The sequence below is a fragment of the Peromyscus eremicus genome, chromosome 8a (assembly GCF_949786415.1).
Source record: "Peromyscus eremicus chromosome 8a, PerEre_H2_v1, whole genome shotgun sequence".
Taxonomy (NCBI): Eukaryota; Metazoa; Chordata; class Mammalia; order Rodentia; family Cricetidae; genus Peromyscus; species Peromyscus eremicus.
The window spans coordinates 43,123,006-43,244,901 of NC_081423.1; the positions used below are offsets into that span (position 1 = coordinate 43,123,006).

General features: G+C 49.6%; 3 protein-coding genes across 6 annotated transcripts; 1 reads left to right on the top strand and 2 right to left on the bottom strand.

Annotated features, from left to right (window-relative positions):
- The first annotated feature begins 12,431 nt into the window (after window positions 1-12,431).
- Med9 (mediator complex subunit 9) lies at window positions 12,432-26,576 on the top strand. The gene is made up of 2 exons (XM_059270796.1): window positions 12,432-12,724; window positions 25,446-26,576. Exons 1-2 carry the CDS (start codon window positions 12,513-12,515, stop codon window positions 25,660-25,662), a joined length of 429 nt encoding a protein of 142 aa, XP_059126779.1. The 5' UTR covers window positions 12,432-12,512; the 3' UTR covers window positions 25,663-26,576.
- Window positions 26,577-28,054: 1,478 nt separating this feature from the next.
- On the bottom strand, window positions 28,055-29,894 carry Rasd1 (ras related dexamethasone induced 1). Its single transcript, XM_059269377.1, has 2 exons — window positions 29,377-29,894; window positions 28,055-29,239 (listed from the first exon to the last, which is right to left on the bottom strand). The coding sequence occupies exons 1-2, from the start codon at window positions 29,660-29,662 to the stop codon at window positions 28,683-28,685; spliced, it is 843 nt and encodes a 280-aa protein (XP_059125360.1). The 5' UTR covers window positions 29,663-29,894; the 3' UTR covers window positions 28,055-28,682.
- Window positions 29,895-34,030: 4,136 nt separating this feature from the next.
- Pemt (phosphatidylethanolamine N-methyltransferase) lies at window positions 34,031-121,530 on the bottom strand. 4 transcript variants are annotated; one of them, XM_059270797.1, is made up of 7 exons: window positions 121,305-121,528; window positions 108,643-108,746; window positions 49,889-50,004; window positions 40,533-40,678; window positions 37,404-37,515; window positions 34,625-34,699; window positions 34,031-34,288 (listed from the first exon to the last, which is right to left on the bottom strand). In XM_059270797.1, exons 1-7 carry the CDS (start codon window positions 121,474-121,476, stop codon window positions 34,231-34,233), a joined length of 783 nt encoding a protein of 260 aa, XP_059126780.1. In that variant the 5' UTR covers window positions 121,477-121,528; the 3' UTR covers window positions 34,031-34,230. The 4 variants fall into 4 exon arrangements, 3 of the variants coding, with proteins under 3 accessions (XP_059126780.1, XP_059126782.1, XP_059126781.1); XM_059270799.1 differs by having other exon boundaries at window positions 108,643-108,750; window positions 121,305-121,526; XR_009380630.1 differs by lacking the exon at window positions 34,031-34,288 and adding an exon at window positions 39,884-39,972 and having other exon boundaries at window positions 121,305-121,530.
- Between the last annotated feature and the right edge of the window lie 366 nt (window positions 121,531-121,896).

Here is a 121,896-nt window from a genome sequence, read left to right on the forward strand (position 1 = left end):
GGGTCTGGACCTGATGTCTGGCCAGCAATGATTCACACAGAGAGCTGAATGAAACTTGTGTATGTTCGTGGATTAATTTTCAAAGCTGAATTCTTTTTTCTCCTTTGGCAAAAAGATCACCAATATTAAATAATTTTTTATTTCTGTTTAGGAGACTGAAATGGGATTGCAAAACAGCTTGCAAAAATGGAAATCCCAACCAGCATGGTGGCAGGCATGTTGTGACCTCACGGTCTCAATATGATTGCATGTCCTCTGGCCATCACTTACACATTCCATCAAGAAAGGAAAGGGAGCCGAGCAGTGGTGGCGCACACCTTTAATCCCAGCACTAGGGAGGCAAAGGCAGGCAGATCTCTGTGAGTTCAAGGCCAGCCTGGGCCACAGAGTGAGATCCAGGACAGGCACCAAAACTACACAAAGAAACTCTGTCTCAACCCCCCCCCAAAAGAAAGAAAGAAAGAAAGACAGAAAGAAAGACAGAAAGAAAAGAAAGAATGTAGCATTTTTTTTCCTAGAAAAATGAAAATTATCCTGCAGGTGCCACTCAGCTGATTTCTGTCACTAATGCTGGCTCCTCTGGCCACCTCTAGACTAGTAATGAGCCAGGGTGAGTGTGATGGTCACAGCTTGCTCCCATGCTGTCATTGTATTCCTTTGTCTAGAACTGGAGTGGAGGCAGATAAAGCATGCCAGGCATGGATGATCTTTGACAGAAAAGCCAGAAACACCCCATTGTGCTACAGAGTGTTTAAATCTCTCTCTGCCATCTGCTCCTCTCAATACATCCACATCAGCAACCCTGTCTCATGAGCAGCAAGCTGGGGCTGGAAGGTTTTTTTTTGGAAAGTGCTTTCTGAGTGACAGGTGTGAGGATGATGGCAGCCCTGCTCTCCTGCAATGCTGGGGACAGTCTAGGGAGCCTGTGTGTCTGCAAAGGTTGGCAGGAGGAGGATTTAAGGTTGTGCCTTGGTTCTGGCTCTGTGAGCGTCTGGATTCGGCAGTCAATGTCAAGTGCACCTTGCTTGCATGGTCTCCTTTGTGTCGGCAGAGGCGAGCCTGGGGGTGTGTAGCAGGTTTGGATCTCAGCTTTAGATGCTGGAGGATTGCGTTTTGTCATCCATGGTGTCCTTAGGTCCTTCAGCTGAACTGTGTCAGCCCTAGAGTGGCTTGGCCGCCCCCTGCCATCTAGGATGGTGTAGCTTGCTGCAGATGTTTCTGCCCCCCGCTGTTCCTGTGTCACTGAGGAAATTTGCTTTCCTGTTCTGGGAGCTTGTTCCTGCTGATCTTCATCCAGGAGGCCCAGCTGCCAGGGCTCCTGGGCAAGGCCCTCACCATCAGACCAGACTAGGGAGCACCTGAGCATGGACATGAGGAGGGAGAGCCAACAGCTGCTCCAGAAAGATGGATTCTCGGCTACCACCATCCAGGCTTGTCGTTCATGGAATATTTTGACAGATCCATATCTTTCTGGTTAGACCCCACTCCTCATTTGCCCCCCCCCCATACCCCAGCACAGGAGCACATGATTTGCACGGAGCAGGGGCTGATGTCTTGATCTCTCATCCCTGAGGCAAGGACTGGATCACCCATGTGAAGTGATGAGTCTGGTCATATATGATGCCAAATGCTGACATGTGTAAGTGCAGGAAAAGAATTGTGAAAATGTGAAGAGGAGGAGGGGAAGGGAAGGGAAGGGAGGGGGGAGGGAGGGGAAGGGAGAGGAGGGGAGAGGAGAAGAGAGGTGTGTTGTGTAGCAGTTTCTTCTGAGATTGAAGCATTCTATCTCCCAGGGAAGCTCCTTAAGATAAAAGGTAAACGACTCAAAATAGCTTCAGGAAGTCCCTGAAACTGACCAGATTCACTAGGCCCCTACCTCCCAAGAGTAGACAATAGAGACTGCTGAGTCACATTCTCAGACAAGCCAAGCAGTAAAGAAGACTGAGACCAGACCAGCTGTCTGGGAGAAGCTCCATCCAACTAAGTCACTTGGAAAGGACACTCTCTGTTAGCTGCCTGCAGTAAACTCCAGGTTCCGCTCCTGCAAGTAAGTAACCCCAATAAAACCCACTCACTGGTTCACCAAACTGGACTTTGGTGGTATCTGTACTTTGGTCTGTTGTGGCTCCCTATCTGGGCTGAGTAGATGTGTGTTTCCCCCCAAGAAAAGTCATCACACAACAAGGAGCAGGAGGAGAAGAGGAAGGGAGGGGGAGGGGAGATGAGAAAAGAGGAAGGGGAAGAAAGGAGCAGGAAGAGAAAGGAGGAGGAGGAGGAGGAGGAGGAGGAGGAGGAGGAGGATGTAGGAAGGAGGAGGATGTAGGAAGGAGGAGGGGGAGGAGGGAGGGAGAAAGCTCACATAATAAAGGGTTGCTGCTTGGCCTGCGATGTGCTGCTAGTGGCTGCCTAGTGAGAAAAGGTTAAGTCATAGGTGAGCTCTTTTTAATGGGACGCTGGTACTCCATGTCTTCCCCTCTGCTTCCTAGCTGCCATGAAGTGAGCAGATTCTTCCATCCCATGCGCCTGTTGTGATGCCCTGCGCTGCCATAGGCCTAAATCATCAGTGCCCGTGACGCCTTAGAGTGGTGGCCAAAAGGAACTTTCCTATGTCAGAGCTGGTCCTCGGGGACTGGTGACACTGACCACTGAAGGTTAGCACGGTCACCAGCCATATTTGGCAGCCGTGTGCCTTGTAGCTGCTCCTCCTGATTGGTGCTTAGGGAGCCTGGCCCCGCCCAGTGCTTTCCATCCCTGGAGACCTGGGCGGAGCTGACCATGACTGGCTTCCCTGTGTGGCTTCCTGCCTCCTCGCTTTCCTTACCCAACTTTCATCTGAATTATTCCCAGTTTATCTGGGATGCTGTGACAGAAGGGGCATGGGCTGTGTGCGTATGAACAGTAACAGTTTGTAGCTCACAACAACTCTGAAGGCTGATAGTTGAAGGTCAAGCTTATGCTGGCGGATTGACTAGCCCAACTCCTGAATACAGACACTCCCTCAGTGGCTGGAAGGGGCCAAGAGCTCCCTGGGGCCGTTGATAAGGATACTTAGTTTCATTTCCTGTTGCTGTGATAAGATATTCTGACAAAAGCAACTTAAAGGACAAGGGGTTTATTAAAATTTACAGTTTGAGGGTACTGTTCCTTCATGGTGAGGAAGGCAAGGTGGCAGGAGATTGATGCAACCACTCACGTTACATTCCCAATCAGGAAATAGAAACGTGAGTGCACGCTGGTACTCGGCTCTGTTTCTCCACTTGCACAGTCCAGGATCCCATCCAGAGAATGGCCACCCACAGTGGGAAGGTCTTCACACCTCAGTTAACACAATCAATATAATCCCCCACAGATAACGCTCAGAGGGCCATCTCCGGAGTGATTCTAGATTCCGGTCAAGTTGACAGCTAACACCAATGTTGAGTCATACTTATCCCAGATTGAAGACTGTCTCATCTTGGCCAATTAGCTCCTAATGCCATAGCCTTGAAAGTTAGGATTTCAGTCTTTGACCTTGGTGGTAGATGCATCAGACCATAACTACTTGCTCAACCCCAATGTACAGTCCAGGGCTAACCTGGAGGAGGCTAGCCTGCAAGAGCACGTAGCTGAGGCTAGCTTTGACAGTGACAGCTACTGGAAGACTTGTCACCATGGGCCTTACACTCGTCTGTGGTGAATTTCCCAGGCAGGAAGCTACTCCGCTCCCTGCGCCAGGACGGCTCTTCACACACTTTCTTAGGCCTTTGCAGTTGCAGCCATCCCTGGCCAGGTGGTTACATAAGAGTCCCCCTTGCCAACTGTCAACAAGGCCACCTAGAAACTCAAGACATCCACACACCAGCGCTAGCTGGCTGCAGGCTAGCTGAAGCTCTTCTCGTTTCTCTCTACTAGTTCTGATTTTTTTTTTTTTTTGAAGAAAAAAAACCAACAACATGCATTTCCTGCAAAACTAAGATGAGTTAAGAGCCCAAGGAGACTATGGAGGGCCACAGATCCCACCCCTAGCTCGGCGCTATCGGCAGCTAATGGCCCCTGGGAGGAGGAGTCAGTTTTCTTTACAGGTGCGACCATGCTCCAGAGCAGGCTCCACACTCAAGAGTGTTTGGGCATCCCAAACTAGACTTGATGAGTTTAAAAGAGAGAGAGAGAGAAAAAAAAAAACAAAAACAAGAAATTCGGTTGGTAGGGAGGTGGGGGGGTGGATCTGGGAGGGGTTGGAGGAAGGCAGGTGAATAGGATCAAAATACATTGTATGAAATTCTTGAAGAATTAATAAAAATATTGGGAACATAAAAAAGAGGCTGGGAGGAAGTGCCCAGTTTGGAAACACCTCCAGAAATGCCACCATCTGTGCCAGGTTTCATCCAAGGACAGGATCATGCAGGTGTCCTCTTTCTGTGCCTGCCCTCTCTCTGTGGACTTGGTGACCTCGGGTGACTTGTGTAGTCTTTGGGCTTCTGCTTCTTCATCTGCTGGGTGAGATAAGGTTTCCGGGCGTGCCAATCCCCCCAGTCTCCTCAGAAACACCTCCTTTGTCGTTCCCTTCCTCCACTCCCTCCACAAGCAAGGATTGGCCAAGCTAGAAACTGAGTGCCAGGGGGCCGGCAGAGGGCATGTCCTTACTTTTCCCAAGTCACACTGTTTGGCCCAGGATTCACTCTCTAGGTAGAAGGTAGCCAGACTCTAGCTAGGGCTTTCTGGGTCCTTGGTTTACCTCAGTTCATCTGTGGCATTTTCACAGGACTAGCAAAAGGGTATCTGTGTTCCCAATGTGCCCTTGAGGAGAGTGTTCCAGAAGGACAGGGCCAGGGACTGCAGTGCCCTCACCCAGAGCCCTGTGGAGTGCAGTGAGGTGGGGTAGGGATGCCTAGCTCTACCCAATGGCTGGCCAGGGCCAACTCCAGAAAGCCCAGCTGTGGGGTCCAGCTGCTCTCAAGCCTCACGGCTGTCTCGTCTGCTCACCTGGGTGTCCCATTCATCGTTCCCACACCTTAGAGCCAGTGGTTCATCTAGAGAGAACCAAAAGAGGCACTCAGCTGAATGCAAACTGTACTGAAGGGCAAAGAACTCATGGCTTCTGGGGTAGAAAGAACTGAAATGTGAACAGTAGAGAGAGGAGTCGTCCCCTACAGTGTCCGTCCAGCCCACCCCAGCCCCTGACCAGGGGTGTGGACAATTCAGAGCTGTGTGAGGAGGAAGGAAGCCTGCATAAAGCTCAGAGCACAAGCTCATCAACAAAGCCCTCTCAGCGGGCCAGGTGACACATGCCTGGGAGCCCAGCCCTGAGGAAGCTTGAGGCAGGAGGATGAGAGTTCAAGCTACCCTGGGCTCTGTAGCAAGCTTGTACCCTGAAGGGAGAGAGGGAAGAAGGAGAGTGAGGAGGGAGGAGGAGGGAAGGAGAGAAAGGAAAGGAGGGGGAGACTGTGCCAGAAATAATACACTTGCCCAGTGAGAAATACCTCCACATGTTTAGAGATAATAAAGGGAAAGCTATCTGAGACCCTATGTGGAAATTCAGGCCTCACGTTGGATGCCAAATGTAGCAGGCTTTTTCTTTTGAGCCCCAACCAGCTCCCAAATCATGATGTGGAGCCTTGTTTTCTGTTTTTTTCGAGACAGGATTTCTCTGTAGCTTTGGAGCCTGTCCTGGACTAGCTCTGTAGACCAGGCTGGCCTCGAACTCACAGAGATCCGCCTGGCTCTGCCTCCCGAGTGCTGGGATTAAAGGTGTGTGCCGCCGCCGCCTGGCACCATGGAGACTTCTTATTAGTTGTGAATGCTCGGCCTTATCTTATACTTGGCCCGCTAGCTTGTCTTATAACTGAACCCGTTTCTCTTCATCTGTGTTTTGCCTTGGGGGCTTTCGTCTTTCTCTCCTTCTGTGTGTCTTTTTTTTTTCACTGCTTCTTGTGTCTGGCTCCCTCGTCCTCTTCTCTTTGGCCTAGATTTCTCCTCCTACTTATTCTCTCTGCTTGCCAGCCTCACCTAGCCCTCTCCTGACCAGCTATTGGCTGTTCAGCTTTTTATTAGACCAATCAGGTGCCTTAGGCAGGGAAAGTGAAACAGCAACACATCTTTACATAGTTAAACAAATGCAGCATAAACAAGTGTAACACACCTTTACGCAGTTAAAGGAATGTTCCACAGCATAAACAAATGTAACACATCTTTGCCTAGTTAAAGTAATATTCCACAACAGCCCAGGATTTAATGGTGGTTGCGACCCTGCACTGCCCCCTAGACTGCCGGTTGAGGTGTGTTCTTTGATATCAGAGGAGCCTAATGGCTGGTCAGTCCCAGTGAACAAACATTTACAGCCTAGCATCCTAACTTTGTTTTTTTTTTCTAACAGGCCCGGTGAACACACTACTTATCTTTGGGAGTGTTTTGGAGACAGTGCTCCCTTAGCTAAATTCTATTTTGTGTGATTTAATGTCTCCTAAGCAAATCTATTAGTATATCCTTTATAACACAATTCTTTAAGTTTCTTCTACATCAAGCCCATGAAGGAGAAAGATGGAGGAGGGAGAGGGAAGGAAGGAAATAGGAAGGGGAAAAGGCAGGCAAAGAAGGGAAGGTACCATTCTCTCCATCCTCTGTGTGGCATTCAGGATGCCTATCCCATAATACCCCTCCCCTCGCACACCAAGAATGAAACACAGTGTGGAGAGAGGGCTGTGAGCATCCTGTCCTTTCAGGCACACTGGTACACAGTAGCCGGGAGCAGGGGCCCAGGGGTGGGGTGGGGCTTGCAAAGCAGGAAGGCTGTGTTTTCAAGGAAGCTTTAGAAGGAGGTGAGAGCCTGAGGCAAGCCTGGCTCAGCCCTCTTTCCAGTTCTAGTTTTCCGTAGCTTTGGAGATAGACACTGAACATCCATAGTCTGCCCTCCTGCCCTAGGAGTCTGACGACCTAGCCCCAGGGGCAACCACCTTGGCAACTACAGGGTGCTCCCTGTGCCCCTGCCCTTTACTGTTCCTCTTACACCATCAGTTTTATTTTTACTTTATAATTCACATTTGGAGCTCCTGGGGGTTTAAACCAGGAACTCCTCCACATGGAGCATGTGCTCTATCGTGACTGGAGTTAACAGTCAAGGCAAAAGATTTACGGTGAGTAAATGGGACAAAATAATTTCTGGGGAGGGGTGGCAAGTGAGAAGAGACAAAAAGACGAACTAGAGTAGGGTGTTGGATTTTTTTTTTTTCGAGACAGGGTTTCTCTGTGTAGCTTTGCGCCTTTTCCTGGAACTCACTTGGTAGCCCAGGCTGGCTGGATTTTTTTTTAAGGGGTAACAGAAAGATTGGAGGCCGAAGCTTCAGAGCAGCTGGCATACAGAAAAAAGGCTTGGCTAACCAATAATTTGAATGAAAATTACTTGCTAAAAAGCTCAGAAGGAGTATGGCCTCTGAACAGTAATGAACCACTTTAGACAAAGTTGGTTCCTGGAAAGAACTGCATTGTTTGTGTTCTACCAAAAACGGTTTGGTGATATTCAGGGAAACTGGTTGGAAAATAGCAAAAAGGAGAACGGGACTAAAAGAAAAATTTCTGAGGCTAAAAGAAATAGTCGGATTTTCTGTGCTGAAAGGTGCCCACGAGAGGGCTTCTGGGAGAAGTGGGGATGGTGGAGTCTCTTTTGTAAGGAGAGGTGACTGAGAGGAACAGAAAGGAAGGAAATTAAAGGGGAGGCTAGGTGGATTGGGGCAGGCAATTCATCCAAGGTCCATCAACAGCTCACGGTTTACAGTCCAACTCGACACACAGAACTCCCTCTCGAGCTGTGATTGCTTTTTTTTTCCCCTTAAAGCCTCACAAAAAGCAAAGCTTCCCCACCTGCCCAACATGCCAGGTGAAAAAAAGGAAAAGAGGAATCACAGGTAGGCACACGCTCAGTTAAAGAAAGCCCCATTGCATGATTGCGGCGGCTGGTAGAGACGAGAGTAATTTTGGACTTGGTATAGAACTCAACACAAGCAAGCTCTTGGGCATTTGGATGCAGATCCTCTTGAAACATTCCAATCTGGTTTTGGTTTTCTTTCCTCTCCATGGGACAGTTTAGAGCTGAAAAGAAATTGGCTGTGCACCCTGCCTGCACTGATCACCTGTCTCCACACATTCGCACCAACACTTGGCACAGCAGCTCTAAAGCAGCAGTGCTCGCATGGGTCCTTCTGCAGATGAGGAAACTGAGGCACAGGAAGGCAAGCTGACTTACCACAGGTGGTACAGCCAAGTCCCACATAGCAAGTCCCTTATCATTTATTTTTACGTGTATGTGAGTGTCTCTGTGTGTGTGTACATATACTCATGCACGTGGGTGCTAAAGGCGCTCAGAAGAGAGCCTTAGCTATTTACGGGTGCTGGGAACTGAACTTGGGTCCTTCAGCCCCTCCCCTTGCAACTTATGAAAGAAACAAACTACTACAACAAATGTTTCTGTGCCATTTGCCAATTCTCTGTCCCTTTAGTGGGTGGGGGTAAATCCTCCAGTTCCTTTTCTCAATCACACACACACACACACACACACACACACACACACACACACAATCTGTGTCTGTGTCTAGGGACAATATATGGTGTGGCTTTTTCATATCTTAAACATTTATATAATGCTATGGGTTGGATAAATGTGCCCTAAAAGTCCATGTGTTAAAAGCTTAGTTTCCAGCCCTGGTGCTACATATAATGATGGACGCTTCAGCGATCTTCTGGCCTTTGGAGGAGTTCCCTTACAGGGGATTCTGACCCCTTAGTCCCATCTTCTTCCTTTCTCTCTCTCCTTGGCATTTTGGCCACGAGGTGAAAGTTTTGATACACACCTTGTCTCATCACTGTCCCTAAAGCAATGGGCCAATCTGTCATCCTGTACAACAGCAGTTCTCAGCCTTCCCAATGCTGTGACCCTTTAATACCGTTCCTCATGTCATAAAAATCATAAATAATTGTAATAATTATGATTTTGGTTTTTTGAGACGGGGTTTCTCTGTGTAGCCCTGGCTGTCCTGGAACTCACTTTGTAGAACAGGCTGGCCTCGAACTCATAAGAGATCCTACTGCCTCTGCCTCCCAAGTGCTGGGATTAAAGACACATACTACCATAAAATTATTATTACTGCTACTTCATAACTGTAATTTTCCTACTGTTACGAATCATAATGTAAATATCTGTGTTTTCCAATGGTCCTTGGGGTTCTTGACCTACAGTTTGAGAACTGCTGCTCAAAACCTTTTAAACCTGTGTCCCAAAATCAGTCTTTGTTTGTTTGTTTTTGAGACAGGGTTTCTCTGTGTAACTTTGGAGCTGTCCTGGAACTTGCTCTGTAGACCAGGTTAGCCTCAGACTCACAGAGATCCACCTGCCTCTGCCTCCTGAGTGCAGGGATTAAAGGTGTGCACCACCACTGCCTGGCAAAATCAGTCTTTTTTCTTTGAAGCCGGATGCGTTTTGTCCAGATGTGTTTTTAGAGACAGTTAGACTTGGTTGTAATACACTACTCAGGGGACACCTTTGTGCCACTTGGTTTTCCCACCAGTTCTACTCCTGTGATGGTGAACTCTGCCTATGTTTATGTCTTTGGTATGTGTACACCACCCAGTGTCGGGGGGGGGGGGCACTTGCCACATTTGGATACTGATCACTTGAAATTTGGCTAGTTCAAATGGAGATGGGACGTGCTTATAAAACACACACCGGATTTCAAAGGCAGTGTGATGAATAGGATAAGCACCTCAGTAATGATTTTTAGCATTCTTTTTTGTTGAAATGATAATAGTTTTTATACTGGGTTAAACAAACTATGCTATTAACTCTAGTTGTTTTGTTTTTAATATGACTACTGAAAAACTGGAAGGCCCTGTGCCTTACATCTGTGGTGCATGTTGCATTTCTACAGGAGAGTTCTGATGGAGACCAGCTTCTCTTTTTAAAACGAAATCCTAGTTAAATAATTAAGATGATGTTTTAGGAGCATTAACTTTGGGTGTATTTTTATTTTATTTAAAATTTTGAATTTATTTTACCGTTTATTGTATGGATGTTTTGTCTGCTGTATGCCTAGTGACCATGGATGCCGGAAGAGGGCATCATATCTTCCAGAACTGGAGTTACACACAGTTGTGAACTGCCCATGTGGATGCTGGGAATTGAACCAAGGTCCTCTGGAAGAGCAGCCAGTGCTTGTAATGGCTGAGCTCCCCAGTATATTTTAATCTGTTGCCAGTCTAGGTTTTATTAACAGGAAAAGGAAGAACACCCCACATCCAAGTGAGAATACATTTTATATTACTTCACACAGATAATTATCCCCAGTGTTAGTACATTTTGTATTCTAGCAGACCACAGACTGGATGATTGATAATGAATAGAGAGTTTGTACATAGTTGCAGAGGCTGAGAAGGCCAAGGTCAAGGGACCACGTTTGTCAAGGGGCTTTTGGCTCTATAACAGTGTGACAATAAGCATTGTGTAACTAGAGAGCAAGAGAGGACAGAACGTGCCTTTATAGCAAACCTATTCCCTTCGAAAGAATTCATTTCTAAAGTAATGCGAATTCATCCATGACTCATAAAGGAGCTACCCCTGACTCTGGGATTGTTTCTCACACATGAACTTTGGGGACACATCCTCACTATTGCAATACATGAAAAACCCACTCAGATTTCCTATGATGCTATGGAGCTATTCAAAATGAAGTTAAGCAATTGTCCAAAGTCATACCACTCCCAAGAGTGGAGCCTGGCTTGAAAGGCAGGCAGGCTGCTCAAGCCTGGCCCTTTAGCCACAAACCTGATGGAACAAGGTGCACTGAGAAGCCATGCAAACCTGCCCAAGAAGGTACAAGCGCAGCTTAACTGGATGAAGCCTCTCACATAATCTCTCCATGTCTTAGTGGCGCCTCCTTCTAACTTTCATCAGCATGGCTGCACAGACACACACTTATTTGCAGCGATTTCAGCTTTAATGAAACCAGAATACAGAACATTTCTCTGACATCTGTTTTCAGTGTTGTGAAGTCAGCTCTATTCTCTGCCACTAATTATATTAACTATTTTTAGGGCAAACTGTCAGTGCACCATACTTATTCATGCTTCCTACATTCCCAATTTGTTTTCTTTAGCCATATCTATTTATATCTTAAGGGCTTTTTAAAGTGATGCCCTCATTCTGCCAGTGATAAGTTTGGGGCTTGTAATTAAGTTATAAAACACATTGGGATGGGGAATGACATGCCATGAGGGTATTACTGGTGGCTACTAGATTGCTTTTTGAATTCTGAATAAAAATTCATGTTAACACTTGGAATCAAAAAGTTGCAGATCAGGGAGGAACCTGAGATCCCCTACCTGTAGATTTTAGACCACAAACTTAGAAGCTCTGTGACCCTGTGATCCTGCTAGTGTAGCCTTTGTTAACTTCAGTTTCTTTCTCTATAAAATGAAAAACTAAGATGGACCTTCCAGAGTTTCTCGGTGGGTTAAACGAGGGTTTTAATTGTTTCTTGTCACTTTCATTCCACCATAGTAGTGACAGCTGTGATTTATTAACACTGCTATTTTACCATAATTTCCCCCAGATACCACCAAAGGTGTCTAATTTCTTCTGGCACACTTGGTCCAATTTCAACAGGTCATTCTGTCCTCTGTTCCCCACCCCCCAAGACTCATGAACCCTCCCCTTGGGTGGAGAGATCCTGGGTTAGAAGAAAACTCTACAGTTTCCTGCAGTAAGAAACACTTAGTCCCACAAGGGCTTATGTTTCCTGAGCCCCCTTCCCCTTTGGGTGGCTAGCCCTTCATGTCATATTGTGAAGTTGTGTTGCCACCAATGTGATGAAATGCAGTCACCACCTAAGTCAGGGGTAAAAGGCAGTGGACATTTTGTTGAGTATTTTTTGCTGTCTTGGTTGGGGTTCTGGTGCATTCATTTTTCAAAAAGAAATCACCAAATTTCACTGTCTCTGTGTTCCTTTATGCAACACTACAATTATTCTCTTCCCAACACTTTCTTCATCCCTCTGTTTGGGACACTCTCTTCAGGCCCAAGATATGTAGTCTGGCCCCTGCTAGATGCAGACTAAATGCTTAAGAACAATTCATTTCTCCCTCAGCAGCCATGTGGAACGTGGAGAGACAATGTATTTGTATGGTGTGTTTTGCTGTCGCCAGTCGGGGGCCCTCCTGGAGGCCAGCATGACACAAAGAAGCGTGGGTCCTTGTCATCCGGATGCTCACTGGCGTCATCCCTTCTTCCTGCCATTCCCAGCGTGTGTGTGTGGGGGGGTCCTCGTCGGTGTTTTGACCCTTCTCTGTCATGCGAACTGGAAAAAGATGACTGAAATAGGTCCCTTACTCCAGGCTACTTAATTTAGCGGTCCTGACACCTGTCGCCTAGCAACACTCGCCGGCCGGCGCCTAGTGCGCAGGCTCAGAACCTTTTCCCGCTCGGCCTCCCGGGCGCGCAGCTGTGACGCAAGCATTCCGCGACTTTCGGCAGTCACCGCACGCGTGGTGCCATGGCTTCCTCGGGGGTGGCGGGTGGGAGACAGGCCGAAGATCCACTGCAGCCGCCGCCGGAGCTACTGCCGGAGTCCAAGCCGCCGCCGCCGCCTCAGCCTCTACCGGTCGCCGCGCTCCCGCCGCCGGCGGCTCCGCGGCCGCAGTCCCCCTCAGGCGCCAAGGAGGAGAATTACTCCTTTTTACCGTTGGTTCACAATGTCATCAAATGGTAAGGGTCTAGGAGAGGTCAAGACACCAGCTTGCCCGGCCTCTGGTGTTGCTCGTTCGGTGCGAGCAGCCGAAGCCTGGCCTCTCTCTGGGCCACGCCCCATGTTCCCAGGGGGGCTCACAGTCGCCCTGTGAGTTCAGCAACCTCCCCAGGTCCTGAGAGTTACACTGTGCACCCAGGTGAAGCCCAGAGACCGAGCAGATTCGCAGGTTCCGCGGTGCAATCCTCTTGTTAGTATCCCAGCTCCCGCAGCGTCTTGGGGATGGCTCTCAAGTCCCTATACACATAGTCTGGAGGCATTTTTTTTGTTTGTTTTTCGGGATAGTGTTTCCCTGTGTAACAGCCCTAGCTGTCCTGGAACTCCCTTTGTAGACCAGGCTGGCCTAGAACTCACAGAGATCCGCCTGCCTCTGCCTCCCGAGTGCTGGGATTAAAGACGTGTGCCACCACGCCCGGCCATCTGAAGGCAATTTTATACATATATAGTTTTAATTTACCTGCATTTTGACTGTTCAAGTGTGGAATTTCCCACTTGTAGCATTATGTGGGCCCTGAAAAGTTTTCGAACATTGGTGGATTTTAGATGTTAAGATTCGAGAGTCTCACCTTGTACACTGTTCCCGTTTCAATGTTAGATAGCATCTTTGCCCGCGTGGCACTGTTACATACTATGGATGTATACTGGAAAGGAACCAGCGATTTGTCATCACAGGACTTACCAGTTAGAAGCAGAGAAAAACAAACATAATAGTCTATCATTTTTAAAATTGGAGAGGGAAGGGGTGATGCTAGAAAACATTTGAAACAAAGACACAGAAGTTGCTCCAGATGATTATGTCCCAGTGTTAACTACTCTAACGGAACATCCAAGGATGTGGGTGTCATGTTTTTGGCCCAACATCTCCAGTCTCCAAGATGGCTTACATTTTTTGTTGTTATCTCCATACATAGCTGTGTCAGTTCCAAGAGGTACACTGTTGTACAAGCATTCTCATCTCAAGTGTGCTTTGATAAACTTAGGTGGCGCAGGACAGTCACCCCCTGGGGCCCCTTGGTGCTGTCTGGATTCTTGGGAACGGTAAGAGAGAGGTGGATGGTTTGGTGGGTGAGAACACTTGCTGTGCAAGCGTGAGGACCTGAGCTTGAATCCCCAGCACCCCCATAGGAAGCCGGTCATGGCCGCTCATGCCTGGGGCCCCAGCATTTCAGGGCAGAGACAAACAGGTCTTGAGAGGTCTGGCCAGCCAGCCTGGTTGAAACCAGCCTGGCTGAAACTGTGAACTTCCCATTCATTAGGAGACCCTGTCTCAAGGCAATAAGGTGAAGAGTGACAGAAAAAGACACTTTCTTTCCCTACTTCAGCATGCCTACCTGCACACTCACAGGCATTCACAGACCCGAATAACAACTACCCCCTCCCCCCAAACACACATACAAGGCATACCATACATATAATAAACAAAAAGGAGTCTTGGTAACATGGGAGGTATAAAAGTTGCTGCTGGTGTATTAGGACATCTGTTGAAAGGGGGAATTTTATTTATGTATTTGTTGGTTTGAGACAGGGTTTTGCTACAAAGCCCAGACTGCCTTTGACCTTTTGATCCTCCTATCTTAGCTTCCTGAGTGCTGGGACTATAGGTGTGTACCATTACACCTAGCAACTGTGAATCTCTTAGTAGGAAGGAGTGTGCTTTAAAAATCACAGTAAAAGCCGGGCGGTGGTGGCGCACGCCTTTAATCCCAGCACTCGGGAGGCAGAGCCAGGCGGATCTTTGTGAGTTTGAGGCCAGCCTGGTCTACAGAGCGAGATCCAGGAAAGGCACAAAGCTACACAGAGAAACCCTGTCTCGAAAAACAAAAAAACAAAAAAAAAAATCACAGTAAAAATCACAGTATAGTAAATGCATAAACTAGTGACATCATTATTATCATTATCAAGCATTAGGCACTATCTGTAATTGTATATGCTGTACTTTTATACATCTGGCAATAATTACTGTTTTTTTTTTCCACAGTAGTGTGAGTGATGTATTCTGCTGCAGAGTTACCACAGCTACTGTGTTCCTAGGCACATTTTGGTTACATTATAACCTTTAGACTATTATTGTTTATATGATCTGCCATTGACCAGGTTATTCAGAGCTGACTGGATAGCCATAGGACACTAGGTGCAGACCCCTGAACTTGTAACTTCTGCTAAACCGTTAAATACTAAAAGTGAATTAAGACAAGATTACAGTACCAGTCATGTTTATGAACATTGGCATGCCCTTAGATGTTTCACTGATATGGAACTGCCATTTGGCCTAAAAATCTTAAAAGCCAGCTTCATTAGAATTGAGGCAGCCTAGGTCCCTTGCTGTGTGGTGGCTTGGTGCTTGCCTTAGTTAGGATTATTAGTGCTGTGATGAAACACTATGCCTAAAAGCAGATTGTGAAGGAAAGAGTTTATTTGGCTTACACTTCCATTATCACTGGAGGAAGTCAGAGCAGGAACCTAGAAGCAGGAGCTGATGAGGAGGCCATGGAGGAATGCTGCTTACTGGCTTGCTCCACATACCTTGCTCAACCTGCTTTCTTTTTCTTTCTTTCTTTTAGTTTTTGGAGACAGGATTTCTCTATATAGCCCTGGCTGTTTTGGAACCAGGCTAGCCTCCAGCTCAGAGATCCAACTGTGTTTGCCTCCCGAGTGCTGGGGTTAATAGTATGGGCTACCACGCCCAGCTTCAGTGTGCTTTCTTACTAGAATCTAGACCATCATCCTAGGGGTAGCTCACCCACAATGAATGGGCTGGGCCCTCCCGTATCAATCACAAATTCAAAAAATGCTTTATAGGCTTGTCTTTAGCTGATCTTGTGGAAGTATTTCCTCGGTTAAAGCTTCCTCTTCTCTGATGACCCTGGCTTGTGTCAAGTTGACATAAAACTAGCAGGCGCAGTGCTCATCTGCAACTTTTCAAATGATGGCAAAGCTTTGGTTCTCACGTTAGACTCTTGGCTTCAGACAACACGAACGTCCTGTTTGTGGGGTAAGGCATTCTGTCCCCTTTATGATAGCTTTTGGCAAATACGTTAGTGAGACAGAAGAGAGGGAGGTAAGCAAGTGAACAACAGCAAGCCCTCACCATCTCAGGCAGTGCTGGAGTATTGGGGTTATCCAGAGTAACCCAGATAGACACGGAAACATTAAAACACAGATGGGTGCCCATTCACCCATACTGCAGAGCAGATGCTCCCAAGCCAGCAGAGCACTTGGGTTGGTTGGGCCAGCCTTAGGGACAGGAAGTAAGATGTACCAAGAACATGCTATGAACTCAGGGTCTGAGTTCAAGTCTGTACTGAGGCTCGCCTTACTATCTTTGTAAATACTTAACCTTCCCAGGCTGTAATTTTCCTGTCTCTGTTCATCAGTAGATCCAAATGCTGGGCATAGTGGTGCACACCTTTCCTCCCAACACTCAAGAGACTGAGGCTGATCTCTGAATTTGAGACCAAACTGGTCTACAGGTCTAGTTCCAGGCCAGCTAGGAACAATAGGTTCAAACTACAGCTCTGTGGCTTATGGCTAGGTAGCCTTGGGCAGGTAACTCCACTTCTCATAGAACTGGGAGAACTCTAAGGTGCATGCCTATGAGAGATGACAGGTTGATCATGCCAGCTTGTCTAAAAGGATTTTATATTTTATGTTTATTTATTTAGCATAAGAAGAGGAAGGACAGGCAGTGGTTGCCGGAAAACAGCTGGCAGGGGCTAACTCACCTACTGACTCGGAAACAGCTGCTTTGACCATGCATGGCTTCCCTACTCCTCAGGGCCTATAGTGGTAGAAAGAAGGTAGTCTAAGAATGGGGAAGTCTCAGAAGGACACACCCACTGTCCTGACTCGCTCCCCTGCCCGAAGCAATCGGATAATACCCTTCTTCCATCCTGTGGACAGTGAAAATATTGCTCTGCTCAAGATTGATCCTTTACAAGGATAAGCCAGAGTCAGGGTGGGACACAGCATACTTCGGGGCTGGGAAGGAAAACCAGCTGGAAATGGGTTATGAGCCCCTCGGGCACCCCTGCAGTGTGGCTGCTAGCCTGGTGGAGAGTAAGGTACCCTCCTGGAGTGTCTGACCAGCTAAAGGGAAAAGACTGGGAAAGAAAAGGACCCCGGGGACAACAGCCTTCTTCAAGAAAAACCAGTTCCTCTCATCCTACAAGAGTGAAGATGTGTCATTCCTACTCAGCCTTTAGCAGCTCACGTGTAAGTGTGTGACTGGCAGCGCTGGCCACTAGCCACGTGAAAGAAACTGCAGTAAGCCAGGCGGTGGTGGTGCACGCCTTTAATCCCAGCACTCGGGAGGCAGAGCCAGGCGGATCTCTGTGAGTTCGAGGCCAGCCTGGTCTACAAAGTGAGTTCCAGGAAAGGTGCAAAACTACACAGAGAAACCCTGTCTCGAAAAACAAAAACAACAACAAAAAAACCAAACTTTTGGGGTTGGGGATTTAGCTCAGTGGTAGAGCGCTTGCCTAGCAAGCACAAGGCCCTGGGTTCGGTCCTCAGCTCTGAAAAAAAAAAAAAAAAGAAAAGAAACTGCAGTAAGAAAGACAGAGCCCCCAGGCGGAGGTGGCACACGTCTTTAATCCCAGCACTCAAGGTAGGATCTGAGTTCGAGGCCAGCCTGGTCTACAGAGCGAGTTCGAGGACAGCCAGGGCTATTACACAGAGAAGCCTTGTCTCCAGGGTGGGGAGAAAGAAAAGAAAAAAAGAAAGACAGGATCCAAGAGAAAGCAGTATGCTCAGAGAGGTCAGCTGGTACTGTCTCCATGATAAAAGGTAGGTCCAGTCTGAAAGCTCTGGGATACTGGGTGAGTTTTTAGGCAAGTGAGGGAAAGAGATTAGGACTATGGCAGGGACGGGAAGGAAGGGACTTAGGAAGCCTGGAGGGGCAGCTCATGGTGAGTGCTGCCACTGAGTTTGATATTCCAAGAGGGAGGAAGGTTGGGTAGACAAGCTGTGCACTCAGGACTCCTGAAGACACAGTGGCTCAGTGTGATGTGTTCAGCACAACCAAGGGAAGAGGGAGATTGGGGAGGAGCCAGGACACTGAGGGCAGCATTTCCTTTGGAGGGTAATCCATTTTGGAGGACTAAGCTGCCAGCAAATCTTACAGGCTGGGAGTCGGGGATGAGGACCACCCTAGTGGTCCAGGGTGGCTCTGCCAGGCCTGGATGCCTTGTTCTATGCTTCCCTCAGCAGTCCTTGAGCTGTGTGCCCCCACTTTTCTAGGATGAGTAAGGATGGAAGGTCTGAAGCAGAGGACATAGCCTTGTTCTAAAAAGCTCAGCATTAATTACATCATAAGGGGGTTTTAATTAACAAAAGGTGTTAACAGTTGCCACATATAACAAGTTGTGGCTGCTGGGAATGCCTTAAGTTTCTTCCCTGGGTTTATATACGTGTGTGTCTTTTCAGAAAGTCATAGAAATGGGGACCAGGCTGTCTTGTGCCATTTCCTTAGGCTGCTGTAGATTCCATCCTGTGCACATACAAAAGTCTGTCTCATTAAGGGAGCTGCAGAGAATCCCATCTGAGATGCAGCCGGTCTTCACATGGAGGCATTTTGGTATTTCATTTTTGCAGCACGCACCATGCTGGGATGAACAGCCCTTTGCTTGAGCTGGAGTGAGGTAATCCTCAGCCATGGAACAACTGAAGCAGGGACATGCAGTTTCTATTTTGACAGCTACTGCTCATTCGTCTTTTTAGCTGACTCCTCCAAACTTCAGATCAGGCTACTTCAGTTATCTTGAAAACTCTATTAACCTGAAATGGCCCATAAATCTGCCACCTGAGAAGCACTAAGACAGATTAAAGATAGATTCCATAGATGGACAGTAGGAAGTAATCTGTCTCCCAGTCCTCTCCACTGCCTCCCTCTCCCAGATCTGTGCATAATTCCACGTAGGACTGAGTCATCAGTCCTTGAAATGTTTCACCCAATGACTCTTAGTGCATATGTGCTCTGCTCCTGTAGTTGGAGTTGAAATGAGTACCTGGGTCTCACTTTCTCAGTGCATTCTCTGTAGTCTCCAGGAGAAATTTCTAGTGATGTGGTATGTGAATATAACATTCCAGTCACTATTAGCAAAGTTGGAAAGAATGCATCGATTTATGCTTCTGTTAACCAGTGTATTTCTCTTTCCCCCATACCCCTGCTGTTACCATTAAACTTTTAGCTGGCTAGTCTGATAGATAGGTCAGAAATGATAGTTGATTGGTATATTGTATTATTTTCATTTTCAGTATATCATCTTTTTCATATGCAATTTTAATTTGTTTGTTTTGAGACAAGGTCTCACTATGTAGCTCTGGCTGGCCTGGAACTCACTATGTAGACCAGGCTAGCCTTGGACTCAGAGCTCCACCTGCTTCTGCCTCCTGAGTGCTGGATTAAAAGGTGTGCACCATCATGCCTGGCTTGCAGTTTTAATTTTCTGTTGCTGTTGTTGTTTTTTGTGCCCTTCCCTGCTAGTTTCCTGGGCTTCTATTGAGCTGTACTTCTCATTTCTGCCTTTCAGATGTAAATTCCCAGGTTGTTGACTCTTCTTTCAGTTTCGGTAATGGTCATGGTGATTTTTTTTCCTACTTCAAATCATGATTTCATATAGTCAGATTTGCTCAGCTTTTCCTTCACAGCTTCTTGAGTGTGAGTCTGTGTTTGTTCTTTTTCTTGTCATGTGACAAAACCCTACAGGGTAGAAACCCTACCAGAGGATGTCTGTTTTGGCTCACTGAGAGTGTTTGTCCATCATGATGGAGAGTTTGGCAAAACACAGTTGCATCTATCCATCATGATGGCCAGGAAGTAGAGAGAAGGCAAGGAAGGGGCCAGGGAGGGACAAAATACTCCCCAAGGACATGCTCCCAGTGTCCTAATTCTTTCAGCTTTGTTCCCTGCACCCCGAAGTTTCTAGAACTTTCCATTAATAGTGTCACTAAGTGCTTAAAATATTAGCCTGTAGGAGACATTTTGTATCAAACCTAACAGAATCTTGCTTAGAAAGGCCTTGGAAAGCTGGGCGCGGTGGCACACGCCTTTAATCCCAGCACTCGGGAGGCAGAGTCAGGCGGATCTCTGTGAGTTCAGGCCAGCCTGGTCTACAGAGTAAGATCCAGGACAGACTCCAAAGCTACACAGAGGAACCCTGTCTCGAAAAACAAAACAAAAAAAAAAAAAAGGGAAGAAAGGCCTTGGAACTCACTCTGTAGAGCAGGCTAGCCTCGAACTCACAGAGATCCGCCTGCCTCTGCTTCCCGAGTGCTGGGATTAAAGGCGTTCACCACCACTTCTTTTTTTTTTTTTTTTTTTTTTTTTTTGGTTTTTCGAGACAGGGTTTCTCTGTATAGCTTTGCGCCTTTCCTGGAACTCACTTGGTAGCCCAGGCTGGCCTCAAACTCACAGAGATCCGCCTGGCTCTGCCTCCTGAGTGCTGGGATTACAGGCGTGCGCCACCACCGCCCGGCTTCACCACCACTTCTTAACTAGTCTCTTTGTCTTTGAAGTCTCTCCAATTCATTCTGTGGGCGTTATCAGGTTCATTTTTCTCTGCCCAAAATTTTCTGGAGTATTGTACACTACAGTACCTCTGTACTGACACTCAGGAGACTGAGTTAAGGGAGATCTCGTTTGAGGCTAGCCTGGGCTACATGGTGAGACCATGCCTTTAAAAAATGCTTCACTCGGTTCCCTTTTCCTAAATTGAGCCCAGACTTTTAGCCTTTTATTCAGGGGTCACAGCAGACCACATCGTATGCCCTGACTGGACAAGCTGCCACTGCAGAGCTGGGTAGTTAGATGTGTCGTTAACTGGGCAGAGCACTCATGGAACCTGTGTATCTTTAAGACTTACCTAGAGGCCACTCCTATACTCAGGGGCCAGAACTCTCCACTGCACCCTGTGACTCCGCCGGGTACCTGGAAACTGTAGCTGAAACAGCCCTGCTTAGATAGAGTTGGAGTCCAAATATTGGCTTTGCGCCCATCATCTTTCCCATAGTTGAGTGAACAATTATGTGAACTACATGTTTACTAGGCCTGGTGGTGCAACCTTGTGATCCCAGCCACTGGGGAGGCTTGGGTAAGAGGATTGTGAGTTCAAGGCCTACCTAGGCAGTAGAAATTGAAGAGGACTGAGGATGTAACTTAGTGGTTCAGTGCTTGTCTGTCAATCATGAAGCCCTAGATTCAATGCCAGTGCTAGAATTTACAGGCTGTATACTTATTATTGTGAGACAGGGTTTCTCTATGTATCCCTGGCTGTCCTGGAACTACTGTATAGATTAGGCTGGCCTTGAACTCATAGAGAAGTGCCTGCCTCTGCCTCTCAAGTGCTGAGATAAAGGTATGTGCCACTACACCTGGCCTGTTTTTTGAAGTTTGAAAGAATGAGGAGAGGAAATGCTTGTAAGAACTATTATTAACCCCACTCTTTGAGGCCCCTCTTTTTATATAGTAAAGCTACAAAGGGCATAGACAAGAAAGGAGGAATAAAGAAAGCATGGTCTTCAAATTCAGCTTGTCTCATCTGAGACTGAAACTAAGCATCCGAGCCTACCAATTCTGAAGTGAGGTGTCCCTACCTGGATGCCGCTTTTTGGTCCACCCAGTTAGTAAGTCTGTTGATTTGAGTACTTAAGCAATGTGGCTTTAATTAAATGTCATACTTTTGTCAGATGTCTTAGGTTGCTAGTGGGTACAGGAGAGCCATTCTTGTTGACCCAGCACAGGGAGTTCAAGTGACGAGCGCAAGCATCCCTCCCGCCTGCTCATGGCAGGTCAGCAAGACCTCTATTATGGGAACAGGGTGTTGCTGACCTGCCTCTTCCCACACACAGGCTCCTTGCCAGCTGAGGCCTGCTGGGCTGTGTAGGAAGTGCCCTACAGACCATGTCTGGGATTCACAGTTCGCTGCTGTGTGTCCACTGTGTCCATCCAGTGCCCACTCCTTCCGCTGTGTCCTGGAGCAGAAAGGGTGCCATTAGAGCCTGTCTGGAGACTGCTTGGAAAAGCTGCATCCTGGCCTCTACCTCTGTTCTTTTCAGACTCACAGTAGAACTACCCAGGCCCTGATGGCCTTCATAGGGCGGTTTCCCCAGCAGAAAAGACAGTAAAAAAAAGCTGCCTGGGAAGGGGTCCAGGGAAGAGTAAGTTAAGAGTGCTCTCCTGGTGGGCTCCTTCACAGTTGAATTTGCCAAAGTATGGGTATGTTGGGGTGGAGAGCCACCCCCAGCTCATGTAGTGACCTGCCCAGACTTGGATTTCTAAAGGTGGGTGGGACAGAGAGATTAGGAGGAGGGGAGGACTTGGGTGTCTAAGAAGCAGTGGCCGTGGTTGTCTGAAGTGTATTGGGGAGGGGAGTTGGCTGGACACCTGGCTAGGAGAATTGGAGAGGGCCACCTTAGGGTGTGGGGGCTGCTGTCCCCTTGTAGATGCAGACAGAGGCAGGCAGATGGCATTTCCACTGTGGATGCTTGCAGGCTCCCCAGACTCTGGGAGAAAATCTGGATGCTGGAGGAGGAGCTAGACTTGGAAAAGAGGGCTGTGGGAGTTAGTTGCTGGGAGTGAGGGAACAAGCCCACAGGCATGCTGTAAAGCAGTTTTTTCAAACTTCTCTAAGGAACAGAGTCTTCTGTAAGTGATCACTAAGAAATTGAAAACATCTGCAATCCTGTGGCAAGTGAAAGCTAGTGTGGGAAGTCCAAAGCCACTGTACCAACGACCTGGTGGATGTTGGCAGAACTACAGAGAAAACCAGATCACTGCTAGGCAGGAAGTAGCCACTAATAGCCAGATAAGATTGCTCACAGTTGGGAGAGACAGCCATGAGTTTTGAGGAGATACGTGTTTATGTTTAGGAAGGAGTCTTCCTGTGCTGCCTGGACTGGCCTCCAACTTGGTCTTCCTGCCTCAGTTTCCCAAGAAACTGGGATTATAGGTGTGTGGTGTTGTGCTCAGAGGGTATTCTGGCAATATATGTGAAAAATTATATAAAGCCTTTGACCCAGAATTCTCCCTGGTAAGACATTATCTTTCCAGAATACTTGCACAGTTATACAAAGATGCAGATATACGATGTCCATTGCCATTTTGATGAATTACAGGCATTCCAGATAATGGCCCATAAATATTTTCACAATATAATCAAATGCGTATTAATGTGGAAAGACCTCCAATATGGATTAAGTGAAAAGACAAGAATGGGAACCATATTTGATGTGCTTCTGTCAGAATAACCAAAGTTACACATGGTAGTATGTATTTTGAGGTGATCTACAACAGTTTACATCATAAGCTAACACAGGTGTCTCTGAGACTGGGACTGAAGGGACTTCCCTTTTCCAAGCCTTAATATCTATCACTTTGAATTTCTTGCCTCTGTATCTACTAATATTTAAGAGAAACATTTGACTGGGACGTGAAAGCCTCTGGAGTCGGTACACTGGAGTTGGTACAGTGGAAGGAAAGGCTGTGGACAGAGAGGACTGAGCAGGGATGGGCATGCTTCTGAGGAGGGCAAAAGTTTGTTGGAGGAAGACGTAGGTAGCAGGTCAGGTTACCGGAGGTGAGGAGAGTGACTGTCCAGTTTGAGAGGAGGTTGGCCTGCTGACCCATGACCTCCTCTTGTTTCTGCATTGCTGGAGGACACACTGTACACTTGTTGCCAGTTTGTTTCTGTGCCAAAAAGAAATTGGGGGAAATCGGCGTGTTCTGAGATGCACCCATTGTTCCTAGGCTTTTGTTCAAGAGCCTGGGACTTGTACCTAAATGCCTGTGCGGCTGCTAAAAGGATGCCCTGCTCTTCGTGCCCCCATGGCCGTAGTATTTCTGCCCACCCTTTGAGAAAGCACAGGAGGTGGACGTGGTGCTCTAACTTTGTCCTCGTTTGGATGATTTCCATCGTTCCTGACCTAGTCTCTCTCTTCCCTTCTAAAGTTGGATGGTGACTAACGCTGAGCACAAAGGCAGGCCCATTTAGCGCTTTCGACTTTTATTCCCTCACTGTCGAGCCTGACCCTTTTCTTTAGGCCTGGGGATTTCACTATTTCACAGTCATCCTTCCATAGCAGGTTCCCTCTTGGTTTGAGCAGGTTCCTGAATAGAGTGTTTTCCTCACCCCAGGACTTCTGTGCTGTTTACCACTACCAACTAGGGCAGGTGAAGAGCCCGCTGCAGAGGCCTGCAGCCTGTCTCCTCTCCAGGCGCCTTTCTCCGCGCTTCTCTTTCTTTCCTGAAGTCTACCCCCTCCCCCAAAGTTCACCCGGTAAAGAATGGGTCTATTGAGTTTGGAGAGTTTCAGAAGTGAGCATCTTACACATGGCCCACATTTGGCTTTCTAGATTAGAATTTCTTCGGGGCTGGTTAGGTTTGTTTCAGGAACAGTATTACTATAAACCTCCTTCCATGTTTTAATTATGTGTTTTGTTGTTTGCTTTTACTGTATGTTTCTAGACTTGCAATGTGAACCAGTTTTCTTAAAAGAGGATTTTAAATTCTGACAAGATTTCTGTGTGTAACAGCTCTGGCTGTCCTGGAACTCGATTTGTAGACCAAGCTGTCCTTGAACCCACAGAGATCCTCCTGCCTCTGCCTCCCAAGTGCTGGGATTAAAGGTGTGCACCACCGCCCGGCTGTTAGGGTTTTTGTTCTTGTTTTGCTTTTGCTTTGGTGGCAGGAGTGGGGATCTCTGAGTGGGTCACAGCTATGAAAGGACATGAATGATCCACCTTCACAAGGAACTTGACCCAGAAGAAGGCATTTGCAGAACCACGGTAGAAGAGAAGGCCTGTGTGCTGAGAACTTGCAGTGACTTGTAGCTGAGTTAAATTGATGAGTAGCTCGATGGGAATTCGTCTTTATGTTAACTAAAGCCTAAGCCAGCATCACACCCCAGTGAAATGAAGGTCCGGCTAACTCAGTCTCCTGGCTGGCCTAGAAATGGCTGAGGTCAGGTGGAGTGGAGCATGCCAGCAAGTCTGTTGTTCTTTGTTTGGGGTAGCAGGCAGCTGGTGACTGGTCCTGGTGTGTTCATTAGCGTGCTGTGGCCCTGCTCTCCAGCCAGTCACTCTTTGGACAAGTGGTGTTTTGAAAACTTCGTTTGGTGTATTGTGGTGGGTGCATGTGTATGGTTGGGGAGGCCAGAGGAGGGCACTCTGGATGCCCTGCGCTCTTTTCCCTGTATTCCCTTGCACAGAACCTGAGCCTTGCTGCTTTAGCCCGTTGGCTTCTGAGATCTGCCTGTTTCTATACCCCACCCCCAACCTGTGCCCCTCTGCTTGTACATGGGTGATGTGACTCCAAACTCACCTTGTCCTACTTGGGCAAGCATTCTTTAGCCACAGTTGTTTCCTGAGTGTACTGCCCTGTGTATAGGGCCAGGCCAGCGAGACACCCGTGATGAAGCAGGCTCAGTCCCTGCCTCAGTGGGCAGAGAGTTTAAGTACCTGATTTGTCAACTGTGCTAGTCAAGGGACTGTTGGATGATCTAACTTAAAGCTAAAGAAAAAACCAGAGGCCAATCCCTCTCTTCTGGGGTCGGCAACCTAGTCGGGGGCACACATGTCAAACAATATTCTGAAAGGTATCAGAGGGTGTAGAACAAGGAAGCCCATGTGGAGATGAGCTGCACGTGCTAATAACTGACTGCCTTCTGCTCCCCCTGCCGCCCATAGCATGGACAAGGACAGCCCAGATCTCCACCAGGACCTGAATGCTCTCAAAACAAAGTTCCAGGAGATGCGGAAGCTCATAGGCACCATGCCCGGCATCCACGTGAGCCCTGAGCAGCAACAGCAGCAGCTTCACAGCCTCCGGGAGCAAGTCAGGACCAAGAATGAGCTTCTGCAGAAGTACAAGAGCCTCTGCATGTTTGAGATCCCCAAGGAGTAGGGCCTGCTCCCAGGACAGCTGCCAAGGGACTGAAAGCTTCACCCGGTCCTGTCCAGCTCCTTGGGAGCCCCCCTCTAAACTGTGAGGCCACATGTGGCTGGTGGGGAGCCTCAGTGGCTGTACTCAGCCTTGACTAGCTATGCCCCAGCCCCATCAGCAGATCTAGAGGGCACAGGAGGAGAGGAGGACGTGTTTCCTTCTTTCCCTCGGCTCCTCCCGCTCCCGATACCATCAGTGGGTATCAGGTACATACTGTTCCCGTTAACAGCAGTTTCATGAAGCATTTGCATAGAATTTGTGGGGTAAATTAGGCCTGCACTCAGATGGCATGAATTTAATATAATTAAAGAAGGCTAGGAGAGTGTGAGCGTTGTTTTGAAAGGCCAGAGGGTGGGTGGCTTCTCCCCGCCCAACAGTTCACTTCCTTTTTTGTTTGAGCTCCTGAATGAAACTGTATCTCCGGGGAGTCTGCCCAGAGTCCTGCCAGCCACCAACTCCAGTTTCCAGCCTCCTGCATACTAACCTGACAGGCTCTTGCTCCCTTTATCTCCATCACTCCGGGCAGTGCTCAGAATAGCCAAAGCACTGCTTGCCTGGGGCCCTTTGTTCTTCCCACGCTGGCTCAAAGAGGCTGTTAAGTAAGCAGCTCTGCCCTGATTCATAGGCCCTGGCTTACAGCGTCATCTCCCCTCTAGCCAAGGAGTCAGCCACATTCGCTACCCTGCACATGGTCCCTGCACACTTCTGGTTTGAAGCAGAGTGGTTGGAAGGGGTAATCGGGTGGTTCCTCAGCCATGGGTGTGTGTGGTCTGAGTTAGGTCTGAAGGGCAGGGGTAGCTAAGCCTGGGGGTTCCATAGCTGTGTTGTAGAGTGTGCCCAGCTAGTCCCAGGTGGAACACTGTGTTCTCTCCCTCCCAGGCTGTTACACTGAGGGCAGGGTGGCCCTTTCTCTCTTGGGAGTAAGGTGAGAGTACCCAGTATTCTTTGGATCTTGAAATGAGCACAGCCTGGGCTGACCAGTTAGGACTTAGCAGGTGCCTGCCAAGTGGCCTTGTTGGCAGGAGTGCTGGCTGGACTGTTTTTAGCAGGGTTCTGTCCAAGATGCCTCACAGTTGGGCCCTGGGATGTGTGTAAGAGGGTGCTGAGTTCCAGTCATTTGGGCAGAAAAGAGGGCTCTGAATTTGAGTGGAGGGTGCCAATTAAGCCACATCTACCGTGGAACTGTTATTTAACTGAATCAGTTATTTTCTAGAAAGTATGAGCAGTAGGTGAGCCAGTTTTAAGGCTCTGCCCAGTTTCTGTGAAGCACAGAGCACACGAAATGCAGGAGCTTCAGAACCTCCCATAGGCGGAGAGAAGGGCTCCTCAGAGGCTGGAGGGAGATGGAGTCTTCTCTGCTCCAGTGTGCCGACCTGCCACGTTTTCAGACATGTAATTAAAGTATGCTCTGATCCCAGGACACATGGTTTGCCTCTGTCTCTTTTCTTCCCCTAGCAGTGCTAGGTGTCAGACCCCAGGATTTCAGGTTTTATGACGCAGAATTAGAATGGACTGTTGATGGGTAGTGTAGAAGCAAGATGGCTGTTCCTTCCTTCACCCAGCACGTGCATTCTGCCATCCATTGTTGAGAAGTGAGTGCTTTCCTGTGATTTGAGTGGTACAGTTCCTTGGAAGTGGCCCTTCCCGAAGCAGGGCTGAAGCCTCCCACCCCAGGACAGTCCTGAGCATCCCTTGAAGCTCCAGACCCTCTTGAAAACCACCAAGTACCTGGCTCATGGGGTGCAGCAGTTGTGCTGATCCTGAGATACCATGCTGATCCCCACACAGTGCCTGTTTCTCAGCTGCAGAATTGGAGGCTTGGAAGGTGACACTTGCCCTAAGTTGACATCAGGAGTGGCAAGGAGATCTGGGTCACAAGCCATGAGCCCTTACCACAGAGGGAGACAGCAAAATGCAGAGGAGATGGGTCTCACCTGGTGAGTGCTTTAGGGAGCTACACTGCAGGCTGTGGCACTTTACTAGGTCCTGCAAGCAACCCTGGGGCAGGGGGCAAGTGTCTAGTATTGGCGGCTTCCCAGGTACCCTCTCGGACTCAGGCTCCTGATTTGTGATTAGGATCAGAGCTTCCAGAGTGACGGCTTTCTGTAGCCTGCCATGATTGAGTAACTGGCCCTGTGGAAGAGGAATACGAATATATCTCCAGAAATGAGGCCCTCTGTGACAGGCCAGGATAGGCAAAGAGTGGACAGAGAAAGCCAGAAAGGTCTAGAGCACATCCCAGAAGGCAAGGTCCCGTCCCAGTTCTGTTTGGCCACTGTCACTGAGGCGGGAACCCAGTTCCCTAAAAGCAAGAGCAAAGGAAACATTTTCAATTTTTAAAATTATTTTATTTTAAATAAAAAAATAATAAAGACCTCACACAATAGAAATGTAGAGATTTTGTTCATGTCATGTTGACACTGGAACTAAAAGTGCAAGTTTTGTGTTTTTTCTTTGAGCAATTCCACACACACATGTAAACAAATCTCTTGCCTATGATTAAACCCCCCCATCTTGCGCCAAAGTTTCCAGTTTGCGGAGGGCTGAAGTGGCTGACAGCTGTCATGGCGACACCAATCACAGACAGGATAATGCCTTGTTGGTCCTGGCCCTTCAGCAGGCAGGACAGATACTTGAAGTCTCACAGGCTGATGAACTTCACACACTCTCATTCTCAAGTCTGAGAAAAAAGCCAAGTACCTCTGCTGGGTCCTGGCATCCCACAAGTGCGGGCAGGCACCAGCGGGGGGGTATCAGTGGCTAGAGAGTCCAGTCTTAGCCAGTTCTCTTTCCTTTCCCAACAGATGACTGTCCCTTATTGGTCTGGCAGCGTCTCCCGGTACACAGGGCTAGGTCGCAGGGAGCGAGGGAGAAGGCCAGTTGGCACCCTCGTGGCACGGAGCGCGCGGGCTAGCCCGGGAATCCGATTTGACTTTTGAACAAAAAAGGTCCTCAGGTTGTGTGGCCGATGCTGGGGGCACCTAACTGATGACACAGCGCTCCTTGTCCTTGGCCTGGCTGCCGACATTGGTCTTTTCACGAATGTACATGAGGTCGCTGTGCACGCTAGGTCTGCGCGCAAAGGGCGCCAAGATTCCAAAGGCGTCTCCGTGGTCGCCGCCGCCGCCGCTGCCTGCACGCAGAAGCTTCTTGTTCCTCAGAGCCTTTTTGTGCAGCACGTCGCAGTACTGCACGGACACCTTGCGGTGCAAGTCGGGGCTCATCTCGCTCGGCAGCTTGGCCATGGCAAAGAGTGCACGGAACATCTGGTCCAGGCTGCTGTTCTTCTTGGCCGAGATCTCGAAGTAGGCACAACGCTGAGGGTCGTCGCCCACCAGCTGCTCAATCTCCCGCTGCTCCACTTCGCGGTAGAAGTCCCGGTCCCCTTTGTTACCGCAAATGACCAGGGGCACGTCCACATTTTCGTTGGTTTTGTTCTTGAGACACGCCTTGGTGTCCAGAATCTGCTGTTTGAGCCTTTGCACCTCCTCGAATGAGTCGCGGTTGTCCAAGCTGAACACCAGAATGAAAACGTCTCCTATAGGGAAATGAGTGGGAAAGGTGAGGGCGGTTGTCAGGAGTTAAACAGCGTACAGCCCCGGCTCCATGCTCGACACACCAGTCCCCCAACCCCAAGACTCCGACCTCAGGGTCCCAGCCGGCCCCCCAACTCACCTGTGAGGATGGAGAGGCGCCGCATGGCAGGGAATGGATGATTGCCGGACGTGTCCAGTATGTCCAACTGGTAGACCTCGCCGCGGATCGAGTAAAACTTTCGGTGGAAGTCCTCAATGGTAGGGGTGTAGGCGTCCTCGAAGCGGCCCGTGAGGAAGCGCGATACGATGGCGGTCTTGCCTACCTTGGATGAGCCGAGGATGACCATCCGGTAGCAGTTCTTGGCAGGGATACTCAGCTCAGAGTCGCTTGGGCACATCTTCTTGATCATCGCGGCCAGTTTCATTGGGCAGAGAGACCCCGGGGGCAGATGGGGGGCCGAGAGAAGGCAGAGGCTCGGGAGTGGTGGAAGGGCTTGGCTTCAGGACCGCTCGAGCTTGGCTGGGCGCTTGGAGACAGCGAGCTCTGGCTTTCAGCGCCCGACACCGCCCTTATATGCAGCCGGCCGAAGCGCCCGGGCTGGCGCCTCCCAGCCAAGGTGCGTCACGTCCCGCCCCTGGGCGCGCCCTGCTCCTCCCAGACACAGCGACCTCCGCCTTGGAGCCTGCGGCTCCGCTCCAGCCCTACGTGCGCTGGGAGGAAAACTAACTCCAAACTACCGCAATGCGAGGATCTGGCGCTTCCCAGCTTCGGCCGCAGGGGTCCTGGCCGTGCGGGTGACTCTCTGACCTCTGGGATCCCCATTCTCTCAACACCAATGTGCGGACACTCAATTTCCTTGGGCCACGGTTTCCCAGAAAATATGATTTGGTGATAACAACGTGTTTGCTGGGCATTTGCCCCAGCGCCAGCCCCTTAGGTACCCGGGTCCGTGCCAACTTTCCGGGCGTTGTGTTCGGGTGTTTTGGGGTTTTTCTGCGCTAAGGTTCCGCGCTTTGCGCTTCTGCCACCAGAGGGAAGCAAAGAGCCCCACGGGCACGCTGGGAGGCCGAAAGTTGTGGCAAGGAGAGGCGCTGTAAGGTGTAAGGCAGGAAGCCAACTGAAACCGACCTCCTCCGACTCCTGCGTTCTATTCTCCTAACTAGAGATAATCTGGTCTGTGGGGACCTCAGCAAGGGACAGCTACCATTATCTGTCCTTGACAACATACTTAGAGACACTCCCTTGAAAGAAAAAAAATCAATCCTAGGACTGCATCCCCCTACCGTCTTCTCTTATGGCTTTCTGGCTTTTTCTCTCTTGTGAGCCAATCATCTCATTTGGCATTGAGGGAGCTGAGTGGGGCTTGAGAGCACGGCCTTCTCCGTAGCTTAGTTTCCCTTTCTGGAAGATGACATTGGTTCCTTGATTGTGAAATTATAAATGCAAACACTTTCCAAGATCCAGGCCTGGTCAGAACAATAGAAGTATACAGTACCAGGGAGGCGGCCCAAAGAGGAAGCCAGCAGCAGGTTGATCAGTAACGAGGACTGAGTAGCGCTTGGGGAGAAATAGGATGTGTTGGCTGCTTGTAACTGGTGATGATGAAGTCAAGCTGTTGTTTCATTCTGGTTGACCTTGTCTGATTAGGAGAAGCCCAGAGACCCACCAGCTGACAGATGCCACTCACCCAAGCAGGTAGTCTTTGTGCCCCAGGAGCAGGGCTAAGTCATTCCCACCTGCTGAGATATTTGCATAGTGCCCCCAAGGTTTTCATCCCTTCCTTATGACCCAGGATCTCAGCAGCAGCTCAGCCTCTGTAGAGCAGCAGCAGCAGGGTCCTGCTGGGCGCTACATGGCCTGGGGGTGTTGATTTGGTGGTCCTGGTCCTGTGATAATACCCTCCCTGGAGACAGAGAAGCAGCACTCTGTACTTCGCAGATGAAGAAACTAAAGCTCAAAGAAGCAAGCTGCTTACCTAGCAAGCAGGCCTGGGGCTTGGGCCACCTGGTTCTCATTGTCCCGTCTACACCTCTGCTTGTGCCCCCCACAACAGTGCCCACTAGAGAGGCTGCTGTAATTGTCTGGCCCATTTCAGTCCAGCAGGACATCCATATTCATTCCCCTTCCCTCCCGGGCTGCTTCAACATCCATAGCCATTGAGTAACCCGGGCCTCATCGGCTGGATCTAGGACAGGCCAGGTGGGGTGAGTCCTTCGCCACTCTCGGTTCTTGCCCCTGCCGATGCTCCCCTCCCTTCTCCATCTGGGGTGTCTGTCCTCATCTGTGAGAAGGACCTGAGCCCAAGCCAAGCACAGGACTGCTATGTATGTACAGGGTGCTCGCTGCAGGAAGGGGCCACTCAAGGCGGCAAGTGAGGGCCGCTCACCCCAGACCGAGGAGGCCCTTTGCCTTTGCCTCCGGAAGGCATTGTGTGGAAGGCTGGGGCCCTGACTCACGATGGCCAGAGCCAATGTCACCATTCCCCTGGGTCTCCAGTCCCAGGAGATCCAAGGGATAAGAATAGAAGGGTGGGTGAGCCCGGCAGTGGGAGAGCACACCTTCAATCCCAGCACACGGCAGGCAGAGACAGGCGGATCTCAGTGAGTTTGAGGCCAGCCTGGTCTACAGAGTGAGTTCCAGGAGAGCCAGGGCTGTTAACACAGAGAAACCCTGTCTCAAAACAAAAACAAAAACAAACAAAAAAAGATTAGAAGTGGCAGGTCAAAGATCTGGTCCAGCTCTCCCCACATTAGAAGAGCAGCAGGGAGGTGAGTCCAGCAGGGCACAGGTGTGGTCCCTAGGGACACTCTGGGACTCTGCAGTCTCCACCAGCAAGGACCTCACCAAATATGGTCACTTGCCAGAGTCTGGAGGTTGGAAGTCTGGGTCCCCAAAGTGTGCTCTTGAGAAGCCTTCGGGAGGTGGGGCCGGGTGGTATATTGTGAGGGTGCCTTTTTGAATGTGATTGTGGGCCCCAGCCCTTCTCATCTACTACTTACTCTTGGCCATCAGGTGAGCAGCTTGCCCTACTGTGTGCTCCCACCACAATGAACTGACGTGGCCTGGGCTCAAAGCAACGGGGCCAACTCATTGGGAGGCAGGCCCAGCTCTCTGGCAACCGGCCCACCTCGGCCTGCGGAGCCTCCCATGGGCTCCATCCCCTCTATCTCCTGCTGGACTCTGACTGACACGCTGGAGTTCAGACACATGTGCCAGTCCTGCTGAGTGTATGACAAGAACACATATGGCCCTCTGTTCTCAGAGAAAAAAGCTGTAGGTTCCCATTCCTCTCCCTAGAACCCTTTGCAGCCCCTTCTCACCTCTGAAATCATATCACCTCCATGTGTGCCTTGGCTGTTGCCTCTACCCAGTTGTCAGGGAGCTGGAGCTGCCTCTGCCCAAACCCACAGCCTGGCAAGCGAGCCAGTAGGTACATGCGGGGACACCAGTGATCAGAGCTGAGGCTCCCTTGGTGTGGAGGACTGGATAAGGGGCAGCACTGGCAACGGAGCCATCTCTGCTCCATTTGGTACCAACGGTACCAGTGTTTCTCCGGCCTGGGCTTGGCAGGACATCTGCCAGGGCTGTGGGATGGGACCTGCATGGGACTAGCTACAGTGAGGACACAGGTGAAGCGTGATTGCTTCACTACTCTTGACACCTTCCACCCACCAGAGGTGTATGAGGGAGGGCAGGGCTCAGGATGACAGCCCTAGACTCTGTCAAGGACCCAGGGCAAGAAAATCTGAGGCCACACCTGCAAAAGGTGTCATCCTTGTCTGCCTAACCTGAGACTCCAGCGGGTGCTCTGGCCTGGGGCTGGGAGGGGAAGCTCAGGCCTCCTCAGAGGGCCTGGAAATGTGAGCTGGGAGACCCGTGCACAGTGAGCTGGTAGGCCCAGGGCACTTGTAAAAATCCATGCAAGCCTTGGCCAGGGTCCTGGGTGACAATAACAAGGTGTCAGGTGAGGGCAGCACTTAGATACTGTCCCATGAGCCCCCGAGGCTTCATAGCCTGGGCTGGAATGGACATAGGCTGATCCTTTGGACTCCCCAAATCTCACAAGGCTTTCTGGGCCAGTGAGGAGCCCTGACAAAGGAAAGCAACTGAGACTAAGGGATGAGGGCCTCTGGTGAGTTGGACAATCACCCCAAAGTCCAGCAAGCTTAGGTACCCCTAAGCCATCCATCAGGAACCTGGAGTCCTAGGGGGTCAAGGTGGGCCCAGCTGCTAATGGCCATACAGTGCCAGGAGCAGAGGAAGGCTGTCCTTTGTCCCCTCTAATGCCCAGTGTCAACTTCTGACCACACTTTCTTGGTCATTTGTGCCCTGCCTACACAGCCCATCTCTCCAGCTGAATTTTACCCAGCTCGGGTGGACACGGGGCGGGGTGTGTGTGTGTGTGTGATCCACTAGCTCCTGCCTTTGGATGGCAATCTTAGTGGAATGACAGTGTCAACCCGATAGACCTCCACCCTCAGGATGAACTGGGTCTCCCAGCAGTGAAGGCATGTCCCGTGAGTGCTGGGGCATGAATGGCAGGTGACACAGGGTGTCCGCTGCCCAGGAAAGGCTATGCCTCCAGCCTATTGCTGAAGTCTTTTGAGAAACAGTTCTCTGTGAATCCCAGACAGCACCAGGAAGCTGCACTGGAAAGAAAGGGCCAAACCACTCTGGGCCAGAAGCCCTCCAGGGATGTAATGCTTCTTGCCCTGCCCAGTCCTCCTACAGCCTAGAGCCCATGCCCTGTCTTCCCTCCTGGGACCAGATGGAAAGGGGCCCAGAGAGGTGCTGAGGTCACAATGCCTTTATTAGTGTGTCGGGGCGTGGTAGGGATGGGAGGCTCAGTGGTCACACGGCATAAGGCCTGGGGTCCCCACGACTGGTTTCCAAGGCCCAGGCGCAGTGGCCAGTGTTGCTCTCCCCAAGCACGGTTGATGCCCGGGGCAGCCGGGAGGCCAGTCCGGCTGTCCACAGATCCCCATGGCCCTGTTAGCTCCTTTTGTGCAGCCTGGTGGCTTTCTGTTGGTAGATCTCAGCAGTGAAGGGCCTGTGGGCAGGAAAAGGCTCCAGTAGGCTGTTCCAGGACACTACTGCACCCCAGCGCCAGAACCTACCCCACCAGTAAGGATAGGACCCACATTCCCACTGTCTCCCAGAACTTTCCCAGAGGCTTCAAAGAGCAAGAGGGGCCTGGAGGGACCAGGCCTAGGTCTTGCCGGCCTAGGTCTCAGGTACCAAGTGTCCCCTCCCCATCCCCAGCCTCTTGAGCCAGGCCAGCAGCAGGCTGGTGAAGCTCGCCAGGCCCCATGAAGCAGCTCTAAATGAGAGGCTTGGCCTGACTTGGCCGTCACATCCATCTCCCACTCCACACAGCTCTACTCACTCCTCATACAGGAGAGCCACCACGTAGACGAGGGCCACCAGCACCGTTAGCAGCAGGCCTGTGGGACTGGCGTTCCTGCAGACAGACAGACCATCAGTTGGAAGAACAGAGACACTCCTGCCAACACAGTGGGTCGGTCCTGGGCTGATGCTGGGATGCTCGGGATGAGCTGAGCCTGGAGGGGCCCCTTCCTAAGTCTGATTTTCTAGAGAGGCTCAGGGAGACAGGAGGGGAGGGAGGAAGGACACCTTGTCAGGCTGCCCCTGCGTCTTAGCCTGCTGAGATCGAGGCTCAGGGACAGGGAACTGCCCACCAGACAGTGTTCTTAGAAAACACGGCACTTATAAAAAGCCAACCCAGGGCTGCCATGGGCACATGGCCTCATGGGCAAGTTCTGTCATTTGACTCTGGCCCATCGAGAGGTGCAGCCTGTAGTCACCATCGGGGTGGCCCACAGCAAGACCTTCCCCTCAGAGTCAGCAGTCACACGCTGGCCCTCTGCCATGCTCACTCACACTGGTCAGTCTGTCCATAAGTCTGTCTGGGAAGGGCAGGGACACAGGGCCCTGCATTGCACAGCACAGAACTCAGGCCCACCTGCCCCTGCGGTCCATCTACCACCTCCGCCATGCCCCAGCCCCTGAGCTGTCCTTCCTGCACCCCAGCAGTTCCAGCCCGGAGGAGAGAAGTCCTTGGCAGAATGTACCCACCATATCTGTCATGGCTCTCTGCAGGTGACCAGTCTCTGACCTCACTCTGCCAATGAATGCAGACAGCCTGTCCGTGACAGCAGGGAGGAGCCCAAGCATGTCTGCCTCAGGTTTCCAGAAATAGCTGCTGCCGAGCGGCCCCCAGGCTATTTCTATGGTAACCTCTGGCTCTACTGGCTCCTGCAGGGCCTGGGCTACTTCATCTACCTCCGCAGGAAGGGAATAAACCAGAGAGGACAGGAACAGACCTCAGCTTACAGGGAGAATCTGCTCTCCTTGACTGCCCCCCATCTAGACACCCAAGGGCAGAGGGCACACGAATGTGTGTGCCCTACAGGGCCCTCTGCCTTGCTCACTCCCTAATGCCCACTTGGACCTCACACTGACCAGTCTACCCATGTGTCCATCCGGGAGGGGCAGGGACACAGGACTCCTCCACTGGACAGTACAGAACATCTGTAGGGCTCATCTGCTCTTACACTCTGGCCACCACCGCTGCCACTGCCCCAGGCCCTGAACTGAACTCCCTCCACTCTTTCAGGTTTCAACTTGTGTCTCCCCCACAGAGCTTAGCTGGGCTCTAAACTGGGACTTTGTCCTTGCTGTCCCTTTCAACTTGGAACTTGGAACAGTTCTTGATGTGGGTGTCCTGGCCTGACTATGGGCATGATATTTCCCCCTCCCTCCTGGCTAAATAAGCACTTTGTCCCTAGCCAGGGGTCAGCTGTGGTTCTGGCCACATGAGGTTTATGGGTCAGGGAAGACCTTGGAAGACGGGCTGATGAACGTAACCTTGGGCTTGGTGCATTGAGAGTCCGCAACACGAAGCTGGCGGTGAGCACGGCCCCACAGTTCACTACCCCACAAAAAGCAAGTATAGCTGAAGGGACATGCTTTGGAGCCAGGAACTTAAGCACCAAGGCCATCTCTGCCTCAGTTTCCCCACCTGTCATGGGAAAGGATGGACTCATTGCCCTTGATCTTCTGTCATGATTCCTAAATGAAGCAAGTCTTCAATTGCCTACAACAGTCACTAATATGACCCCAGCCAAAGGCTTGTGGGAGACCCTGGAAGAACTTGCCGTCTTGAGCCAAGATACTGGGGTGGGTGACAGTGCTCTGAAGGGCTCTGGGAGGCCAGCTCTCCAGCAGGGGTTAGGGACTGGGAACAAACACCCCCTTCCCCTGCCTCAGCTAGCAGCACCAGGCCCACGGTAAATCAAGTCAAAGACCTGCTAGGAGGTGGGGATCTGGGCATGGCCAGTCCTGTCTGCTGGTTCCCCGACACTCCCATGTCCAGGAAAACCTGGCCACTTACTGCCACTGTGGTCCAGCTTGACTTCCTAACAACCCAGGGTAGACAAGGTAGTCCCACTGACAGATGGCCACACTGAGCAGAGCCCAGGGTACCCACTCCTTGTCGTAGGGGTAGGGAGGTGGAGGACTGGAGAAAGCGGGGGCCTGGGGCCTGGGTCAGTCTTCGGCACCTAGAAATAAATCCCTTGGCCCGTATGCTAGGGATTCGAATGTGGGAGTGAGACATGAGAAGCAGGAGACGGGCCTGCCGGGTCAGTGTCTGCTGCCACTGACCACTAAGATGGTGTAATGGTGGATCTCTACTAAGCCCTCAGATAAAGGCTCTGTCCCCAGTATGCTGGACCTCTTCTTAGCAGCACACATCAATACTCTCTGGAGGCAGCTGTCACATGTCACAGAACCCCAACCTGGCCACTCCGAGCTTGGAGTGACCTTCGCTCTTGGGCACTGGGCACTACTGGTGATATAGAGGGACATGTGAGGAGACAGGCCATTGGTCGCTGACTCCCAGCACAGGGCACTAGAAGCCTAGAGGAGGCAGGAAGGACTTTCTGGAGGGGTCCCCATCAGTTGGGTTTGGAAGAATGGGCTAGGATAGAGGCAGGCAGGTTCAGTCAGAAGGGACAACATGTATGTAGCATGGGAGAGGAACTGTGTGTTCTGGGAGATCAGGAGGTGGCAGGATGATAGGACAGAAGAGGGCTCGGTTTGGGTCTGGACACCAAGGGGTCCTGAGGGTACCAAGTACTCACATAAGTGCCCAGCCCAGGTAGTTGGCTGTGCTCCCCCAGTACATGGGGTTGTCAAGCACGTTGAAGGGAAATGTGGTCACTCTGGCCTCTTTGAGGATCCCAAAGTAGTCACCTGTGGATGAGACGGGGTTGGATGTGAGGGTCACTTAGCTATCTATAGCCTTGGCCACACTAGTACTGAAGGAAATCCCCATTGAGCCTTGGCAGATCTGCAGGAGAGGTGGGGTCCTGTGCCCCAGGAAGCTCCAGTTAGTGGTGGGATCAACACCCACAGCTAAAGATCAGCGCCTTCCCACCAGCTCCACGAGTGCGCTGGGCCCGGAGCCTTCCAGCTCGGTCCTCTTCTGAGCCCCAGCCACTGGTCTCCCCTTCTCCCCACCAGATGCCTGCCTCTGTGTCTGCCTGTCCCTCTCTTGAGAAGCCCTATCCTGTCAGTGCAGAGCTCCGTCCCAGGGCCTTCCTCCCTCCTTCAGAAGCCCTTCCCACTGCTACCTTCAGAGTGTCGGTCCTCCCTTATCTGCCCGGCTCTTCCCTCCTCCTACCCTGGCTGCCCCTCCCCCCTAAGCCTCATTCTTCCTCTTGGGGTGGCCAGATGCTAGGGTGTGTGCTGATGAGCTTTGTTACCTTGACACAACCTAGAGTCCCCTAGGAGGAGGGACCCTTAACTAAGAAATTGTCTCCATGAGATTGGCTTGTGGGCATGGCTGTAGAGGCATTTTCTTGATGAATGCTTTATATGGGAGGGCCAAGGCCCAGCTCAGTGTGGGTGGTGCCATCCCTGGGCAGGTGGTCCTGGTTGTATTTTTTTAAAAAGGTAGCTGAGCAAGCCATGGAGAGCAAGCCAGTAAGCAGCATTCTCCCATAGCCTCTACTTAGTTCCTGCCTCCGAGTTCCTGCCTTAATTTCCAGCCTTGGCTTCCATCAGCGATGGACTGTAACATGTAAGCCAACTACACCCTCCCTTCCTTCCCAGGTTACTTTTGTTCATGGTGCTCATCACAGCAACAAACTGGGGCAGGTTAGCTGAGGCTCCAGCCTGCCCACCACATGCCTCCTGTCACTCTGGAGGTCAGCTCAGGGGAGCTGACATGGGGCGGGGGGAGAGACCACCAGATGGCCAGTCATCCATCCACCTAACCAGGCCACTCTCACAGAACAAAGCATCTGGCCCGGGTCTCTACCTGGTGAGTGTCTCCCCTGGGTCGGGGCAGCCCTTCCCAGCAGCCTCTCCTCTGTCCCCCATTAGAGCAGAAAGACAATGCAGCTCCATCCCAGGCAGAAAGTAGGGCAGCCAGCTCAACAAGGGGAGCCCCTGCAGGAGGGGCCTGGCAGAAATGGGGCTGTCATTGTTGGGGACAAAAGGTACAAGAGTCCAAGAGGATGCCTGGGGACCACTGGGAGGAAGCAGGAAGCGGGGCAGTGGGGCCTGACGGTGGGTGGCACAGAAACCTGCTTCAGGCTGAGTCACAGGAGAGGAGCGGCCATTCTGCTCTACTTCCAAAGCTTGCAGGGCCCTCTGCTTTCTAGGCCATTCTACCAAAGCCATGGCAGATCCAGATCCGCCTGCATCCCTCTGACTCACTCTCCTGCAAAGTTTCCCCATCTGGCCCTGACCATCCTCGGTGGGCGCCCCAGCCTGTCCTCCAACACCCGGGTACCTCCACAAGCTCCGTCCCTGGCTCTCCACCCCTACTGCCTGCATCCCTCCCCACCCCACCCTGCTCACCCTGTCTTCCAGGACTTGACAGTACCTTAGGTGGCCACAGCCCTTTTTCTACCCACAAGTCCTGGGGGACCCTCCTGCTGCTCCCTGCTCCCTATTTCTGTGAGGAGGACCAGTTTCTACACTTGGCTCCCTCCTCTGGTCCTGGCCCCACCATTCCCCATCCCCAACTCTTTGTTGCTGAGATCCTTTCAATGGCTCCTACCTCCTTGGGAAGGTTCAGTCCTCCAGGCAGCCTTCAGGGTCTCTATGTGCTCCCTAACCCTGTCCCGACTGGCACAGCTCTCCAGCATCACTGCCTGCAGCCCCCACTCTGACCTCCCCTCTGCCAGCTCGCACTCTGCCTCTCCTCTCCCCAGGCTGGTCTCACTCTCTCAGGATGATTCCCAGCAGCTCCTGCCTGAGTGACAAGCACGGAGCCACCAGTGACAGCACTAGGGTGTCTAGTTCATGTCACTCCTGAGCACACACTTCACAGCTCCAAGTCTGCTGCAGAGCCCAGGCCCATATCTATGTCCTGGGAGGCTAGGTGATAGTAGGGCTTTGAAGACCACCAGGGCCCTGGTGGAGGTGGGCCCAGAGACTGGTCTGGTTTTTGCATGACCAGAAGCCAGAAGGGGCCAAATTTGATGGCCCTGTGCAGAGCCAGCTCTCCTGTAGCTGTGCTAGCCCCAGGGGCATCCTGGGAGCTGGAACGGGCACCATTGTAGACGGGGCCTCTACCTTCCCTCCATCAATGTTCTGAAGGCCCCCTTACCCTCAGGCTCTTCTGTGGAAGTCTCTCTTGAGCTTGCCCTCTCTTGCTTTCAAGGTGATGGAAGTCACTGTTGTCATGAGTTGAGGTTTCTGGCCAGACCAGACCACTTTGGGTTCCCAGGCCGAAAGTACCAGGGCCCCAGGGAGTGGAGAATGGAGAAGAGACCACATCTCTCTACCCTTCACCCCACCCTAGACCTGTACAAGTTTTACCTGTACCTACCATAGCCAAGATCCCACCACCTGGTAGCCAAGTGTGCTAAGTAAACCCCAGAGTGGTCATGTGGTGGAGGGTGTCAGCCCTGTCTGCCCTCATCCCAGTCCCAATGGTACTCTGCACACCCTGTGCACCCAGGCACCCTACTACCTCACCCTTCCATGCAAACAAGAGCTGAGCCCCAAGGGGAGCTGAGCTCAGGAGAGCACTCTGGGGCCCACAACCAGGGCTAGGGTCTTTCTTGTCTCCCAGGAAACAGTTTGGTACTCTGGAGTCCGAAGAGCTAGCAAAACTGAACCTGTCTTCGTCATGACAGGCTGGGTCCCCCAGTGGCTTCTCAAGGCGCATCAGATATAGAGATGACAATCACTGGACTCTGCTCCTCCGCACCCCAGTGTATCTGCCCAAGGACACCCCATACCGCAGGGCTTACCTAGAAAGGTCCCAGTGAACCCCAGTGCAAAGAAACTGGACAGCACAAATACGATGCCCCCACCCAGGAGTGCAAGGCCCAGGAAGTAGGTGGTGTGGTTATCCAGGCCCTCCATCTTGGGCTGGCTCATCATGGCCTGTGTGAAGCTGTGGAACAGAGGACAAGGAGAGACAGCATGTCATAGCATGTATGGCAGGTACGCTGCCTTTCTCAGAATTGTCAACCCTGGGGTCACACGCTCAACAACCACAGAGGCACTACAGGTAGGACCCAGGCTCCTGCTGTCAACCATCCTGGGGTCACATGTTCAACAACCACAGAGGCTGGGCATTGGTGGTGCACACCTTTAATCCCAGCACTTGGGAGGCAGAGCCAGGTGGATCTTTGTGGGTTCAAGGCCAGCCTGGTCTACAGAGCGAGATCTAGGAGAGGCGCCAAAGCTACACAGAGAAACCCTGTCTCAAAGAAAAAAAAATCAACAACCACAGAGGCACTACAGGTAGGGCCCAGGCTCCTGCATGAACTATTCAGTCTTCAGTGTCATGAGGACCAGACAAGAACAAAGGCCCAGGTTGGCCGGAGTTTTGTTTGTTTTATCTTTTCAATGAGAAGTCATAAATTCTGGCATATATGCAAAATATCCTAAATTTTATAAATAGGTCACTCATAAAAGCCATGGCTTTATGCATTTTAGCAGGGTTTAGTCCGAGGGCCAGCAATTTGCACATTCCAGCCTGTCAACTTGTTCTATGAAGGAGAAGTAAGCTCACAGAATGGGTGCACTTCCAGTACAGGGTACACAGCAAGCCCAGACCTGGGGCCTGAGCTTGGCATGTGCTACGTGTGGTAATGGGCACCATTCTCCTTGCACATCCAGGCCCGAGGCTGGCTGTGCCCATAGTGCTGATTTGCTTGCCATAGCCCCTGACTAGGCCAAGCCACACCTGGGCAACTGGCCTAAGTTTTAAGTCCCATCAAAGGCCCTTTATGTCCTCCCCTCAACTAGGCTTTGTGGCCAAGTGACTGCAGCCCTACTCAAAGGCAGAGTCTGAGCAGAGGGGCTCATGTGAAAAGTGGCAGTGCGGTGGCCTTAGGTTCTCTGTGGCACTTGGCACAGGAGAGGGTGCAGTGTTTAGGGAAGCAGGTCGGTGATGGGTCTGGGCCTCCCCAAGAGGAGTGTGGTACTGACACGAGGAAGGTGCTGAATATGCAAGTGTTCAAAAGAAGGATGTGTGTGAGGCAAGCACTCCTGTACAAACACATTTCCATTCTGTCTACAATCACAGTGCTGAGAGGAGACATGGAGATTTGTTGTTCACACACAAGTACATATACTTATCTCTACAGGTTCCCCCAACCCACTGATCCACCCACCCATCTGTCTGTCCATCCATCTATCTACCCACCCATCCGCTACTATCCCACCCACCCACCTACTCATCCATCCATTCATCCCTTCCTCAATCCATACACATACTCATCAATACATACATACATCCTTCTCCTTCCATTCATTAACCTAGTCACTAGAGACCCAGCTACCTACTTATCCATCCACAATCACCCAGAAGCTTGTTTGTCTTTCAGACTCTTTCAGCAAAACACATCATTCACTCGCTGGAGAAGGTGGTTCCTGTATGCTGTTCCTGGAACACACTAAACCTAGCCTCATTGGAATTCTTCCTAAACCTGGTGTTCAGCACAGGCCAGGAGGCAGATAAGAAAGAAGGGAGGACAGGGGCCCGAAACAAACACCATGACAGAGGCTGGAAGGTGACTTGCCACCAGCAGTGTATGGTGTCAGGGCAAACCCACAGGTGACCTGTGACCAACAATGAGTAATGTCAGGGCAAACTCAGCCGTCAATCAGTTCAGCTGCCCTGGCTCAGGGTTCTCCTGCAGCTCCAGGCTGAACTGCTGAGACGGGTTTGTGATTACAGCTGCCATGGAGCTGGGTAGCATCACTCACACTCTGTTGTGAGAGGTAGCTGCACCGACAACCCACTCTGGACAGCACGGGGACTCCTCCACCCTGCAGATCCTGCGGCTGAGGCCAGGGAGAATTAGACTCCCAGTCTCACACCCTTCCTGCTCTCTCTCGAATGTATGTGCAGTGGGAGAGACACACAGACCAGGCCTTCAGGCTGAGCTATGCCGGCTACCTGCAGATACCTGCTTGGCCACACTGCATAAGGGCCCACAGCACAGAGAAGGTTGACTCTTCAGTAGGCTGAGTGACTCCAACTGCCTAGCAGCCTCTGGACTCCATCTACCTGAACTAAGGACAGAGAGCCTGTGGGGCTTTCTGACCAGCCCTAAGCCATCTGTCTTGAGTTCTCAGGGACATCATCAGTGGCCACATAAGAGCTGCCAACTCCTGGCAGAAAAAGGGAAGGATGCTTTGAACAGACTTGGAACCTAGTATCGGTCTCTCCTTTAAGACACTGCTGCTGAAGGGTTGTATCCACCAAGTAGTTCACAGCTCCAGACTGCAGAGAGCGGAAGGACGGGAGCAATCTGAGGCTAACCCCATGACAAACTCTGGGAAAATGCAAAGCATGTGGGACACTGTGCTAGCTGAGGTGATAATGTGGGTCAGCTGAGATCTGCAGGAAGAATTCACATGGTGGGTGGGGGGTTTACAGAAAGACTATTCCAGAATGAGGAATAATGGCCAGGGCTAGACGCCTTGAGGCTCAGAAAAGGAAAAGTGCAGTACAGAAGTGTTTGGAAGGGGCTACACAATTGCACGTGCACACAACTGGGCGGAGCAGAGGGCCAAAGACTGAGGGTCCCTGTGGAGGGAGAGTCTGCTAGAAACAACTCTCTACCAGTGATTGCTGGCCTTTCTCTGGGAAGGAAGGAGATTGCAGACCTTGTCTGGAGCCCATAGCAGACTCCTCAAAGACTCAGTGCCCCTGTGCCCAAGGATGGTCCACCCTGGCTCTGTTTGCACCACTGGTGGACTTTCCTCCAGTGGTTGGGCTAGGAGATGCAAAATGTGTCATGGGTGCACACCTGATGTGTGTGTGTGTGTGTGTGTGTGTGTGTGTGTGTGTGTGTGTGTGTCTGTGTGGGTTTCATTCTAGCCTAGTGGCCCACACATGGAGGTACACTAGAATTGATGCCCAATTAGGTGGCTGGTTATATGTTTTCATATGTCATGGAAGCACAGTCCATTCCACAGGGAGAATTAACTGGTAGCAAGTGCTCTGTAACCACACTCCAGAGCAGAGTTGGGTAGCAGGAGTAATTTTCCTTCAGAGCTACTCTGTACTGGGTGTCAGTGATGAGATTCATTCCTGGGGTTTGGGTTCTATTTTTATGTAAATTTTTATTTTATTTTATATGTATGGGTGTTTTGCCTGCATGTATATGTCTGTGCACTACTTGTATGTCTGGTCCCTGTGGAAGCCAGAAGTCACATCCCCTCGAACTGGAGTTACAGATGGTTGTGAATCACCATGTGGGTGCTGAGATTTGAACCCTGGTCCTCTAGAAGAACAAATGCTCAGAACCACTGAGCCATCTCTCCAGCCCCTTGAGTTCTGTTTTGTTGTTGTTGTTTTTAATAGGATTAAACCTTCAGCAGCAGCGAGACTGGAGGCTGCCTGCACTCTGCTCCTCACACCAGACCACTTAGGGTGTGTGCAGCCCCAGAGAGGCTGTCACTTCTTCCTGTGTTTCTATGGCTTCACTAGTGGGCTGCATTTGCAAATAGCCATGCATAGGGTGGCCTCAACTCTCCTCCATAGGCTTCTCTTCAGCTGCTCTTCACAGTCCAGTCAAGCCAAGTAAGACCGGGGAATGAGGCATCTGGTGGGCTTATTTTCCTAATACAGAGCACAGTAAATCAAATGCGCATCACATTATCCCCTATAGCAAGGCCCTGAGTTCTTGGCTACCACACCACACTAACCAAAGCACCCTCCCAAGGTTTCCCTGAGCCCAGCAGCATCCAGGGGGCCTCATACACATGGGAGGAGGGCCGCAGTATGGGTAGGAGGCAGCCACCAGCTGGTCCTGCCTCTCCTGTCCTGTGAACAAGCAGGTCCTCAGCCTCACCATGCGAAAGGTGACACATAGCACCATCACTCAGAACTCCAGGCTGTGTTGGGGCCCCAGCTGAGAGGACAGATTCAGCTCTACTTGGGTACCATTCTGGCCGGTCTTCTCCATCCTCCCCTCCTGGGATCCAGGAAACTCAACTCAGATTCCCTTTCTGCTTCTCCAGCCATGCACAGGGACCTCCACTAAGAGAGAGCAGGGCAGAATAGCTCCAGCGGTTCCCTGGTGCCCAGCCTCGTTGGTCATCCACACTACCCAGGGGCCTTTCTTTAGCCTGTGGCCCGGGAGAGGGCTGCAGCTCAGGCTGGCTGCAGTCAGGGGGCTGCTGAGGGAGGGGTTTCAATGGATGCCTCCTAATCCAGCAGGCTCCCTCCTCACTCAAGGCACAGCCAGAACCCAGCCAGAGCCCAGGCAGAACAAACAGTTCTTTGCTAATGCTCCCTTGAGTCTAGACTTTGCCTTCACCTCCAAATAGCAAGTTAGCTTATCCGCCCTGGTTTCTTCTCAGACCACCAGCTAGTGCAGGCCAGTTGATATCATGAGTCCTAGAGACTCGCCAACCACCGTGGAGCCCTGGCATCGCAAGAGGCAGACAGACTTGGCTCAAGTGCACATGTGTTCTCCTCCCATGCTGCCTCAGTGAGGCACACACCATCTGGGGTCATATCACCCAAGGTGACAAGGACAAAATCAGAGAAAGCATCCAGAACCAGGGTTGGCATGTAGCTTGACGGTGCAGCACCTGCCTAGCAGTATGGAGCCTGGGCTCTATCCCTAGCACCACAAAAAGTAACAAGCACCAGGCTGACCCCGGGAGACCAAGGCAGGCCAGCATTGCAGAGACTGGCAGGACGTGGTAGCCACTGCATGGGCATAGAGCTATCAATGGGGAAAGTTTGAGAACCAGGAGGTGGCTGCACAAGGCTGGGAACCACCAAGTGTCACCAAATTGCATACCAGCTTTTAGTTGTGTGTACTTTAACATACACCCAGAACATACACCTACATATGGGTTACAGTCAGATACGAGGATACTGGGGACTAGATTAGAAGGGGTATATGGTGATATATTGTATATCCTAATAAACTTATCTGGGGATCAGAGGACAGAGCCAGCCACTAAGGTTAGACATAGAGGCTAGGCAGAGGTGACACATGCCTTTAATCCCAGTACTGGGAAGCACACTCACCTTTAATCCCAGGAAGTGATATCTGGGCAGAGAAAGGTATATAAGGTGTGAGGAAACAGGAACTCACTCTCTTGAGGCTGAGGATTTCGTAGAGGTAAGGACGTGGCTGGCTTGTTCTGTTTCTCTGATCTTTCAGCTTTCACCCCAATATCTGGCTCCAGTTTTTTTGTTTTTTTTTTATCATAAGACCTTTTAAGATTTGTCTTACAGGGATATAGCCAGAGGGACAGGGTCTTTCCAGCTCTCTGCTGGAGTCCAGTGCTTGAGAAGGTGTTTAGTCCAGACACAGAAGCACCCTCCACCCACTCTTGCAGGAGTCATTGCACAGCTGGGAATTTTTTTTCTGTGTGGCCCAAGCTGGCTTTAAACTCCTGGGTTCAATCACTATTCCTGTCTTGACCTCTCAGGTAACTGGGACCACAGGCATGTACCACCATGCTCAACTTACTGTACCATCCACTGAGTCCTCTCTTCATGGTCCTACCTGGGCCTGAGCTGGGCTGTGATACCATTTCCCTGGCTCCCCCTTCCTGGCCCTGGTGCCCCAATAAAGTCCCCTCCCATGCAGCCATGCATGTCTATGAACCCAGCCTGGCTCCTGTTTTCCCACCAACACCCTCCAGGAAGAGGCTACCAATCCACTTCACAGAGGAGAAAGCCAAAGCTCACAGAGGTAACCTGCTCAGGGTCACCAGCACTAAGGGACAGAGCTGAGGCTGACCGGGGACCTTCCCCAGGCTGGCTTTGATTCACAGTAGAATCCAGAGAAGGCTGTTGAGCCAGGGATGCTTGGAACACCATCCTGTCACAGCCGAAGCAAGATGTTACCCCTCTATTATGACAGTCACAGTCAACAAGACAGGGAGCTCAGCGCTGGGAGGAGTGTAGAAAACCTGGAGCCCTCCTGAGCTGCTGGTGGGATGCAAGGTAGAACAAGCACTGTAGAAAACAGGGTGGCAGGTCCCTGAAACCTTAACAGAGTGACCCTGGGATGCAAAACGTCACTCCTCAGAACACACCCGAAGGAAATGAGAAACTCAGATACTTGCACACCATGCCCACAGCTGTACTTCTCAAGGGAGCTAAAAGTGTCACAGGTGGATGGATGAGCAGAACTGCATTAACCCCCACAGCAGAACGTCACTGAGTCTTCTGGAGGAGAAAGTTCTGACATGTGCTCCAGCATGAGGTCGTTATGCTGAGTGCAGTACACCGGTTACACACCCTGATTCCTCCTACACGGAGTTCTTGGAGAAGTGACATGAGAGACAGAAGCAGAGAGGGAAACCAGGGCCAGCACGTGGGAGGGGGCTAGTGCTTAAATGCTGTAGAGTTTCAGCTTTGTAAAATAAAGAGGTTCTGGAGATGACTGGTGGTGGTGACAGTTATAAAACATAACCGAGCCTGGCAGTGGTGGCGCCCGCCTTTAATCCCAGCCTTTAATCCCGGGAGGCAGAGGCCAGCCTGGTCTGCCAGAGCGAGTTCCAGGACAGACTCCAAAGCTACACACAGAAACCCTGTCTCGAAAAAAAAAAAAAAAAAAAAAAAATCAATCAAACAAACAAACAAAAAACCAAACTGTTTAATGTTACTGAACTAAACCCTTGAAAATGGGTAGGGGTACAGTGCTTCCCTGAACTGTCCTTATCTGGTGGGTCACATTAAAACCTTGATCACTGTTCGGCTAGGACAGTAAGATCAGACACATTCCAAGGCTGCTCCCATGACCCAGCCACAGGAAGGAGACCCCAGAAGCCTCGGGGTCTGCCCACACGGCATTTCTGACAGGCATCCCACTTCCCAAGGGCCAAAGCTCTCCAACTTCCCAGCTGGTGCTGGGTGGGGTGTTCCTCAGGCTCTGCAGCTGCAGAGGAGGCAGCAGAAAGGGCCTTGTTGAGCCACAGGTGAATGGGGGCCTGCTGGGAAGGAATGCTGCTGGCCTCCAGCTCTGCATCTCTGAGCCCCAGTCACTTCTCCCCTAGGGGTCCTGCATTCTGGGAAGGAACGCAGAACCCATCGGAAGCCCTGGCACCCTAAGAGTCCTCAGAGAGAGCCAAGGAAGCTAGACGTGTTGCTCATGCCTATAATCCCAGAACTTGAGAGAGGATTGCTACAAACTCAGGGCCAGCATGGTCTATAAGTAAGCTCCAGATAGCCTGGGCTACAGAGTAAGTCCCTGTCCCCAAACAACAAACAAAACAAACCAGAGTGAAGTTTGGGAAGCCAAGCAGAGCCCACAGCAACCAGACGACCTAACTATAGCTAGGAGATTTTAGGGAGCAATCCGGGTATCAGCCAGGCTTGTCACAGCTGTGTCGTAGAATGGGTTGATCTTGCTCTGTCAGGAGACCCCATCCTAACAAAGATACTTAAGAATAAAACCCACAGAAGGACTGAATGAGGGTTAAGACCCCACAGGACCAAGTGAGAGGTGTACCCAGGAAGGACTTCTCACAGCTGAGGGGGTGATGGCCCATTCAGCACAGCACTTGGACTGGGGATAGGCAGGGCTGGCTGGAACTGTACAGGATGAAGTAAGAGCTCAAATGACCTTTGAGGTTGCTGGGTTGAAAGCATGTAGGCAGGGAAATGACCTCTGACTTGATAGTATCCATCCCTTAAGGGTTGGGATGGACATGGGCTCTCTAGGTTGTCTGAGGAGCTTAAAGATGCCTTCCTACCAGGCACCTAGTGGCACCATTTCTAAAGGAGCCTAGGAAGGGAATAGCTGATTGGCCAAGCTCATAGAGAGCATTCCCAGACCAGACCAACTTCATCAGGTTGGAGAATGGAGAGCAGAATGGAAGACCAGTCACACGGCATGGGGAAATCATATGTGCAGCCTTAAGCCACATTTTTACCCTGTTGTGGGGATGGACAAGGCCACCCTACAAAAGATTCTTCATGTGCCAACCAAGGATAGGTGTCAAAAGACCTGCTTCCTCTAAGGATGATGACATTTGTAGTACTTGTCCAGCCTGGAGATGCTGAGCGGCCCTCAGGGCCAGGAGGCATAGACCAGCTTCTGTCAGAAAGACAAGCTAAGTGGGACCCTTGCCCCACCCCACATTCCTGATCCACAGCAAGGGAAAAAACAAAAAACAAAAAACCAAGGGTCTACAGTTAAGGTGTCCCACCATGGGGAATGTGAGTATGAGGGACCTAGGCCCATCACTCATATCCCTGCCTGGCTTCCCACACACCAGACACTGGGTGACTAGATGGCAACCTCATAGGTGCCTCCTGCACCTACAGAGCCAAGCCAGGATAAGTGGAATGGACAGGCCAGGTGTGCATGCCCTATCTAAGCCTCAGTGGTCGGTCCACACAGGGTACTTTTCCAGCCTAAGCACTCTCAACTTCTAAACTGCAACAGCAAGTCAGAAATGAGCTGCTGTCCTGCCCACCCCACCTTCTTTATTCCCTACAGCAGTACACAGGCTTCCTCCAGCCTATGTATGCACAAGGCCTGTGATGAATCCACGGGACCTGAGAAGTGGACACAAGGATCAGAAGTAGCCATACTAGTCTTGAGCCACATCTGAATAATGGGTTCCACTGTCTTCCTGCACAGCCTGAGACCCTATGGCACAGCTCAGCTAGGCCCACTCCAGGGAGGGAGGTCTATGCAGAGGCTCTGCTCCCTAGCCTTACCATCTACACCATCAACTGCTCTGGCCATTTTCCTTGATGGCAGGAAGGCAACATGTCCCAACTCAACAGAGAGGCCAATGGCTTCTTAATGATGGTCTAAGCTTGATTCCTGGCCCCTAGACTCTTAGTCAGGGTGTCTACCTCCCATCTTGGCATATCACAGAGGGAGCTCTGGGGATATAAGCAAGGGGAATCTCCCCAGGTATTGTCCCCTCTGCTCAAGCTGTCCCTTTCACTGGACAATGAAATGTCGTATCCAAAACCACAAGGATGCCTCTGCCAACAGATCCAGGAGGCTGACAATAGCCTGAGGTCTCTGGGAGCAGTACTCCCTGGACATTCCGACACAGAACTCCCAAACATTGGTGGACCAGTCGGCCCTCCCTTTCCTGCTGACCATGACTTTCACATGGACAACAGCCTTCATGGTGACCCAGGGCTTACCAGTGGGAGCGGAGGACGTTCAGAAGCAGGATGCTGCCGCCCAGGAAATAGCAGGCTAGGTAGGGGGACCCGAAGGCCCTGCTCAACTTGCGAGTTCTCTGCTCCCACCTTGCTACCTGCATGAAGGGCCAAGAATAAGAGCAAGAGGTGAGTGTTTGCTGGGGTACAGGGAGGGTGGAAGAAGCAGGTCTGAGTGCCCAGGCCCAGTGCCATGGGAGGTGAGTGATGGGGTGTGGCAGCTGTGACCAGGGGAGTCAGAGACATCTCGGGGCTCTTCTCCACCATCCCTTGCTGTAGCCAGGTCAGGGTGGCTAATAGGCTGGCAGTCAATGCCTAAATGTGGGGACTCAGTTCTCAGGCTGTCTTGGGAGTTGTGTCTCCCATCTCATGCAGTTCCAAAGGCTCCTATTATCAGAAAGAGACAAGACACCACCAACAAAGAAGCCCCAAAAATGGTGGCCCCAAGCCTCTTCCTGTCACCATCAGGAACTCTCTCAGGATTGTTTCAAGGGGCAAGACAAAGGAAAGGCAGGCCTTCATCCCCACTGTGCTCAGCCTGGCCTCTCCCAAAGGTACAGACTGCACATGCATCATTTTTAGCCTTAGAATCCAACTAGTCACATCTCAACTCTCAGTGTTAAGTAGCCAGGCAGAAGAAGAAAGGAGGCAGCTCTCTCGCCTCTCTGCAGACCCCACCCCTGAGTTCTCTGCACACATCCACATCCGGGTTGCTAGGGTTGCCCCACTGGGCTCCTGGTGCATTGAGCCTGACCCAGGTGCTCAGACGAACCCTCTGCTGATGCAGAGAAGGGAGGAAGGGGTGGGGAAGATGCTGAAGGACAAACATACACTCTGATTGCCTAATTATGAAAGCAAGCTATCCCCCTCCAAGTCCTGAACGTGAATATGTACGTGTGTGCACATGTGCATGTCCATGTGTCCATGCACATGCATGTGCATGTATGTGTCTGTGTATCCCTGTGTCCATGTATGTGTGCCCACGGCCCTCAACTCAACTTGGAATTTTTTAGTTTTAGAATGGTGCAAAAGTCCTGTTTTTGGTAGAAACCACACTTAAAATTTGCATTCAGTTCTTTCCAGACTATGACATGTGATCTAATGCCCTCACAGCCCTGAGCAGTGTCAGGGTACAGCCCCATCGATCATGAGAGAACTGACTGCTCCTCTACAGTGGACTATGCAGGCAGAATTTTTTTTTTTGGTTGGGGGGGACCCTTAGTCAATAAATGACATGAGCTAGTCAACAGTTTATCATAAAATAGGTCGTGCGTCACATCAGGAGCGGCTGAGCTGGGATCCTTATTTAGATGTTTTAAATACATTCAGTGGGGTTTGTCTGTCTGTTTTTATATTTACTACTATGTTTGCATATAAGTATGGAAACCTGTACACACACACACACACACACACACACACACACACACACACACACACAGAGGCAGGCAGGCACGCACACACAAGTACCGCGAAATAGATGTGGAAGTCAGAGGACAATTGTTCATTCCTTCTACCATGCCGCCTCTAGGGATTGAATTCAGGTCATCAGGCTTGGCAGCAAGTCCCTTAACTTGCTGAGCCAACTCACAAGCCCCCAGATAAAATTTTTATTTACTATGGCTCACCCAGACCAGACCCCCACCATAGGCAGTGTATATCCATGGGGGGGTCCCAAACCCCCCACACTGCTGACATGGCCCGTGATTTTTATTTGCTGGGGAGAGACTGGACTGTCTCTCATAGTGCTGCACTGTTTCATTCCCACCATTCTGGGGCACAGGACACTAGGGTCCGTCACTACATCTATCACCACCCTGGCCCACAGTCACTGTCTGCCGCACAGCTGACTCCCCAAACTGGCCTGCCATTTTGGGAAGCTAATTAGTGGGGAGGTGCTCACCAGCTCCAGGTACTACTGATGAACTAATTAGCGTAGGGCCGCTGATTCTCCATCTCCAGCATCCCTGGAGATGCTGTCCTCGAGCCCACATAAGGGCAGGAGAGGCTCTCCCAGGAGGGCTCTCCCAGGCCTCCTCCTTCGTCATTCTTGGTACACTCGCCAGATCTCTTGGAAGGCAAACAGCCCTTAGACCTCTCCGGAAGGTGCCCCTCACCTCAATCCCCTGGGATGCTGAGTTCTCTTAGGAGGAAGAAGGAAGGAGGGCCTTGGGGGTTCCGGGGATCCCAATGCCTATGGCCTAAAGCCACTTCACATACTCTTTGGGACCGCTCCATGTGTTTGTGTTTGGACTAAAACTCAAAAGGGTTTTTTTAGTGCCACCACCTCTGTGACTTCTTTTGGGCCTTTCCATCACCCCACAGAAAAGCCTATACCCATCAGTACCCACCCACCCACTTCATTTTTCTTCCCCACTCCTGGTACCCACCAGTCTGCTCTCCATCTCCAAAGATTTGCCATGCCAACAATTCACATAGACCCACAGCCTTTGTGGGTGGCTTCCTGCAATTTGTGCGAAGGGTATATGGATTCTGGTCCTTGATACATTACCCTGTCCAGTCACAAGGTGGTGGACATTAGGGAATTGTCACTTTGGCTTTTTTGAATAATGCTGGCAGTGAGCACTCACGTCTAAAGCTCTTTATGAGCATGTGTTATCCTCTCTTCTGGCCATACACCCAAGTGCAATTGCTGGGGTCGAATGAGGAGAGAAAGGGTGGGCTCGGCCCAGGGAACTTTTGCATGGGTGGAGGGGTTGGTAACCCTAGTTAGTGCTACTGTTATCAGTGACACTACTATAAAGCATCAGTTGCTATGGAGTCACTGTTTTTCTTGGTCTCAAAACAAGGCAAATGCATGGGAAATTCCCATCCACAGGTGCGGAGACGTAGACTGAGGCCTTGGAGACTTCCCCTTAGGCCCCAGCCTAGAATTCTATCCAAACACCTAATCAGCACGTTCGCTTGTTGTCTTAGTGAGGGTCACTATTGCTGTGATGAAACACCATGACCAACTTGAGGAGGAAAGCGTTTATTTCACTCACAGTTCCATGTAACAGTTCCTCATCCAAAGTAGCAAGGGCAGGAACTCAAGCAGGGCAGGAATCTGGAGGCGGGAGCTGATGCAGAGGCCATGGAGGGGTGCTGCTTACTGGCTTGATTATGAATGCTTGCTAAACTTGCTTTCTTATGGAACCCAGGACTATCAATTCAGGGTGGCCAAACCCACAATGGGCTAATCACTAATAAGAAAATCCCCCACAGCCAGATCTTATGGGAGCATTTTCTCAATTGAGGTTCCCTCCTCTAAGATAACTGTAACTTGTGTCAAGTTGACATAGAATTAGTCAACACACTTGTGGTCATTGGATTACCCATCTCTGGTTCACTGATATTTCTTCCCCCAGTTGATAATATTCTCAGATATAAAGTCTCAGGACATGTGGGATCACACAATAACATCTCTATCCCTAAGGGACCCTCCCATAACCTGCATCACACAGAGGTCGTGGAATGGAGAGTCACAGTTTGGGGGACTTCCTTGAGAGAGGGAGGGAAAGAAGGAAGAGGAGGAGGAATCCCAATATTGGATGAATGGAACCAGTGAACAAGGCATTGGGAATGGCCTAGGAAGAAGCCAAAAGGGAATGGAAGGGTTCTACTGTTGATGGGAGCTGTGGTGACATCTGTCAGGACTGAGACAGCTGTGCGCTTCAAGTATGTATGTTTCACTGTACGGACAATGTACTCTAGGACGTTCTTAGAAATCGCATCCTTGCTGAACCTGACCTCTAGGGTCAGATGAGAGAGTGAGGCCGGCTGCCAATGACATGGACCCTGCAGGCCCTCCCTCATCCCCTGAGGGCAGGTCTTTCCTCCTGGCTCAATGAGGCCTTCAGTATGCACCCCTAAACACCAAGGGTACATGGCAGGCCTGCAAAGCCCATACCACAAGAATATTCTCATGCAGCAGGAGGGAGGCCACCCTGTAGCCAAACTAAGCCTGGTACAGCCCAGCCAGGCCTTGGGTCCCTGACACCAAACTCTGCTCTGTTTCCAGCCTTTGGTGTTCTGGAGACAAGAGGAGGGACCCTTGAGCACTGTGACACCTGAGCCTCCCTCACATTGCCAACTCCGTCTGTCACTTACTGTCACTTAGCCTGTGACAGTAAGTGAAGAATGTACTTTTTGAACAAAATGGCACCAAAGGCCTCACAGAAAAGGGGGAAAGCAGCCAGCAAGTTCTATGAATAACCCCATCACTTGGATTCAAAAGCTGTTATTTGAGCCAATCAAATTGTAGCCTGTGAAGACTCCCAGATCCTAGGGTGACTCTGCTCTGCTGTCCTTTAGAAGCAACCCATGAGCACTCATGAGATCATGCACCAGGGAGGGGCCCATGGATGTGATTGTCACCAGCCTGCTACCACGCTGAGTCAGCTACCTCCTTGTGTGGTGGGAGAGTCAGACCAGGTGATGGACAGGAACATTCTGGCACAAGTGTCTCTCCCAGGGGGTATGAATGCTGTATCTTCCCTGGGTCTACAGCTACCTGAGCAGGGACCTCGCTCTTTTCTTCCAGGACCCACTCAGGTTGGGAAGGTGGTCTGGCCACGGCAATGATGCCATCCTGGCCATATCAGTAGCACATGTGTGTGTGCCTCTCCCTAGAGGGCCACACACCTGCCAATCTAGTCAGAAGGGATGATCCTCACTGGAAGTTTCTAGGGTTCTGTTCTTGGTGTCACCAGGTACTACATCACTGGCCTCAGATAGGGGTCTTAACCAGTAGTCCATGATGAGTTTTGGTCAAATTCAAAGCACTAAACATATTTTACCCAGCAATTAAACATTCTGAGTTTTCATATGAACACTCTGGCTCCCAGTCTATGATGAAAATCTCTATGATGAGATCACTGTACCGGCCACTCCAGGTGGCCAGCAGTCTTCCCTGCTGCTCATGTATGGCAGAAGCTCCCACAGGCTTCAGCAGGCTCACAGTGACCTCACACTTCCCAAACCCTCAGCATGTAAACCGTCTGTCGTCAGACCCCGTGCAATATGTAGTCCTGGTCAGTGTCCACAGGAAAGAAAACTGTCTTTGGAAGCTCCTATGGGGTGCAAACTCATGATGTCAGAGCCAGGAGCTTTCAGACTCCCGTGGTCACCTGAACCTGCCACACAGACCCTAGGATTGTTGGGTGTAAGAAAAGGCCCCCAGGAGGCTCCAGTGCAAGCAAGTAAAGCCTGGTTATGCTGTGGGCTTGTTTGCTTTGTCTTTTGTTTTCTTGAGACAGGGTCTCACTATGTAGCCCTGGCTGTCCTGGAACTCACTCTGGAGACCAGGCTGGCCTCAAACTCACAGAGATCCACCTGCCTCTGCTTCTGTGCTGGGATTAAAGGTGTGAGTGAGCCCCATGCCCGGTTCAGAAAGTCAGTCTTTACAAATGAGGTGACCTTGCTGAAATAACTCTACCTACCATAGTTACTGAGGGATTCCAGATCTATAAACGTGCTTAGTTAGCTCAGATCCAGGCAAGTGCTTGGGAGATGTTTCTATTTATTCTATTGCCACAAAGAGTCGTGTCTTCTAGGGCCCTTTCCCAGGAATGCTGACAACTCTGTCAGGAGTAGGACCAAAGAAGGTCAGGGTCTGCAGGATATCCTGTGAGTGTACTTTTAGTGCTCATAACCTAAAGCACAGAGTAAGTCTCCAGCTCAAGAAGGCTATGGGAAATACTTTCCCACAACACCCATCCATTCATTCATCCACTCACCTAGTAATCTGTTCATCTACTGATATAGATCCTGCCCATCCACCTGTCAGTACATCCATACCCACCCTTCTATCCATCCATTCTCTATCTACCCACCCACCCACCCATTCATCTATCCAGCCATGCATTTATGCCTCCATGCATCCAGCTACCCACCTACCCATCCATCCATTCATATTCATGCATCATTCTACTCACAGACCCAACATTTACTTGGGGGCTGTTATAGGTCAGTAACTGTTAGAAAGTAAGGTGCTTTGAAAAGAAAACAAAAAATATAGCAATGGTGCTCCTGTTTTTATGCCATGGGTGTGATTAAAGCCAAATGTGCCTCATTACTGAAAATGCCAGCGTGAGCTTCTCCCGCAGGGAGCCACTGGGCACAGTGGAATTGACTAATGAGAGCAGGCGGGCTCTTCCAATCCAGTGAGAGCTACAAAGGCATCAGAGCTGCTTTAGGGGACTAGATTATTTTCTGGAAGCATCCTCTTGCTTACTTTTCACAGCTCCAAAAAATCCTGGAGGTAACGGCTAGTGAGGGTAGATTTTCTTATTTTAAGGTTAATTTTAAATTTTCATTTGTGGATGTGGGTGGGTGGGTGTGATGTGTATGGATGGCCAGAAGAGAGTTGGAGGCCCTGGAACTGGAGTTCCAGGTTGTTGTAGCCACCTGACGTGGGTGCTGGGAACTGCACTCGGGTCATTGGAAGAGCAGCAAGTAGTCTCAACTGTGAGCCACCTCTCCTGCCCCAGGTGGATATTTTGAATGCCCCACTGGAGAGGGACAGGCTTCCTGTGTTTACTGAAGAACTAGCTGCCAGGCATCTAGATGGTGTCCAGCAGAACACTGGGTATTTGGAGTACTAGCTTCCGGGCTGCAGAACCAGCTCCTCTCACCCCGCCTTAGCAGGTGACTCATTGTCTCTTTGCTTTAGCTTCCCTTTCTGTAAAATGGAACTAATAATAATCAGCCTCAGAGTCATTGTGAGGGATAAGGAATCACTGTGCTTGAAATTCTTGGAGAATGTGGTGGGAGCATGCACACACTGGGGGAGATGCTGTTTGTTTCATTTTGGTCCCTGAGAGGAAGTGTGCAGTCTTCCCCCACATGGAGCAAGATGACACTAGGTAAGAAGAGGAGACACTCCACGCTCCAGAGGACACGTGGCTCCTGTCTCCCTCACCCCAGGCAGGCTCCAGAGAAACAGACTCTTAGTGGGGGACCTAGTGTTCTACTACCCATTCTTTTGGCAGATAGGCTCTAGAGCGGGATTGGGTTTGGATCCCTCTGGCCCAGAGGTGTTGAAGGCACAGCTAAGACTGCCAAGGCCACCACGTATCCATTGTTCCAACAATCCTAGAGGGCCGGGCCAGAGCATGAGAAAGCTCACCTCACATGTGCATGCTTCCGAATACACACCTGTGCATTCGGCCAGCTGATGTACACCTCACACACACACTGGCAGGGTCTGAACCATCACTCCTCACTTTGCCTGTGTGTTGTGGCCTGGGAGCTCAGCAGTACCCAGCAGTACCCTTCATCACTCTGATGAGCCAGGCAGCTTCTGGCCCAGAGAGCAAGCTCTCACCCAGGCCTCCCTGTCCAACATGCCTCCCTCCTGCACTCACGCTGATGTGGCCTTGCTCTCAGTTGCCATTCCCAACTCAGTACCACCTGTCATTCAGGTACTGGCAGCCTCGCCCCTTTCTGAGGCCTATCTTTGTCTACCAGGGGACATTTTCCTCCTTGGAACTTTGAATCCTCTAAAAGCGACTGTCATGGAGCCCAGCTGGTCACCTCTGATGAAATTATCTTCTGCTTCCGAAACCAGCCTGATGAGAGAGCCAGCCCTTCCCCCTGTGCAGATTCACTTACGCACTGGACTGCCTGGAGAGGGTCCCAGTCACATCTGGCAATCTGGGCACAAAACCCTGGCCGATCTAGTACCGGCTGCCATTTCCAGTCAGCCCACTGCTTGAGCTCACTTTCTACCTAAGGGACTGTGGCAAGCGGCAAGGGCGGCAAGCCTCCTATGGTGGTTCTGTTGTGCAGGGAGACACTGCCTCTTCCTCCCCTCCCCCCCACAGAGAGAGGGGGGAGGGAGGGAGAAACCCCAAAGAAGACGTCCATCAGATTGTTAATTCAATCTGGATTCTAATTTTGGCTACAGGACTGCCTGTAGCACCCTATGAAGATAGAGCCCTCTCCTGAGTCCATCAGGAAGGGATGGGCAGCCGTACCCTTGAGAATGACTCGGCCAACAAGTGGGAAGGAAGATGCCTACACAATCATCGTAGGAACACTCCAGGATGTAATGTTCAGTTAAAAAGTATGCACAGAAGAATCTCAGCTGGTTTCCGTGCAGAAATTAATAGGATTAATACCATTCAGATGGTAGGGAACCCAAGAGCCAACACAATCCTGAGAAAGGACTGGGAGAGCACATGCTTCCTGATTTCAAACTTATTCCTAGCAACCGTAACCACACGGTGTAGTGCTAGCACAGAAATGAACATACAGGATCCAGAAACTCCCTATGCTCATCAACTGCTTTTCCACCAGGCACCAAACCAAACAAACAGGAAAAGAGTAATAGTTCAGCAGAGTGCTGAGGCAGCGGATGGATGAGGCAGGAAGAAGATCAGTGACAATTAAGGGGCCATGGGAAGAGAATGAAGCCCGTCAGCCTGGGATCTGAGAGTCAAGAATCCTCAACACAGCTAATGAAGCCAACAGAGACAGGTTTTCCCAGACACCTCAAACTAGGTTGCTAGAAATAGCAAACTGTGCTCATCGGGGCCGAGTGTCGTGGCCTGAGTCTATGTCGGCACGCCTCTCCCCTCCTGAGTCTAAACAATGTGCCGCCAAAGCCTCCTCACATTGTATTTACAAGAGGAGATTCTATCAAATAAAAGACATGGGTAAACTAGCTCATGTGTTTTGACAAATTTTGTTTAATCTTTCAACCTTGATGTAAATTACATCCTTTAAGCAATGTGACTTTAAAAGGCATAGAATCCTATATATAATTATTTTAGAAAAATTTGTTAGCTCACTTTTTGAAAGATTTTTTTTTATATTTAAGGACTTTTTATATTTTTATTTTTATGTGTATAAGTGATTTGCCTCCATGCACCATGTGTATGCCAGGGAAGCCGGAAGAGGGCGTTGGATCACCTGGGACTACAGTTATAGGCTGTTGTGAGCTGCCATGTGGGTGCTGGGAATCAAACCCAGGTCCTCTAGAAGCGCAGCCAGCGCTCTTAACCACTAAGCTATCTCTCCAGCCCCGATATAGTCACTGTGAAGACACCTAAGTGTGACCCTGTCCTGAGAACCTACACCCTTGCCCTAAATATAGAATGTCTTTTTACCAAATAATTCTCTCCTTCCTCATCCTCCCTCTCTCCCCCTTCTCTCTACACATACCTGCCCTTCAATCTGAAAACTGTATTTTCTCTTATCTCCACTTAATAAACTTGTTATTTTTGCTTGTCCTGGAATTCCTTTCTGTGGAGTAGTCAAGAATTCAGCTTTACCCGAGTGGAGGTTCCTGGGGAGGGGACTCCTCAGGCTGCTGAGAGCACACACCACCACCGACAAGCCACACTCACAGAATAAAGCAGGGACCCTGCCTTGTACCCCCACACATTTAGTCAAAATAATGAACTATCTGAAGATGAGACATAAACAATTAAATTCTTAGAGTGAAACAGGGATATAAAGCTTCATGATTTTGAACTAAGGGATAGTTTCCCAGAATAATTCTAAAAGTACTAGCAACTAAAGGAAATCAATTTAAAAAAAAAAAAAAAAAAGGATGGTTGCACACAGAAGAACGCAAATAGGTCCTTATTTATCACCCTTCACAAAACTTAACTCCAAAGGGGTCAAGGACCTCAACATAAGGCCAGATGCCCTGAATCTGACAGAAGAGAATGTGAGAGATAGGCTTGAACACATGGCATAGGAAAAGCCCTTCTGAACAGGACACCAACAGCACAGGCACTAAGAACATCAGTTAGTTAGTGGGACCTCGTGAAACTGAAAAGCTTCTGTATGAAACCATCATTTGGGCAAAGCACAGCCTACAGAATGGGGAAAGATCCTCACCAATTACATACCTAATAAAGGATTGATAGCTAAAATGTATAAAGAACTAAGAAAGCAGAATGCCAAGAAAACAAGTAACTCACTTTAAAAATATGACACACAATTAAACAGAAAGTTCTCAAAAGATGAAACACAAATGGCTGAGAAACTCTTTTTAGAAATGTTCAACACTCTCAGTCATCAGGGAACTGCAAATTAAAACTATTTTGAGATTTCATCTTACACCAGTCAGAATGGCCAAGATCAATAAAACACATGCTGGCGAGGATGTGGAGTAAGGTGAACACTCATCCATTCCTGATGGGAGTGCAAACTTGTACGGTCACTATGGAAATCAGTGTGGTAGTTCCTTAGGAAGCTGGGAAGAGATCTACCTCAAGATCCAGCTCTACCACTCTTGGACATATACCCAAAGGATGCATCATCCTACCACAGAGACACTTGCTCAACCATGTTCATTGCTGCTCTATTCATAACAGCCAGAAATTGGAACCAGCCTAGATGTCCATCAACTGATGAATGGATAAAGAAAATGTGGTACATTTATACAATAGAATATTACTCAGCTGTTAAAAAAAATGAAATCATGAATTTTCAGGTAAATGGTCAGAGCTAGAAAAAAAAATCATACTGAGGTAACCCAGATCCCAAAAGACAACTGTATAATCTTTCTTATGTGGGTGTTAGCTTTTAAGCCTTCAATATGTGTGCTACAATCTAAATAACCACAGAGGTTAGGTACCTAGTAAGGAACTAGGGAAGAGGAGAGGCTCTCCCAAGGAAGGGGAGCTAGAACACACTGTTAGACAAAGGAGAAACTAGCCCAGGAGGACTGAAAAGGGAGAGGTAGAAGAAGAGACTTTGGAGGGGTAGCCAACACTACACACATGGAAACCTACTGTCAAAGCTTCCTAAAATACACACATGGAGGAAAGGAATCTAAATGGCATCAGCAAATAACCGGGGTGATGAGGCCCCAACGAGACATCTTACGGCATCAAGTAAAAGTAAAACCTCCAGTGCCAGGAATGGGTTACATCTGGCTGAGCTGCTGACCAAAGGGGCCCATGGAAACCTCCAAACATCATAGACTATTTTGCCAAGGCTATTGGTTATTCTCCACAACCTGATGGTAAGAACCTATGAAGACAACACTTACATATGCCACCAGAGAAGTTAAGCTGGTGCCTAACTAGAGCCTTTACCCCTACTGACTAGCATTCATGGTACTGGAAGGTACTCTGCATGCTACCAGAGAGAAAATAATCATCAATGTCTCCCAGCTACAAACCCTGAGACTTACCAAGTGACCTGCCTGCAAGATATGCTGGTACAATAGGCACAAATGTTATGAGAATAACCAACCACTGTCTGATTGGATTTAAGGCCCACTCCACAAGATGGAATCCATGCCCGACATTGCTAAAGTGGCCAAGAACCTGAGACTAGAAAGGCCATGAGCCTAGGGGGAACCTAATACTATTATTCTGCTAAAGAAACATAGCAATAAAACAACTCCTAATGGCATGCTGCCATACCCATAGACCAGTGCCTTGCTTAACCCACTACAATCCCAGTGCTGTGAAAGATGGAGACATGAATTCCCAAGCTCCTACTTACAGCAGATGTGAATTAACAGAGAGAGCCACACCTGGACAATGTGCAGAGAGTAAGAGACTTTAAAGAACCCAGTCCCAAATGGGATGTCCTCATCAAACCCATCCTCAAGGATCAGGAATCTAGAACCAGTGACAGCATGCAGTGTGTACACACACATGGCAGTACTCTGCAGTAGGAACCAGTGGCAGTATGCAGTGTGTGCACACACATGACAGTACTCTGCAGTAGGAACCGGTGACAGCATGCAGTGTGTGCACACACGACAGTACTCTGCAGTAGGAACCAGTGACAGCATGCAGTGTGTGCACACACATGACAGTACTCTGTAGTAGGAACCAGTGACAGCATGCAGTGTGTGCACACACATGACAGTACTCTGCAGTAGGAACTAGTGAAAGACACAAAAATGACCATCACACACCACCATAGAGTAAAAGAAACTGGGCCCAAAACATACTGGGTAATTCTACTTATAAAAAAACTTTCTAAAAGTGCAAGTGTTGTCTACTGACAGAAAGCAGATGAAGGGCAGCTGGATGGGGGTGGGGGCAGGACCTCACAAAAATACTCACAGAGACATGTGGGGGATGGGTATGCTCACAGCCCTAGCAGAAGACATAACTCAGTCTGTAAAGTGCTTGCCACGCAAACAGGAGGACCTAAGTCTGGATCCCCAACATCCACATAATAAGGAAAAAAAGAAAAACAGCTGAGCGTGGCTGTGTGTACCTGTAATCCCAGTACTGGGGAAGGCAGAGACATGAAGATCCCTGGGTTTGCTCGTCAGCTAGTGTTGCCAAGCTAGTGAGCTCCAGGTTCAGCACACAACTCATTCTCAAAACATAAGGTGGACAGTGATACAGGACACCCAATATTAACCCCTGGCCCCTGCACACACATGTATATATATGCACACACAAACACATAAAGTACATACACAGAGAGAAGTGGTGATGATTCCCCCAGTTCTGTCACTCTGTTCCATGTGACCAAAGCCCCCAGCACTGTCTTAATCTGTGGCAGGAGATCTGATGAGGTCACTATCCTTACTGTAAACCACACACACATACTCTGTTGAGTCCATCCCCACAAGGGAGAGCAACATATCTCACAAAAGGACTTGTCCAAGGGCAGCGAGTAAATGCATCAGACCCAGGGTCTGGTCCCAGTTACAGCCCTTATGAGGATGACCTGACTTGCTTGGCTCCTGCTGTGATAGGAAAGTTCTGCACAGACCCAATCCCCAGGAGAGCTGTCCATCAGCCTTCATCACCATCTGCACTTGGGCATCACTCCAAATCCCAAATCTTCTTGAACCCAGCAAGCTGGAGGGGGAAGTGAGCAAAGGCAGCACCTTTTCCCCTGGCTGACCTCAGGCTCTGTCCTTGCTACCCAACAAACTCAGACTTTGCAAGGGACCCATCCCTAAGTTTCAAAAGCCATCTAGGTGCTGCTGGATCTTCCTCCTGGAGCAGGGGACACGATCACCTCCACCGAGAGCTCCATTGGTACCCTTGTAGAGGACATACTATAAGAAAGAATTCACGAAACTGTGTTCTCTACCCACCAGCCAGCTCCCATGGGTTTCAAGAGCCTGTGGCCCCTTGCATTACTCCAACCATACAGACTGTCCTCCTGAGAACCGCCAAAGCTGAAGAGTTTGCACCCTAAAGCTGCAGACCTATGGATACACCCGCCTCTCAACAGCTAGCCCTGTAGCTCCCAACACCAGCCTTGGGCAGGACCACTGCAAATTGCTCACCTGTCCATTGGTTACGGCTCTGTCTCCGGCTTTGGTGTTGGTCTTTTTTGGGCAGGGAATATACTGGTTAGTATTTCTGTAAGGTTGACAAAACCTAGAGCCATCTGAAATGAGGTTCCCTAATCAGATTGCCCTGTATCTATGTCTTCAAAGAATTATCTTGTTTAATGATTGGTGCAGACGGGCAAAGCCCACTGTGGGCAGCACCATCTGTAGGCAGGTGGGCTGAATAAGAAAGCTAGCTAAGCATAGGCCAGTGAGCAAGGCAGTAAGCTGCTAGCAATATCTTTACCCATTATCTGGCATCCAGTGTGGGGCATGAACCCATGACCATGGGATTAAGAGTCCCAAGATTGCTGTCCATTCCAGACAAGCAGGACACAAGGAAAAGTGACTGCTGAACCTTGCCAAGACAGGGTAAGATGGTCTTTCAAAATATCGTGCTTCTGAAAATGGCCTATCAGATATTCTAGACTTATAGCCAAGAGTGGATGCCCCAGCATTGCAGGAAAACATTGGGTGACTGTCCAGGCAGCCAGCTGTCTCTGTCATTTCTTGCATTCTTTTGGAAGTTGCTTGCTTACACTTCCTGTTCACAAGTAATATTATTGTCCTTCTCGGGTCTTTGATGGGGTTGAAGACTAGATAGTTACAGTTACAATCCTCTCGTATCTTAGTTAAGAGTATATCAGGCACAAGATTTAGATTCTTCAGGATAGGAGAGCTATTGGAGTAATCTCTGTAATTTGCCATTTTCCTATGGTCTGGACATTTAGTATGTGTTTCTTGCTTGATGCTGTTCTGGTTGGTTGTAATTCCATTTTTGTTTATGTTATCACCCTTTCTTTCTCCTGGACAATACTTGATAATCATTCTTATTGTATATAGTTTTATATTAGGTTTAGAACCTTCTTATTTAGACAAAAAGGGGAAGTGTAGTGGGAATTTGCTCCATCCATGACCTTGGGCTATCTGGCCTGATAGAGGCAGTGCTTCTTATCTGCCTATGTGACCACTTAAAAAGGGAGGATAAAGTGAGTTGTGCTCTCTTGGGTGGTGAAGACCAGATCAGGTGGCTTGAAGCAGCGTGTGATCAGTCCCCAGCTTTCAAGGACTCTGCAACTGGATTTACCTTATCCTGTCTCAGTGAGTCTGTTTCCCCCATAGAACCCCTTTATCAATTGATATACATAGACCATTGTGGCTCTCGTTACAGTAAGCCTCATTTCTCAGTTTCTACTTGAGTTCTTGCCATGACTTCCCTCAGTGATGGATAGGAAGCTGAAATACACCCTCTCTTCCCCAAGTAGTGATTATCACAGCAACAGAAAATAAACTAGAATGGGGTGGGGGTGCCGGGGAAAGATAAGATGGCTGAGAGATGAAGAGGGAAGTCAGAGACAGGTCTTGGCTCCTGAGACCCTGAGGCCTACAGCTCTGCTGTGGGGGGTGGCAAGGCAGACAAGCAGATGTTTACAGAGGTGTCTGTCAGTGGGGACTGCAGGCAGCTGCCAGGCCTTTCTTAAGTCTCCTCTAGGAAGGGAATCTGAGGTATGGATAGCCTCGCACAGGGTTAACATGAGTACAAGGAAAGTAACCTTCCAGGAGGCTTGGGGAATGTCTGCAGACCTGGAAGAAGGTCACAGAGCTGTACTGAGGTAGGACCTCATCTTTGTGTCCAAGCTGCGACCTCTAGGAAAGATCCAGGCAGGAGGAGGCAGGGAGCAGCTAGCTGTCTTAAGAAGCCCTCAGGGGAATAGAAAGATGACTCGGTGGTTAGGAGCACTGGCTGCTATTCCAGAAGACCTGGGTTCAGTCCCCAGCACCTACATGGTAGCTTACAACTGACCATAATTCCAATTCCATGGGATCTGACATCTTCTGGTCTCCAAGGGCACCAGGCATGCAAGTGATACATAGGTATGAAGGCAGACAAAACATCCATATACACAAATTAATAATCAGTTTAAAAACTTTTTTTAGAGCCCTCTAAAGGAGAACAGATTGGTTCCTGGTACCCATAATGTGACTTATCCTAACTCCCAGCCCATTCTCTCCTTTCTGCAAGAGGACATCCAGCAGAGCATTCACTGGCCCTGCAGTCCCTCTGGTCCTACAAAGGTAGATGTGGGATGCTAGAGAATGAACTGCCGAGGGATCACACCACTGCATCAGTGTTTCTTGTCTCCTCCAAAGGCAGCTCCCCAAGAGCCTTAGACCAGAACAAGGACTATGTACCATGGAGGCCACGGGCTACTGACATCAGTCAACATAATACTGTGTGTATATACGTGTGGTGTGTGGGGGGGGTATATGCACATATACATCTGGAGAGCCTCGGAAGCTGTCCACCTTTGTCTTTGGAGAACTGGCCTAGAGCTCACTGGTTAGTGTAGGCTGGGTGATCAGTGAGCCCCAGTGGCCAATGAACCTGTCTCTGCCTCCCTAGAGCTAGGATTATGAGTATGCTCCACCATTCCTAACTTCTCACAGGGGGACTGGGAATCTAACTCAGGTCCTTATGATTGTGTGGTAGGTACTTTATGGACTGAAATCGCTCTCCAGCTCTCAAGCACATATTCTTTTTTTTAAAATTTGTGCTAAGTCCACTGAAAAGGAAAGGAAAGGCTGAAAGGTTTGCACCGAGATTCATCTACACCTGTGGCTTTCCTAGCACAATGATCTTGAATTCAGAAGAGCTCTTTAGATTGTTCTCTTTATTCTAAATAAAACACAGCTCACCCGAGTAAAGCCACTGGAAAATAACCTAGAGATGACTCTTCGGCTGTTAACCAAATATGGTGAAACCCGGTGGCCTCTATAGTCAATATTGACATGGACTTCGGCCTGCCTTGGGAAGGAAACTTGCAAGTATCTGGTGAACAATGGAGTGGTTGTCCTAATAAGCAGTCAGGCCCTGGCCCCAAGCAGCCTGTCACAGGAATCAAAAGGGGTGGGCAGCAACACATTCATCACCATCAAGCCAACCAGCTTACAGGCTGGCTTTGTTTTTATTGCAGGCTTAGTTTGTTTTTATGAAGAAAGATAGGCAGATTTTCCACGAGGACGCTTTGTTTTGTTTTTAAACTTAAGGTCAGATCAAGACAAAATTCAGTTTTTTAAGATATGTCTTGCAATATAGCCCAGGCTGGTCTCTAACTCTTAATCCTTCTGCTTCAGCCTTCCAAGTGCTATAACTACGGGAATGGGCCACCATGCCCAGCAAATGTATCTTTTATACATAGAGTCTACAAATTCTGACAAAGAAATACAGTCATATACACACTGCCAAGACAGGGAACGAACTTGTCCACCCCTTGAGAAATCCCTGGAATAACCAGGTCTGCTCCACCTCTCCCTGGCCTATGTACTCCTTTTTTGCTTAGTGTTCACCAGAAAAGCAGTCATGTGGCCTGTGGCCCCTTGCATTACAAGACGTCCCTGTGATGTGTGAGTAGATTTGTGACTTGATCCCTGAGTATCTGCAAAGGATTCCACAGTACAGACATACCGGGTTGGCTGACCCAGAGGCTGGCTACTTGGGTTGAATGTAGGATGCTGTTATGCTAAACACAGTTGCAGCAGACATCTGCACATGTAGAGTTGTGAGGCAATGGAGTTTCATCTGAGTGCAACAATACAGCCTGGCTGTTAACACCATTGCTGAGTAGGGGAGACGAGGTCCTTCCTTTAGGTCAAGGAAACATCATGCAGGACTCTGTGCCCTCCTCTCTGCCAGGGTCCCTATGCCCCACTTACTCACTACTGTCCACCCCTGCCCAGCAGGAGAGGCAAGAAGGTCCCAGATAGTGAGACAGGAAGTGATCCCTGACCTGGCAGTCAGGACATTCCACACTCCTCACCTTGAGAGTCTCAGAGGAAAGCAGCAGATGCTTCCTCCAGGCCAGAGGCTGCACGGAGACAACACCGCCCAAGCATTCTAAGTAGACAGTTCGCCAGTACCCGCCCTGAAGCTCTGGGCTAACACACAGGCGCAGACACCAACTAGGTGAGCTTGTGGTATGAAGGAGAAGGGCAGGTGGTGTGCCAACAATGGACCTGTCACAGAAGGACCAGAGGAGCTCAGTCCAGGGATGAACCACTAATCAGGAAGGGGTCCGGAAACACTGGCCGGGCCTCAGTTGACCAGACCCCCAGAACCAGTGGCTGGAGTCAGAGCTATGTGAGCATAGTGTGGCCCTTTCATATGAGGTGTCCAGGTAAAGCAGGGGCTAAGGCCACTTCCAGGGAACCAAACATCTAGTTAGGTACTGGACAAAGACATGGTGTCTGTTCCCACAATCCCTACAGTATGCCTGTCCAGAACCAGTAGCACCCTTTCCCCAACACAGCCCTTCCTCCAGGGCAGGCTCAGGAGCCAGAAGGCACAGTAAGACTGCTTGGAGACACTCCCTCCCACTACCAGGGGCACCTAGCATGCATCCACACCAAGCAAATGGGTATCTCCAAGCACTCACTTCTGAGTACCTCAACGCATAAAGCGGTATTTATTCCATAAATATCCTCTGATTATAAAGACATAAGGAACAGGAAGTGAACCCACTGCTGGGGGGTGGGAAGTACTTTCTTCTCCTTTGTGAACTGTGGCTCCTCTATTCCATGCATAGCACCTACTGAAAGCTTGGCGGAGGTAGAGACAAGTCCAGCTGAAGGGGCTCTGGGGCTAAAGGAGTAGCTGAATGGCCATTCCTACCCAGAATAGTTCAGGATGTCAACAGCACTATGTACAGGCCTGCAGCAATATGGAAATACAGGGAAACTTCTATAGGGACAGGGTCAGTAGCAACTGAGGCTCACTGGTCTCCACTAGCAGGATGGACAAGGTCTGGCTCCCAGGAGGGAAGGCTCACCGAGGTGCTGGGGTCAACAGTGGCAGCTGCAGCGTAAGAAGACTCAGGCACTGTGGGCCTTCATCCCCAGGGGGCCTGGTCCCCAGCCCTGGATCCCACGAGCCATGGAGGCCATTCACTGGATCACAAGAGTCTTCTGAAACTAGGGATGTTGAGTGGCAACAAGGGGCCTTGAGGGGTAAATACCGGGATGACTTTTCCACGGATGGATTCTGACCTTCAGAGAGTAAAGAACTTGACAAGGAATGCACAGCTCTGGACAAAGTGCTACTACTCAGGTGCCTGAAGCTGTCTGGTCAGCTCTGTGCAGAGAATCCAGAGTCTTGACACACATAAAGGTTTCCCCAGAGGACTGAGCTGCTGGGCCTGATTTTATGATCAAGCACCCCGGGCATGGCCTCCTGGGCTAGCCCTAAGCATTGCCTGCTAGGTGCTGCCTTTTAGAAGGTCCTTCCAGGACCAGCGAAGCTCCCTGAAAGTCAGCACTTGGCCAGAAGGGCACAGCTAATCCTGTCATTAAGGTGAAAGCAATGTGAATGAGTGGAACTCCTGCAGTTAATCTAGAAACAGATGGGCGGGGCAGTATCTGTGGGCTCCTGTGTCACAGCCAGAGGGATGCTGGCCTAGGATAAAGAGGGCCAGCTCAGGTAATGAGGCATTTGCCCGGCACCCTTGGCCCAGCACAGTTTCCCAGAATTACCCCAGGTCTCACCCGCTGCCACCTCTCTCCACCCATCTGGCCCACACTGTCTGCCCTAAGCACCAGGAGCCAGAAAAGGCCTCGGCCTTCTAAGGAAAGCCATCTGAGAAAGCTGAACCACGGCAAGGACACGAACAGCTACAGAGCAGGGCTTCCTGTGCTTGGACAGGATCATCTTTCACACAAGAAAAGAGAATGGTTTGGACCTTGCAGGAAGATAGCAGCCATAATTCTGGCTTTTCGAATACTTCTCAGGGCCCTGGGGCTTCATCACATACACAGGTCTGTCTGGTCCTCAGTGGGCTCTGGCAAGTGGAAGCAGTTAGAGCATGTGCATCATCTCACTGAGATGCGGAGAGGCTGCCATGCCTGCAGCAGCTATGGGGGAGGGAATAAGCTGGAGGCCACCCCGGACATCATCCCCACAGACCACCCAGGCTGGAACATCTTGACACTGAGAGCCTTGGGACACAGCTCCACTCTTTGCGGTTGCTTTCCTTAGCGGCTGCCCTGCCCCTCTTCTCAAAACCTGTTACACCCAGTGTGGTTCCCAGGTCAGCATCACCACAGAGCCTGTTAGAATGCAGACTCTCAGGCTCCGCTGCAATGTGGCCTCAGAACTTGTATTCTGTTCAGCCCCCAGGGATTATGGGAAGAGCTGAGTCATTCCACTATGCTCTATGGGCCCTCACACACACAGCCCTATAACCATTTCCATGGCTGGGAAGTTCTTCCCTCAAGCCCCGTTACCCTCAGCTGTGATTCTCTCCTCAGCTTTCTGTTCACAGAGGCTATGTGAGCATGTTGTCATACTGTAAGCAAAGCTCTAACAATGTCAGTACAGAAAGAACCCGACCCTTCACCATGGCCAGATACCTTACTATGGGTGGACTGCCAAAAGGGTAGAACTGAATTTAGTGCCTTCTCAGGGTCGCTGAAAGAACCAAGTCCCTGCTCAGCAGACAGCAGCAAGAACCTTGAGGGAAGCAAGAGACATCGGCTGTGTTCAGCAAAGGGCAAACCCAGTTCATGACTTTTCTGACCCCAAACAGAACGGCTGAGCTTGGCCATGAAGTAGTTTGTGACCTGTAGTTACTAGTGACAGCATGAAGCTTTGTCCCTGGAGGTGAGGAGAATTTCAAGATGGAACTCCTGTTCTGAGGCACCTCACAACACAGCCTTGTTACCATCATGCGGGGACACAACAGGGAGCAGACACAGCTCGGACGAGTCTGTAAATGTCCCTAATGGACACAGACGGGTGTCTCATAGAATCCTCTGCCAAATATGAAAATTTATACAAGAGGAGACAAAGGTACTAAGTAACTTGTCAAAGCCATAGAGCTGGGTCGTGGGAAAGAGCAGCTTCAGTCCACACCTCTAAGCTCTATGGCCTCCTTCGACTGCAACTAGCCCTGCCAGACTAGCTGAAGAGATCACAGTGTGGCCACCTGAGAGGAGGGTGGAGTGCAGTTAATAGCTGACATTTCACATCTGAACCGGCTCAGGCCAAACAGAGCTATTCCCTTACTGCCTTACTTCCTTGGAGGCCCAAGAACATTTTCCTACAGGATATAATACCTCAGACCATCCTCCACACACAAAATTGATACAGAAACAGGCATTTGAACCACCACACTCCAGGATAACACCAATCTGCAGGGCTTCCACCCAGTGGTACACAGCTGTGCTTTGGGAGGATTAGTTCCAGCGCTGCCTTCCTCCTGAGCATGGCCAGATGGACCCCACGTCCACATGCCCTGGAGAAGGTGTTTCCTATTCCACAAAGCTCCCCAGTGTCTCCAGTTTCTATAGCAGCAGCCACCACGTGTCCCCCTGGCTGTGCCCCTGCTGTGTTAGGTAGCTCCCCACGACTGCCACCAACACCAGCGATGCCTGATTGCGGTGACAGAGCGTTTGTTTCGCCTCACAGCTTCTGAGGTTTCTATCCACCGTCAGTCTCACCTCACAGTTCCTGTCCATGATCAGTCAGGCCTGCTGCTTCCGGTCTACGGCACATCATGACAGGTATGTGCGGCAGAACAATGCCTCGCATGGTTGGGAAATGAGAGGGAGAGGGGGGTAGAGTCCCACTTAAAGACCTGATGTTCTCCTGCTGGGCCATACCCTTTAAATGCCCTACCACACTCAACAGTGACACAGGCTGGGGGCCAAGCCTTCAACACACAGGCCTTTGGACACATCTCCCTAAACTCTGTAACCTGTTTAGAGCGAGACCGCTTTGCAGCCTGTAGCCTGGCAGGCATGAAGACACTTGCATCCCTCCTTTTGGCTACCAGACTGTGAACAGAAGACCTCAGGGGGCTGGTGGGGGGGGGTTGGGGGGTTGATTTCCCAGCCTTGTGCCATCCACAGGCAGAACTTGTCTCTGGAAAAGTGATTTTTGGGCCACCTTACAGGAGAGGCTGGAACAAAGGCAATGATGACCAGGACCACACCATGCCTAGGATGACTTAACTGTTTTCCTCTGGCCCTCTACCTCACTCAACCTTACCCTCACATGAGGACCCTGAAAATGGACTCGTCAGGAAAGGGCCACTGCCCAGTCTGTCCCTCTTCCCAGTGTGGTCACATTAAATAATTCTTCTTTCTGTACTTTTTACTATTACTCATTTGTTAAATGGGCTTATGAAGGACGGGCAGATGGACCTGGTTTATTGGGGCTCTCAGGAGCCAGGCTCTGACCTTTAATCTTGGCAACCTAGATGGGAGGTAAGATGCATTTTGGGGTGTCTGCCACCTGCAACAAGCTGACCCTGGGTGTGTGTAAAGACAGAATGTCTCAAGCAGCTGCCGTAATCTCTTTACTCCAGGGTATTTTTTTTTACCTCCCCACTTGAGCCGGCGTCAGCTGCTTTTAAACCTCTATTTAGTGAAGCAGATACGCGAGGATTTGGACTTTGTTTTGAATTCTTGGGAAAGTCTGGCTAGCGGTGAGTTTCCTCCCCATCAACGTGACTCAGGCTTTGCCTTCCTGTCTTCAGGAACTCATTTGAGCTGCTGGGGATCTTTTGTGGAACTCTTTGGCTATTGTGTCATTTGTAAGACATTCCTTGCCAATTAGGAAGTTTTTTCCAAGCAAAGTTGTAATTCTGCTGAACTGTTTGGACATGTTCTATGTGACAAGGGGAGTTTGAGCCTCCATGTCTGAGCCACCAAGTTCTGTAGACAGTTTATTTGAGACAGAAAAAAGAGGTGTTTGTGTGTAATAATAAAAAATATTAAGTCTTTCCTGCCTCTGTGACCATGACCCTTAGGGAGAGTTGTAGCTAACTAGTCCCTCACAAACTTAAGATTGTTTCTTACGACATCAATGGGGCAAAACCAATCTCTGCCACAGAGCTCCTGAAAATAACTAAGTTTAAAAAAAAAAAAATCCCTCTGGCCACTTCGTTTGTTTGAACTCATTATGCACTGAAAATTGGGATTACAGTGACTGCCTCAATTTGGGGAGCTTTGTAATCAGTTTTTAGGAGACAGTCAGTCATACATTTCAATGACTGCTTAAATTCTGGTATCCAGATTTAAGCATCTGAACATGCAACTTTATACCTACAATTAAAGCTGTTCATAATTTGCTGTGTTACCAACATAAATTGCACTTACTTTGGAGCCTAAGTCAAATGGTTTAAAGGAAGTGGAGATGTGTCTAAGACATCTTCCTGGATTCTAATACAAACACACAAGTCTCTTCCCTTTGATTTCTAAGTTACTTAGATTTGGAATTTCTACTCACGGGTTATTGTAGTTCAAAGAGAGGGGACAAAGAATGTATCCAGGACTGGCGTGTGTGTGTGTGTGTGTGTGTGTGTGTGTGTGTGTGTGTGTGTGTATGTGTGTGAGAGAGAGAGAGAGAGAGAGAGAGAGAGAGAGAGAGAGAGAGAGAGAGAGAAATAAGATGGTACGTACCACAGGAGGAATGCAGTCTAGAAATGCACACAATTAAGCAACAGCTTATGATGACAAACTTCTTTAGGAAGGTTTCAATTTCTATGTAATTTGTGCTGTGCCACCTTCAAGCAATAGCTGAGGCCATACAATGCAGAGGCATCAATGAGTTCACTTCATAACTAACCTGACACATCTCTACTTTAGTGTTTCTGATTACCAGCTAAATACAGAATTTTACTTTCATACCTTAACAGTGAAGAATCACACAATGAAGTCAACACATGCACCTAGAATGTCAGTCTAAGCTTTTCTTCATGCACACCTGAGTCAGGACACGGTGTAACTAACAGACACTGGGGAACTGTTAAAGTCATTTTACAGGTGTTGGACTTCTCACACACTGAAATCAGCATATAGACATGGTAAAGTCAGAGCGCTTGAATTTATTCTTTACCTAGCTTTTAAAACACTGATACTGCCGGGAGGTGGTGGCGCACACCTTTATTCCCAGCACTTGGGAGGCAGAGGCAGGCGGATCTCTGTAAGTTCAAGGCTAGCCTGGTCTGGTCTACAAAGCGAGATCCAGGAAAGGTGCAAAGCTACACAGAGAAACCCTGTCTCGAAAAACCAAAAAAAAAAAAAAAAAAAAAAAAAAAAATACTGATACTATAGTTGAATATTAAAACAAAAACAACAGCCAAATAGCAACTAGATGATGATGATGATGATGATAATCCTATACGCTGCATATAAAATGCTGGCAGTGAGTGTTATTCACTGGCCCCAATGAGAGATTTGATACAGAATGCCACCACTGGGGTGATGCTCACTGTCCTTACACTCTTCTCCATTATAGTGGCAGTGGCTTTGATTTGGATCAAAGTCCTCAAGCTCTACCTAAGGATTCCACCAGTCTCTTCTATATCCTTCCTCTCAGAAAGAAGTTTTTCCAGCAAAGAGAACTTATCAGGAGAGAGAAAGCCATTTTCAGTGGCATTCTCTTTCACATGGTCAACAGTATACTGGCATGTCTTCACTTAGGACTTAAAATCTCCATGCTCGACCATGTGACCTGGAGGAGAGATGATGCCAACGGTTCACCTGTCAAGAATGGGTACTGGCTTTTGGAGGCCACACAATGCTTCAATCAGCTCTAAGTCCACACATATGTAAAGGTCTTCTCTTTAAAAAGGCATGGTCCTTCCTGGCTGCAGCCCCGGTTTTTGGTCTCTCTCACCATGGATGCCCTCTTCTGGCTGTCTTTCATGCTTTGTCAACAGGAACTTCTAAAAGCTGTTCTCAGAGCTCCTTTCTTCTACTGCGTCATTTATGTATGTCTTCGTATGTCTTCAGAACTGATCCATTCTCCATGACACAGTCTGACTTCACTCTGCCACTCCAGGTCTTATCTGATGAGTCCTTGTGGGCATGCGGTACCTCGGCAGCTGGGAAGCATTCTGCTTGCTGTTCCTTTCTCACTACCTCGGCCTTCACATCCAGCACAAGTCACATTATTTTCCAGGGCCAGTCAGCTTCCTTGCTGCACCATTACACAAGTCCTTTAAGGTCACTGAGAGCCTATGCACACCATTTTTACCTCTCTTCCCTGTTTGCATCCTTCTTCCTCCTCCAAAGAACATTCTGAAGATGTCCATGGGGAGCTGAAACCACCATCTGCTCCACCCTCCTGAATCACTCCTTTGTCATATTTTTTTCTTTGTCCCTTTTTTTGGAAGCAGAGAGAACTTCGTAAGCATTATAAACCTGTTTAGACTTTAATCCTTCATTTGGATTCTTATCAGGGTGGTGGTACTTCAAGGCCTTTTTCAGTTCTGAATGTATTGAGTCTGACCCCCAAAACATCATAGGGAGTGGTTTCTTTAACCATTTCCTACAGCTGGTGGGTAGGCTGGCTAAAGGAGAACAGAAGCAGGCATGTAGCTCAGCTCAGCCAGCCACTGCTCCTCTGCCTCTCAGCTCATGGGAGGCAGCCAGCACGAGTGAGCCTTCAGAAGTGCTTTCTTGGGAGATGGGACCCTGGAGGGGATGCTCGTTAGGAGAGAGCTGCCATAAACACATGATGGGAGACCTGAAGGAAAGCCTTCAAATCCCAGGACAAAAGGGCCTTTTGACCCCTGCAGGTTTTCAGGGCTAGGAGAAGTTCGTACCACATGACTTAGCCTGGCTTATCCTATGTGCCAAGGGCCACAGAGACAGGCACTAGGTAAGACTGTAAACTTATCTTGCAGTTGCAAGGGAGAGGAGCTGGCTCATTTTTCCCATTGAGGCCTGAGTGCTCTGTCACAGAGGCACCTGTTAAGTCCTTGTCCTGAATGATAGACTGAAGGAGTGCAGCCTGATTCTCCCAGAGTGTCCACCTGGTCACTTAAAGCAGTAGGTCCCAGATTGTGGTGGTTGGTTTTAATGTCAACTTGCCACAAATTAGAGTCACCAGGTAGCTTAGTCAGTGTTCTATTGCTGTGAAGAGATACCATGACCAAAACAACTCTTATAAACGGAAGCATTTAACTAGAACTGGGTTACAGTTTCAGAAGTTTAGTCCATTATCAGCACAGCAGGAAGCATGGTGGCACACAGGCATGCATGGTGCTGGAGAAGGAGCTGAGAGTTCTATATTCAGATCCCCAGGCAGCAGGAAAAGACAGAGCCACTGGGCATCCTTGGGCTTCTGAAACCCCAAAGCCCACACCCAGTGACACACTTGCTCCAACAAGGCCACACCTCCTAATCCCTCTCAAGTAGTGCCACTCCCTAATGACCAGGTTATTCAAATATATGATTCCTCCAACTGCCAGGGTATCTAGCCTCAAGAACCCAGAAACTACTAGGTTCTCAGCCTCTAAGGTGTGAGACAGCTGTTGCTACTAGCGGTTGTCATTAAATGTAAGCTAAAATTAATTAATTAATTCATCCTATCACTTCTGTTCTCTAGAAAATCCAGACAGATACACAGATCTACCCTGTATGAGTATGTGTATACATGAATGTGGGTGTTTAGGGGAGCCTTTGCTTTTCTATTTCAGTTTGTCTTTCTTTCAAGAGGAAGCAGTGATGCAAAAATTTGGAAAATTTGAATTTTAGACTAAAAAGAATGATAAACTTTACTTCATGTGTAAAATATTAACCACTTGAAGTATTAATTATAAGTGTCTTTGCTGAAGTAATGTTGGTGCTTGATACTTTCAAATATTCTGGAAAATGAGACAGGGATAAAAATTATTTTGTTAGATTATTGCTATGGTTTTCTTTTTAAGAATATTGTTAATATATAAGTGATAAATATGAAGTTTTCATATGACATAAAAATGATGGATATGTATGTTTATCAAAAAAATTGTTACATTTCCTTTTTACAATAGAAATTACAGAAGAAAATATCCCTACAAACAATAGCTTTGAGGGTCCATGCTAGCTTGCTATATATATAAAACAGATAAAGGCTACTTCCTTAAAGTTTTACCAAAAGGAGATAAACTAAGACCTTACTTAGTTAAGTAAAATATGCTTTTACTAAATGGTCAGAAAAATATCTAAATTGTTTTTTGCTAGCAAACTTGAAAGATAAAATTTATTTAAGCTTTCTGGGCATTGATCCATATGAAATACATGTATATTTTGCCAATGTTGAAATGAGTTAATTTTGTTATTGGGATAATTACTAGTAGATAGCACATTTCATTGTAAATAATGTTATAGGATTTAAAATTGGATATCATAATATTTAAATGTGTTACCAGGAACCAGAGTTTCCTTTGAAGGTTCTCACTGATAGGAGATTTGGAAATGGACCCAGAAGGAAGCTCAAAGACTGTTTTGTTGAAATTTGGGAGAAGGGGAACATCCGGCTCAATGGTAGACACCTATGAGTCACACATGGAGGGAGCAGGAGGGAGAATACTCCCTGTCAGCACCCAAGAGACAGAAAGGGGAGAAGGGAAATTCTGTTCTTTTTACCTAGAGCTCAAAACTAGAAAGGCAGCTGAAGCTGGCAGTGAGGACCTGTGGGCAATTCAGAAAGGGGACGAGACTACTTCAAAGGAATGGAACACGATGTGGGATGGGAAATGGAGATGTCAGTGATGTCTGTCTCTCCCAGAACTCAGAGCACTGGAGAGAGGAGTGAGTTCACACTGCAATGTATGCAAAGGATGAGGTCACACTGTATACAATGTATGCAAAGGATGAGGTCACACTGTATACAATGTATGCAAAGGATGGGTTTACACTGTATACAATGTATGCAAAGGATGGGTTCACACTGTATACAATGTATGCAAAGGATGGGTTCACACTGTATACAATGTATGCAAAGGATGAGTTCACACTGTATACAATGTATGCAAAAGATGGGTTCACACTGCATACAATGTATGCAAAGGATGGGTTCACACTGTATACAATGTATGCAAAGGTTGAGTTCACATTGTATACAATGTATGCAAAGGTTGGGTTCACACTGTATACAATGTATGCAAAGTTTGAGTTTACACCATATACAATGTATGCGAAGGAGAAAGGCTTTGCCATCCTGGTGGGCAGGGCACCTTTTTATGTTTATTTTTTATTTACTCGCTAATTTTTAGTCTGTTCTGTTATAGAAGAGGTTCATCCTCAAACCCCTAAGCCTATTAATATTTGTCTCCTAAATGTACATTGTAAAATAATCAAGATAAAACCAGTATTATTCTCAAAAGGCCCGGAGTCTCATTTACCAGACTAATGAACATAATATTATTCACGTTTGTAAGAAGAATGTTCTGAGGATAGATGCAATACATTATGTAACGGTTAGATCCCAGACCCTCTAGCTGCCTCTCTCTCCCAGAAATCAGGCACTGCCGCCCACAGTCTGTCCCTCAGGACAAAGGAGGACAGGAACTTGCTGTAACTCAAGAAAAACAGCCCCAGCATCCTCTCTGCTGCCAAGGACAAAGGCAACTTTTCAACTATGGCCCCACCTAGTGCTTGCCTCCCTGCCAAGAGTCACACAGGCTGGACCACATGGATAAGGCTGCCCACTCACTCCAGAAACCTTAAAAGTCAGAAACGCCCTTTATGCTCTGGTTTTGAAGGCTCCAAAGTGGCTGCCTATGGCCATGACGTTCTACCTCTCCTGACATTTGGGGATTTGAAGACTGTCTCCCTGAGGACCCCTGTCAGCTATACATGATGTCTCTCCTAATGCAAGTCCTCTTGGGATTTTGAAGGAAAGGCTCTCTCCCCCATTAAGGCCCCCTCATGGTACTGCAGGCATGATGCTTTCCCTCTCTCCTAATGCTCGCCCACGTTAAGGCCCTCATTTCTACCCATGTTCATGAGTCTCTCTCCTAACAAAGCTCTCCTGAGGGGTTAACCCCACATCTGGTCCTTCTCACAAACCTGCTTCTGAACTTATGACTGACTGGCAGACACAATGTGCTAAAAATTCTACTTTGAGTTTGGTTCACTTCCTTGGTTTTCTGCACATTACTGTTACCAACAGCATGTGACAGTTTCAGCACCCCAAATCTATTTGGGAGCTTACTTTTCCTTTTCAGCGGTTGACAGTGGTGAGGCCATCTTCCCCTAGTGTAACAATACCAGGAGCTAATGCTCCTCTCCCCACCCTCACTGGGACAGTTCTTCCACCTCCCATTGTTCCAACGGTTTTACTCCTGTGGTAGTCTGGAACTTGTCTGTTTAAACACTTGGCCTTCCTCCAGTCTATGCCGACAGTTTCATATGTTTGAAACTGTGCTCTGTCCTGCTGTGTTCTGGGTACTTGTTGGATATTGGAAAGGCTGTGTGTGGACCCTCACTAGAAAGGGACTAGCATTTTTAAAGGACAAAAATATTTCAAAAAAGACTGTTATCTTCATTATCCTGTGTCTTTTCTTTTGATTTGTAAAAAACTCTGCAGTTTAGCTTTTTGTCAGTCTTTTAGAAGGGGCAACAGACTCCTCAACCCTTTTGCACCAGTATCAATGAAAAGAAATGTCTCGGGTAACTAGGAACATCTTAGGGAAAGAAAGCTAACTTCCCCACAAAACCTGACTTTATACTGGCTATTTAAAGTCTTTAAAGTTGTTTATTATTAGTGTGTGTGTGTGTGTGTGTGTGTGTGTGTGTGTGTGTGCGCGCGCGCGCGTGCGTGTGCGTGTGTGTACAGACAACTTCTGAGAGTCATTTTTTTTCCTCCTCCATGGTGAGTTCCAGGGATCAGACTCAGGTCATCAAGATGTCTTTTTCCTCCATAAAACATTTAGAATTTTGACCTATTAAATGATTTAGAAATATAACTGTGCTTTGGTCTTGGCTTCTCATTTCAAAGAGTTTATAATTTTGCAGATTTCGGTTCAGATTTCAAGGTAAATAATTAACTACTTTCTTAAGTTTCCATTTTGCCAAAATTATATAAATATTATCACTTAAGAATGTCACCTGATTCTTTTTTAATTTTGGTCTTTATATAAACCTTAAAATAAGCCAGGCAGTGGTGGCACACGCCTTTAATCCCAGCACTCGGGAGGCAGAGGCAGGTGGATCTCTGCAAGTTTGAGGCCAGCCTGGTTTATACAGTGAGTTCTAGGACACTCCGGACTACACAGAGAAACCCTGTCTCAAAAAAAAACAAACAAAAAACAAACAAACAAACAAACAAACAAACAAAAAACCTTAAAATACTTGTAAGTCTAAAACTAAATGCAATTCAGCCTTTGAAAATTTCAAAATATAAGTGACACATGCTGAGAACACATTTAGAATTGTGGCTCTTCTTTCTTAGTCACCCACTATTTCACAAACAGTGGAGAGTCAGGCGGATGCTGGGAAGGGAGACTGATCAGCTGCTTTGCTCTTAAGATGTACAGTGGGTAGAAGTGGGTGGTTGTTTCAGAAAATAACATGTGTGCTTTGGACATTTGTCTACCTGAGACCTGGAAAGCTGTAAGGTAGTCTGCAGCCATAAACAATTTCCCAAACTTTAAAACTTAAACATCATTTAGTTGATGCTGTTGAGTCTTCCTGTATTTTTTTTGGTCTGTTTTTACTTCAGGTATAGACCAAGGCTAAGAAGAATACAAGAGAGAAATTGGTATCCACCATCTAATTATAAAAATCTACAGTCTGTAAATTGATGAAATAAGATTCACCTATTTTCAAAAGTCTTAATATTCTAATATTAAGACACCAATATAAAACTATTTATGTATTTAATTGTGTCTAAAACAAGACTTCCTTCAGGATATTTTCTGCTTTTAGTGCCATTTTCACAACAGATCAAAAACCACAAGGTTTTTGTTGTTGTTGTTGTTGTTGTTTTCTAGACAGGGTTTCTCTGTGTAGTTTGGGTGCCTGTCCTGGATCTCACTCTGTAGACCAAGCTGACCTCGAACTCACAGAGATCTGCCTGGCTCTGCCTCCTGAGTGCTGGGATTAAAGGCATGCGCCCACAACCACCCAGCAAACCACAAGATTTTATGTTTTATTAAAATCATTCATGTTTTCTGATATTTATGTTTCAGGCTTTTGGCTACTTATGAAATTGCTTTAACAAACTCAAAGTTCACATAAGCATCTCTGTTAGATTATCTTAAATAACTGCTTTGCAAGCAATTATCTTAACGTAATACCTGGGCTGGAGAGACAGTTCAATGGGTAAAGGCACTTGCTGCCAGTCAGCCAACCTGAGTTCGATCCCTGGGATTCACATGGTGGAAGGAGAGAATCAATTCTCGAAAAGTGTCCTCTAACCTCCACATACATTCTGTGTGCATGCATGCGCACATACACACACACACACACACACACACACACTGACACACATGTGCCATGGCACATGTATACATGCATACACACAAATAAACAATCAGGACAAATCTTAGCAACTGGGGACAACAAAGGACAAACCACCAGACGGTTCATCAATAGTGTCTTCAGGGAATATTGTGCAGAGACACAGGAGAGGTTGTCAGCATGTGAATGACGTCATATTGGGATGGTAGGACCTGCCTGTGACCCCAGTACTTGGGAACCTGGCCCCAGCTGAACTTCTGGGAATCCAATGAAGACAGTCCTGCTGCCCCATTGAGTCTGTGCCCGAAGAAGACCAGAATGTGAAAAGAGTGGACCTGGGCATGCCAAGGTAGAGTGCTGTCCAACAGGCCCTCATCCTGCCCCGCCAGCACACACTTTTTCCCAGGTATAAGGGGATTTCTTTTAGTTGACAGATTTTTGAACCCACGTAAAAGTAGGAAGAACCAACCTCCAAGTGCTGGCACCAAAATCCAGGAACATGTTGTATTTGTTGACATCATGGACTCCAGGACATGTCCTCCACTCCTCCTTCATCATAGCAGTTCATAACTAAGGGCACTTCCTATATCGCCAACAATTCATTATCACAAGAGAACATTTTGAGCAGTAAAATTGGCATAGGGACTGTTCAGGAATGGAATGAAGGAGTCAAGGATGTACCGGCCCCTAGGAAGGACAAGAGGAGCCCAAGAACTTTGTTGTAGGTGGGTTGAGTCAAGTGGAAGAAATGAGGCCAAAACTCAGAACACAAGACAAAGAGCCACCCTGGGTGGCTTGTGCTGCGGCTGCTCCCAGGAATGGCCCTGTGGCTGCGACCCATTGGGATACATGTCCATGAGAAGAATCCTAAACATCCTGAAAGCACAGGGTGATCCAAGCAGGCAGAAGGCAGGGACTGCTCGCCTGTGGCCTGGCCAAGGGGCTGCGGATAGGAGGAAATAAGCCACCTGCCGCGCTCTGATCTGAGCTAGATCTGCCACGATGCTGAGAAAGGAGAAGCATCCACAAAATTGTGAGCCACAAGAAACATTTGGAATAGTGGCCTGGTCCATGCCTGCCCAACAGCCACAGTCACCACTCATCATTGCCAGCCTGCCACCACCCTCAGGGCTGAGTTGCTGGCCCTGCTTCAACCTAGTCCCCACCCTACATGCTCCAAGTATATTCTCCTTGTAGGAAAGCATGATCAAGGAGACTATCACGACAGGATGGGTCCTTGGTGGCCCTCAGGGCTCATACTTTGAAAGCAGGTCAGAAATTCCCAATGCACTGGTTGCTGGTTGCTGGTTGCTGAATGGCCATGACGATAAAGGCTGTCTCATTATCCTCACAGAGACAGTCCTGGAAATGCTGACATTGTTTCATTGGCTATGCGAGGACCCAGGCCCTGGTCCATTAGGCTTAGCTTCCCTGACCTTTTAAAGAACAGAAGACATGAGTGTGGGCCTTATAACTGAATGGCTAGAGGGGACCATCTATACCAGCTGAGAACATGTCCTCTAGAGTGCCAAGCTGCCTCCTGCCATGCACATTGTGTATGCTTTCAAGCCCAATACATCCTCAGGCACCCAGTGTTTCCCAGGAGCAGTTCTGTTGTTATGGCAATCGGTAGCCACTGGGCATGCGCCCTTGGAGCTCAACAGTCAAGTTCATGCTGGGTCAAAGGGAAGAATCTGGAAACTACTCACAGCCACCAAAGCACAGGCCAGGCTCAGGCTCAGGTGTATATAAATATACAGCTCAACCTCCTCCATACACAGTTAGGAAGCCATGTGCCAGATACTGGGTTTGACCTCTGCCCTCAAGAGGCCTCCACTCTGTGGGGCACAGATTCTACATTCTAATGCTGGAGATGTCATTGTCCAGAACAAGTTACTGAGAGAAAGTCGTGGTGGGGAATTAGGGAGGGCAACCTTCACACTGAGACCTAAAAACTGAGAAGGAGACTTTTTTGTTTTTCCAAGACAGGTTTTGGGGGGTTTGTTTGTTTGTTTGGTTGGTTGGTTGGTTGGTTTTAGTTTTCTCTGTAGCCCTGGCTGTCCTGGAACTTGCTCTGTAGACCAGACTGGCCTTGAACTCAGAGATCCGCCTGCCTCTGCCTGTTGGGATTAAAGGCACCACCACCTGTTGAGAAGGAGACTTCTTAAATGACAGAAGGGATTTGGGGGGTAGAAAACTCATGTGCAAAGGTCCTGGTACAGCCTGCCCATCTCCTGTGCAGTGTCACAGCTCTGACTGTATGCCATGAGCCAAGCTCCTGCTGGAAGGCCTGTCTAAAGGCCACACCCCCCTGCTTGATGCTTCTTCTCCCTCACCCCCAGTGTGGGCTATGGCGAGAAAAGGGGGTCACCTTAGCACACAGCCAGCTCTACTCTGCCTGCAGCTCTCCTCCTATCCCAGTTCTTAACCCCGGTCTTTGTTCTCCTTCTGTAACCTCATGAGCATCTCCCAGCAATCTTGTCTTGCATGCGCCTATCGGAATGGCCTATTTAACTCGGCTTATAGCTTTGCTTTGCTTTCTTTCTATTGTCTCTCTCTCTCTCTCTCTCTCTCTCTCTCTCTCTCTCTCTCTCTCTCTCTCTCTTTCTGTTTTGTTTTTCAAGACAGGGTTTCTCTGTGTAGCCCTGGCTGTCCTGGAACTCACTCTGTAGACCAGGCTGGCCTCAAACTCACAGAGGCCTGCCTCTGCCTCCCAAGTGCTGGAATTAAAGGCATGCCAGCATGCGCCACCATCTCTGGCTGCTTGTAGCTTTTTAAGGTCATTATTAGCCCAAAGTTCCAAGTTCTTCCACAATCCTCCCACAGATCAGTTCCAAAGGCCTAAGGACCACGCCACCAGATTTATTACAGCAATTACCCCACTTCTCAGTACCAATTTTCTGTATCAGTCCCTTTCTTCACTGCTGGGATAAAATGCCTAACAAAGGTACTTCAAGGAAGGGCTTATTCTGGGCCTCAGTTTGAGGGCACAGTCCACCATGACAAGCAAGTCTTGATGGCAGGAACTGGAGTCCCCTGGTCACACTGCACCAGTCAGGAAGCAGACAGAGGTGAGTGCTTATGTTCCCTTTCTCTCTTTAGTTAAGTTCAGGATCCCGGCCCATGGGATGATGCTGCCCACACTCACGATGGATCAACAAGAAACTCCCTCACAGACACCCTCACAGAGATGCCTGGGGGTTTGTTTTCTACGTTCCCATCAAGTTGGCAGTCAAGATTAATCACCACAGCGAGTATGTTGCACTGGTGTTGCTGTGGGTTTATGGACCGGCAGAGTGGTGGCAGGGCCTCTTTGGCAGCAGGCTGGGAGCTCTTGGACCTCAAGATGCCCAAGCCCTGCGCAAATGTCCAGAAGTAGGATGAGCAGTTCTGGCCTCCTGCAGTGGACTCTGTCCAGCCATGCTCCCAACCTTCTGCAATGACAAGCACATTTTAAAAACAACCTCTTATTCTAGAATACTTTGAGATCTCTAAAATACACCAGAAACAGTGAGGACTACTACTCTCATGCCTCCCCTAGCTCCCTGTAACCACCACCTCACATAGACATAGGCCAGAGGTCACAACTACAGCAGTGACATGCTGTCCAGACTCAGGCAAAAGCAGTCCTCTTTTGCTAGAGGTGAGGGTTCCTTGGCTTTGAGGTACAGCAGATTGGAGAAGCCTCATAGCTGCCATGTCCACGTGCCCACCTAGTGCCTGCACATCCACGCCACGCTTGCAGGACCACTTGGTGCCTATATAGCCACCCCATGCCTGTGGTCCTCCCTCTAGAGACTGCGCACTCCTCTGGGTGGGGGGTGCTGTGAGCATGGGGAGGTATGTACCCTGGCTGACAGCCATGAGGAACAGAGAAAGTCAGCCTGTTCACAGAAACCCAATCTCCACACCACTTCACAGAGTGGTGTCACTGTCCCTGAAAGAGGTGTCTGACAGCTGGAGGCTGGCAGCCGCCGGGCACGGGAACTCTCTCTCCTCACTGGGTACAGTCTAAATTCTAAATGTCATGTTCTGTGCTAATTAGTAATCCCACTACCACCAACACACACACACACACACACACACACACACACACACACACACACACACACCAAAATGTTTCAGAAGACAAGGATGCTCGAGGATGTCACCCTGGGGAGTGGGGGACACACAATGTAACAGAACAGCACGCTCTTTGCCTATTCACAGCCTGCTGCAGCTCAGGCTCTCTGGGGGATGATCTGGCATAGGTCTGCTGTTCCACTTATCAAGTCAGGGTTAAGCAGCCCCACAATGCTTTGCAAATATACAGACAGGACAGTTTGGAGGCCCCTGTGACACTCAGATTGCACAAGCCACACTGAAGCAGCCTAATTTAGAACACAGGGTCTCCATCCTGCAGAAACACAGTCCCCTCCCTGTAGTTGTCACTGTCATACATCAATTCCATGTCTACTGGGGACCCATCATAGGCCTGCCTATGGGGCCCACGAGTGGCATGAGGCAGCTCCCATCAGCACTGTTCACAGTAGTAAAAGTTGGAACAAGTCAGACAGCACCAGTGAGGGAATAAGGCAGGAACTAGAGGGCATCTTTGTGACAGAATATTGATTGGGCAGCTGTGAAAAAGAACAAGAGGCTCTACAGATACCAAGTGAACCACCTTCAAACCCCACCGAGAGCCATAGGGATGCTGGGGGTGGGGGTGCAGCACACCTAACACTTCAGCACACTCCAGGACGTGTGCAGGAAAAGGCACAGAATGAAACATGGGACTGCCACATCAAGAGGGAGGTCTTAGCTGGGTGTAGTAGTGCACGCCTTTAATCCCAGCACTGGGAGGCAGAGGCAGGTGGATCACTGAGTTTGAGGCCAGCCTGGTCTACAGAGTGAGTTCCAGGACAGCCAGGACTACACAGAGAAACCCTGTCTCAAAAATAAATAAATTGCCAGGTGGTGGTGGTGCACGCCTTTGATCCCAGCACTTGGGAGGCAGAGGCAGGCGGATCTTTGTGAGTTTGAGGCCAGCCTGGTCTACAGAGCGAGATCCAGGAAAGGCGCAAAAGCTACACAGAGAAACCCTGTCTTGAAAAAGCCAATAAATAAATAAATGGTAGTTCTTTTGTGCCCTGAGACACCTCATGCAGATAAAACCTAAGAAGGATCCCCAGAAAATGGCAGCAGGGCACGGGGGGGTTCAAATGAGATATGCTCACCTACCTATGCCTTGTGGTACTATTGGGAGTTCTATCACACACAGGTATTATCTACTTTAAAACTCTAAATGAGTTACTGTAGAAAAACTAAACACCACAAACTACTCTTGACAGTGACTGGCAGATGGCCACCTAAGGTGCCAGCGGCAGCTCTGGTAGCGGTTCCTGAGGGCTGCCACATGTCTTCATGCTCTCAGTCCTGCCAAGGGTACCAGTGAGGGTGAGCATGCTGTAGGGACAGCGGGTCCTGTCTCAGATCCTGCTGCTTTTGCTTCTTTCTCTGTGTTCTAACAACCAATCACCTGGAGGCGAGAAGTGTGGTACAAAGCCCTGGGCAGGAGGGAGCAGGACACCAGGCCCTTGTGCAGTGGGATGAGGGCGGGGTCGGAAGAGCAGCAGTGCACAACAGGCTTCTGAAGACCATGGCAGCAGGCACCCCAACACAGCTGGGTCCAGTGGCACCTGGCTAGTAACTGGGGACTGCTGGGGACCTTCCACCATGGCAACATGGAAGGACTGAGGAGGGTAGGGAGCCTGGGTAGCCCAGGAAGACTGCCAGCAAGGAGACAGAGAGGACAAAAGAGCCTGGGAGTTCACTACAAGCTGGGCGTTCTCAGATGTGAAACAGGCCCCTGTGTGGAAGCTCTGGCTGACAAGTGACCTCATTTGCCTGCTCAGACTTCTTGTCCTTTTAGTCTCCTAACAATGAATTTACCCCAAAGGGCTACAATAGTCACTCCAGATACCTTGTCTCCACACTCTGCCACAGTAGGAAAACAGCTTCTGTAACTAAAACACACTTGCTGTCTGCCCGGGCCTTAGCCTAACCTAGGTGCCCACAGAGTCACCCCAGGCCAGGCAACTGAGAGGCCCTGGTGCAACATGCAGCCATGATGGACCTGTTTCTCTTATGGAAATGTGTTTGACCCACAATTAACAGGGACAAAGCCGTGCCGTCATTCTTTCTTTCTAAATATCCTGCTGCCATTTTGACATGGAGACCAAGGTCTAAAATTAGCATCTCACACCTCATTTTCCAAACTCCAGTAGAAGAGGTGTAAATCCACCTGAGAACATTGTCTTCTGAACAGAGAACATGCTGCTCCCCCAGCAGCCTCGCCACTCCAGCAGGAGCCACAGGTGGGGGGAATCGGCTTTGGTGGGCCTAGGGCGACGCTGGAAGTCTCTGGCTGGAGCAGCCCAGCACCTCCCTTATCTCCCAGAATCCCCTGCTACAACCCTCCCTCTAGGGAAACACTTGAGTGTTAAGAGCACCTGTCCAGCTAGGGACTCAGAAGGCTTTTACATGCTGTATCCTTTGCAGACCTAGTACCCAAGGCCAGAAAGGAGCTAATGTTACTGCCTCCCAGTCCAGAAACAAAGTCAGACGAAAGGACAAAAAAACAGGTGTAGGACAGGACCCCTGACAGCCCAGAATCTTGTACCCCCAGCCCAGAAAAGGAGACCCAGCTACCCCTTCTACCTGTCACCAGGCCAGCAGGTAGGAATACAACATACCCTTAAGGTGGCCATCCTAGGCTAGGCTGTGGACATAGTAAGACATGGCACATCGGGACTCCCTGTCTGCTCACCTGTCTGTGACGCTCCCTGCTTCCTTGGGAAGGCTCTGAGGACTCAAGAGACTGAAGAAGGAAGGGGACACTCATGGGCACCCATCAACAACCATGTGGGTCCCCTGGTAGGCTGCTGGTCCCTTTGTCTCAGAGAAATCTCTCAGATGAAATTACGGGCCAGCCCGTCACTCTGGGACACCTGTGTCCTTTCAGCACACTGAAGAGCCTCATATCTACCTGACTTCCAGTACCAGACTGACCCAGACACCTCCCAGCTTCCCATGTATGGCCATCTACCTGAAGAGCCACTTACAGAGACATCAGGTCACTCACACAATCATGTGAGGCCCCAGGCTCCTTCAAATGATGCCAGAGAGTCCAGCAATATCCAGTTAACTCTTTGGTTCCCTTGACATCTGTTGCCATCTTGGAAGATCCGGCTTCTGGCCATGACAGACTGCATCTGGAGTAAGCACTCATCCCTCCCTCCCACCTGGCACATGCCCAGGCAGCAAGCGAGGAATGCCAGAGTGAGTCTCAAAGCTTGTTTGAGTGTGGGCTTTGGATCTGTAGCCTGGCCCATAAGCAGGAGGTGGCCTGGAGGAGTCAGGCAGAAACCAGAACAGGGCCTTGTAGAGAGGACCTCAAGGCTAAAAGAGCCCAAGCATCCTCAGCCCGGCCTCAGTTCTCCCCTGTATCTACACTGTTTCTCTTCAAAGTACCTCCCACGGAGGTTAGGTTTCAGAGTAAAGGGGGTATTGAGCATGAGAGACTTGGGCCTGCCCTCTGGAGCCAGAGGCTGTGAAGTCAGAACCTCTATCCTTCGGCAAACAGGACATTGTTGACGGCCCACAATGGCACAACAGAACTCAACACATCACTGTTGACGAATTTTCCAACCACATCCTGCTGCAGGGAAAATGGTCAGCTTCAGAGGCATTAATACTACATTTTAAGCACACTCCAACGCTACTGGTAGGGGTAGAGAAGCTTGCTTCCCCGGCCTCTGGCCACGTTTAAAGTCAGCAGATATGTGCTGTGAGTCTTGTGGGCCTTCCAAAGAACTCTTGAACTGTAGAGTTTCACCAGTAACAGCCAGTGGGGTTTCACCAGATTTCTAAAAATCCATACAACACAGAGTGAAAAGCCAGGGAGGAAAAACTCGAAGTTTCTACGTGTTCACAGGTGCATGCACCCACCCTCTGCACACCCTCTCTGAGAGCAAATGATGCACACGCAGGAGCCACAAATGGCAAGTTAGGATCACTTCTAGGCCCCAGGATAAGGAAAAAGACCAAAGGGTTCAGAGGCAAATGGACTTGTGCAGAGCACAGGCTCCCCAAAGCATGGCCAGACCCTGATCAGTATCACTTCCCTAAAACTTAGAGAAGCCACTGAAACTCAGCACAGCCCTTGAGATTGGCCCACTGCCCAAGAGAAAGGCTTGGCGCAGGTGCCCAAGGCATCAGACACTCTGGCTATGCTGGAGCTGCTAAGGGCCAATCCCCACTCCTGTTGGGGTCCTGTGGGCCTCTAAGCACTTTCAGGGGCTCTGAAACATCCTTTCTCTTCCAACAGAGGTCAGATGAGCCACACAGCAGGGGGAGTTGAGACAGTGAGGGACACACTTTGGTTGGCTGGAAAGACTTCTACAGCAGGCACTCTGCAGCTAATGGAGAACCAGATGCACAGAGACAGTCCAGGGGCACTGTGGCAGTACCACAGGTTCTAATCTTCAGCTGAAGAGCAGGATGGGGAGAGAGCAAGATCACAGATCCTGAAGATCCCAGGCTCAAGCCCTCCCTTACCTCCCCTGACCCCCTTCCTTCCATACTTCTACCCTTGCAGTCGCAGCAGCCCTTCCCTGACCTCTAAATAGACCAGGTTACCTGCCCAGCTATATCCCACCTAAGACACAGCCAGCAAGGGCCACGCTGCTTTCCCAGCGTCCCTGAGTGGCCCAAGCACAAGCCCAAACAGGTGTCTTGCACTGGGCTCTGAAGCTTTTGTTTCTTGGTCCCACCATCCACTATGAAAAGTGAGGCACTTACAAAAGCACATACACTAAACAGGAGGGGAACGGAAATGAGACGTAGAAGATGAAATGTTGGTGCCCACGGAGCTATGCAAGAGGCTAACCAGACAGCTGGCAGCCTCACGGGCCAAAAGGCTCCTCTTGCTAGGAACTCAGTGGCCATGGAGGCCAATCAGCAGACTCCAGGATAGGCTAGCTTCCCGTCCACTTCTAACACCCACAACTCCTACCAGAACAGTGTTGTCCATGGGGAAAAGTCCAGGAAATGGGCACTGGATGAGCAAAACCATGAGCCAGACTCAGACTGCATGACAGTCCCAGCTATACAGAATGCAGAAGGCCAGCTCTGGGACATAGCAAGGCTGCCTACAACGTAAAAGTAAGACAACCAGAGAATGTCAGCGAGAGCAATGGATGGACACAAGTCTTCACAGAGCTAGTAGGGGACAGGGCAGGGCTTCGAGCAGCAACAGGTGACACATCTACTTCCTGGCAGAGGCGAGTATTTCCCGAGGCCTGGGCAGCTGAGGAAAACAGCACTGGGAGAAAGCTCTGGCTACTGGACTGAGGAATGTCAAGGTGAGCTGAGAGCCAGCCCTGCTCATTCAGGGGGTTTGCAGGGAAAATGGTGCCCCAGATGACCAGAGAAAGCCAAAAACCAGCCAAGGGGCAGCCAGGTCAGCTAAGCAACAGAGACGAACAGTACTTGGTGGGCTGGCCAGGAACCAGAGGCCCGAATGATTGACACGGTGGTCAGCCGGGAAACAGAGCAAAGGTGCTGTGGAGGCAAGAGCACGGGAATGAACTGGTACCCAGCCAGACAAAAGGAGAAGTGACTTCTTGCATCCTTTACACAACAGTATAAACTACACCTCAAAGACCACTATCTCTGTGTCTTGCCCTTGGCACAAATAATCTGATTTTTAACACCAAACACACACCCAGGTAGAGTCATCTGAGGAAGAACTGAGGCCCTGAAAGGGCAAAGAACTTGCCCAACTATACACAGAAAATCAGCAACAGATGCTGTTCCAAATGCCTGCCCAGTCTACGAGAGCCCACAGCCCTACATGCTACTACTCGGGGCCTAGAAAGCTGGGAGGAAGATCAGAAAGAAAAGGCCACAGAACCCACAGTAGGAGTCCAGAAGCAAGTCAACACAAATGTCAGCACTGGTAACCAAGTGGCCCATGAGGAAAAGTGCCGTGCCACAGATCCAAGGAGCAGTACGGTGACTAGCAAAGGGCTCTCACTGTGCCTACGGCTCTCCATTCAACCAGTCTCCTGTGTTGACCCTGCTCCCCCTTTGCCCTGGTCCCACCTCAATAACGAATGCAAGGCAGCACCTGGCTCCTCCCCCACTACATCATGCAACTCCACCTGGCCCTGCTCTTACCTGCACACTCCATAACTGCCTTCCAACCTAGCCTGGCATGTGTGAGATGTGACAAGGGAGTGCTCAGACCTCTTCAGTACCTTTTTGTCCATGTTCTCCCCCACTTTCCTGCCCTTCCTCTGAACCCTAATTTGCTCTTATTTGCTCCCAGGGCCCAGGGGATCCCACAGGATCATTAGGACCCAGGTACCCCCAGTCACCAAACCTTTACTAGGCACCAGTATGACAGGACAAATGATACTCACAGTTGCTCCTGCCAAGCTGGGGCCTGCCCAGCACTGTCTTGGGTACTCGCCTCAGGGTATTTCATTAGCTTTCACCACAGGCCAGACAGGGTGTTGTGTGACAGTTTCCTCCAAGATTAAAACCTTCCATCTTGGAGGAACAGCCCTTCACTCCTTAAGACGGGGAGGTGAAACAATGGGATATTTTAAGACGGGATGTTTACAGGGAGCTAAAACAGCAAGGTATTCCAAGGGGAGGTGAAGCATTCCACCCTGTGGGGGAGCTCCTTAAGCCCAGGAAGTCCCTCAAACTGACCAGCTTTGCTAGGCCACTCCCTCCCCAAGTGTATCTATGTAATTGCTAAGAGACACCCTCAGACAAGCTGGGGGCTTTAGAAGAGGCTCAGACCAGCAGAGCTGCCTGGAAAAGCCAGAACAAGCTGAACCACCTAGAAGAACAGGGACTAGCCAGGCTGCCTGGAAGATACTCAGACCAACTGAGCTGCCTGGAAAGGAGCTCTCCACCTGCTGAGCCGCCCACGGGCTGCGCAGTGTGCTCCAGGCTCCCAGCTTTCGTGAGCTGTCACTCATGCCGTGGTGGGCTTTGGTGATGAAGCTATCTTTGAGTCATTTCTGCTCCTATAAGTAACCCTTCACCCATATTCCTATAAGCAACCCCAAGAGAACGTACTGGTTCACCAAGTTGGGCTTTCGTGTTACCAGTCCCGGAGAACACTCACATGGTACTTTGACCTGTCATCAGTTCCCTATCTAGTGTGAGTAGATATCTATTCATGCTTCCCCAGGAATAACTGTAGCTGGAGTTTTCCTGCCTGGCCCACAGTCAGGACAAATCTCTCTCACCTGCCAGTCCCACAGCCACTCAGACCCAACCAAGTAAACACAGAGACTTAAATTGGTTACAAACTGTATGGCTGTAGCAGGCTTCTTGCTAACTGTTCTTACAGCTTAAATTAATCCATTTCCATTAATCTATACCTTGCCACATGGCTAGTGGCTTACCGGCATCTTCACATGCTGTTTCTCATCATGGCGGCTGGCAGTGTCTCTCTGACTCAGCCTTCCACTTCCCAGCTTTATTCTCCTCCTTGTCCCACCTACACTTCCTGCCTAGCCAATGGCCAATCACTGTTTTATTTATTGACTAATTAGCAACACATTTGTCATACAGAACATCCCACAGCACTTCCCCCTTTTTTTTTCAATAAGGAAGGTTTTAACCTTAACAAAGTAAAATTACATATAATTTGGGAATTTGGGTGTAGCTTCTCTTACTACTTCCTGCTGGAGGGGGGCACTGTATCTTATGGGGAAACAAAGAAAATTTTAGGATTATGGAATAGTCCATGAGGCTGTATCGTCTGAGCCAGATGCCTTCAAACCATTCTGGATGTTGGATCATCTGGGCCATGGTGTCACCTTTCAGGGGGTCTTGGCTGGTCAAACCTGATGTATCTTAATCTGGAACAAATCCATAGCCTCTGGCTTTCTGTGGGAACAAAAGCAGAGTCTCCTTTCCAAAGTAACATATCCTTACATCCAAATTTTGAAATCAAGATATCTTTAAAGTATGCATATTGGTTTAACTCAGCTTCCTTTACAATCAAATATCTCTCTGCAGTTAAGAATCCCAAAGACAACACAATCCAGATTCTCTGTGTAATATTCATCTTTACGTGGCTTATTTTTTATATTAATTTTATTGTCTCTTTAAAGACTTTATTTTTTAAAACTATGTATTTGTTTCTATAATTGTATATATCACCTTTTTTGTCTCTTTCAAGCCTACGTATATTTTACACACATTGTAAACTATTACATCTGAATCTGTCTTATTGTGAATCTATTGCTTTAAACTGCAGCAGCTGTGGCTGCTGGCTCCGCCCATCTCAGCTTCCCAACAAGGTGGTGGTACGTTTTTCCACCAGCTCTGGGAGCTATCGTGGGTCTATGCTTTTATCCAAGCAGTGTGTAGCCCAGAAACCTCTTTTTTTGTTTTGTACTAGCAAAGGCTAAATCCACCATGCAGCTAGTGCCACTTGCAGAGGCCTCATTCCTGCCATATGGCACGCTAGGAACCCACCAGTAGTTCAAACCAGCAGCTCAAACCGGCAGCTGCCGCTCATTTGAGAGAGACAATTAGGAACTGTTTTTAGCTCTGTTTTACAATCTTTTTTCTCAGTTTTTAGGTGGAAACTCTTGCCACCACATTGGACGCCATTTGTAGCTGGAGTTTTCCTGCCTGGCCCACAGTCAGGACAAATCTCTCTCACCTGCCAGTCCCACAGCCACTCAGACCCAACCAAGTAAACACAGAGACTTAAATTGGTTACAAACTGTATGGCTGTAGCAGGCTTCTTGCTAACTGTTCTTACAGCTTAAATTAATCCATTTCTATAAATCTATACCTTGCCACATGGCTAGTGGCTTACCGGCATCTTCACATGCTGTTTCTCATCATGGCGGCTGGCAGTGTCTCTCTGACTCAGCCTTCCACTTCCCAGCTTTATTCTCCTCCTTGTCCCACCTACACTTCCTGCCTAGCCAATGGCCAATCAGTGTTTTATTTATTGACTAATCAGCAACACATTTGCCATACAGAACATCCCACAGCAAATAACGTCCCACAATACGGGGGTGGGGGAGAGCTTCCGCTGATGCTGTTTCACAGGGAAGGAAACGAAGGCACAGCTCCCAGGCTCAGGCCTTGTGGCAGCTACTCAGGAAACAACACCCAAGACCCATGACTGGGTCCCAGGGAGGGGGCGGGTGCTCATGAGCACATTCTACAGAAGCCTGTAAAAACCAGAGAGCTGCCAACCGTGAGAGAGAGGCAGGAGGCAAGAAGAGACAGCCCAACACAGCAACTGCAGTGCAGGTCTGGACAGCCTTCTCACCAAGACCTTCCTCGTCTTGTAGCAGCATGCCAAGCTGCTACCCCTACCCGCTACTTACAGAAGAGAAAAACCAGGGCTCCAAGAAGCCAGGAATCTTGCCCAGGCCCAAGTACTAAGAAATAGAAGGGGAATGATGGGTCTGAGTATGCTCAGAGGCCCAGTGAAGTGGGAAGACATGACTGCACCAAGCTCCTGAGGATGGCCAGGAAAGGTGGCAGGCTGGAGTATACAGAAATGTCAGCTTCCACGTGACTGCCTCACGAGGCTGGCCCATGTGCAGCCCTGCCCACAGGAAGACCTATATGTACTCAAAACATTGACACAGGGCAAGCACACACCAGCTCAGAAATAAGACCGTGGAGAAATCCCCAAAGGGCTGCAGGGCCCGTGTGGCCCCACCCAGGCTCTAACAGGCACTGATGACGGCAGGGCCTAAGATTCGGCAGATCTGCGCCCGCCAGGCCATGCTGCCACTCCAGGCTATGTCTCTGTCCTTCTTCAACACAGCACAACATCTCAGCTCGTACCACACTGTGGCTGTGGGTGTACACAAGGGCAGGTGGAGGATAGCACACAAGCAGGCAGGCCCAGGTCTGTACTAGGTGCTATGTGACTCAGGCCTGTCAAAGAACTTCTCTGACCCTCCGTGGTTATTTCTGTAAAATCCAAAGTCGAGTCCTCAGTGGCCTAGTGGAATGGGCTCTGGGGGCAGTTTGGCGGCCAATCTTGGTTGTCAAACTGACTGCATCTGGAATCAACTAGAACATAAGCTACTGGCACTCCTGTGGTGGAATATTATTTTAAGATGTGTTACGTTTGTTTGTGCTGTGGAACATTTGCTTTAATGATGCGAAGATGTGTTGCATCTCTTTATGTTGCATTTGTTTAACTCTGTGAAGCTGTGTTACTGTGCCTGTGTAAAACACCTGATGGTCTAATAAAGAGCCGAACAGCCAATAGCAAGGCAGGAGAAAGGATAGGCGGGGCTGGCAGGCAGACAGAATAAATAGAAGGAGAAATCTGGGAGGAAAAGAAGAGAGAGAGCAAGAGAGCAAGGAGAGGAGGATGTCAGAGGCCAGCCACCCAACCACCCAGCCACAGAGTAAGAGTGAAAGTAAGATACACAAAAGAAAAGAAGAATAGATTAAGAAAATGTGGTACATACACACAATGGAGTACTACTCAGCAGAGAAAAACAATGACAGCATGAAATTTGCAGACAAATGGATGGAACTAGAAAATATCATCCTGAGTGAGGTAACCCAAACCCAGAAGGACAAACATAGTATGTACTCACTCATAAGTGGATACTAGATATAAAGCAAAGAACAATCAGACTGCAACCCACAGATCCAGGGATGCTCCATAGCAGGGGGAACCCTAGAATGACTGTGGCTTATAATAAGTTTTGGTTTTACTCAATCACTGGACAAGCCTCAGTGAAATATTTCACTATTAGGATAAGAATTTATACTGTATCAAGCTGATAATAGAAGATAAATAAATAAATAAATAAATAAATAAATAAATAAATAAATAAATATGAAAAAAAAATATATACAGAAGTAAGAAAAGGAGAAAAAGCCCAGAGGCAAAAAGTAGATGGGTTAAGTTAAGAAAAGCTGGCAAGAACCAAACCAAGCTAAGGTCGGACATTTATAATTAAGAATAAGCCTCCGTGTGTGGTTTATTTGGGAGCTGGGTGGTGGGCCCCCTAGAAGAGCAAAACAACCAACAACACACTCCTGTGAGGGATCTTCCTGATCAGATTACTGAGGCAGGAAGACACACCCTATATGAAAGCTGCTCCTTGTGGTGGCAGCCACATAACAGGACGCGGGAGAAGGAAGCTTGCTGCTTGCATGCTTGTCCTCGATGTCACTGGCAAGTTTACCGTGTCTCTTGCTGCAGCATTAGTTCACTAATAACAGAACTAACTTTACTGGGGATTCCAACATAGACTTAAGACCAGCAGCTCCCGGGGCTGGAGAGATGGCTCAGAGGTTAAGAGCACTAACTGTTCCTCCAAAGGACCTGGGTTCAATTCCCAGCACCCATATGGCAGCTCATAACTGTCTGTAACTCCAGATCCAGGAGATCTGAAACCCTCACACAGACATAATGCAGGCAAAACACCAATGTACATAAAATAAAAATAAATGTAAAAAAATTAAAAAAAAAAAAAGATCAGCAGCTCCCAAGAATCCCCAGGCCTCCAACACCATATTGGGCCTGCTGAGACATCCAGCTTGTGGACTGAACTACCAGATTCTTGGCCTCTCCAGTGTGAGACAGTTGTTGTTTGACCACCTGGATCACATCCTGTAAGCCAGTCTAATAAATCCCTTAAATATATATATATTCATTCTATCAGTTTTGTCCTTTGAGACTATGCCAGGGACACAAAGGGGACCACTATGGTGATTGTAATTATCATGAGAATGCTGTGGTTATGGAGCACTGAGGAAGCCACTGATACCATCCCCCATTGTACTGGTTAGGTTTTGTCAACACAAGAGTCACTAAAAAGAAGGAACCTCAACTGAGGAGTTGCCTCCATCAGACTGGCCTGTGCGAGTGTCTGTGGGGCATTTTCTTGATTAATGATTGATGTGGGAGGGCCCAGCCCACTGTGGGTGGTGCTACCCCTAGGCTGGTGGTCCCGGATTGTATGAGAAAGGTAGTTAAACAAGCCTCTGGAGCAAGCCAGTAAGCAGCAATCCTCCATAGTCGCTGCTCTCAGTTCCCACCTTGAGCTCCTGCTGTGGCTTCCTTCAATGACTGAATGTGACCTGCAAACAAAATAAACCCTTTCCTCCCCAAGTTGCTTTTGGTCAGTGTTTATCACAGCAATAGAAACCTAACTAGGATATCCACCCATGTGGCTGCTCTACCCCCCTGCCTTCCAGGCTGAGACCCCTTGGTACTACCCTTATTAGGACTTGTGGTGGTTTAAATAGGAATGGCCCCCATACACCCATGTATTTGAATGTTTGGCCCATAGGGAGTGGAGTGCCACTATTAGGAGATGTGGTCTTGTTGAAATAGGTGTGACTATGTTGGAGAAAGTCAGTTACTGGGGGCGGGAGTTTGAGGTCTCAGAAGCTCAAGTCTGGCCAGTGTGTCTCAGTCTTCCTTCTGCTGCCTACGGATCAAGATGTAGAACTCTCAGCTCCTTCTCCACACCATGTCTGTTTGCATGCTGCCATGCTTCCCACCATGATGATAATGGACTAAACCTCTGAAGTGTAAGCCAGACCCAATTAAATATTTTCCTTCATAAGAAGGTATGGTGGCACACACTTTTAATCCCAGCACTCTGAAGACAGAGGCAAGAGGATCTGAGTTTGAGGCCATCCCAGTATACAGAGTAAGGTTCCAGGACAGCCAGGGCTACACACAGAGAAACCCTGTCTTGATAAAAACAAACGAACAGTAGATGGATCTGCAGAGGACAACCCCCAACCCTGGCCCCCTGTTCCATACTAGGCAAAAGTGCTCCTTGTCTCCTTGCCTTCCCTAAGGGAAGAAAGGCCCAGTGGGAGCTGGTGGATTTGATTTCTGCCCTGGACACCTTGGCTGAAGCTTTGAAATGCCTCAGAGAAGCATGGGACCCTACCAGAGTTAAGGTTATTCCCTGGTGTGCAGAGGTCAGGGACTCTCCACACCCTGCATGGGAAAGCTGCTTCCTACCTTGGAGCTCATACCCTGCCTAACCCAACATGGCTCCCAGAGACAGCCAGACACCTCTTTGGGAAGTGTCAGCAGGAGAACCCACTATATAAACCCAGCCTTCCTACCCACACAGATGTCCTCTACATCCCTCTAGGCAGGCAGGAAGAGCAAACACAGAAAGGTAGATACAATCCTTCCATGATGGGGGCTAAGGTGGATACTTGGCCTACGTAGGTTGTTACTGGTGCCCTTGTGGAAAAGGTGGGAGTTACATGACCTCTGGCCCTATGCACCCCTAATAACTACACCTGCAATCCCCTCAATTCATCTCACGGAGATGTGACTCTGTTGAGCCACATTCCCCAAACATTCAAGGAAAGCCTGGAAGTTTGGAGAGCAATGAAGACCAGGGCACAGAGAGAAGGCCAGCAAGGCAGCCAGAACCTCTCAAGCAGGGACTGGGCAAGCCCATGGGTGGAGCATTTACCTAGGATGCACAAAGGACCTGGTTAGACCCCCAGCACTGCAAACAGCAACAAAGCCTCCCAATCAATCCTGCTAATGACAAAGGACCCTCCTCAAGTACTGAGTGTCGGGCATTACATATGAGCATTATTCCACTGAGGCCCATGTCACCCACGGTGCACGCAGCCAGGCAAGGTGGAAAAAGGAACTCTGTGTCATTGGCCCACTATGTCCACGGCCAGGCCTCTACTTCCCACCTACTTTACTCCCCACACCACAGACCAAGCCACAGTATATGACCCCACACCACAGACCAAATTGTCCCAACCTTCCCACCATGATGGACTGAATTGATAAGTTCTAAGTTCAATGAGAGACCCTGTCTCAAAAACTAAAGTGGAGAATGATTTGAGATGACATCCAATGTCAACTTATAGCCTCCACCTGCACATGCACACATGCACATACACATCCGAAACAGAGCTACCACAGGATCCAGCAAACCCACCAATATTCACGTAGTCAAAGGCGATGGGACCAGTGCAGCTGGGAGACACTTGCCTCTAGTGTTTATTTCTGCACTATTCATATCAGCCAATGATGAATGAATGGATAAGGAAATGAGGCATATAACACTATTCAACCACACAAAAAGAATGAACTCCTGGGCGGAGGAGACAGCTTGGTTGATAAAATGCTTGCCAAACAAGCATGAAGAATTGAATACCCGGAATGAGGGGAAGCGAGGAGAGAGAGAATATGGTGGTGTATTATGATCCCTGAACTGAGGAGGCAGAAATAAGCAGATCCCTAGGGCTCACTGGCCACTTAGACTCAGCATAGCCTACTTGGTGAACGCCAGGCCGATGAGAGAACCTGTCTCAAAAAAAAAAAAAGACCTGGATGGCTCCTGAAAAACAACACCCAAGGTTTGTCTCCAACACACACACACACACACACACACACACACACACACACACACACACACACACGAATGGAATCCTCTTATTGATAGAAAAATGGGTAGAGCTGGAGGATATTACACTAAGTGAAATAAGCAAGATTTTACTCATATGGAAAGCTAAAGCGGATGTAGTCAGAGAAGAGAAGGGGAAGGAAAAAGAGAGGAGGAAAATACAGATGGAAGAAGAGGGTAGAGAATGACTGCCTAATGTAAAGAATTATCTTTTACAATAGTTTGTTACAAGTTTGTAGAGAAGCAGAGGAGAGTTGGAAGCTCTCAGCACAAAGCAATGATAGATGCTTAAGGAGATTGGAAGGTTGCTTAAACCTGGTGTAACCAGTACACACTGTAGACACACAGGGAACTGCCACTCTGCTCCACACATAGTTAGTTCTGCTGAAGACCCAAGGACAGAGTGAAGTGAAGGAATAGCCAGGCTGGCTCCAGGCTTGCAAGGGCCATGGTTGTACCCCCACAGATCTCAAAAAGAGCCGTGTAGGGCCCACTGGGGTAGTTGCAAGTCCCTTTTACAGATGGAGAAAGAAAGATAGAAGAGAATGGCCAGCAGAAGTCTGTGTGCTCTCAGCAGAGTAGGAGCTGATCACTCCTGGCTCTACTCCTCCCCGGGGCCACCACCGGCTCACTCTCCAGGAAGGAGGGTAACCTTGATCCATCTATCCTTTCTAATCCTAGGCTCAGTCCTGGGTGTCCCTGGATGGCTCCAACCCTTCCCTTAGCTTTCAGGAGCTGAGTCTGGGAGAAAGCAGAACCCACATTTAGTATTAACAGTTCCCATGGCCAGGGCTCAGCTCCACAGTGGGCAAGAAGACCTAAAGGAGGATACTGAGCCATGTTTACTTAGGGCTAGAATCAGGGGTCTAGCTGAAGAGGGGAAGGGTAGCCAAGCAAGGCCATAGTGGAAATCCCTTTAGGAAGAGTGAACAGAATGTCCAAAGGCACATGGAGAATTATCTGTCCGTAGAATGAAGTTAAGTCAGGTGACCAGGGCTCCAGAAGATGTCACAGGAGGAGTGCCCCCTTGGAGGTGCATCTATCTGTGTCATGAAAGTGCCTCTCAGACTATGCTACAGCAGCCAGGATCTATGAAGGTCAGATGCTAGGGGTGTGGCTCAGTGGAGAAACACCAGCACATGTTAAGCCCCTGGGTTCAATCTTCAGAGAAAGAACAGGAGGAAGGAGGAAGGGAGGGAGGGAGGGAAGGGAAGAGAGAAGGAGGGAGAGAGGAAGGAAGGGAGGGGAAGAGAGAAGGAGGGAGAGAGGAAGGAAGGGAGGGGAAGAGAGAAGGAGGGAGGGAGGGCATCGCAGTAGAACAGCCTGGTCTGCCAGGGATACAGATGAAACAGCAAAGTACTAAGACCCTATTTCCTATGTCCCTGAGCTCATCTTTATCAAACCACATGGCCAAGCATTCTGTCCACCATCTTTCAGGTATATTAATATCATCCATGCTTTGGTGTTTGCCTTGAAACAACAAACTAATCAAAAACACCCAAATAACCAGTATCAAAATAATCATGGAGGGAAGATGTCCCTGGCCCACCCAGCTAGCATACTCTAAGATAACCCAAACCAGTGCCTAGACCATGGCACCAACTGCTACAGGGACAACCCTCACTCAGCAAGCTTGCCCACCTTCCTTCCTTTTGTTCTTTGCTGTGTGTCTCTGAGCCGTCCTGGCAGAGACTGCGAGCTCACCCTGTGTGCGACACTGTGGGGCACTTCACCCCGCGTTGCTGGGATGCTGGGTTCTAAAGCAGCCCTGGCGGCTGGAGGCAGCGGCACAGCTGCCGGAGTGGATGGGGTCAGCGAGGAGGCGAAGCTGCTTCCAGCTACACGCGCACCTACTGCCCAGCTCAGAAGAGCTTACACACTCAAATGCCCAAATGCCCTGAGATATTCTGCACTTAAGCCAACACCGAGGGGCAAACAGCGTGGCCGCGTCACTGCTAATGGAAGCCGTCATCGTCAGGCCAGTACGAGGCTGGGCTGCATTGGTTCTGGCGGAGCATCATGAAAACAGCTGAGACAGAACCAGGGAAGACTTAGGAGTGCCATGGTGCATCAGGCGGCATCAGTCAAAAGGGTGGCTGGTTTTAGTGGCTGGCTGGTGTGAGCCTGGTGAGCTCACAACCAAGGTCTCCTGCTCTGTGAACCAGTTGGCTCTGCTCAAAGAGATGCTTAGCTGCCTTGAGCTGCAGCACTGGCCAGGCCCGCCTCTACAGCTCAAGGCAAGAGAAGACATATTCTGATCCCCAAGCTCCAGCTCTGAGCCTAGTGGGTACAAGGTCATGCCCTCGGTGCCAGATTTCTAAGGCAGATGGAGCAAGAATCCCAAACTGCACATTGACGTTCCTGTCCTAACTCCAGCTGTCTGAATGAGACACACTGTCACACTCATACATGCACTCTCAGTCACACCTAGCCTCCAGGAAACAACTAGGGTGGCAGGCCAGCAGGCAGGACCATCCTCAGGGAAACCAAAGCCCTCTCACCCTCTCACTCCACATCCCCCTCATTTTCCCTCCTCACTCAATCCTCCTCCTCTTCTAGAAAGTGCATATGCGCTATCTTCCATCCACCTCGAGACACACCCTCCGATCCACAGCTGGACGATTTACCAGGCCTCACCTGCCCTTGTGACGCTGTCACCTCCTCCTCCTCACTCTCCTGAGTGCCTCTGGAGCGGTGACACTGACTACCACTGAGCTCACCTGCCTAGCCTGCTGCCCTTCTGGTATCCAAGCTCACTCCAGGAGCTCAGGGTAAGATCCCAAGACGATCCACCACAGGCCAGGCCTGGGTAAATGCAGGCTTCCACGGCTGGAGAGACCTCAGTGCTTAGACCTCACCTGACCAGCAGTCAGCAAGGCCAGAGCCAGACTACAAAGCTAGGCTGCCCCCCACAGGATGCACAGGGTAAGCGTCTCTGACCTGAGAGGCTCCCTCCCATACAGAGAGAGAAGAGGAAGAGCAGGCTGGGATCTGAAAACAGATGCGGAGACAGAAGAAACCTGAGGGCCCTTGCTGGCCACCACCACAGCAAAGGACACCTTTACCATGCTGTGATCCACTCCAGTTCCAGGTAACTTCCTCACTGTCACCTCCTGTCACCTCCTCCTCCTCACTGTCACCTCCTCCTCACTGTCACCTCATCCTCACTGTCACCTCCTCCTCCTCACTGTCACCTCCTGTCACCTCCTCCTCCTGTCACCTCCTCCTCCTCACTGTCACCTCCTCCTCCTCACTGTCACCTCCTGTCACCTCCTCCTCCTGTCACCTCCTCCTCCTCCTGTCATCTCCTCCTCCTCACTGTCACCTCCTCCTCCTCACTGTCACCTCCTGTCACCTCCTCCTCCTGTCACCTCCTCCTCCTCACTGTCACCTCCTCCTCCTCACTGTCACCTCCTCCTCCTCACTGTCACCTCCTGTCACCTCCTCCTCCTGTCACCTCCTCCTCCTCACTGTCACCTCCTCCTCCTCACTGTCACCTCCTCCTCCTCCTCCTGTCACCTCCTCCTCACTGTCACCTCCTCCTCCCCCTCACTGTCACCTCTCCCTGCCTTCCCTTCTTTTGGCATTCTCACCTCCTCCTCCTGGGAACAAGGGTGCAGGCCTCCAGCCCACAGTCTCCTTCCGCGGCTCCTGTGCCATCCGGCCACAGTCTCAGGACTAAACATCCTCTGTGTCCAGCACAGCTGTTCTTCCCAAGTCCTGAAAGGACAGTCACCTTCTCAAACCAGCTCCCCAGACACAGTGACCATTGTCATGGGCCACTGAGGGCCTTCAGGACAGCCTGTGGATCACAATAGGTACTCCTGAGCTGACGCAGGGTTGCTTCAGATGGTATGTGCCTGCAGCTGGAATTACCCTGCGGTGGTTGTGAGGCCTGGTGCTTGCAGGCAGCTGGTCCAACCAAGACTTCCTCAGAATGGGCCCTTCACCCTTTAGGGGAGGGCAGCTGCTCTCTGACCTGAGGAAGCAGCTGGAGTTACAGCAACAAGCGTACATGGAGGAACCTGTGAGGAGCTCTGCCCCAAACACCAGCTGTCCTGACAAGGGTCTTAACAGCAGCCTGCCCCTCAGACCCAGGGCCCTAGGGTGGACTGGTTCAGGACCATGCTCTATGATCATCACAGTCTGCCCTGGTGTCCAAATAGGCTGTCTCCACTGGCTGCTGCCTTTGTCAACAATCTGTTCCATCTGGCTAAGATACCAAAGCTTGTGTGACATTTCCTCAAGTAAACAGCCCAAGCTCAAGGCCATTGCTGGGGTCCAGGCTCTGGCTTTCCAGGGCTCTGCCCAGGCAGCGCGTGACCACTGGAGCTTTCACGGAGCCAGGGACCTCATCTCTCCTGGGATCTGTCACAGACCCTCTAGTGTGTTACCTCCCAGGTTTACCAGAGGGAGGGGGTGTGCACATCAGATGGATACAGAATGTGTTCCCTGGGTGCCACAGGGCAGGCCAGTCATGAGCCAGTACATGTCCACGGAAACAACAGCACTTCCTGGGCATCAACTAAACAAGGCACAAGGTGATGAGCACCAAAGGGACCAGGGCTAGACCCCTCAGATGCAGGCCAAGCAGCAGCTGCTCCCCAGAACACAGTGTGTGGCAGGCTGGGGACAGCATGGGAAAGTAAGCACTCTGGAGCACTCTAGGATGCAGACGGGAGCACTGTCCCTAGCAGCTGCACTAAGAGATGTATGAGATACAGAGTGGACAGTCAGACTAGTTGGGCCACTGTCCACTGTGTTACTGACCTCTGCTGGGCAGGAGCTAGGGCTGCTGAGCACACTACAGTGTACTCGGTAGCTGGCCCCAAATGTCTGCAATCTAGAGCCAGGGAAGGCAGGTAGAGACGGGGAAAGACCAGGGAGGTGAGCTGATAAAGATCACCACAGGCCACAGGGACAAACGTCTTCTAGAAACCCTCAAAAAGCAGGGGTCATACATCATAAGAGGCTAGGGCCCAGGGTCACCAAGGATGTGGGTAAAAAGGCGCTTGACCCAAAGGCCCCGGCCAGGCTAAGAGCTGTACTTCTGCCCTCCCTGCCAGTCCTCCTGAGCCTGTAACAGCCACCAGCTTAGAAGCTAGAGAGTGTGGATGCCAGCAACAGACACAGGGTCTGATACTCCGTGATGCCTCCTGCTGACAGCTGCAGTTTTTGAAGACAGACCCAGGGGTCATGGCAGAGGATGGTGGCCAGGCCTCCTGCTGGCATCTCCCCTACAGGGCCAGGGAGAAGGAAGCACATTGGGAAAACCTTGGCCCAGCTCCCTTGGGGCCTGGAGGCACTCGGATGGGCTGCAGACACTGGGTGTTTAGACCTCTGAGCAGAGTCTGGGCCACAGAGATCCATATCTCAGAGTGAACCCCACATGGCCCCTTGATAGCATCCTGGCCCCTTCCTCCCTGCCCCGCCAGTTTTCATGACCTTTACCTTTCTTCCTGTGTCCAAACAGAGAGGAGTCTCTGGCACAGAGGGACCTCCACACCTATCTGCCAGCTTCAAAAACATGAGGTGTTGGAGAAACGCGTCAAGGGGAAGAAGAACACCAGGAAGGCAGCAAGAGGAATCAGCAAAGCGAGCCCCCAGCAAAGGAAGGCCCTGGTGAGGAAGTTCCCAGGGGCCCGAGCACAAAAGGGCTGGGAAGGCCTCATCTGGGCTGACCAACAGAGAGCCCCTAGAGGCCTCGAGAATAAGGTCCCCAAGGGTAGTGGACACAAATCAGCTGTGATAGGAGGAGAAAGTAAAAAGGGGCCATGGTCGGAGAGGAGAGGAGAGGCTGAGACGGATGTGGACAAGGAAGGATCACCCCACCTGTCCAAATGCTGCCACCTGAAGTGACTCCACTCAGCCCAAGGCTGCCAACATACTTCTTCCAGCTAAAGCCTAGGGGTTAGATGGGGACCCAAGGGCAGACCTGTGTCACCCAGGCTCAGCCCAGGGCAGCCACTCTACAGCCCCAGGCACTGCCCAGAATCCTAGACCCACATCAGCCTCTGTGGTGGTTTGAACTCTTGGTCACCAGTTGGCGGTGTTGCTTGGGAAGTCTAGGTGGTCCAGCCTTGCTAGAGGAAGTGTGTCACTGGGGCTGGGCTTTGAGAATTGCATGTGTCCCGGTCCTCTCAGTTGGCCCTCTCTGCTTTGTGCTTGTGGTTACAGATGTGAGCGCTCGGCTTCCTGCTCCAGCCCATGCTTGCCCCTTGTTGCCAGGCGTCCCTCTACAAAGGCTCTTACCCTCTGGAACTGTAAGTCAAACAAACTCTTCCAAACGTGGCTTTTGCTCATGTTATTTCATCACAGCAACAGGAAAGTGACCAATATGGCCTTTCCTCCTGAAGCTGAGAGACAAGTCATCCTTCCCACCTTACCATCCTCAGCTGCCCAGCTCAGCCAAGAACCAGCCCTCCTGCTGGCCACACAAGGTCCACAGCAGAACGGGCACATTGCTGCTACTGCAATCCTTCTAGGTCTTTCCTTGCTACTTCTCCCACCTCCACGGCCTCATTCTGCTGCAAGCCACCATCTGGGTCTCCCAGCTCACCCCGGCTGCCTCCCCACTGGCCTCACTACACCACCTTAAAAAACCAGCTCAGGCCCTGCAACTTTCCCCCAGAAACCCAGGACCTTCTTATGCAAGTGTTAGGTTTCGGTCAAAGGCCACCCCTTCAGACAGGCCTTCCCTGACTACCCTCCTGTCTCTCCTCTTCCCTGTTTTGTCCCTGAGGGCTTGATTTGTGTCTTTATCCACTTTCTGCCCTTCCTAGAGGCCACCGCACCAGGGTCAGGCCCACACACTCTTTTTTTTTTTTTTTTTGGTTTTTCAAGACAAGGTTTCTCTGTGTAGCTTTGCGCCTTTCCTGGATCTCACTCAGTAGACCAGGCTGGCCTCGAACTCACAGAGATCCGCCTGGCTCTGCCTCCCGAGTGCTGGGATTAAAGGCGTGTGCCACCACTGCCTGGCCAGCCCACACACTCTTACTGGTAACCTCAATAAGTATCTGAAAAATAAATGAAATTTTTTCTTTGATATGGTTTGGACATGATTCCAATGTGTCCACTAAAGCTGATGTGCTGAAGGCTTGGTCCCAGGCATGATGGTGTTGGGAGGTGTTGGAACCCTTACGAAGGGCAGTGTGAGGTGGTTGATCATGGCAGACCCCCTGGGAAGGGAGTGGTGCTGGTCTCTGAGGACTGCTCTTTCTCTTGAGGGTGGACTCCTATAAAGTGAAACTACTCACACACACTTGGCCTCTTGGGCATGCGGCCATTTTCCTTTCTGCTTCCCTGTTATATTTTGATACATCTAGGGGGCCCTTTCCAGGATGCTGGCACCACACTGTTGGGATCTTCCAAAGATTATGATTTAAACATCCTTCTTCCCTCTATACAGTTCTCAACACTGTATATTCTATTAAAGCAATGGTTCTCCACCTTCCTAATACTGGGACCCTTTGATACAGTTCATATTGTAGTGACCTCCAACCATAAAATTATTTTCATTGCTACATCATAACTGTAATTTTGCTACTGTTATGAATTGTAATGTAAATATCTGATATGCAAGAAATCTGATATGTGACCTCTGTGAAAGGGCTGTCAATCCCTAAAGGGGTTGCGACCCACGGGTTGAGAATCATTGTATTAAAGCAGCGGAAAGGGGCTAAAACCATCCTTACACCCATTTCCTAGGGTAAGAGTGACAGCACCTTGCAGTGCTCCCTTGCAGAAATGCCAAGCACAAAGCCTGAGCACAGTGAGACCCCCACCCCCCAGTGCTGCAGTCAGTAAGACATTGCACTACTCTCCCAGCATGCACCTGCTCACAGCAGTTTCCTTCCCCACCAAGTACAGAGCTAGGCTTCCAGCCTCCTGCCCTCCTGCCCCCAGATGCCACTTCAGCTCCTCTGAGCTTCAGCTGACCCAACCACAACACTCTCATTTTTCTCCTTCTGAACTGACTCTAAAGAGCTCACTCATTCCTCCACTAATGACTGTACATTCTTCCAAGGAATATGTTTTTCAAAATGAGTCAACTACAAAGCTTATGACCAAAAGAAAAGGAACCATTTATAACAAATGCACAGACACAGGGCACTCACTCATCTCCAAATCTGGGCTGTTTGGGCTGTTCCTGTGGACCAAACTCGGCTTCAAAATTAAGTGTGCAAAGATATACTGCTTCAAGGGTCCCTGGGAAATGAACAAAGGGGACTTGGGCGTCAATAAAAAGTATCCCCCCCCCCAATGGTGGTGGCGCACACCTTTAATCCCAGCACTTGGTAGGCAGAGGCAGGTGGACCTCTGTGAGTTCGAGGCCAGCCTGGTCTACAGCATGAGATCCAGGACAGGCTCCAAAGCTACACAGAGAAACCCAGTCTCGAAAAACCAAAAAAAAAAAAAAAAAAAAGTATTCCCCCATACCCAGTGTGCATCTGGCCAGCTGTTCTCCCTGTGCTGGGAGCCTAGTCCACACTCATTGCTAATCAGCCTCGGGCTACCAGAAGAGAGAACACAGGCTCCACCCAGCTATGGAGTCCAGCAGCATCCTGAGGAGACTCCTGTGCACACATCTAAGGGAGAGTGAGTTAGGACTGCACTATCTCCTAGCCAGGCCAGGAGCCTCTTTAATGCCCTGTACTAGTTTCCTCTGGCTCCCTGGAAACAACAGAAACATTCTCGCATGGCTTAAGTCAGTATCTGTCCCTTACAGGGTCCCGCAGCCTGGGGTGCTGGCTCTGCACCAAACAGGCTCTGAGCACACAGGTAGGACAGAGAGCACACAGGAAGGGTGAGGAGTGAGTGGGGCAGGCTAAGGGCCCAGAGTACCATGTGTCTGGTCTTCCCAGAAGGCTATCAGGGAACCAGGGCCAGCATTGGCACACGCTAGCAGAACACTCCAAGACCATGGTTTCTCTGGAGCAAGGGGAGGTCACACCTACACAATGGTCTTGGCTGACATCTGGACCCCTCCCAGCAGCCCCTCCTAAGGCAGGTCCAGCATGTTCAGGACTGCAGGGACAAAACATTCACAAGGTGGTGGCTCTGAGCCAAGCATCCCTGCCCCCATCCGCCCTGCTCTCCTCGGCCCAGGTGGAAAAAAGATCCAAGCCACAAACCAGATGAAAAGAATACTGTGTTCCACCCTGGTATGGCTGATCTGACAACAGTCTGGGAACAGTGTGCCTTCTACAGACTAGCTCCAGGGCAATCACAGGGTATCCCAGGCTCTGCCTCAGAGAGCACTCTGGCCTCCATGATCTCCTTGTGTTGTAATGAACTGGGTACCACTGTCTTCAGGTTTCAGTCCCTGTCCTCCATCAGGCACACCCACCCAGCGTGTGGGCTACTTTCAGGAACTTCCTGTAAGAAAAGCAGTGCTGCCATGGAGCAACCCAGGGAGAAGCACAGGGGAGAACCTGGACAGCCCAGGCCACCCAGTGAGAAGACCAGGTGCAGGTGGAAGCCCTCCACCATGCAGCTTTCTGCTGCAGGCTCTTGGACATCATAGATCATAATCATCATATTAGCCCAGGGCCTCCACAAAGGCAAGAGGCTCCCCTCAGTGTCCATTCATTGAGTGCCACCTCGGGAGGGCAGAAGGGAAGAGGACAGTGGCAGGTGTGGAACAGAGCCACCATCTACCCCTCTGTCCATGTGTCTGGCTTACTGATAGCAGTGACCCCACCATACCAGGCTCACCAGCTAGCTAGTGCCAGCACAATGGTACTCACCACATTCCAGAAGAGTGGACTAAACACAATGGTGAACACGGCAGCCACAAAGCTGGGCTCTGTGGGGTCCACGAACCCCAACAGCCAGGTCATAACGAAGAGATCTGCCTGCAAGGACAGAATTGCCATCAGCAGGAGACCTGTCTAGCAACACCCAGAAACTACCAGAATCTGTGAGGCCCAGGATGCAAAGACCTCTGGGAAAATAAAGGAAGCTTGGGACATCCAAGTCCAGACAGAGTCACAGTCACTACACTTGACTCTCATAAAAGGGAAGATGAAAGGCTGAAAACTAGTCAGCCATGTCAACTATCAGGAGGGCGCTAGGCTAATGATTGCCGAGGTGCTTGTGGGCACTGTATGTAGACGTCCATGGCTCTCAAGACAGCCGAGAAGGAAGTGACACTAACCCTGGATGTGATGGAAATCCTCGGAGGAGGGTTCTCTGGAGACCCAAGGAAAACTCAGGTGGCCCAAGTACATGGGAAGAGAAGCTCAGCCTCAGGAGACAGCAGCAGAAGTTAATGACCACAGGCAATGGTCGCCTCTCCCAGCACCCCAGGAGGAGCAGTACGACTGCAGCTGAGGATGGAAGTGGTTCTGCACACAGCATGAAGAGAGCAGGTAGCAGCACTCCCTCCAGCTCACACTGACAATGACCAGGGGTCCTAAGACACAACCCCGGGGGTATGGGGATAGCTCAGTGGCAGAGCACCTGCCTAGTATGTACAAAACCTTGGATTCTACCTGCAATACCATCCCCAAAACAAAGCCACCAGATCAACCCATGTGCCCAACCTAGAGAAATAAGGTATGGCCCATGTGTGAAGCCCCCAAACCACAAAGGTCAACAGCTCCGTCCGCACATAGAAATCCTACAGCGCTTGACATATGGTGCAAGTTGTCAGTATTAGGTTGTGCTATACACTCTAGGATGCCTGGCAGCCCCCATCCTGGCTTCCACCCACTGGAAGATGGCAGCTCCTCCCCCACAGAGGCAACCAGAGACGTCTCCATATGTCCCATGGAAACAAACTCGGAGTGGGAGCCTCCGCCCACAGGAGAGAAGAGGAGCAGCCAGCCACTTTCAGTACCAGCTTCTTTCTTAGACAGTGAGAAAGTTCTGGCGCTGGGTGGTATTGCTGGGTCCCTGTGCTCTTCTCTAAACAGCCTTAGTTTCCATTTTAGGAAGACTCTTAAAGGCCCAAAGCATTGGTGCTATTGTGGAGTCTCCCACATGCAACTAAAATAAAAGTCACACTAAATTGTGAATAAGGTTTCATCCACCAAGCCTCTGGTCTTCCTCAGACTCTGCTCTCATGGCATGCTTAGGTATTTCATTTCAGGATAGAATAATTTCTTTCAAAGAGTGCTTCCATTCTCCACATTAGGGGGAGGAGGGGAAATAATGTGCTACATTTGCTAGTACGCCACCCCCCACCCCCAGAGCTGCCCATCCCTGGAGAGAGAGCAGCAACCTCTACCCAGGCTCTTACTTCACCCAGTAACGGTCTCCTGGGAAGACTCAGCCTGCCGTCCAGACCACACTGCCCAGTGTGACACAGACATGCTGGAAAGTCACTAGGCATGTAAGGTCTTCCACTGCGACCTCTCTGCCCAATCAAACCACAGTTCTCACCAGGATATGGAACCAAAGGTGGACAAAACAGATGCTAACTGCTCAAACCCAGTGCACAGCCACCCATATCCACAAGGGATACCCCAAGACCCCCACAGAAGCCAAAACTGCAGCGGGCACCCAAAACTGCACACATTGTACTGTTGCTCTGCTAATACACGTGCACCTCCAATAGAAAATATTCTGTAAGCCAGGCACATCAAGAGGTAACAACCACCTCTTGGTTCTAGTTACTCATTAACGCAGCCAGAGCTGGCCTGGGTAGTGTGCACACCTGGAATCCCAGTACTCAGGAGGCAGAGGCAAGCTGATCTCTATGAGCCAGGCTAGTCTAAATAGTGAGTTCCAGGTCAACCACGACTACAAAGTGAGAGCCTGTCTCAAAAGAACAAAAACAAAAGCAAGGGAGGGAGGAAGGGGTGACGCTAAAACAGAGGAACTAGGTGGTGTGAAGTCTCCCTCCTCTCTCTATGCTCTACTCACCATCCTGCTGTGGAGACCACAGACACAGGATTGTCCTGCTCAGCAGATAAGGAGCCAATAGTAGAGCACTAGTGTGGGAGCAAGTATGTGAAACACCTCAGCGAGCACACTCAGGGTGCTGATAAATGAGTGACAGAGATCCTGCTCAGGAACCTACAGGGAGAATGAGCCTGAAGGCACAGCCTTGTCCCAGGCTGCGGACAGTTCAAGAGCACATAGGCAATGCAGCAGGCAAACCTGCCCTAGCCTTTCAGAGCCCCTGGACAAAGCCGCAGGAAACCCTGGACAAGATCAGGGCCTCTCAGAACAACCTTGGGCTATGGAAAGTAAGGTCACGTGTTCCCAGAGCACACACCACTCATGCAGGACAAAGCCACTGGATCAGACCTCAAAATAGACCATGCTGCCTTACAGGAAAAGGAGGGCATTGGAGTTGTATAGCCCTAAAGCTTCTAGAATCTGAGCCCACTGAGAGAGACATGTATTAAGCATCCATGATCACAAGGTCCCAAGCACTCATGGGGGGCGGGCACTGCAGAAAAAGAGAGGAAGGGCAGCTGGTCTAGGCACAAGAGTCCTGACTTTGCCTGACCACTTCCAGAGCATGCTGATGGTACTTCCCTCACTGGGACCACATGTCCTCAGCCAGTAAGAAGTCCTTATACATCACAACCCTTCCTTCCTAGTCTGCCTTTCAAGCCCCAGCCAAAAACTTGCATTGCTTAGGCACCCACCCGCACCCCTACACCCCACCACAACCCTGTCTCAACGTCTTATCTGTTCAGTCTTTTCTTACCTAATCACTCAATCCATCTCTTACCCTCACCACCCCTGTGCTCATGGCTCCCCCAGGGCATAGCAAAGGACCTTCACGACCTCCTACCTTTTGGTTCCCTTCTGAGCCCTCCTAGATAGCACCTCACATCCTGCTGGCCACCCTCACTCACACCTCCTCACCTACACTTGGCTCACTGGGGCACACCAGCAGGTGGGCCCTATAGCACCCCACAAAGTGGACCTTCGCAGCCTGCAAGTCCCTCACTACAATCTATCCTTTCACAAAGGCTCTGCACATGCCAGGAATACCATCTGTCCTTCTACACACTGTGAACAAACTCCTGCTCATCCCTCAACCCAGATGGAGCAGTCCCCTATTTCTTACCAAGGCACTCTATTGTATTCCTGGGGTTCAGCCTTTGTGATTATCTAATTATCATCCCTGTCTTGCAACTGCTCCTCAAGCTAAGGACCACCTTTTTATTGATCTTTGTGTCTCCATTTCTGACTGCCAAGGCTGGCAGAAAGTAAATATTTGCTAAGTGAACAGAAGCCCTTGTTTCATCATCAATAAAATTTGAAGGCTAATGGTCATCTCCAAGGGGCTCAATGGCTGAGCCACCCTGTGACCTCCTCCAGTCTGGCTTCAGAAAGAGACAAGAAATTGCCAAAGCAGCCCCTGGAGGGAGTTTTGCAAGCAACCAGACAGCTGGACAGCAACATGACTAACAGGCCCCTCTGGACACAGAGGCATGGCTTCTTGTAAGATTGCAAGACCTGGAATCACCAGCTACAGAGACACTATGCTTCAAAACTATGCATTTCTACAGGGCTGAAGGATAAAGCAATGCTTTACAAGAGTTGACAGAGACGGGACTTCCCAAGGCAGCTTCAAGTCCCCAGGTGGGGCCTGTTTGTGCCTAGGTATGAAGTCAGAGGTGGAGGAGGACATGGGAGACAAGGTGAGAGGACTAGCAGTCCCGAGGCTCGGGCCTGAATCCCAGCGCCCACCTTCCCTTGCAGACCCTGCTCCACCACTTGTCTCCTCCACTGGCTGGCCTCCGTGCAGCTCCCACAGAAGGACCTCCTGGGCCTATATGTCCATAAGACCCTACACGTGCTGTGGCATGTGAATGCATGCCCACACATATGCAAAACCAAAAAATCCCAATGTAATTTTTAACAGTGAGCTTGCCGTATTACGGGAGCAAGGTGGAGGAGGGGCACCTGCAGGGGACAGCTTTTTGTCCTTGCAGTGAGAACTCTCCTTCTTTCCCCATGGGCTCCAGGGTGAAAAATGTTCTCGCAATCTTTAGGGATTGTCAAGAATTCAACTCAAGCCGGGCAGAGGTGACACATGCCTTTAATCCCAGCACTCGGGACGCAGAGGCAGGCGTATCTCTATGAGTTTGAGGCCAGCCTGGTCTACAGAGTGAGTTCCAGGAAAAGCACCAAAGCTACACAGAGAAACCCTATCTCGGAAAAAAAAAAAATTCAACTCAATGTCATTCTCCAGGTGATGAGCACCATGAAGGGAGCCTGTCCTAGTATAGGGTGTCAAGGACTAAACAAAATGACCAGGCCTGAGAGCATTCCTAGGGCCCATCACCAAGGTCTAGGAACCAAGCTCTGAAAGAAGAGTTATCACTGACCCCACCGAAGATAGGATAGCCAGGGTCTGGAGAAACCTACAGAGCCCAGGATGTGAGGGCCAGCACCAGCCTTGACTAGATCAGCCCTTCTGGATCCTAGGCAAGAAACCTCACAAATGTGGACTTCACCAGGGGAGGACCACCCACCCCAGTGGACAAGAATAAAAGACAGTTTCTGGATCCTGGACTCCCACCATAAGATGGGGTGAAGTGAATAGGGAAAAACACGATTCTTCCACCCTTTGTGGGAGCTAAGACAAAGGAGGGAAACTGAGGCACTCAAAGACTAGTAAACATGGCTGAACCCAACAAACACTGGCATCCATCTGTCACTCAATTAAAACTAAGGGATCCAAACCAGAATATGGCCATACAACCAGGTCCCAGTGCCCTGGTCAGCCTGCCTCAGCAGGTGGGGAGGGTGCATCTGGAAGCCAGGTCACCTTGAGGGTTAGTGTTGCCTGGAGAAGCAGCTGCTTCCTAGGAAAGAGTGACTAATGCTGAACAGAAACCAGAAGCAGGGAAACATGCCCTCAGCTCTCCACACCTGAGACACGAGGCCCACATCCCAAAGCCCACTCAAAACTAGATTAGCCGAAATTAACCCTAAATCCATCTGACATGAACAGGGGAACCATGGATCTCTCACCAAGGCTCTGCCTCCCAACCAGTGCCAGAGGCTCCATATGGGCCACCTCAGTAAAGGAGAGCCCCCTCCACACACACACACACTTTCAACCTGCTTCAAACAGGGAAGCCTGACTCCTAAGAAAGGACTTCCCTCAGGGTCACAGGCCTACTGGAGGCTAAAGACTCAACCTACCAGAACCAGAAGGAAATGGGAGCTGGACTCCAGGGACAGCTCAGGTCACCTGTCCCTGGTGATGAACTCAACTGCAGAACCCCCACAGGCTGGTAGGAAGAAGGCACATAGCAGTTCCGAAGCACTGGGGACCTGGACACACTTCAGAGCAATGTCCTGTTGTTAGGGAATGATTTGCAGGGGGTCAACAGCACCCAGGTGCAAGCCACATTGTGACATCCAAACAAACAGCAAGAGCACAGGACAGTCAACTCCACATTGATTACCCGACAGTAATGGGCCACTCTGTGGCATGTGCCATACACGTCAAAGGATAAAAGGGACAGGATCTTTCGTCTCATACAGTGGACCTCTGTGGTTGCATACCCTTCTCCCTCTTCCCGACTGTCTCAGTGTCTTGGTATTGCCAGCAGATCTAGGAACATTCCCTGGGCAATTCCACAAGAGCCCTGTGCCCTGAAAGAGGGGAACCAGGTACTGGGACATTTCCATCTAGGTCTACACCCCAGGAGGAGTAGGTGCTACATTTAATATTAAGGAATCCCTTCCACCCCATTTGCTACAGTGGGGTCTGCCTGGGTCTGAGGTGGGATCTGGTGAAGAGCAGAGCTCTGCCTTCCTCCTGATCCCCACAAAGTTCACGGCAGCCACCAGGACCAATCCGAGGCCAGATTCCCTCACTGAAGTGGGGTGACAAGAATGGCCACCCGAGACTACCCGTGCACAGAGTGAAAAGCAGATGTGAAATTCAGGGATGAAGGTGCAGGCACACAGGGCTGCTCTGGCATCAGGCCACTTGGACTCTTTCCTCTGCTACACGCTAACTATGAAATACAAATGTGTCACCTCTCACTTTCTGGAGGGACCTCTTGGGAGGCATATCCTAAAGCAAGAACCAGAAGACACTGATCCAAAGCTAGCCCTGGACAGCGGGGCCATCCTATGATAGGCAGGAGGTAAACAGAAGAGAGGAGCAAAAATCAATCCTATCCAAGCGGGCGGGGGGGGGGGGGGACACGACACAAAACGCCAAACCCATAGCTGGTTCTTTGGGGGAAGAAAGCAACAGACCAACCGCTAACCAAACTGACTAGGAAGCAAAGAAGACAAGTCCAGGTTAACAGCTCCTGCCTGCCTTCACCTGAGGAAGGAGCAGCCTGGGGGTTCTGCTACCCAGGACAGGGGCCACCCTGTCAGCCTCCCACCACAGTGGGCTGGCAGCCCTTGGAAGCATGAGCCAATAAATAAACCCTGTCATCCCAGAAGGGATAGAGATAGCTGAGGGAGCAGTTACCACTATCAGTAATAAGAAGGAGTCCCCTACAGATCTAACTCATTCAAATGATAGTAAGAAAACATTATGAAGAATCTTTTCCTGGCTCTGCCTCCCGAGTACTGGGATTAAAGGCGTGCGCCACCACCGCCCGGCTTGAAATGCACCATTTCTTGAAAGACACAAAGTACCAAAATTCATTCAAGAAGAAATAATAGTACTTTGCCTATGAAAGAAAGTGAACTCATAGTTTAAACTATCAAAAGAAGGAAGAAAAATCTCCAGGTCCAGATGGTTTCACTGGATGAATTCTACCAAAGACTTAAGGAAATAATACCAATTCTACAGGGTTGCTTCTAGAACATGCAAGAGGAAGGACTGTTTCCCATTTGCTCTATCAGACTAGCAATATATATATATATATATATATATTTGAGACAGGGTCTCACTATGTAGACCAGGCTGGTCTCAAACTCACAGAGATCCACCTGCCTCTGCCTCCCAAGTGCTGAGGTTAAAAGCATGTGCCACCACCCCAGGCTTGACCAACAATATCTTAATACTACACTAGATAGATACCACAAGGAAAACAAAAGCCACATTTCTCATTGGCACAGCTGTGCAATCTTATACAAAATAATACCAAATCAACTCAGCAATTTACTCAAATGACAACCTGGCAAGACCAAGAGGCAGCCATCCCTGGAGCTCAAAGGTCTTCCGCACTCAGCCTCAGTGCCACTCACCATGCTCGGAGCCACACACAGGTCAGCAGAAGCAGAAGTAGCACCTGAGACTTACCCAAGGTTACTAAGAGCACCAAAGAAAGCTCTCATCCTAGTCTACCTTAAATGGGAAAAACAAACCAAAACAAAACAAAAGAAAAACCTAGAGACAAAATGTATGTTCACAAAATAAGCTATTCAAATTACAACCTGATATTCATTTAAAAGTAATTAAACTGAAAGGTGTCTTGGTTTGGCTTAGTTTGGTTTGGTTTTGGAAAGGGTCTCACTATGTAGCCCAGGCTGTCCTAAAACTCAAAATTCTCCTGCCTCGTCTTCCAAAGTACTGGAATTAGAGGTGTGCACCACGATGATCAGTTTAAAAGATAATTTAATCCTGGCATGGTGGTGCACTTCTTTAATCCCAGCTGCCAGTGGATACAGACAGGAGGATCTCTGTGAGTTCAAGGCCAGCCTGATCTAAACATATAACAAGTTCCAGGCTAGCCAGAGCTATGTAGTAAGGTGCGGTCGAAAGAAAGAAAGAAAGAAAGAAAGAAAGAAAGAAAGAAAGAAAGAAAGAAAGAAAGAAAGAAAGAAAGAAAGAAAGAGAGAAAGAAAGAAGCCAGGCGGTGGTGACGCACACCTTTAATCCCAGCACTTGGAAGGCAGAGCCAGGCAGATCTCTTGAGAGGCCAGGCTGGTCTACAGAGCGAGATCCAGAACAGGCACCAAATTACACAGAGAAACCCTGTCTCGAAAAACCAAAAAAAAAAAAAGAAAGAAAGAAAGATCAAAGGTTTGGTCTCTAACTGATGGCACTGTGAGAAAACAGAAGCTTTGGGAGCCAGGGCTTAGTGGGAGGAAGGTAGGTCACTGGGAGAGACCATAAAGGAGATGCGGGGACCATGGACCCTTCCTCTCTTTTTTCTCCTGGTCACCATCAAGTGAACAGGCTGTCACATGTCCCCACTATGATGTACCATGCCACCACCAGTCCAAAGGCAAAGGAGAAAGTGACTGTGACCCAAACTAAACCTTTTATCTTTTTAAATTGATCCTCTTGGGTCTTTGGTCACAGTGTTAGAAAAGCTGAGTAGTACAATTGTCAAGACACACCACATCTGCCACCGAGAAGGCTTGGTCTCCAGCGGTGCACTTGGGCACAGCTACTGCAAATGGGGATGAGCAGCTGAAGGAACCCATCCCCTGCCTACTCTCTCAGCTTCCTGCGTCCACGGCCTTTGACATCTGAAGAGCATTGTCCATAGCTGTTCCTATACTCATCTGATAGATTAAAAAACAAAAAACTGAAGCACATTTTGTGACACCTAGGCTGAGCTGGTGACATTATCACCCATCTTCTCCGTTGAGCAGGAAAGTCCTCATGAAAAGGAGGATGGTGGATGGCCATGAAACAGGACCACCTGGACCCTCATGCCTTGGCTCTGGGTATCCCAGGGTGATCTACAAATAGGGATGCCCTAAGAAGACAGTATACTAAGTCTTAGAAGTGCTCCCACATGTGGGCAGGCCCTTCTCAGCTTTCTTCATACAACTGCCACACAGGGGACAGAAGCACCTTGGGCTGTGAGCTACGACAGGCCCACTTCTTGACCTAACCAATGACTTTTTAAACTAACCACCAAAACAAGACTACAGTAACAGCTGAGTGAGCTAGCTGGTGCCTGGCTGAGCGCCAGTTCATCAACATCTGGAATGGTCAGTCAGCACAGCAGCCACCAGCAACAGGAAGCCTTAGCATCACGTGGTGAAATATCCTTATACACATGTAACACAAATCTTAAAAGGTCTTATTAATAAAAACAAACCCGGAGCCAGGTATTGGGGTGAACGCTGGAAGATCAGAGAAGCAGAACCAGCCACAGCTACCTCACCTCGCCAACTTCTCAGCAGATCCTGTTTCCTCAAACTGGAAGCCTCTGAGTCCTCATCCGAATGGATCTCAGCTGAACTGCTGCTCAAAAGCCTAAAAGCTTAACTAGGCCTAGTTCTTGGTCCTCACGCTTTATATACCTTTCTGCTTCCTGCCATCACTTCCTGGGATTAAAGGCATGTGTCCCCATGCCTGGCTGTTTCCAGTGTGGCTTTGAATTTACAGAAATCTAGACGGATCTCTGCCTTTGGAATGCTAGGATTAAAGGTGCGTATGCCACCATTTTCTGGCCTATATATCTAGTGGCTGTTCTGTTCTCTGACCCCAGATAAGTTTATTAAGGTGCACAATATATTGGGGAACACAATATCACCACATATACAGTTAATAATCAAATACAGACATCCTTCAGACATCCCATAGAAGATTGGTTCCAGCATCCCCTGTAGACACCAACACCCTGGGCAGCTGAAGTCTCTCATATTAAGTGGCATAATGTCTGCATAGAATCTGTGCTTCCTCACATGCTCTAAATCGCATCCCAACACAATAGAGATGCTGTATAGATAGTTAATGCTATATGTTCAGTGAATTATATCAAGAGAAAAATTCTTTCATGGGTGCACACAATTTCTTTCAATCTGGATAAAGTAACATGCAGATAAAGAAACTGCAGATATGGAAGGAAATTGTATTTTGGGAAAATTCTTTGTTTTTTATTTGGTGTATTTAGGGTGGTGTGTGTGGAGGCCACGCGTTGACATTAAACGTCTTCCTCTATGATTTCTACCTTATCTTTTGAGACAAGCTCTCTCACTGGACCTGGAGCTCACCAACGTGGCTAGACTAGCTGGCCAGAGGGCCTCAGGGGCCACCCTGTCTGCACTTCTCCAGAGCTGGGACTGGGGGCGCTGCGGCTACACCCGGCCTTTTATGTGGGTGCTGAGGATCTGAACTCAGGTGCCCATGTGTACACAGCAAGCAAGCACTCTACCAAAGAAGCCATCTACTCAGCCCCTCTTTCATATTTCTCCTTAAATAATATGGTTACTAAAAAAATATTGCTTTTGTTTGTTGAGATCATGGGGATCAAACTCAGGGCCTTGAACATGTTAGGCAAGCGTTCTACCTTTGAGTCACACCCCAGCACAAAAGCCTAAATTATATATGGGACACACAACATTTCATTAGACGGCTTTGAGTGCCTCAGGTCAGGTGTCCATAAGTGAAGGAAAAATCTGGACGTTTTCTTAGGCCAGGGACTATTTTACCCAGTGATTTTGACAGAGGAAGATTTCCTGCATAAGAGAAACCTTAATGTTGTATATATAGTGGTTTGAATGAGAATGGCCCCTGAAGACTCATATGTTTGAATGCTTGTCCCACAGTTTGTGGAACTGTTCGTGGAAGGAGGTGTGGCCTTATTGGAGGAGGTATGTCACTGGGGGGTGAGCTTTGAGACTTCAAAAGCTCATTCCATTCCCAGTTAATTCTCTCTGCCTCCGACCTGTGGGTCAGATGTGAGCTCTCAGCTACTGCCCCAGAGCCATGCCTGCCTGCCACCACACTCCCCACCATGATGGTCATGGACTCTAAACCTCTGAAACTGCAAGCCCCCAATGAACTCTGCTATAAATTACTCGGGTCATGGTGTCTTATCACATCAATAATAAAGTAACTAAGACAGTGATGTTATTGCTTTTATTTTATTAAGAAAAATCCCTTGGAAATAGGAAGCTGACCAGGCTGTAACACAATGTTAGTCAACAAGGGTCATCCTGACCTATCTCGTGAAATGCCCCTGGCTCTCCAGCTCCATGAGGCTGGGAGCATGCAGGATAGGAAAACCCACTAGAACTAAGAGGGTTAGGAGGAGGACAGGAAAGCGTCACACCCAGGGAGCTATCCCAGCCAGGACAGACTTCTTGTCTCTTGGCTCCAGGCCTACAACACGGGCCTTGTTTCCATCATCCTGGGGTAAGCCAAGAAGCCTCAGTGCTAGCGATCTACGATGTGTCACTACCCCCTGCATTCCAGCCTGCCCCCTCACATCTTCCCCACTCCCAAGCTCAAGGTTACCCACCACTCCGGCCAGTATTATTGCTATGTGTGACGCACTGAGTTAGAAAGCATGACTCACTGAAGCTGAGGCTGGTGTAACACTTGTCTCACATGCCCAAGAAAAATACTAGGAGGAGAAAGAGGTTGAAGAGAGGATAGGGGATAGGGATGTAGGGGATGGGAGGTCCTGCCTTATTCAAAGGCTGGAGAGAGATGCACTTAGGACTTGCCAGTCACCCAGCTGGATGGAGAATATGCTTCAGTAACAAATATTCTAAAGGAGAAAACTATTCTCCAACATCCACTGCCCACCCATCCACCTCAGCTGCCCTTCACACTCTTAACACCAGTGGGTAACTGTCACCTGTTCCCTCCTGTGTGCCTACTGTCCCTCCACAAGGAACTCCTACCCAATGGCTCATCACTCACTGCTTATATTTCCATCCCTTCCCTGGCACACAAGGCAAACTTTCACCTGCTATTCTAAAATACGGATCAGTTTCCTCTCTTTTCCAGAACTATGCCTGTAGTCCTCTTTACATGAATGAAAGCTCAGTGATAGCCAGCGATTGTCTGTCCCAGAAACGGGACCTCAATAGTCCCTTTCTAAACATTGACCATATCTGTAAATAAATGAGTATGATCACACTGAGCCATGAAAAAGGGAACAAGTGAAGTGGATTAGAGGCTTCTTCTGGCAGAGATTTTACAGGCTCTGTGAAGCATGGCTGGTAAAAGGAGGCAACACGCAGGAGAGGAGACTCGATAGAATGTCTTCTATCCAACCTGGAGAGATGCCCATGAGTTTGCTGGAGTTTGCAGGAGGTCCCAAGGTGGCCCAGGGCCCACCACTCCCATCCCGTCCCTACTGGAAACTGCGTTCTCCACTCTTCTGACCAGGAGGCCAGAAGTGTGAAGCCAGGAACAATGATCGCTGCCACACATCCACACAGCAGGCACCCAAATGCAGTAAGCCGCCTTCTCCCTGCACGCACTCACACTCTGGACATCCCTATACAACTCTAGGAACTCACATGCAAAACCCCAGGCTCCCACCTTCCGAGAGACTTCCACGCACAATTTCCCAGCGCTACATAATCACAGACACAGAGGCTCCCCTATGCTATAACAGAGATGACAAGATTCGCGCCACGTTCCGACAATCACCACCACCACCACCACAACCAATCGAGCGCTCCCCTCTCCTCCAGGCCCCGCCCATGGTTGCTTGGGAACAGGGTAACCCCGCCCACCAAGCGTTGAAGGCTTTGCCTGCCGGCTCCGGCCTGGACCATCCCTTTCGGTTGAGCGGAGCTGCTGTGCGAAGTGTACCTGCCTGAAGTCGATATTGCCGAGGCCTCCGCAGCAGTCGTGTCCCTCTGCCAAGCTGCTCATAAGTGCGGCTGCCGGACTCGTTATCTCCTTCCACCCCGTGAGCCCCCTCAGAGGGTGACACGTGGGGACCTCGCCCCGCCGCTTGGCTGGGGAGCCGGCCCCTTGGCATTTAAGGAAGCGCGGCCAGCCGGTAGACTTTCCTGGTGTCCCCAGCGTCTCCTGGCCTTCTGGGAAATGTAGTTTCCGGGCTCTGCCTCGTGGGGCGCACTTCCAAGTCGCAAGAAGCGGAGGACTACAAGTCCCAGGGCACTATTAGAGAGAGGCTGCTGGTTACGGAGGCGGAGTCCGTAATGTCCCTCAGGTTGAGGCTCTTACCCCGTTACTTTGGGCCCCATGGCTTCACCCCATCCCCCAGCTTAGCTAGTTTCCCTGAGATAGGATAAAAAAGATACGGGCATTTATGGAAAGTAAAAGGACCTTACTCCAGAGTATAACTGTAAGACTTTTGCCAGCTGAGGATCAAGGATTCCAGCACAATTAACTCTTGCTGTGAAAGTTGCCTGCGTAGAGACAGTGTTCCTCTTATATG

Bases quoted from the DNA above. Each gene is read 5' to 3' on its own strand.
- Med9 (XM_059270796.1), top strand. From the start codon at position 12,513: ATGGCTTCCTCGGGGGTGGCGGGTGGGAGACAGGCCGAAGATCCACTG. The intron at 12,725-25,445 runs GTAAGGGTCTAG...TGCCGCCCATAG, and splicing joins GTTCACAATGTCATCAAATG to CATGGACAAGGACAGCCCAG.
- Rasd1 (XM_059269377.1), bottom strand. From the start codon at position 29,662: ATGAAACTGGCCGCGATGATCAAGAAGATGTGCCCAAGCGACTCTGAG. The intron at 29,240-29,376 runs GTGAGTTGGGGG...ATTTCCCTATAG, and splicing joins GCGCCTCTCCATCCTCACAG to GAGACGTTTTCATTCTGGTG.
- Pemt (XM_059270797.1), bottom strand. From the start codon at position 121,476: ATGCCAAGGGGCCGGCTCCCCAGCCAAGCGGCGGGGCGAGGTCCCCAC. The intron at 50,005-108,642 runs GTGAGTACCATT...CCCTTCATGCAG, and splicing joins GTCCACTCTTCTGGAATGTG to GTAGCAAGGTGGGAGCAGAG. The intron at 37,516-40,532 runs GTAAGCCCTGCG...TCTCATCCACAG, and splicing joins GTTCACTGGGACCTTTCTAG to GTGACTACTTTGGGATCCTC.